The sequence below is a fragment of the Pleurodeles waltl genome, chromosome 1_2 (assembly GCF_031143425.1).
Source record: "Pleurodeles waltl isolate 20211129_DDA chromosome 1_2, aPleWal1.hap1.20221129, whole genome shotgun sequence".
Lineage (NCBI taxonomy): Eukaryota > Metazoa > Chordata > Amphibia > Caudata > Salamandridae > Pleurodeles > Pleurodeles waltl.
In genome coordinates this window covers 804,890,855-805,035,033 of record NC_090437.1, presented here as the reverse complement: position 1 = coordinate 805,035,033, position 144,179 = coordinate 804,890,855, and positions in this window count along the sequence as shown.

Genomic DNA, 144,179 nt, shown 5'->3' with positions numbered 1-144,179 from the left:
AGTAGTTCTATTGTCCACATCCTCTTCCTCTGCCTCCTCTTTGTCACTGTCCACAGGCTCCACCGCTGCCACACAATCATTTCCAGGCTCATCCTCCTGCAGAAAAGGCACCTGGTTTCTCAAGGCCAGGTTGTGCAACATGCACCATGCAACAATGATCTGGCAGACCTTCTTGGGTGAGTAGTACAGGGATCCATCTGTCAGATGAAGGCACCGGAATCTGGCCTTCAGGAAGCCATAGGTGAGCTCAATGATCCTACTTGTTCACCCATGTGCCTCATTGTAACGTTCCTTTGCCCTTGTCCTGGCATCCTCACTGGGGTCAGTAGCCATGAGAGGTTGGGGTAACCAGAGTCACCTGTAAATATCTAGGGATACCTGTTAGCCACACACTCACCCTTAGGGTCAACCCCACACCCATATACCTACATCAAATGGGTTGGGACCATGGGCTCACCTATTAGCCACACCCTGTGCCTCAGGAGTTGAGACATCACATATGGGATGCTGCTATTCCTCAAGATAAAGGCATCATGCACAGAGCCAGGATACTTTGCATTGACATGAGAGATGTATTGGTTCGCCAGGCACACCATCTGCACATTCAGAGAGTGAAAGCTCTTTCGATTTCTGGACACCTGTTCATTTCTCCGGGGGGGGGGACAAAGGCAATATGTGTACCATCAATGGCACCAATGATGTTGGGGATATGTCCCATTGCATAGAAGTCATCCTTTACTGTGGCCAAATCATCCACCTTGGGGTATACGATGTAGCTGCGCATGTGTTTCATCAGGGCAGACAACACTCTGGTCAGCACGTTTGAGAACTTAGGTGGTGACATCCCTGATGCCATGGCCACTGTCGCTTGGAAGGAACCATTTGCCAAGAAATGGAGCACTGACAGGACCTGCACTAGAGGGGGGATACCTGTGGGGTGGCTGAAATCAGGTCTGGCTCCAATTGGGCACACAGCTCTTGGATTGTGGCCCTATCAAGTCTGTAGGTTAGGATAATGTGCCTGTCCTCCATGGTCTCCGGGTCTATCAGGGACCTGCACACAGGGGTATGTCGCCATCTCCTATTCACCCTCAGCGGTTGAACTCTAGGGTGAAAAACAATGAGCAGAAGGTCATATTCAAACATATACTCAGATTGATATGCTATTTTTGTTTTACAGAAACAGTATGTGATCTTGTCAGTCAGTTGATGTGCCTCTGTCTGCTGTGATGCAGTTTGGTGCCATTGCCTGTGCCCCCCTAAAATGGCGGCCGACTGACCTGTGAGGAGGGACAAGTGGAAATTAGGTAATTCCGCTGGCCTTGTGCGCCGTTGTGGGTGGCCATCGATGACCACCGTGCAACACTGCATTGGTTATCTTTGGGGCCTATGGTGATGTACACGGCGGTGACTGCTATTTTATATCTGTTCACTCACTTGCTACCTGACCTTCAACAGGAGAGGACCTACACTTCAAGTGCTGCTGTCACCTGTGTCTGGAAGAGACCATGGCTCTAGTGTCTGGGGAAAGGGCCTCTGCATTCACTTCAGAGGATTTGGAGAGACTGGTGGATGGGGTCCTACCCCAGTACCGTTTACTTTATGGTCCTCAAGACCAACAGGTGAGTGCACTGTGAGCATGATGCGTGGGGCATGAATGTATGGAGTGCTGTGTGTGTAAGCCTCGTTTGGGGGGTGCTGAGAGGTCCTGGGCAGAGTGCTGCATGTATGGTGGTCAATGTATGTGCGTAAGGGGATGAGAGGGATATGTTGGACCATGAGTATGACATTCCGGATGGTATGAATAATAACTTTTCTGCTGTATTTTTTTCTGCAGGTCAGCTCCCATCAGAAAAAGGGTATTTGGCGTGCCATCACCAAGGAGGTGCTGACCCTGGGGGTCTTCGACAGGTAGAGCACCCACTGCCGCAAACGGTGGAAGGACCTGTGCCACTGGGCAAGGAAGACAGCGGAGGCCCAGCTGGGGCTGGCCTCCCAATGAGGAAGGGGTGCCCGTCGTACCCTGACTCGCCTGATGTTCCACAACCTGGCGGTGGACTATCTGGAGTTGGATGGGCGCTTGAAGGCATCACAGCAGCCACAAGGGGGTGAGTACAGATTCAGAATCATGACTTTGCACACGTTAAGTTGTTACCTGGGTGGGGTATGTGGGTTGTGGGTGCCCCTAGTCCAGGGTGAACATGGCAGGGTAGGTTCCATGATGGGCAAGCTCAGATGCACTCCAACCCCAATTATGCTAGTGGGCATCTACTACTGGGCAGGGTCCTGTGGGTTTCAGGTGTGCAGCTAATGGTGTTAGACATTGTAACCCATGGCCTGGTAACTAGCAATGTAACTGGTAGTGCATGGCCTAGTGCATAGGGCTATTCCCTGTGAGTTGTGCTGGCAATGACCAAGTGTATCCTCTGTCTCTTTCCCCCCTTTTTGTTTTGTCACCCTGTCCTTGTGTGCATTAGCATCATCTGGTGGAGGAGCAGAGGCACCGGCGACGGAGGGAGCTGCATCCCACACGGGCCTGGAGGCCGAATATACAGACAGTGAGGGCACCAGTGGGACCGAGGGCAAGGGGAGTACCACGACGGATACAGGAGGGGGCACTACAGACAGCGACTCCTCTTCCGATGGAAGCTCTCTGGCGGACACCTCTGTGCCCACCCCAACTACAGGTATCGCCGTCATCCCCGTACCAGCACCGCCGTCCCAGCAGCCCCTCAGCTGTGCCCGCTCACCCAGGAGGATGGACATCTGCTTCGCCCCAGGCACCTTAGGCTCTTCCCCAGTCAGCCCTGCTACCCTTAGTGAGGAGGCTATTGACCTCCTGAGATCTCTCTCTGTTGGGCAATCAACCATAATGAATGCTATCCAGGGTCTAGCAGGGCATTTGCAGCAAACAAATGCATACTTGGAGGGCATTCACTCTGGCTTGGCGGCCCAACAGAGAGCATTCCATGCTCTGGCCAACTCACTGATGGCAGCCATTGTCCCTGTCTCCAGACTCCCCCCTCCAACTTCCTCTACCCAGTCCAAATTTCCTCAACCCCAGCCACTCCCAAGCACACCTTCAGACCTGCATTCACCCAAATCAACACAGAAGTGATTCAGGCAAACACAAGCACCACACTTCATACCAAAGGCACTCACACAAGCACCATCCAGGTGCAGACACACCAATATCCACTACCTCCACTGTGTCCCCCTCATCCTCGTTGTCCACCTACCCCCGAGTAGCATTTCCGCTCACACCTGCATACACTACATCCCAATCCACTACCTCCATCACCAGCACACCTATCACTACAGGCCCTTCTCTGGCAGTCAACACCCCCACATCCATGCACATGTCCCCAGTGTCCTGTCCCACTGTGTCTGTGCTCCCTCCTCCCAAAGTACACAAACGCAAGCACTCAGACATCCAACAGCCATCCACCTCACAACAGCATCCAGCCCATGCACCTGCACCCAAACACAGTAGACACCTCCTACAACCACTCCCTCTTCCTCCACTCCCAAACCTTCACCCTCTTCCTGCCCCAGTGTCTCTAAGAAGCTTTTCCTTGCCACCCTTGCCTATTCCCTACCCGTTCCCCCTCCTGTCCTTCACTTCGGGGCAGGGTGGCCAGAACCCAGGCCAGCACCTCAGCCACCCAGTCCACAGCCACTGTAGTTTCACTGTAGTTTCTGCAGCTACTGCAGTTCTGAGAGTCTCTAAGGAGGCACCCGTCAGCACAGCCAGTGTGCCTGCACCATCTACCAAGGGCAAGAAGGGGCCACCACCTAGCAAGGGCAAGAAGGGGACACCAACCAGCAAGGGGATGGAGGCACCATCAGCCAGCAAGGGCAGGAAGAGAACACCAGCTGGCAGAAGCAAAGAGACACCACCATCTGCCAAGGGCAGGAAGGGGCAAACAACACCAGCCATGGCACCTAAGCCGTCCGAAGCTGCAGGGGAAGGGTTGGAGCCTCCCCCACCACTGAAAGCACCGCCACTTGCACCACGGCCAGCACTACCACCAGCACCACTGCCAGCAGCAGCAGCCCCAGTGGCCAGCCGTCCGAAGCTGCAGGAGAAGGGCTGGAGCCTCCCCCCACCACTGACAGCACCTCCACCTGCACTGCGGCCAGCATCGCCACCTGCACTGCGGCCAGCACTGCCACCTGCACCGCGGCCAGATTCCAACACCTGCACCACCACCAGCACCACTGCCAGCAGCCCCAGTGGGAAGCTGTCCAAGGCTGCAGGGGAAGGGCTGGAGCCTCCACCCACCACTGACAGCACGGCCACCTGCACCGCAACTGCCACCTCTTGAGCAACGGTCACCGCAGGCGGGAGGTGTGTAGTCGTGACTACATGGGCTGCAGTGCGTCCTGGCCCCTGCAACACCTGTAGGTGTGACACCCAGGTGAGAGACTGTGACCTTGCATAATCCAAGATGAAGCACACTGGGCACAAAGCCCCCTGCAAAACCAGTGGAAGAAAGCATCCACTCAACTCCTCCTTGCCAGGATGAAGCACAGTAGGCACAAAGCCCCCTCCAGAACCAGTGGAAGAAGACATCCACTCAGCCCCTCCTTCCCAGGATGAAGCACACTGGGCACAAAGCCCCCTCCAGAACCAGTGGAAGAAGGCATCCACTCACCCCCTCCTTGCCAGGACGGATCACACTGGGCACAGAGCCCCCTCCAGAACCAGTGGAAGAAGCCATCCACTAGAGAGACTGTGGCTTTGCACTCCCAGGTACCAAGTAGTGGGCAAACCACCCACTAGAGAAACTGTGGCTTTACACTCCCCAGGACCAAGCAGTGGGCAAACCACCCACTAGAGAGACTGTGGCTTTGCACTCCCCAGGACCAAGCATTGGGCAAACCACCCACTAGAGAGACTGTGGCTTTGCACTCCCCAGGACCAATGCTTAATTTGTGCTTGTTCTTTCTGGTGCTGAGCACCGGCACTTATTTTTGAGGGCTGGCGCTTATTCTTCTGCCCCAACCTTTTGCTGCGAGCAAAAGACACATCTGGGAGAGACGGAGGAAGAGAAAAATGAAAAAGCGTCACAATGTGAGGCAGCAGAAAGCTGCGAAAGTGAGCTGAAGGGGCAGGGAGTGGCTTTAAATGGATTGAAGAGGCCCGAGATGGCTTCAGGATTATGCTGCCTCATTATTCCGTGTTCGCACACTTAATTGCAGCAGCCGCATGTTTAAGAGAAGGGGTTAGAGCACCGGCACATTTTAATTTACAAATTAAGCACTGCACAGGACCATGCAGTGGGCAAACCACCCACTTGAGAGACTGTGGCTTTGCACTCCCCAGGACCAAGCAGTGGGCAAACCACCCACTAGATAGACTGTGGCTTTGCACCCCCCAGGACCAAGCAGTGGCCAAACCACTCACTTGAGTGACTGTGGCTTTTACACTCCCCAGGACCAAGCAGTGGGCATGTAGCCCCCTCCAGGAGCAGTGGCATTGTACCATCTTCCGGCAGAGGTACCCCCACATTTTCCATCCCCCTGAGGTGCCAGTGTGTTTTCGACCTGATGCCCCTGCAGTGTTCTCTCCGTATTGAGGCAGGAGTCAAGTGCGGCCTTGGCCTATGTATTTTGGCCCAGTGGGCCACGGACAATTTTTGAGTGGGCATTGTCCCGCCTTTTGTGTATATTGTATATATTGTACATACTGTTTTTTCTTTATGAACGTATTTCTAAGCATTACTAAGATTACACTCATTTGACTCCATTCCTTTTGTCCTTGCATTATTCCTGAGGGTTACGGGATGTATATGTAATGTTGTTGCATGTGATTGTGTGTATAGTGTTGGGAGTGAGGTTGGGGGTGGGGGCGTTGCATTTTGCGTGTGTGTGTCACTCTCTTTTTCTTCCCCCCTCTTTTGTGTGCTAGGTGCAGTACTCACCATGGTCATCGTGCCGGCATTCATGTTCCTGGTGTATGAGAAGATACACCAGCATGGGGAACACCTGCAGTTCAGGCTCCATGGCATCCTGGTTCTTCCTTGAGTGTTGGGAGGTGAGTCGTTTCCCTTCAGAGTACTGTTTCCACCGTGCTTTAGATGGCGTTGGTACCGCCCCGGAAAAACTGGTGGATGGGTTGGTTTTAATGGAGTGGGCAGTACATTGGGGGTTATTCTAACTTTGGAGGAGTGTTAATCTGTCCCAAAAGAGACGGTAAAGTGACGGATATACCACCAGCCGTATTACGAGTTCCATAGGATATAATGGACTCGTAATACGGCTGGTGGTAAATCCGTCACTTTTCCGTCACTTTTGGGACGGATTAACACCTCCTCCAAAGTTAGAATAACCCCCATTGTCTTTTGCCTGGCTGTTGGCGGTTACCGCTGCGGTATTTGTTGCTACCGCTGTGGCGTTCGGAGTGTTAAAGTGGTTGTATGTGTTGGCGGTTTCTGCCGTGGTCATGATTCCATTTTGTTTACCACCGACCTGTTGGTGGTGTTACCGCCACTTTAACACTGACTGCCAGGGTTGTAATGAGGGCCTTAGTTTTCAAACAAGACCTCCCAGGGAGCAGATGACCTGATCTCAATTTTTTTGCGGTCTTAGCAAAGACAGCCAGGAGCAACACCACTCCTCTCCGCTCCCTGCATGGTAAGGAGGCCTCTCAGAGGCTACTCCACAGTACCGGAGTTGTAGTGATGAGAAGCCCTTACAGCCCTTACAGCCCCCACAGCCAAACAAAGCGCAACATCACTCCGGGGTCAGACAACCAACAACTGGCATGGGTGCTTGCTTGTGCCCTGGGGTCACCAAGGAGTGCACTCCTCGTTGGCACACTGCGGGAACCAGTGGCAGCTCAATTACTCAACAGTGCTTCTCTGCAAGAAGGCTCCTGTGACGCTGTGGTCAGCAGACTGTTGCTGTGATAACTAAGATCAACACTTCTTGATGTTTTTGGTATTCAATCTTTTTAGCATGGGAGTATCCATAAAAAGCTGAGTACGGAGTAGCATGGGTGACATGGTTCGCACAGGGTAAGGTGGCATTAGATGGCAATGTTTAACAGCTTCCCAAAAAACATCCTGAGTGCGACAGGAACACAAGAACCACAAAAAAACTGAAAATGGGAGAAATGAGAGCCATGCTGGGGACCAAGTCAAATACCTAGAACACCCACAAGTTGCTCATTCCTCCCTTACAGTCACCTTTGTCGTGCTCCACTTCTCACCGTACCGCCATGCCTAACTGCAGTGCCTCCATACAGCAAGCCGTGACACTACACAACCTGTCTCCCAGCAGTACAGCGGTCTGGCATGGTCCCACCTTCTTCAGAATAACTTGCTGCCAAATTATCTTACTGCTGCTGCCGCCACTGACAACCTGCTCTTAATGCCTGCTGTCATTGTGGTGGCTACCTCTAGGAAGCTGCTTCTGTTATCCGCTGCGGCCGCTGCAGCCACCACCAACAAGCTACTTCTGATGCCTGCCTGCTGCCTGCCCACATTCCAACACATCAACAGGGCTCCTCCGATGAAGTTCGGACAAAACTCCTCCTTCTCCTCCTACTTGCTGTCAGCCGTCACAGCCATCCGTCCAACAGAAGCCTCCAGCCAGTGGGCTAGACATTGTGGTAGCCCCACAGGAAAAGCAGATCAGGATGAGTTGTAGCCCACTTCCAGGTGTTGCCAGTGTCAGGTTGATGCAGGTGGGTTGTGCCATTTTTGGGTCACTAAGGCATGATGAAAAGCTGAGGCACACTTCTCTGATCATAGCAGTGTTGACAGCCATAGGTGCACTTCTCTTGGTCACAGCAGCATATACAACAGCAGGGATACCTTTCGGGGTCAGAGTGGTGTGGATAATTGTGAAGATACTTCTTTGGTGACAGCAGCATAGGCAGTCACAGATCTCCAGTAAGAGCCCAGAACTGCCTCCCAGGAGAGTCCAGTAACCAACAGAGGCATACAGATTGCTCTCCTTTGTCCTCCTTCATCTGGCAGACCATGCCACTGCAGGTCCCACCAGCAGAAGTGTCTTGTTACTTCTGGATCTTTGAGGACAGTCACAATTTCTGCCTGGTTGGGTGTCTCCTTCCCTCATTTAGCAGGTGGGCTGACTTTTACGCACCTCAGGCCAGGAAGGCACCTTCTTGAATGGAGAAAAGACTTTGGGCCTTCTTATGATTTAGGCAGACGGAAAAGCCCGTCCACCGAAATCCCAATGGTTAGGCTGCCGCCATTGTGGCAGCCTCGACCCTATTACGAGTTTCCAACTGAGTCAGCGGGTGGAAACCTCAGTTTCTGCCCACTGGCTCAGCAGGAAATGGCCTACAGCATTGCTTCTGGCTCGTAATAGAGCCGGCAGCAATGCTGTAGTGCACAGGGTGCACCAGCACCTTCGCAAAGTTCACCGTCTGCAAACCAGACGGTGAACATTGCGACTGTGCTCGCACGGAGGCCCCTGCACTTCCCATGCCAAGTGCATAGGAAGTGCAGGGACCCCCCTGGAGCACCCGTTCTCCACCAGCCTTTTCATGGCGGTGAAACCACCATGAAATTGCTGGCAGAGAACGAAGTCGTAATCCTCAGGGCAGCGCTACTTACAGTGCTGCCCTAGTGGATTAGGACCACCACCAGACAGCGGGGATGACTAATCCTGGCGGTGCTGGTGGCCTGACCACAGCACAACTGCTGTGGTCATAATGTGGCATTCGGACCACCGCATTTGGTGGTGGTCCATAGACCACCGCGAGTCTGACAGTCAAGAGAGCGCCAGACTCGTAATTATGCCCTTCATCTGTTACCTCATCATCCCTGGAAAGCTGCTGTCAGGCAGACGTGACCTCTGGTTGTACATTAATCCTCCGAGCACTCATAAGAACATTCCTTTTCTTGGCCAAAGAGATCTTGGAACTAGAACTACAAGTGGGTCAGTGGCTCCCAATTTTACACCGGAAAAGCAGACATGGGATGTAAATTCACTGTCTGAACTGGCTAAAGGCTCCTCTTCCTTCAAGTGTTTTTTGCAAGGATGCTTTTTTTAACACCGCCTTTTTATAGTGCAATGCTCCTCACAACAGAGTAATTTCTTACTTGGAGCACCCACAACAGAAGCACAAAATGGTGTAAGCTTATTGCACCTGGCTCTTCCACGCTGAACAGTGATGGAAAAACAAAAGAATGGCTTTTCACCATGAACAGCAGAGACTGCAGTCCTACCCTTCACTTCCACGATCTACCATATGGTAGTGCTACAGAAAGTCTAAACAGCAGACCTTTAAAGCAAAAGTTCCAGTTCTTAGTAATGCCTTCTCCTTAGAGCTTTCGTGATTTTAGGAGTTCACCTCAGACACCACCAACTCTGTTTGTTATTACAGCACAGATATTTGGACTGGGCAGATGGTGGGAAAGGGTGCTAAGGAAAAGAATTGCAAGGAGGGGGGTCTGTGAGAGAAAATAAACAACTTTTACTTTATGCTGGCTTTAGAATAATTATGCCCTCACCTTTTATTCCAATCCAACGTTAGTCACCTGTATAAGGAGTTTGAGTATTTATGGATTCAAGAAAAGTCCATTAGAACCACTTCAGCACAATTACTGAATAACACCTTTGCACAAAATCTACCATTCAGCTTTCAACATGTGCAGTTAGTGCCCAGATTCAGAAACTCTCACACATACCACACTCAAAAGATCCCGATTTATGTTGAGCCTAAACAGCACTTGTGCTGTCTCTTAGCACCTGTTGTTGATAGTTTGTTGGCTTACATACCACACATCTCTTGTTATTGGCTGCTTAGATTGTTGCTTTTTTATTTGTTTTTTTTTCTTCATTTGCCGATGGCATGCATTTGTCATGCCTTTTCCTATTTTTACTCCTTCCCAAGAGCATGGACCAAGTACTAGATAAATGCGGTGTTCATTCCTACAGCATATGTTTTGGTCCTACTTTGTTCTTAGTTTCAAAATGATTCCCACAATTGTTTTGTTTTAACTTTGTCTCCCCGGAGTTGGTAATCTGAGCTTTCTGTAGGGTGGCACAGCTGCAGCAGGAGGAGGGACGGTTCCCTCTCAATAAGCCAGGGATGCTGGGAGATGGATTTGAAAAAACAGTTTCTGAGGACTGCCAGCTCAGGCTGTCCTCAACCTAGCTGCCATCAGCCCTGCCAGACTTCCAGTGCCTTTTTCGCCCCGATTTAAGGCTTTCATGATAATTAAGCAGAATAACTTCAAGTGAAATGTTAATTTTCAGCTGGACTAGTTGTCATCCGTGCCCTTAGTGAATGGGATCATGTTTTGCAAGATCTGTCTGTTGGACGACAGCACCTTCAACGTGGAGTCCTCCAGGTACTCAGCAATGGTGCCCCAGTGCTTAACCTAGCAGGAGTCCCCTACTTGTGCCACCCTAAACCTTCCCTGACTTTTGTGGGTGCCTACTGTCCTCTCCTGCCTATGCTTCTGGCCAAGCAACCCTACCCTCTGCTTTGCTTAGCAACATACGAAACCCCAGTCCTTCTAGCCTCTTTGCAGTCATAAACCTACACAGCTTAAAAGCGCTCTGGAAAGCACATGCTTCGTAGAAAAGGTTTCCTCCCTCGTAATGCTGTATTATTTTAATTTGGCCTAGTTTGTGCTCAGGCTTGTTCTAGAGTGGTGCCACATTGTTTCATGTGGTTTCTTTTTATGTTGCCTTGTTGCTAAGGCTTAATAATGGTTGCTTTCCATGTTTCAGGGGTACATTATTAATTTTTTTATGGTGTTTTTTTTAAATAGCGCAAATTCGATCCGAAGGTACTGGAATGCTTCATTTAAGCATCATTTATGTTATAGGAGGACATATTTATTTTTGGGTCGGCATGGATACATTAAGTGATTTGCCCAAAATCATAGGACGTTAACCAGTTGTCGAGACTCGAACCTGGTTTCCCAGCTCCAAGGTTGGCAGCTTTAGCTGTTATGCCACATTCTCTCCCCGAAACATTTTATAATAAAAATAGCGAATGTTTTATTAGAAATGTGCCCTTCCTTAGAGCTGCTGTTCTGATTCCTCCACGCAAACAGTGCAAATTCCCAAACCATACCCGTTCCTTAGTAAGTGCTGTATTTTACTACATTTGACATGGCTGACCCTAAATCAGTAAACGTTTTTATCTACTTTGTAATTGGTTTTTAAAGGCCTGGATACTTTATAACAAGTGATTCCACAACAAAGTCAGCAGAAACAAATGCTGTCTGGCCGTTTGTGAACCTGCACATAGATATTTTCACTACCACATCTTAAGCCCTGTATAAACAAAGAAGGGCAATCAGATTTAACTTTACCAATACAACATCCTGAGACAAGGCATGCCTCATTCAACAAAGCCCCAAAGGAGTTACCTTGAACCACCTTTAATCATCATGTACCTCTTCCCCAGCAGAGCCCATAATAAAACTTCAAAGAGGTGATAAATCCAACTGCCTGAAGCTGGAGTCAGCTCAAGGCTCCAGCCCTACCGCGGGGGAGGAAGAGACAGCTGCTGAATGCCAGTTTCAGGGTGGTGAGAGGTCAGAAAAGAGGAACAACATCATCTCACCTTCCATAAAGGTTGCTCTCTCTGTACTACAGTAGATGAGCAAAAAGCATTAAACTCCACATAATTCAACACCACACAATTAAATGCCATACAATGTCATAACAGACAAATGCATGCTGCACAATCACACTATACACCACACGTTTAAACATCTCATAATTACACACCACACAATTCAGCTACACGTACTTCCACACAACATCACGCCACTTCATACCACATAATTATAACCCAATAAATTCAACTGAACATATTTCCACTACACTCTATGCCACATAATACCACTTAACATAATTCAACTCCCCTCCAAACCATATAATTACGCTCAAACTACACAATTCAAATCCAGATAATTCCACTACACATAATTCCACTCCAACCTACAAAATGCACTTCATGCCACACATTTATACTCCACATACATCCACTCATTACCAAACACATAATTAAAATCCACAAAATTAAAATTCTCAATATGTCATATACTTCCACACTACATACCACTCTACTCTATGCCACATAATTAAATACCACATAATTCGACTCCACACATGCCACATAATTCCACACAGTTCCACACCACACAATTCAGCACCACACAATTCCATACCACACAACATATTCACACTCCACATAATACCACTCAATGCTAGATAATTGAACTCCACATAATTATATCTACTCTGTATTACATAAATACACCCAACATAGATCAATTCAATGCCACATAACAACAAAACACATGAATACACTCCACACTATGCCACATAATTCCACTCAAAAATATTTCACTGAATGCCACCCAATTCTATGCCACACAATTCAACCCCACACAATTCCATTGGGCACCACATAATTCCACACAAAAGCACATAATTCCACTCCACAACACAATTCCACTCCACACCACATATATCCAATCAATAACACAGAATTCAATTTCATGTCACAATATTCAATACCACACCACATAATTTCACTCAACTACATGCCACGTCACGACACTCAATACCACTACATATAATTACACTCTGTCATACAATTCCACTACACAGAATTCCACTGCACACCATGCAAATATTACTATTACACACAACTCCCCTAGACAATACACAATTTCACATATCAGGCTCTGCAATCAGGCGTTGCTATCACAAGACTTTGGTCATCCTACTACTGCCCGAAAGGAGCAAACACTCCAGCAACTGGCTTGCTCGAAAAGACCTCAATTTGCAGATTTTGTAGCAGATAGGTACCTCTGAGACTTTTTACATTGGTTCACGACTTGGAAACCCACCACTTACTTAACATGGCCTGACTAGAGGTTGAACACGGGTATTTTAATTCAGATGTTGTCCTTTATTTATACTACCAATTCACTTATGTTATAGCCACCTTACAGAAACCCTTGCTTTTTTTCAGATAAGCTCTGATATAATTCTCACTATACCTGTACCGGACTCTCAGCCATCTTGCAATTTCTACAAATATAGACATGCTTGCTCTTTCATTTTCCACCTACTGGATCTTTATTTACCTTTATCACATCCTGAAAACCTTTACAGCACCTGTGTACTTATATACTTTGATGTAAATGGACTACAGCCTTGAAAAAGTCCTAGACCTGCGCACCACTGTACAGGACAAAACATGTGTCGTCTGAGAATTAAAACAATTCATAATCATAAATTCATATTTGAGGATTTGTTATGTTATTCAGAGTATAGCTTACAAATTTAATGCTAGATGTTTGACGAAAGCAAAAATAACACTACTGGAAACATTCAATAATGGTTATTTTGCTATTTGCATTCAAATTTACATTGGTTTCAACTTATAATGCATAAAGCAATGCACTCTTGGTATAAATATCCTGAAATGATCCACTATTTAACTGTCTAGGTTTAGGGTTCATTCCTAGATTGTGTGCACATCCGAACATTGATTTTGCAAGTTTAAGACCATGTACTAGGTGGGCATAGCACTTTGGCAAATAGCCCTTTTTCCCGCTTTTAATACTTGCTAAATGTAACGAATGACAAAATCCAGATCCATAAGGGAGAAACACACAAATCTTGCAGATGAAGTATATAATATCAAAGCACCAGGCAGTACCAATTGCTTCAAACCCACCCTACCTCCGTCATTTCCTCATTTGATGCCTTAGAAAAAGCAATTAGGAAGGAGCATTTGAAATTGTAGAAAGCAGCATCCCTGAAAAAATACTTACATGCACATAGTATCCCACAGGGACTTGGAATCCTTATCTTACCACCAGCTGATACAACTGTCCCTGAAAAAAATAAGAAATGGAAGAACAACTGAAGAAAAGCCTTGAATAATATCATAGGGCAACTAATAGGCATTGCACAGGAGTACTATGAAAAGTAGGAATCAAATATTGGTGAAATCACTAAGAGAATAGAGGAGGCTAACTGGAGAAGCATCACAAATAAAGGCAAGGAGATCAATTGATGAGTGTGAGGAGGACCTAATTAAAAGGCAAAAAGTGCAAGTACAGAAGAGGCCATGTGTACAGAGCCTATACATTTGCAAAAAAAAGTATGACAACCAGGTGAAAGAACAACAAACAAAAACATTATGTTGGACCCTGCCAGAAGGTTTCTCGACATCGGATATTGACTCTCTTGGAAAGGACATGGAACCAACAACATCTACGATTGGAGTTGATTTTTTTTAGGAGAAATTAGAAAACATTGTCTGGGAACTACCTTTTGAAAAGATATCAAACCCAAGGAAACGCAACAAGAAGCAGAGACAAATCATTCATCTACCATGCTGGAAGAAGCAAGAACATAAGGATAAAGGACCTAAAACAGATGGTACCTCACCCCTGCACAGGTTTACATTCTCAAGAAGTGACTTTCATTCAGTGCAATAGCATATTGGTATCTGGTTCAAACTAAAATTGATATTTCCTAATTTACCTGAAGACTGAAATTGCAGGCTTCCTTTTATAACAAGCCTTTGGAAATCTTATCCCTATTAGTGATCCCACGGTTCAAGAACTGAAAGACATTAACCCATTCAATCGTTTGAGTGAACCTACCCCCCACAAGGAGACGATTGAAGACCATAACTCCAATATAATAAAGACTGCTATAGAACTGGGTAACAATGCAACATATACATCCAGTGTGCAGTTTAATTCCAAATCAACTTTCATACCACAACATTCTCAATGGAACAGTATTGACCTCTTTCAGTTAGCTTTCATCAGAGATCTGGAAGTAGAATTCCAAAGGTATAACCAAGAGAAAAAAAATATCTTTCACGTAACATTAATAGTTGAGAAAAAGAGTATCTCAGGACACTACGCAACAAACCACATATAATAATAAATGAAGTGGGCAAAGGAGGCAATGTGGTCATCCTACAGCAGGAATGAATATATCATGGAGCCATATAACCAGATCAATAACCAAAATTGCTACGAAAAGCTTCAAACAAATCCAGCTAAAAAAACAATGTTAACTAAAAGAAACATTTGAATAATAGCATCAAAATGAACTACTCACTGTAGCGTCTTCACCAGCAACATTGTAAACCAAGCTTTCATCACATTCTATTCTAGCGATTGCATCACACTGATATGAAGCTCCTTACGTGTATATTCACTCAAAAAAACAAGGGTTACATGGACGTTATAGTTAGATTCTGAATTTACTCATAAAAACCATAAAAATTCAACAGTTACAGTAAGACTTATTTCAAGTAACTATGATTCGTGCCCTAACATAACTATAAATCGCACCCCTACAATGCACAGTTTTTTTTCTTCATTAATTTAACTGCTTATGAATTACCTTATAAAAGTTGTCATGATTGCTGTAATATCGTGGGTAATCAGCAGTGCATGGCTAGGGTGTGGGTCATAGTTATCTTAGGGTGCAAGTTATAGTTACTTGAAATAACTCTAACTATAACTGATGAATTTCTAAGGTTTCAGATGAGTAAATTCAGAGCCTAACTATAATTTTCCTGTAACCTTTGTTTTTTTAAGTTTTTTAAGTGAGTTTCTATGTTTTTAAAAATCTATTTCCTAACTATAACGTCCCTGCGGCTCACGGGTTCGCAAATACGCTACACATATATTTGTGCAGTATTTGCACCTCCTTATATCTATATTTAGTTGTCGTTTAATATCTAAAAAACTACTGAATGGATTCACACCAAACAACAAAAAGGCTTCTTTCTGGACCAAAAGCTACTTTTCTGCCAAATTTGGTGTAATTCCATCCAGTCGTTCGGGCTGTAGTCGTTTCAAAATCCCTATGGGAATTATAATGGGAAATGCACTTTTTCTGGCCCCCTTTTTATCAGCCGCCGCTTTACGGATCACCCTGAAACTTTTCATGCACAACAAGACCTTCCTGGGCACATTTTTGGGAAGCTTTTGTGAAGTTCCTCAAACTGTGTTGAAGATATAGGCAAGTTAAAAACGCTTTTTCTATGGAAATTAGGACCTAACTGTAACTACCTATTGGCGACAATAAGTAGGTTTAATAATGAAACTGCTTTCTCAACCTCCTCCCTATACATTGTTATATGACATTTATATGCCTCACATATACATCAATTTGAAGACGGGCTCACTCAGATGACAGTGATGCACATTTACTTCGAACACAGATGAGTTTTGTCCATCTCCGCAGCCTTGATCACTTACTGATACCATTTTGCACACAACATATATAGAATAATCAACATAGAAAAAGGCGTAGACCCAAGCACAGTAGGATGAACAGCCTCCTCTAAATGTGGGTGCCATCCTTAAGGATGTCAATACGTACAAAAAAGTGAAAGATCCTTAAATATTGTCACACACAATTCAGGTAGCTAGTAATGTCTAACACAAGTGTCTGATAAGAATATAGAAACTAAAGATGCTTGCATGATTCAACAATAGTAAAATCCAGTATCTGAATAGTCAATATACAAATGTGACTGCAGACAATATAAATCAAGCCCAAGTGGGCAATTGTCCTAATTACCAAGCCGCCTAAAAAAATAACATTTTCCACAGAAATCTTCCTGGTTCCCCTTGTGTAGATGGAAAATATCTAATTGCTTAATACGCTATAACATTCCACATGTCAAGTAATATATAACATTGTTTGATAATATAAAATTCATAAATGAACATCTTAGCCCATATAATGTATGTCCTTAATGTAAGATCAATTTGACCTATGACACTGAATAAATCAACACATCAGCGTCAGGGTAGTCTACCATACTACAAAGGAATGTTAGAAATAGAAACTAACAGTGGCTCTCACCATAATAGGAAAGCCCCTACCCACTATCACGAAGTGTAACAAACAAAATCTTATCTGAACAGGCATGTAGCACTCTGTGCGCAATAAAGAAAGGGTAGGGGAACTCTTCCTAAAGGTCCAGCGTAGCTGTGGGTGTCCCTTTCTTTCCTTCTGTAAAAACATAAGCACAAAAAATATGACAGGATTAACATATATCTTAAAGTAGAATCGGGTTGATCAACTCAACATCCCTAACTCATTATCATAAAGAACAAATAAAATAATCTACAACTAGAAAAGGGGGTAAAAAAGTGTCTTATTTATTTTTATTTTTCATAGCCAAAGTGTGTGTGCTGGACAAAAACAGTAGCCTACATCTTTCGGATGGAGCCTTCAACTGGGCCATAGAGCTGTGCAAATCAGTGTCTTTTAAAGGATCACAACCCTTATTACCAACACCCATTTTAAAATTAACACTAGACCATCAACATTATTGCCTTTTTGGAAAACAGAATCACCTTTTTTCAGTTCATTTCATTGCATTGTTACATTTTTTGTCCAACAACCCTAATATCCTTATTGAGGTTACTACATTTTTCTAGCACTATCAATACAGGTCTCCAACATTCATGATGATTTTAAAAGAATATCATACATGGTTGCTCATCTTAAGGTATACTATTGGGTCACGTTTAGGTAAAGTACCCATTCTAAGCACACACAAGTGCTTCTGCAACAGAATTCATATGACAATTCAAGATTATATTATTGTTTTTTCTTGTGCAAACAGTCAGATATAAAAAAGAAATTTCCCAAGTACTCAATTACAAAACTGCTACTGGATCCAACTCACAAAAACATATTTACATTTCAATTTTTACATTCCCTAAATCCACTAAATAAAGTGCAAATTTCAAAATCATCTATACCCATAGCCATATCATATAATATTATTTCCAACAATCACATTATTCCTCGCTGTTCATGATATATGCCTGTAACAATATTGTTTTTCTTCCATTGTTCCAGCTAAAGTAAATTAATGGAGCCCATAAACCGTAGGTTGCTATTAAAACAATTTGAAGTTCCTAGGATTTTACAGTGCAGTCCCTCAGGGTTCCTTATTGTGCTATTCAGATACATGCTAATCAACAATCCTGTCTCTGTACTCTCTTCAGCAGAAACATATTCCAGAATATAGTAAAGTGTGATAGTGCATTTAGATTTGTTAAAACCATTTGAGAAAATTACAGAACCACAAATACCTCCTTTATATTCTCTATTCAATTGAATAATTCAAAGTGTAGTGCATCAAAAAGATATTAAAATTGAAAAACACTTTTGAATAAAATGCTAATTAACAATTCTTCCCCAATCTTTATATATATATATATATATATATATATATATATATATATATATACATACATATAAATTTAATGAAACAGCTGTCTCAAAATCAATTTAAAGATGAGGGAAAAAGCTAGAGAGGTAATGTTTCAAGGAAAAAGAAGGGGGAGAGGAGTGCTAGAGATATTCAAAGAGAGGAGATGTAAAGAGGTCGTAGATGCGTGATAGGCTGAAAGCAAGGGAGGTAATAAAACAGGTGTAGTGCCCTGGATGTCATAGCGGGCCTATGTACCTTTCACCCTACCAGCAGGTTGGTCCAAATGCAACAAAGACGACTAAAGTTTCGTATGGAGACTATTATCTCTTCTAGTGACCATCATTAATTCACAAAAAAAAAATCTAAAGAGCTCATGAGTCTAACAATATTGATTCATTTCAAATACATGAAGCTCAGCATACATTTTGAGACCTCAAGGAATTTCAGTCCCAGTCCTGATTATCCATCAGGACTCAGACATCCTGGGTGTCAGCTCCTGATCACCTTCTCTAGGGCTGGCACATACATGCTGAATTCCATAGTAACAAAGTGCACTTTTATCTCCACCTTCCTTATCCCAGATATGCTTTGGCATTACATATGTGTATTCACTATTGGAAATCGCTCTCAGGTGATGGAGTATATGGAGCTTTAACTTAACTCTATTGCCAACATATTTCTTGCCACATTCCAATAAATGCACCACATATGTTGTTTCACAGTGTATGTATTATTTGATCTTCCAGACCTTCCCATCCATTAATTCAAACAATGTGATGTTCCAGCCAAACTTACATGCTTTACATTTCTGACATTTGAAAAGTCCTGGTGTCTTTTGCCAGTCCTTGGCATACATTTTTGATCAAAAAAATAAAAAAAACAAGTGTGGTCTCCCACTCTTGTTGTAATAAAGCCTCCAGGTGGGTCAGATGCTAGGGGCATGTAAGAAATAAAGGAGAGGGGCCCACGGGGCACTCCTTCTGGGCTTATTGATGCCCCGGGGACCACCACCTCCCTGGGTTTTAATCAAATAGTATGCAGGGCAACACAGCCCCCTAGCAGCCCCGGGACCATCACCTCTCTAGGGGCAAAATGCATTACTTATGGTAAGGGGGGTTCTGTGGTCCTCCTTTGCTCCAGGGACCACCACCTCTCCGGGGCTGTTTGGATTATATGTGGGGGCTGCAAACCTCCCCACAGCCCCAAGGACTGCCACCTCCATGAGGCTGAATTAAAATAATGAAAGGGGCCCACCGTCGACCCCCAGGGACCACCACCTCCCTGGGGCCGTTTAAACATGACAGGCCCCAGGGGCATGTAAATAGATTTTAACAATAAACGACAGGGTGCACATTTTTATGCCACAGGACCCCCCCTCCCTGGGGCTCATATACATTATAATGGGGAGCCTCACAAACTATCCCTGGGACCCTAAGACCTCCACCTCCTTGGGGTTTTAATTAAAAAAATGTGCAGGGGGGCACACGGAGCCCCCAGGTCCCAGGGACCACCTTCCCAGGGCTTACTTTAATATGGACTGGGGGCTGCTTTGATACCCCTGTGCCCTGGGGACTACCACCTCCCTGTTTTTTTTTTAAGAAGGAGGGAGTGCACCCCCCCTGTGGAGCCCATAATGGCCCAGGGGACTGCCACACCCCAGGACCAGCTCCTGCTATGTCCGTTGTTTGCTGTGACTTGGCAGGAACATTGACAGCTCCCCCCAAGTCACAGCAAACAATCCAGTTCCAGCTGTCAAACAGTTCTCATTTGCTGAGAGCAGAGGTTTACTCTGTTTCCCTGCCTGAGGCCTAAGGTAACTATAACTCGTTTCCTTGCCATGCACTGATAATTGCTCCAGATATTACAACACTCATGACAACTTTTATAATGTAAATAAACATATCAATGAAACATTAAAAATCAAATTAGTGAAGAAAAATTGCATGGCTGGGGCACGAGTTATAGCTATCTTAGATTGTGAGTTATAGTTATTTGAAATAACACACACATATGTAAATATATATATATATATATCTATATATATATATAGATATATATATATATATATTTATATATCAAGCAATCAATCACTCAATCAATCAGTAATTTTTATAGTCCTGCTTGTCACCAGAGTGAGAATCCAGGCATTTGCTGCTGGTGTCTTTTTGAAAAGCCAGGTTTTCAGTCCCTTTCAGATGTGGGTCAATGAGGGTGCAGTGCAGAGGTGGAGGGGGAGGGTGTTCCAGGCTTTGGCGTCAAGGTAGGGGAAGAAGCATCTTCCAGCACAACAGCTACATATGTGTGTTATCTTTGCGATGATGATTTTGCAGAGCGGAGGTTCCTGGTCGATTAGTGAAGGTGAAGGCAGTGGTTCAGGTGGACGGGTCCTTAGCTATGGACAGCTTCATAGGCATAGGTCAAGAGCTTGACGTGGCATGGTTTGTGGATCGGGTGCCAATGGAGGTCCTTCAGGTCTTAGGTGATGTGGGTTCTTTTGGGCAGGTTGAGGATCAGTCTGGCAGCTGTGTTTCTGGATTGTCTGGGGTCTTTGCATGACTTCAGTGGTGATGCCTGTGTAGAGTGTGTTGCCATAGTCCAGTCAGCTGGTGAAGAGGGCCTGCATCACTGTCTTCCTCGTGCCAGTGGGGATCCACTTAATGATCTTGCAGAGTATGCAAAGCATGTTTACCTTACTTGCCATGGAGAGTTTGCTGTTGAGAATGATGTCAAAGATCAGATCATCTGTTTTGTCAATGTTGAGCTTCAGGCACCCGTCCTTCATCCAGGGGGAAACATTCTTCATAAAGTTGTGGAAGTTAGTCTTCTTGCTGGGTCTGTTGAGAGCGAGAGGACAAGCTGCGTGTTATCAGCATAGGAGACAATGTTGATGTCATATGATCTCACAATGTCTGTGAGTGATGTCATGTAGACGTTGAAGAGTGTTTGGCTTAGAGAGGAGCATTGGGGGACCTGTAAGGTGAAGGGGGTAGGCGGACTTTCAGGAGGCATCCGGGGAGGAAGGATGCCATTCATCTGAGAGCATCGTTTGTGATCCCAATTTGGTGTAGTTGGTTGATCAGTGTGTGGTGGGAGACGGTGTAAAAGGCAGTAGAGAGGTCGAGCAAGATCAGGGTGGCTGCCTCTACTCTGTCGAGCAGGGCATGGATGTCATCTGTTGCGGTGATCAGAGCTGTCTAGGTGCTGTGATTGGTTCTGAAGCCTGATTGGGAGGGATCTAGCAGGCTCTTTCTCTCTAGGACTTTGGCAGGGAAGGGGAGCAGAGAGATCGGACAGTAATTCTGGAGCTCGCTGGGATCTGCAGAGGGGTTCTTGAGGAAGGGTCTGATCTCTGCTTGTTTCCGGGCTTCTGGAAAAGTGGCCATTGTTAATGAGGCCTTGGGGGGGTGTTGAACTGGCAGCTGGTCTTGCTTTTTCCAGTGTTGAAGATACTGTGGGTGAAGGGGTCGGTGGAGGCTCCTGAGTGGATGGATTGCATGAGTGTGATTGTGTTTGGTGTGCTAAGTTGTTCCCATGCAGTGAGTGGGTGGTCAACTGTGGAGGTTGATGGGATGGTGGGGAGGTCGGATGGTTGGGAATCAAAGTTACCGCAGATGGTTTATATCTTATTGTGGAAGTGGTCAGTGAGGGGATTGCAGAGTTCTTGGGAAGGTGGATGCAGTTTTCAATATAAACATGTACAACTACATCTCTTTGATAAATCTGCCTGGCGCTTTGATCAGACAACCCAATCTGAATACTGGAAACTGTAAGCTGCCTTCTTTCATGTCAGGGATAGTTATAGTTGGTAAGGAGTCAATGGTAGTAACGGCATTTTCAAAGTTTTTCTTTCACCATTTTGAGTTGAAGACCAATGAAACACAGGCCTTAAGTGAGAAGACTTGTGATTGTGGGAAGTCCTCTCTTTCACTCCTTATAACTTGGTTGAGCAACAGAACACTACTTCCACCTCCCTTCTGAGTGTGTTTTAACCTTGACGAGACCCCCTTAGCTCAATAAAATTTAAGTGTTCTGAGGGTCTTGAACCAACTTTATCCCCCTTTTTTCTGTAGCTCCTCTTTGAACGTATTTTTTAATTCATCCCCACGTTTATTTACCATGGCACGCACTATTGGCCAAGATTTCTGGCAAAGAGCCCCCGAGGGGCCTGTCAGATATTGCAGCGCCAGTCTGACAAGGAGCATGCCCTATGATGAAGCACAACATCCAATGGATGTGTGAGGGCTCTTGCTTCTATATTGCAATGTGCCTAGTGAAGTTCTGTACACTCCTGTGAACAGTGTACCTGTATGATTTACATGATATCTGGGAGACTGTACTCTGGACCATTTAATCTCCCTATCCCCCTTATGGTTAGATAGACACTTAAGTGAGAAGAGTCTCTAGTAACAAACTTCCCAGGGTGCTGGGCAGTCACCATTTGTCCCTTGGTAGACAATACTCGTATCGTAGGGAGCATCAGATTTTCTTTTGTGCATCTGTCGGACTATCACCAAATTTCTTTTTCTAAGTGAAATGTTCTTTGCATGTCACCTCTCACCTGCATAGGCTTTCATTTTCTGCTTGTTAACCAAGTCCCTTATATGAATCATGTTTTCACTTTTGTCTCTTTAGGTGGTCCATTGAGGTAACTTGGCTGTCATAGCTCTGCCAAACATCAGAGTCACAGGACTTTCACCTGTGGTCAAGTGGGATGTCGAACAATAAACTTCTAGAGTAAAATTCAATACTGTTTTAAAATGTAGTTTCTCAAGATTTGCACGATCTACTGCTTTCTTTAGCATGCTCATAAAACGCTCAATAAGTCCATGGCCTGTGGCCATAAAGGTGTACTCTTTTGATGCTTGATGTTCAGATGCTTCAAAAAGTCTTTGATTTCTTTAGTTTTAAAGGGTAGGCCATTATCAGACTTCACGATGGCTGGAATGCCCCATGTCGCAAATATTCCATCTAGTTTTTCAATAACATGTTAGTTCATGAGTCGTGGATGAGAGATCTTCAACCAACAGAAAATTTAATCATTTATCTACAATCACCATTAGATGATGTCCATTATCAAGTGGTCCAAAGAAATCAATAGGTATTCTCTCCCAAGCATGTCTAGAGAGTTCTGTCATGTTCTGAGTATGTGAATATCATTGGTTGACAGACAATTGCATATGTTACAGGCCTGGAGTTCCTTTTCAAATCTTTTGTCAAAGTTGGAACCTAAACCTGATCTCAGAGAGCTCTCTTTCTGGCAACAATACCACAATATCCTTCATGAGCCACTACAATCACTTTCTGTTGCAGATTGTACAGAATCAGGATTCTTGATCCTTGCAGTATAAGTCCTTACTGAGTTATGGATAATTAATCTCTGACATTTCTGTATTTTTTTTATAATGACTATCATTATTGAGAGGTTGAATGTGTTTGTTCAGATGGTCAGCAAAGCTTGATGATCAATTACCTGCGTAAAACGCTTTCCATACAGAGATACATGGACATGCTCACTTGTTTATTCAACAGCCAAACATTCTTTCTTGGTTGTGAACAATAGCACTGGGTAGCGCCATTCCTGGACACCAGCTGGATGTCATTTAAACTATGATGCTAGCTGGCACTAAGGCCCAGTTAGCATCACATTTTTTTACGCTAACCGGGTAGGGGAGGCGTAGGGAAAACTGGAGGTTGTGTGGGAAAGAATGGCACTAGTCAGGTTAGAATAAAAAAAAATATTATAACCTGACTAGCGTCATTATTTTGATGCACAACCCCAATGGACATGACTCCTGTCTTAGTAAAGACAGGAGGCATGCCCCTCACCCCAATGGCTATGCCCAGGAGACTTATGTCCACTGGGCATGGGTATTGGGCACAATGCCATGTAGAGGGGCCCAAGTTAGGCCCCCCTATGGCACTTTAAAAAACAAAATAGAAATACTTACCTGGCCTTAACTGGGATGGGTCCCCCCCATCCTTAGATGTCTTCCAGGTGTGGGTGCGGGTGGGTGGGTGTGTCCCTGGGGGCAGGGAAGGGCACCTGTGGGCTGTTTCCATGGTTTCTCACCATGGAAAAGAGCCCACAGGTCCCCCAACGCCTGCCCTGACCCAGGCGTCAAACAATGGTGCTAAGCAGGCTTAGTGCCATTATTTAAGGCCCTCCTCCTCCCATGCATGATTTTTTCATGGGAGGATAGATAAGGCGCTAGGTCCTTTGAGTCAGTTATTGCCCGGGAACGCCTACCTTGCATCTCATTGATGCAAGGTAGGTTTTCACAGTAAAAAAATGACGCTAACTCCAAAACTTTGGCACTAGAGGGGTCGAGCTCCAAAGTATAAGTATGGGGTTAGGTTTGTGTTGAATTAGAGTAAAAAAAAAGACACTAATTTGACACAAACAGAGTATAAATATGGGCCCAAATGTCTCTATCTAAGCAGGTAAGGTGGTGGTGGTTTATCAGGAAGGCGGAAGTATTGTAACTGTTCATGAGAGTGACCGGCATTGAGGGTGGAGCTCTGTCAGATGCTGTCAGCTGTTGCAGGAAACCTGTTTCAGCACTGAGGCCTGATAATGGTTCAGCCTTCAGGTCATCCAGGGCAGTGTTTGAAGTTTTGACCTTCTTCTTGGTCTCCATTGGAACCCTGTCACTCATGGAGACCTCTCAAGTTGTTCTGGGAAGCCACCTGGCAGCTTTGGTGTTATTCCACTTCAGGTATTGAACAGCTCAGTAAGCACCACCCCATTTCTTTTTTTTGGGTCTCCCCACCTGGTGTATAGGTTGTAACACCCAAATTATCAAGACTCTGGCAAGTGTAATAATAATATGCTTCTTTTTTACTCATTCTCTCAGCCAGCGCTATTATTTGCAATCGTATGCAGTGAGTTATGATTGTCTTTAACTGCACTTTGTAAACCTGTTTGTATCCCCCTTCTCTGTTCATGCTCCATACAATGTATATCTTTATTTGCGTGGCCCTTTGTCGTGGCTTCATAACCAACAAAGCATACATTTTTTAATGAAGCTTTCTTTCCATTCAAATACTTCACACCGGCAAGAGTTGTGATTTGACTCCACATATACCAACCATTGACTTTGCACTTCAACGAAGGCACATATTACATGCACAAGCAGTTTGTTTGAACCACAGCAAACTCTCCAGGAGAGCACTTTCTTCTTTGGGTTACTTATCCCCTACCTCGTCCCCAGTTGCAGTGTCCTGGGTAACCTCATTTGACTATGCCACACACTGATCTGTGAATCACATGTCTTTATTGCTCTGTCTGTAACTGTGAACTGCAACATTCTACATTAAACTTTCATTACATTCTATTTTAGCAATTACGTCATACTGATACGGAGTTCGTTAGGAGCTAGAAAGCTTCCATCCTAAAACATGTGCAACACTATACTAACTTTAGAAGAAATCAGTTCCAATCTATACCTCACTCCTTCATGGCCACACTCTACCTACTACCTAAAATTCACTAGACAGTTTTCCCTTCCAAGGTAGACCCATAATAGCAGAAACTAATTCAGTCTGCTCCCCATTTGGAGAAATTGTGGACAACCATCTCTAACCGTTGATGAAAATACTACCCTTTTAATAGCCCATGCAAAGGCTCCTGCAGGTCTGCCATTGCAGCCTGTGTGAAATGGTGCATGCACCCTTTCACAGCCATTTTCATTGCACCAGGTCACGTATCAGTCACCTATATGTCAGATCTTCCATCCCTAAAGGCTGGGTGCAAAGTACCTGTGTGTGAGGGGACTCCAGCACTAGCAGAGATACCCCCACGTCATCCAAGACCATTTTCCCAGACTTCATGACTGAGGGGACACCATTTTACCCGTGCACTAGACATAGGTCAATACCTATGTACAGCTTCACAATGGTAACTCTGAATATGGCCATGTAAGGTGTCTAATATCTGGGAATTGTACCCCTTATACTGATTGGTTTTACAATTCCATGCACTATGGGGGCTCCACAGTGGACCCCGTAGTACTGCCATACCAGCCTTCTGAGGTTTTCCAGGCAGCCCCAGCTCCTGCCACATCACAGACAGGTTTCTGCCCTCCTGTTATTCAAGCAGCTTGAGCTTTGGAAGGCAGAACAAAGCATTTCCTTTGGGAGAGGGGTGTTACACCCTCTCTCTTTGGAAATAGGGGTTACAGGCATGGGATGGTAGTCTCCCAGAGCCTATGGAAATGCTTTGAAGGGCACAAATAGTATTCTCCTTGTATAATCCAGTCTACACCGGTTCAGGGACTCCCAGTCCCTGCTCTGGCATGAAACTGGACAAAGGAAAGGGGAGTGACCATCCCCCTGTCCATCACCACCCCAGGGGTGGTGCCCAGAGCTCCTCCAGAGTGTCCCTGCATTTTGCCATCTTAGATTCCAAGGTGGTGGGGCACTCTGGGAGCATCTGAATGGCCAGTGCAGCAGGTGACATCAGAGCCCTACCCTGGTAGGTGCTTAACTATGTAGCTGACCAATCCCCCTTTCAGGGCTATTTAGGGTCTCTCTCCTGGGTGTTTCCTCAGATTCAGATTGCAAGTGTCCAGCAGGAATCCTCTGCATCCTTTACTTCATCTTGTACTGAAGAAACTGCATCCAGACCCTCCAGGAGCTCTACATACTTCAACAAAGAAGCAGAGTTGACTTCTGCAACATTGTATCTTCAGCTCCTGCCGGCAAATGTTTCCAGGTAGTGCATCCTCCGAGGACTGCCTGTCTTCAGCCTGCACCAGATGAACTGAAGGAATCTCCCTTGAATTGAAGGAGTCACTTCCCAGCTTCAGCAGGCACCCCTCTGCAGCAATGACCGGTGGTGTGGGTCCCGTGTCCTGATGACAAGCATGGATCCAGCAACACAGGTGGTAGACTGAAGTGACTCGGACTGTCCCAAGGTCCAGCTGTCCAACTTTGGTGAAGATAAGAGATTGCCTCCCCACGCAAGATAGTACCCCCGTGAACCGCATGATTTGCAGTTGCCAAGGCTTGTGTGCGACCTTCCACAACCCTCTTCATGTGCAGCACAGCTAAGGCCCCAATCCTCCTTCCTGCAATGCACAGTTTCCTGAGTGGTTCTCCGGCGGTGTGGGATCTCTTTGTGTTGTGCTGCATGGGCTTCCATTTGCACCTTCTTTGCCCACGTGCTGTGGGACTCCGGTGCGTGCTGCCTGGTCTTCTGAGGGCTCGCTGAGTTGCTGAGAGGCCCCTCTGTTCCCCCCTTCAGAGTAGAAGACACCATGTCCCTCCTCGTCCCGGACAGCGCCATTTTCTGTTAACAGTGAGCTTTGCATGTTCCAAGGCTTGTTGGCAGAATCCAGAGACGCAAACCAGACTGCAATCATCCATCCGTACCAACCAGGATCCAGCATCCATCTTCTTGCGTGCAGTACTGAATGTTCTTCCTCACTGGTGCTTCTTCTTTTGCACCTTCATCCGGGTTAGCAGGGGCTCCTGTTCTCCCTGGATTTCTCAGTGCTTCTTGGACCTGGTCCCCTTCTTCCACAGGTCTACAGGTCCAGGAATCCATTGTTGGCGTCATGCAGTCTCTTCTGGTTCTTGAATTATATTCAATCACATGTTCTTGTGTGTTCTAGGAAATTACTGTGATTTACTCCTGCTTTCCTGGGCTCTGAGGTGGGTTTTATTATTTACCTTTGATGTTTTCTTACACCCCAGCACCCCTCTACACACTACACTTGCCTAGGTGGGAAACTGACTTTCGCATTCTACTATTTTAGTACATGGTTTGTGTTCCCCTTAGGCCCATTGGAACTTATTGTAATTTTCACTATTTGCTTTTTCTAACTGTTTTTACATCTATTTCTGCATTCTAGTGTATATGCAGTGTATATTACTTACCTCCTAAGGGAGTATAGTATCTAAGGTATTTTTGGCATTTGTGTCACCAAAATAAAGTACCTTCATTTATGTAACACTGAGTATTTTCTTTCATGTGTGTAAGTATTGTGTGACTACAGTGGTACTGCATGAGCTTTGCATGTCTCCTAGATAAGTCTTGGCTGCTCAGCTGTAGCTACCCTTAGACATTCAGGCTTCTACACACTGACTGCATTTCACTAATAAGGGATAGCTGGACCTGGTATAAGGTGTAAGTATCTCTGGTACCCACTACAAACCAGGCCAGCCTCCTACACGTCCCATATGGAAGCTGCGTTCCAGAAACCGGTGAAAGTGGAGCCTGTCAATGTGTTTATGCAGGCGTCTACCAAACTCAAGCTCCCGAAGAGGATGCCCCTGATGAAAAACTGTGGCCCCTGCGAAAGACCTCCATGCAGATTTCCAGAGTGTTCAGCCAGAGGACAGAGATGTGCGGGGTGTGGCAAAATCAATCACATCATGAGGGCGTGTAGATCAACCAAAGAACGATCCATGCCCACTATGGTAAAAGCCACACTAGAATCCTAGGACAGGGGCAGTGAAATGGATAAAGATGATGAAGAGGAACATATCATCTATTCTGTTTTTACTATCAGCACCACCACTCAAATGGGCAGGAGGCTACCCCAATGCCAGATACAACTGGGGAATCACCCTATCCCAGCGATTGAGGATAGTGGAGTGTCTCTCAATAAAATGTCAACAGCCCAATATCAGGAGAGAACTCCCTAAAGCCTGCCAAGGTCAGAGTCTATGCATATGGGCAGGATAGACCTCTCACCATGAAAGGATGAATCAAGACCACAGTACGCTGCAGATCACAAACAGTTGATGCTCAAATCTTCGTAGCGGAAGAGGCCCAAGGCACCCTGTTGGGATGCCTCACAGCTGAGGATCTTGGCCTTGTCACTTTTATTTTTGGCGTACACATGGAATCGTTTTAGTTTCATCCTGAAAATGTTCCCCCAGGCGTTTGAAGGCATAGACTTTCGGAAAAGTAAAGAAATCAAGTTGCACAGCGATAAGTTGGTACAACCTGTCACCCTACAGTCCACTGGTTCTGCAGGGGGCTTGGTGCCCAGAGTGCTTGTTCAGTGCATGCAACACCACTACCGTTGGCGGACACAACGCACAGGAAGCAGCCCTCTGCACTACGCCATGCACTGACAGTTCCTCGAAATTTCAGCTGACCATGGGGTACGAGGCCTAAGACCAATTGCTGCACACCTGGAAGTCACAGGAGCCTGACTAGGTGTAGATGGTTATTACCACTGGGGGGTTTGGGGGGCCACATGGCCTGCCTCACAAGGGACCTTGCCTACCAAGTTCACCCTGGCCTAGGGGAACCCACTGCACACCTCCCTCACCCAGACACCTCATAATGCGAGCAGAGTCAGCTGAATGAGAGTGTACTCACCCCCTTGTGGCTGCTGTGATGCACTCAAGCGCCCATCCAACTCCGGATAGGCCACCGCCAGGATCCGGAACATCAGGGGGTCATGGCTCGACGGGCACCCCTCCCACGTTGGGAGGCCATCCCCAGCTGGGCCTCCGCCATCTTCTTTGCTCTAGCGGCGCAGTCATCCCATCTTTTACGGCAGTGGGTGCTCCGTCCGGACGTTCTTGGCGATGGCACGTCAAATACCCTTTTTCTGGTGGGCACTGACCTAGAGGAATGGTACAGGGGGAAAGGAAATTACTAACCCATCCGGACTGTCATACTAATTGCCCTCCAGTTCCCACCCATGCCCTGACGCACATACACTCCCCATCCGCACATGCAGGCCTCCGCCCCCCCATGTATCTTCCATCCACACTACACAAAACAGGCATTGCCCATGCAGCATGCTCACAATGTACTCACCTGTTTGTCTGGAAGACCGTACAGTTGCGTGTACTGGGGGAGGACCCCATCCGCTAGTTTCTCCAACTCCTCTGAAGTGAAGGCAGGGGCCCTTTCCCGAGACACATGAGCCATCGTCGCTTCCAGACACAGGTCACAGCAGCACTTGCAGTGCAGGTCCTCTCCTGTTGAAGGTCAGGTATCAAGTGAATTAACAGACAATGGCGGTCACGTCCGCGGCGGTGCATACCGTCACCGCCGGAGTACATCATCATTGGCTTCTGGCATCCATAGGGCCCAATGTTAACCAATGCAGAATTGCGCTGCGGTCTTCGACCTGCCACGTGACGGTGTAGAACGCCAGCGCAGTTACCTTATATCCCGTTGTCCCACCTTACAGGTCAGGCAGCCGCCATTTCAGGAGGCCACATGGGATGGATGTTAACTGCGTCACACCTATCTAGGCTGGGAATATAGACAGATACTGGCACATTGCGGATTAATAAAGTTTCTGCAAATAACACATTGTGATACCTCAGTGTTGGATGACTCTCTGCTCGCTGTTCTCCTCCATAGGGCACGTCCGCTGGGGCAGGAGATGAGATGGCGGCATCCTCCAGTGTACAGACCCCTGGTGGACCTGTCAACAATGGAAGACAGACACATCCTAGTCACATACAGACTTGATCGTGCAACTATCCAGGAACTGTGTGCCCAGTTGGAGCCAGGCCTGATGTCAGCTATCCGCCATCCCACAGGGATACCCCCTCTAGTGCAGGTCCTGTGTGTACTCCATTTCCTGGCCAGTGGGTCTTTTCCAACAGCAGTGGCCATGGCATCAGGGATGTCCCAGCCCATGTTCTCTAACGTGTTGTCCAGAGTATTATCTGCCCTGCTGAAACACATGCGCAGCTACATCGTGTTCCCTCAGGTGGAGGATTTGCCCACAGTGAAAGGTGACTTCTATGCCCTGGGACATATCCCCAACATCATTGGTGCCATTGATGGTACACGTGTGGCATTTGTAACCCCCGCAGGAATGAACAGGTGTACAGAAACCGGAAGAGCTACCATTCTATGAATGTGCAGATGGTGTGTTTGGCAGACCAGTACATCTCCCATGTCAATGCCAAGTATCCTGGCTCTGTGCATGACGCTTACATTTTGAGGAATAGCAGCATCCCTTTTGTGCCTCCAGAGGCACCGTGTGTGGCTAATAGGTGAGGGCAAGGTCCCAATACAGTTGATATAGATGTCTGGGTATGGGGCTGTCCCTAAGGGTTAGTGTGTGTCTAAAAGTTGTCCTTCGACATTTGCAGGTGACTCTGGTTACCCCAACCTGTCATGGCTACTGACACCAGTGAAGAATCCCAGGACAAGGGCAGAGGAACGCTACTATGAGGCACATGGCCGAATTAGTAGGGTGATCGAACGCACCTTCGGCCTCCTGAATGCCAGATTCCGGTGCCTCCATCTGACAGGTGGCTCCCTATACTACTCACCGAAGAAGGTGTGCCAGATAATCGTGGCCTGCTGTATACTGCACAACCTTGCTTTGCGATGGCAGGTGCCTTTTCTGCAGTAGGATGGGCCAGAAGGTGGTCTTGTGGCAGCTGTGGAGCCTGTGGGCAGTGAAGAAGAGGAGGCAGAAGAAGAGGATATTGACAACTGAAACAACATCATCATGCAATACTTCAAGTGAGACACAGGTAAGAAGATGTCACTGCTTCCCACATCTCATACTATTGTTTGAGCTAGCATAAGTCTGTCATTTTCATTCAGTGTATGGACCCTGACTTGTCACTTTGACTTTCCATTTTACAAATCTGGGTCCCACTTTGTGCCCTCTGGTATGGTTCTTCTGGCCTACAGCTGTGTTACATTGGTATGTGAACAAGTAAATTGACATTGCTATATTCCATAGTTATTGCAATTACACATTTGTGAAAGCACAGACTGACTCAAGATTGTTTTGTGATGGAAGTGTGTTTATTCCTGTGCTAATAAGTGGAGGGGGTTGCAAAATGGGCTGGGGGAATGGTGGAGGAATGTCCATGGCAGAGTCCAGTCTATTTGTTTCACAGGTGCATTGTCCAAAGGGGAATAGGAAGTGGAGCAATGGCAGTTTAAGGATGGACAGGGTGACATAGTGGGACAGAAGGGTGGCATTCAGGGGGGTCTCATTTCCTGGCGGGGGTCTTGGCAATGTTCTCTGACTTGTTCCTGGATCTCAGGGACCGTTTGCGGGGTGGTTCTCCATTTGCAGGGGGTGGGGTACTGGTGTCATGTTGTTCCTGTGGCGGGGCCTCCTGTCCACTAGCGCCGGCAGAGGTGGAGGGCTGTTCATCGTCCAGGCTAGTGTCAGGGGCCCCTTGTTGTGCCACTGTGTCCCTCCTGGTGTTGAGAAGGTCTGCCAGCACCCCTGCAATGGTGACCAGGGTGGTGTTAATGGACTTCAAGTCCCCCCTGATCCCAAGGTAGTGTTCCTCCTGCAGCCACTGGGTCTCCTGAAACTTGGCCAGTACCGTTGCCATTGTCTCCTGGGAATGATGGTAAGCTCCCATGATGTTGGAGAGTGCCTCGTGGAGTGTCGGTTCCCTGGGCCTATCCTCCCCCTGTCGCACAGCAGTCCTCCCAGTTTCCCTGTTATCCTGTGCCTCTGTCCCCTGAACCGTGTGCCCACTGCCACTGCCCCCAGGTCCCTGATCGTCCTTTGTTAGTGGGTTTGCCTGGGTTCTGTGTAGTGGTGGACACACTGCTGATGGACGTGTCCTGGGGACAGAGGGATGGGCCCGCTGGGTGGGTGCTGTGCTGGTGTTTCCTGAGGGGGGAGGCTCTGTGGTGGCTTGTGCCAGTGGCAGGACAACTGACTGTCCCGAGGTCCCAGATGGGCCGGGCTGGTCATCTTGATCCAGGCGTGCAGAGCTGCTGTCATCACTGTGGGCCTCTTCTGTGGGGGGGCTGGATATGTCTGGCACCTCCTGTCCGGTGACATTGGGTAGGGGTCCTGTTGGGGTGTAAATGCATAATTATTGTATCTGTGTGTGCCATCGTGTGCAATTGGCGAGGACCCTCTACTCCAGGGCTTGCATTATAGACTTGGTCCTTGTGTCATTGGTGAGTTTGGGGCATGAGTGAGTCTCTGTAGTGGACATGCTTGGGTGATGGGTGTCCATGCACTGGTGTCACATGCAGGGCTTGGTTTTGGGATGTGTGGTTTGTGTTGGTGGGGTATCTGTGGGTTGTTGGGGTGATGGGTGTGAGGGTAAGGGTGGGAGTATGTGATGGTATGCAGGTAGGGTGGGGGGATATAGTAGTAAAGATTTGCCTTACCAGAGTCCAGTCCTCCTGCTACTCCTGCTAGGCCCTCAGGATGCATGATTGCCAAGACTTGCTCCTCCCATGTTGTTTGTTGTGGGGGAGGACGTGGGGGTCCACGGCCAGTCCTCTGTACAGAAATCTGGTGTCTGGAGACCACGGAACGCACCTTCCCCCATAGGTCATTCCACCTCTTCCTGATGTCATCCCGTGTTCTGGGGTGCTGTCCCACTGCGTTAACCCTGTTGACAAATCTCAGCCATAGCTCCATCTTCCTCGCAATGGAGGTCTGCTCCACCTGTGATCCGAATAGCTGTGGCTCTAACCGGACGATTTCCTCAACCATGACCCTGAGCTCCTCCTCAGAGAACCTGGGGTGTCTTTGAGGTGCCATGATGTGGTGGGGGTGATGTGTGAGGTGGTCTCTGCTGGTGTGTGTTGTTTGAGGTGCGTGGATGTTGTGTAAGTGATGGTGTTGTGTGTCTGTGGATGCTGGTGTTGTTTTAGGTAGTGTCTCTCTTTGGCCTGCTTTCAATTGTCTGGTAGGAAGGGTTTGTTGGTAATGTGGGTGTGTGTTTTATATTTGATTGGGTGTGTGGGTGTGGTGTGTGTATGTATATCAGGTGTGTGTATTCCGAATTGTCCAATGTGGTTGTGTTTTGTGTATGTGTGTGTATTTTGAGTGCGGCGGTGTGTACCGCCAATGGATTACCGCGGATGAAAGACCGCTGCGTTGATTCGTGGGTCATGATACTGTGGGCATATTCCTGTTGGCGTGATGGTGTTGGTTTTGTTTTCGCCAGTTTATCACTGACCTTTGGTGTGGCGGACATGTGTGGGTGTCTGCATTGTTGCTGATTCCGGGCTGTGGGTCGGAATACCTGTAGTGGAATTCCGCGGCTGCAGCGGTATGTTGGCAGTCTTCTTCACAGCGGTAAGCGGGATTTACCACCAGGGTTGTAATGAGGGCCATAGTTTTGGTATTTAAAGCACCACAGAGGTCTTCCAGAACACCATACACAAACTTTTAGTTGATCTCCTTGGTGTTGTAAATGTCAGTGCAGCTATTCTCATACATGCGCTGACTATCCCAGAACACAATGAAGGTCCTACAAAGAATTCAAGATTCAGGACTAACGCTGCATATGGAAAAATGTAAATTGTTAAAGCAGAAGATCCATTTTTTTGGTTATGTATTCTCCTCTGAAGAGTGGCTCCTGACCCTGGAAAGGTCACTGACATCCAAGAAGCACCCTCACCCACTAATGTCACTGAGGTCTGCAGTTTCCTGAGGATGATTAATGACTGTGGGCATTTATCAAGGATCACACTGCCCTGACTCAACCCTTAGGAGACATGACCAAGTGTACAGCTGACTGGAGCTGGGGTCCTGCTCAAAAATGATTTTTTTAAGGCAACGACCAAAGTCCTCTCGGCTGTTACCTCATTGGGGTATTTTAACAGCTGAAGATACACTACCCTCACTGTTGATGCCGGTCCAAAAGGGTTGGGAGCTCTACTGATGCAAAAGGTGGAGGATGAGGAGTGGACAACCATTGCTTATGCCAGCAGGTTACTCACTGAGACAGAACAGTGCTACTCACAAATAGAGAAAGAGGCCATTTCTGTACACTGGAGGTGCAGACACTTCCACCTCTACATATATGGTAATCCTTTTACAGTCACCACTGACCACAAGCCTCTTGTCCCACCGTTCAATGGGACTGCATCCAAACCACCACTACAAATAGAAAAACGGATGCTTCAACTCCAGGAGAACTGATGCCAGGTGGAGTATCGCCCCGGGGCGAACAATCCGGTGGATTATCTTTCTCTGCAGCTTAGGGCACCACTGCCACTGAAAAAGATGATGCCAAGGAGATTGAAGAGTATGTAAAATATGTGACGGATCAGTCTAGACCTTTGCCCATCTCCTTGAAAATCCTACAGAGAGCAACAGAACAAGATGAATGTATTCAGAAAGCTCTTAAGGCTGTGGAGACAAATCAATGGCATCTGATGTGAAGGCAGTGTCCAAAACTCCCCTTGGAGGCTAGACGGATAATGGAGAGTCTCCTCAATGTTTGGAAGGAACTAACAGTGGACCCTGAAGGGTGTCTCCTGCAAGGACACCGATTGGTAATCCACACTAGCCTCACAGACTCACAGACAGAGGCATTCAACTGGCCCATGCCAGACACTAGGTTACAATGAAAACCAAGAGTCGTCTAAAAAGCAAGGTGTGGTTTCCCCTGATGGATGAAAAGATGGAGGCTTGGTGAGATCATGTCCGTGGTGCCAAGCCACTGGGGAGACACAAACTCCTGCCCCAATGGAGACAGAGAGAGGACCTAGTCAGCCCTGGGTGTCAGTCAGTCTGGATTTTGTGAGTCTCCCAGATAGGCAACACATGATGGTTGTAATACATGATTCCTCAAAATACACTGAAGTAGAGGTCATTGGGTCACTGACTGTTAGTGATGTCCTATCAAAACTGGAAGAGATATTATCCTCACACGGGTTGATAAAGGAAATAAAACTGGTAATGGTCATCCAGTTCAGAGTCGTGAGCTAGCAGAATATGTGAACTCCATGGGGATTCATCACCGGAGGATCTCTCCGAGATCGCCCCAAGCGAATGGGAAGGTTGAGAGGGTCATGAGAACACTGAATAAAGTCCTACAGGTCTCCTCTGCCAGTCTGATGGCTTTGGAAAGAGCCATATACTCATTCCTGTGAGACTATCGCCAAACTCCTCATTCCACTACGTGGTGGGCAGCAGTTCATTTGTCCATGGGGCGTGTTGTGACTGACTAAATTCCTCATCACAGTTCTTAAACCCTGAGCCCACAAATGATCTTCAGGTCTACAACAAATGGAGATATTCAAATGACATGGCTAGTCACCACCGGCGGGCTAAAGAATCTGACTGCAAAGTTGAGGTTAGGATGCTCATCAATGAACAATGTCTGGATAGCAAATTCCGGCTACCTTTTGAACGCCACCCGTGAATGTTTATTCAACACAAAGGAACTCAGGTTGTGACGAGGGACAGAAGAAGTCACCTGAAATATTTCTGCATTTAAAAGATATTATCCTCCATCTTCATCACATGGGATGATCAGTCAAAGTGACTCTGCAACTGACATATCAGAGTGGTTACCAGAGAGGGACCTTTCAGAAGCACAACCCTCTTCACCTCCTTCACATGGTAATGATCCTGAATTGTTGACCGAGAACACAGTGGACAGCCCTGTGGTCACCCTGCTGGGTCCCCCTGAAAATCTTGCCACCTGAACCAGGTATGAGTTGCCGGCTTGAGTTTCAGGCTTCCCTACACCTTCTGTGAAACTGAGGGATCACCTTGTATAATCTCCTCAAAGTTGGAACTGATCACTGACTATGTTTGTTGAGGCTTACTGGCACTCTGGAGTATGGCTTTGTGTTTAGTTGATGAGTTTGTTACACCTGAACTATTACTGTCACGAACTGAGCACCCTGTGTTTTTATGTTTGGTTTCAGTTTTTATCTTTTGGGGGAATGTAGTGTTGCGCCTGTGATGCAACTGAGTTGCATCCACTACCAAATGTTATTGCTGAGCGAGGGCTGTTGTGTTTTACCCCTGAGGTATGTTCTTAGTTATTGTGACCCCCACGGTCACATAGTTGTTGTTAATAAATTGAGTGCAACTGGCAGGCATGGTCAATGAGCAGTTAGTGAGACCAACCTGACAGGCGAGGCTTCTGCTAAATAATATTATAGAGTGGGTCATTATTTGGTAGCCCGTCACCTGTGTGTAAACACCACAGACTTCACACTTTAAGAACAAGTTAACCAAAAGTGAAAGAATAAACTAAAAGACTTCCAGTTTCTTTACATGGCAAAACTGCTCTATTGGCAAACTAGGCACAGATAAAATAAAGGAATTAACTTTCAACAATGGATACCAACACACTCACAAACAATTGATGAGCTGCAACAGTATCTTTGTCATTACGTCATAAAATGCCCAAGTGACAAATATTACATAGGTATCACCTCAAAGTCACTAATGCCAAGATCCAAGAACATTTTTGTAACATACACAAAACAAACAAAAAACAACCTTTAGTCCATCAATTTCTCCTGAAGCATGAACATAGCAGGACATTTAAATTCACAGGAATAGAACATGGCCCACCCAATGCAATAGGAGGCAAATTAGAACGCAAATGACAACTGAAAAAGAGTGAATGGATGTTGCGTATTAACACCATGTCATGTTCCATTAGTAAAGGGATACTCCATCACTCCTAATCATTCGGACAGTGTGGGTTCCATATCCGAACACTTCAGTACTGTGTAGTGTACAAATATTCAGGTTCATGACACATACTGAATGTTTTCAATGATGAGCCCTGATGAGTTCAACACTTTGATATAAGGGATGGATGAGTTCTATTGTGTTAACAATAATTAACTATTTGTACGCATAGCTGTATATAATGAAATGCATTGTTTCCCCCATGTCTTTTATTATAGAACATGACAGACACTGTATATTATCCTCTCAGGAGTCTTGAATCTATTCTGGCATTTCCTTAATTGCAATGTAATCTTTAATAAGCAAATTGATTTTGGTGATCCCCAATACATTAAAATATGCTTCCAACACTGGGAATAAATAATAAATAAAATAAATAACACATTAAATTATGAGAAAATCCATCAATTGTGACATGTCTTTCATGTTTCTCTCTTGTAGTCACTGATGTGCACCTCTATGTTATAGTAATTCTACAAGGATATATCATTGCCAATTTCCTATACAATATTCTTACTTTCATGCAATATTTTTCACCTCAAATACTGACAATCTGATTTCTATATGGAACTCTGCGCTTACTAGATCTAGACATAATTTTAATTACTATGGAGTAATTGGAGTAATTTGTTAATCCTGTTTTACTCTTGTGACATGGAATTACCGACTGTAATGCCGTGATGCTACATCACTTAGCTGAGCGTCCCTTTCGGGGCTGCTCAGCTCACAAGAATCACTGAAACAACACAAGGGTGAAAACTCTCACGTTCGCCTTTTGGTGAACACAATTAGAATGTTCAGCGGTCATTTGGAATGTGAGCAACAGTAACTTAACATGGGCAGTCACTGGTCAGCATTTTGAGTAGATTTTTAGTTGCACATCCCAAAAAAATCATCTTGAAATGCATTTTAAAGTTGATATTTTACCAGAAAAGACCATTTAGGTATTTTTGTAATGCAAAACACAATTTTCATTTTATTATATTTTTCAGTAAGGAAAGAAGGTCTATAGAGACTAGGAGACTACTTTACAAACAGTAGCAACTTCCTTTCCTATAATGAAGACTCCACTCTCTGCTTTGCCCAACCCTTGGATTTTGGAAGGAAAATATCACTCTCTCTCTTTGTCTAACACTCCCTGATGTATCCATCCCATAGGAATATTATCATTTTGACATAAATCATGTAAATTCAATGCAGCTCTCTGGAAAACATTTGTTGTTTGAGGGAGGGCATGCACCAGTATTTTTTGTTCCTTTTTATTTTTTTATTTTGAATCTTTGTTAATGGGTGGCTTAGAGTTTGGGCTGGAGTAGTTAGGCTATGTGGGACTAACCTTTTATAGTAGAAATGTTTGGACTTTTCTGATGCTGGAGGCCTAGTGGTTAATATACTTTTCTACATTTTCGTGTGTGGGTTTTTAAAAAACTGTTATACTGATTTGTTTAACATTGTATCGTGATGTTGTTTTACTGTTTGAAGCCTAGTCTGCCTGCACCAGGCCTTGTGTTTCTTTTTGATGTATGTTTCACATTCTCCCTGCTGCTTTGCAACATGATTTTAAAAACATTTATGGTGTTGTACTTTGCTGTGGACTAAAAGCAAAAAATAAGTTATTTTGTTTATTTTGTCTGCATGTGCCTTTGCTGAAAATATCTTTGCAATCCTTTCCCTGCAATGCTACAAGATGTTTTTCTGAAAGAGGGAAGTGTGCCAGGCAGGACATTGCAATTGTCTCCTTTGTTCCTCATGCCATTGATAGAGACATATGACATTTTTGTTATTTTTCGTTTCTTCTGATATATTTATGTGTGCTTGTGTCTTATTGTATTACAGTGCTGTTGTTTTTATTCATTTTTTAAATGTTTTTGTCTCCCATAGAGACCCATGGGCCTGAGGGCCACTAGCATTACTTGATTTTTTTATTTTATTTCCCAGTGTGTCTGTGTTTGAGAAAGCCATAGGTTGCCATATGTTCTTTGTTCTCCATGCCTCTACTTTGCTGACCATGGAGCTGTGCCCAGTTTGTGTAGCCAGTATATGAGTATTTATGTGTAGTCATGGTGGTCATTTTGTTTTTGTTCTCTATGCCTCCTTCTTTGGTGGCCTTGTGGCAACCACCATTTTATGGAGCCAGTTAGTGTGTGTGTTTGGTGGCCATTTGGGTGTAGGCTTCAATGCTTTCTTTTTAAGCTGCCTTGTGGTGGATGAGCTAGTTTCACCATTTGTGCAGCCAGTGCGTGCTTTAATCCCTTCAATCTTCTTTTAAAAGCTGTTTCCTACGAATATTGATAGAAGGAGTCTATGACATTTTTGTAATTTTTTTCTACTTTTCTGATATATTTCTTTGTGGTTATGACTGACTGTAGTGCAGAATTGGTATTTTTACTAATTTGTTTCTGATTTTTTGCCACCCTTCTCTCCATATTATTACTTATAAAGCCCCAGGGAGGTGGCGGTCCCAGGACCCAAACTGGCCTTAGGGAGGGGTATCACATGTGTCTCCTCCCTCATTTCATATTTAAATATGTCTCCAGGACCTGGCTCACCCCAGGGCTGAAAGAGAAACAAGCACAGGAGACGACACTTGTCCCAAAATGGCTGCCAAAACTTCCTGGTTAAACTGTTGGCAGCCAATCAGATATCAGCATGAGGACTCCCAGATCCACAGAAGATCTGCATTCCTAGATATCTACCTTTGTTCGACTTTAAATATCTCCAATACTACTGAATGGATTTACACCAAATCACAAAAAGCATGCTTTCTGGACCAACAGCTAGCTTTCTGCCAAATTTAGTGTAATTCCTTTTGGTGGTTCGGGCTGTGATCATGTTCAAAATCCCTATAGAGAATTGCATGGGGAAAATGCATTTTGGGCCTCCCCCTTTTTCTCGGCGTGGGCTTGATGGATCACCACGAAACGTTCAACACAGCAGCTGAACTGACTGTAGTATTAGGTTTAAACATTTTGTGAAGATTTATCGAGAGGTGCCAAAGTTATTTGCAAAACAATAAATGCTTTTCCTATGGGAACTACCTCCTAACCAGATGTACCAACTGGTGACCAGAAGTAGGATATATATATATATATATATACATATGTATATATATATATATATATATATATATATATATAGACACATACATATATATTTATATTCACTGAAAAAACATTAAAAAACAAATGTTTCAGGGATGTTATAGATAGGTTCTCAATTCATTCGTACAAAACCATAGAAATTCAGAAGATATAGTTGTGTGAGTGTCTAAGTGAGTCTGATAGTGGGTGTGTGAGTTTGTGAGTGGATCTGAGTGGGCGCATGAGTGTCTGAGTCAAATCAAATCAGGATTTATAGAGCACCAATACTCACCCATAAGGCTCTCAAGGCACTGTGGGAGGATTGTCCTCTGTGCTTCAGTGGAAGAGCCAGGTTTTAAGGTCTTTCCTGAATTGAGGTAACAATGGTGACTGCCTGAGGTGCAGTGGAAAGCTGTTTTAGCTCTTTGCTGGTAGACAAAGGATATTTCTCCAGCCAAGGTCTTCCATATGTGGGGCACGGTGGCTAGTGCCTGTTCAGTGGAGTAGAGAGGTCTGGTGGGGGAGTAGAAGGTGATGCACGGGTTGAGGTAGGAGGGTCCTAGGTTATGGAGGGTCTTGTATGCATGGACGAGGAGTTGATTCTTTTCTCAACAGGAAGCCAGTGAAGGTCTCTTAGGTGATAGGTGATGTGTTCGCGGTGGGGAATGTTCAGAATTAATCTGGGGGAGGCATTTTGGATGTGCTGTAGTTTCTGCAGGTTCTTCTGGGTGGTGCCGCCCTAGAGGGCGTTGCCATTGTCTGCTAGTAACCAGGGCATGGATTATGATTCTGTGTCAGTCCCTTGGGCTACATTTGTATATCTTCTGGAGAAGTCGGAGTGTGTGAAAACAGGAGTGTGCGACTGAGTTGACTTGGCTGGTCATGGTGAGTGATGAATTCAGGATGAAATCAAGGTTGAGGTCATGGTTTTTTGGGGTGTGGGGTTGCCAATGGGGGCTGGCCACCAGAATTCGTCCCAGGCTGATGTGGAGGGTCCCCAGATGAGGATCTCGTCTTGTCAGAGTTGAGCTTGAGCTTAAGGCAGCTATCCTTCATCCAGGCGGCAATGGCTTCCATCCCATTGTGGAAGTTCTTCTTGGCAATTGTGGGGTTTTCGGTCAGTGAGATGATCAGCTGGGTGTTGTCGGCATATGAGATGATGTTCAGCCTGTGGTTCCTGGCCAAGGATAGAAGTGGGGCCATGTAGATGTTAAAGAGTGTGGGGCTCAGGGAGGAGCCCGGTGGAACTCCACAGCTGATTGGCGTAGTTTCTGACAGGTAAGGCGGGAGTCTGACTCTGTGTTCTGCCTACCAGGAAGGAGTGTATCCATTGTAGGGTCTTTCAGTTGATGCCAGATGTATGGAATCTGGATCAGAGGGTGTGGTGTGAAACCGTGACGGAGTCAGCTGATAGATCAAGTAGGACAAGAGTGTTGCATGGCCATGGTCGAGAATGGAGCAGATGTCATATGTGGTGATGAGGAGGGTGGTCTCTGTGCTGTGGTTGCTCCTGAAACCTGATTGGGAGATGCCCAGGATGTTGATGTCCTCGATGTGCTTATGGAGCTGTGTGTTGATGGCCTTTTCAATGACCTTGGCTGGGAAAGGTAGCAGAGAGATGGGGTGGTAGTTCTTGAGGTCCTGGGGGATGGCTGTGGGATTCTTCAGGACCAGGTGGATCTCAGCATGCTTCCAGTCCTCGGGGAAGTTAGCTGTCTCTATGGAACAGTTGGGTGTGGCAAAGCTAGGGTGTGATGGCGGTGTTGACTCTGTTGAAAATGTGGTGAGGACATGGGTCTCAAAGTGGATACTGCTCTTGATGGAGCGGGTCTCGTCCATGGTGAGGGTGGTCCAGTGATGCAGGATCTGTGACAGTTTGGAGGGTCAGTGCTCGGGGGTTGTTGAAGGGATCGAAGGGTATTGGGGTCCAAAGCTGTTGTACATGTCTTTGATTTTCCAATGGAAGAAGTTGGCTAGTCTGTCGCAGAGGTGTTGAGATGGAGGGATATTTACTGTTTACAATTGGGGTTTGGTGAACTCTTTGACTACAGTGAAGAATTATTTGGTGTTGTGTGCTGTGGCACTGATACGGTCCTGCAGGACGGCTTTCCTGCTGGCTCCAATGATGTGGTGGTGGCTCTAATGAGGTGAGTGGGCCTGTGAGTGGGCTCCTGAGCCTCAGAGTGCATGTATGAGGAAATGTATTAGTGTATCAATGAGTCTGTGGTTTTTCTTTCAAATTTTTCTAAAATTGCAAATATTTTGCAAATAATTCTCCTTAAATTTGTGAACATTTGCAAATTTTCGTGAATATTGCACACCGTGATGTGAAATTGCATTAAGCCTATAATTAGCCCCTTGAAACACACCTATATCACACCCCAGGGGTCAGGGTACCGTCACCCTGACCCCTCATGCCACTTTCAATTTGAATTTTCACCCTGGCTACTGTGTCCTGTGAAACAAAATAAAAGTCACAACTTTCTAGTCAGGTTGCGGTCAGCCCATTGCAATGCTTATTTTCACATGCCTACTCGTGAAAAATTGCGAATTAACTAAAATATTTGTGACCAGAGATAAAAACATTTTTTTGCCCTTAAGTATCTCCTAAACTCCTGAACGGATTTACACCAAATAACAAAAAACACAATCTGCATACCGGCAGCCAGCTTTCTGCCAATTTGGTATAATTCTGTCCAGTGGTTCCTAGCCGTGTTGACAGGTCCTAAGGGAATTAACATGGAAACACAATGTTTTTCTTGGCCCCTTTTTCTTGGCCCCCACTTGATAGATCACCCCGAAAATTCCAGTACACAACAAGATTCACCAGACCACTATTTTTGGAAAATTTCATGCAGATTCATTTAGAGGCACAAATGATATAGGCAAGTAAAAAAACGCTTTTCATATAGAGGCTAGGTGCTAACTATACCTTCCTAGTGGCAGCTGCCACTAGGTAGTATATATATTCACTGAAAAAAAACAAAGGTTACAGGAACGTTATAGCTAAGTTCGGAATCTTTTCGCACAAAACCATAGAAATTCAGCAATTATAGTTATTGTTAAAACAAGTAACTATAATTCACGCCCCCGCCATGAACACTTTTTTCATCTATATTTTTATTGCAAATGTTGCAGTAATAAATATGCTGTTGACATTGTCATTAATGATCTAATATGTAGAGTAATTAGCTGTGCATGGGACAGGTGCAAGTTATAGTTAGGGCATGAGTTAGAGTTACTTGAAATAACTCTAACTATAACTGCTGAATTTCTAAGGTTTTGTTACGAGTAAATTCAGAACCTAACTATGATGTCACTGTAACCTTTGGTTGTTTAAGTGAATATATATATAACCTAGTGGCCGTCGCTGCTAGGCAGTTATAGTTAGGACTTAGTTTCTATATAAAAATCTGATTTTTTTGCCTATATCTTTGGCGCCACTTGATGAATCTTCACAAAACATTCAAAAAATATTTGCCAGTCCAATCAGCTGCTGCCTGGAATGTTTCTGGGAGATCTGTCCTGGTGGGATCTGAGGAAAAAAGCGGGTCCCAAAACACGTTGTCCCCATTCATTTTTCCATGAGGATTTTGAACAGCCATAGCACAAAAACTGCTGGACGAAATTACAACAAATATGGCTGAAAGGTACGTCCTGGTCCAGAAAGAGGGCCTTTTTTTTAATGTAATACCATTCACTAGTTTTTGAGAAATTAAAGAAAATCCAAATTTTCATATCCAGGGACACAATGGATTCGTGACCCCTGGCGATCTCGTGCAGAGATCTGATTGGTTGATAACACTTCAACAAACAACATCACTGAAGTGTTGTCAGTCATCTTCGGACTCGGCTTCAACCAAGTCCAAAAAAAAGTACAAAATAAAAGAAAGGGCCAGGGTATGAACACTCTGACCCCTTAGCTCTGGTGGTGGAGTTCCAAAGGGACCCCACAGGGCTAAAAAGCTTTTTTTTTATTTTCAAGGTGGGCCAGCAAATCTGCCTGTAAAACAAACTAAAAATGAAGCACGGTCTCCCGTGCTTCATTTCTCTAATCGTCCTGGGTGGGCCAAGTCCCAGGAGTTTCTTTTAAACAAAAAAAGGGGGGGCTTGTGGCCCCCTTCTGATGTCCCAGGGATCACCACCTCCCCAGGGCTTTCATATAGTATACGGAGGTCCCTCTGACTCCCTCCTGCTACCCCAGGGACCACCACCTCCCCGGGGCTTTGAGCTAATAATATGCAGAGGGGCTTGTGGCCCCCACGCCCTGGGACCACCACCCCCTGGGGAAAATGTTCAAAAAAAGATATGTGGTCCCTATAGGACCCCCAACAACCCGGGGACCACCACCTCTCTGGGGCTAAGTACTTGTTGAAGGGGGGCCACATTGAGCCTCTGATGGACCTGGGTACCCGCAGCCCCCAGGGCTGGCTTCTGCTATGTACAAGGGTGCCCACTCCGGGATATAGCTGTTTGCTGTAGCTTGGCAGCAGCTGCAGCTCTGCTGTTTGACAGTGGGGCCTTTAAAGCAGGTCCCGATGTCAAACAGCAGATCTTTCATCTCTATCATGCAGGGGAGTGAGATGAAATGCTTCAGCAAGCATGGAGCTGATGTCAAAGCAGCTTCGTGCTTGCTGAAGCAGTGCACCGTGAGGGAAGCCTTAAGGCTTCCTCTGCAGGGCCAAATAGCTCATACAGGGCATTTTATTTAAGCATATTTTAGGAAAAATAAATAAATAAGTGGTCCCAGATAGCCCATAAAGGGAATTTTATTACAATTGTTTAAAAAAAAAAAAATGAATAAATAAATAAATAAATATATAAGGAGGGATTGTGGGGGAGCCCTTAAGGGCTCCTTTATGGTCACAGATGTCCCATAAAGGGCTAAACAAAAAGAATAAAAAAGAAAACCACATAGCTCAGTGTGAACCTAACTATAGGCTCTCTGTAACCTTTGTTTTTTTCAGTTTATAAATATATACACACACAAACACACAAACACTCGCTCACACACATACAGAAAACATACAGAAGGACCCCTTTTTGTTATTTGATCTAAATCCATTTAACAGTTTTTGAAATAATAAAGGAAAAAGAAACATAGATATTTTGGGGCACAGATCTTCTGCACCCTGACTGGCCGTAAACTAAGAGAAAAGTTGTTGCCACCATTTGAAATATCAGGAAATGAGGCCTGGGGCTAAATAGTAGCCTGGAATTTCATGAAGGGGTCAGAGTAGAGGATCCCTGCCCCCATGTTTGTCTTACAGAGGTGCCAAAAGTAGGTATGATGGGCTAGAATTTGCCCACAAATGTTTTTTCCATCATGCAAAATACACAGATCCGCCGTGGTGCTCAGCACGCCCCTTGTTAATTTTAGGCAGATCCCTCTATGAATAAATATATATATATGTATATATATATATACACTCACACACCCTCTCACAGACCCACTTGGATGCTCACACACACTCACAGACACACACAGACGCTCACACAACAGCTCACACACCCATGGAGACACTCTCACTCTCACACCCACTCCCAGACCCCCATATACTCTCATACAGCCACTCATAGTTTCAGGCATACACTCACACACTCACTACAGACCCACACAGATGCTGAGACACCCATTCACAGACCCACACAAACTTCAAATTCCCACTCACAGAGCCATGCAGATACTCGCACACTAACTCACAGACTCAAACATTCAGACATTCACAGACCCACACAGATGCTGACACATCCACTCACAGACCCTCACACACCCACTCACTGACCAACAGAGCCACTTTCACACCCACTCACAGACCCCCATAAACACTCACACATCCACTCACAAACCCAGAGTTAACTCACACACCCACTCACAGACCGACACAGGCACTTGAATATCAACTCACAGAACCATGCAGATAATCGCACATACACTCACAGACCCTTCATATACACTCATACATCCAATCACAGGCTCAGACAGTCACTCACACATCCACTCACAGACCCATACAGACTCACACGCCCACTCACTGGCCCTCACAGACACTCTGACACCCACTCACAGACTCCCAGACACCCACTCAATGACTCACACAGACATTTGAATACCCACTCACAGACCCTCATATACACTCACACACCCACTCAGAGACCGAGAGAGACACTCATCCCCCAACTTCACACACTCATTCACAGACCCACACAGACACTTGTAAACCCACTAACAGACACACACAGATGCTCACACATCCACTCACAGACCTATACAGACACTGGCACACCCATTCTGGATCCCACATACACTCACACACTCACTCACAGACCCAGCCATCCATTCAAAGACCCAAGCACAGACCTACAGAGACACTTACATACCCACTCATAGACCCACACACTCACATACCCAATCAAAGAAACCCATATGCACGGATACACCCACTCACAGACCCACACAGACACTTGTACACCCACTTATAGACCCACACAAACTCCCACAAACCCACTCACTGACTCACACAGACACTCTCACACCCACTCACAGATTCCCATATACACTCACATACCCATTTAGAAAGCCAGACAGAAACTCACATACCCACTCAGAGACCCATACAGACATTCACACCCCCACTCACAGACCTATACAGAAACTTGCACACCCACTTACTGACTCACACAGATGCTCACACACCTGCTCATAGGCTCACAGAGTCACTCTTACATCTACTCACAGACCGCCATATACACTCACATATCCACTCACACATACACTCACACACCCACTCACAGACCCCATTATGCACTCATACAGCCACCAAAGACCCAGACACTCATACACCAACTCACAGACCCACACAGACTAACAACCACTCACAGGCACTCATACACCTACTAACAGACCCACACAGATGTTCACATGCCAACTCACAAACCCAAACACTCTGACAAACACTCAGAGAATCCATATACACTTACAAACCCACTCACAGTCACACACACTCACAGGTCCCCATATACACTTATACGCCTACTCACAGACTCAGACACTCACACACCCACTCACTGACCCAAACAAATGCTCATACACCCACTCACAGACCCACATAGACACTCACATACTCACTTACAAATTCAACTGACACTCACATAACTAGCTTCAGACACTCAAACACCCACCCAGTCAAAGACTCTGATATATACTCATACTCACTCACTCACAGACCCAGACACTCACACACCCACTCACAATGATACACTCACATCCACTCACACACCCAATCTCAGACCCTCACATGCACTCACCCAATCACAGACTCAGATAGACACTCACACACCCACTCGCATTCCACACAGACACTCACAAACCAACTCATAGAATCATGTAGATACACACCCACTCACAGCCCACACACTCAGACAGACACTCACACAACCACTCACACACCCACACAGACTTACACACCCACTCCCCGGCCCCCAGAGACACAAAAACACCCACTCACAGACCCATATAGACATTCACACACCCACTCACAAAACCCCTTAGACATTCACACACCCACTCACAAACCCCCATATAAACTTACAGACCCACTCAGAGATCCAGACAGACACTCACACCCACTCACAAACCCACACATACACTCATACACCCATTCAAAGACCCATTAAGACACTCACACAGCCATTCACAGACCCAGACACTCACACACCCATTAACAGACACACACAGATGCTCACACACCCCCTTGCAGATGCACACAGACGCTGGCACACCCACTCCAGACCCCATGTACACTCACAGACCCACTCAAAGACCCACACACCTGCTCACAAACACACACACAAACGCACACAATCACACACCCACTCAAAGACCCACATAGACCCTCACACACCCAATCAAAGACCCCATTAACACTGATGCATTCACTCACAGACCCACACACAGACACTCACACACCCACTCACAGACCTACACAGACACCTACATGCCCACTAACAGACACACTCACACACCCACTCAGAGAGCCAGACATACACTCATACACCCACTGACAGACTCTAGGAGGCTGGCTCTCTATCTAGTGTACGAAAATGACGTGCATTGTGCAGAGAGCCAAAGCAAATCCACGTTGGTGTCCAGAGGTAAAAATAGATCACCTAATGCTCTATTTTTGTGGTAGTATGGGCCAGCAGTTAAACTAATCCAGGAGTCATGCTAAGCATTAGTTGTACTCACAGTATCAATAAATGAAGACACACACTCAGAATACCTTGAGACCAATTTACAAAAATAATATAGATTTTTATAAAAATTTTAAGGCCAAGAACTTCATTATAAGGTAAGTAAATTTTTAGCTATGAATTTTTAAAGTTCAGAAAATGCACTGTTTGTATGCATAATTACGTGCCATTGGAATCAATGGGAGAAAATAGCAAAATGCATATAATATCAGGCAATGCTCTCACAAGTGTCACCCTCTATTTTTAGGTAGAGATCCTGGAAAGCTCCAATGGTCCAGCAGGAGACATTCGGGTGGTTTCTGGTTCAAGCAGGACTAGTGGCTGAAGATCCTGGAGTTGGCGTGCAAAGGAGAAGGAGGCCACTTGGAAACACAATAGATAGGGGGACTTAAAGCTAAGTCTGAAGGTTCTCATTGGAGGCAAGTGTTTGGGGATCATGGAAGCACAGCTGGTTGGTCAGTATAGGGGCCAGGGAGGCCATGTGCAGCATAGATAGGCCCGTCAGATGTCATGTATCTTTGAATCCTCGTGTCAGGAGCAGGCAACCTTGAGGGTGGACTGCAGGTCAGCAGAGCCACTCAGGAGGTGGATCTTGTGTGTCCCATAGTCGCTTAACAGGTGCTTGCTTATGTGCTTTTGGGAGTCCAGAGCGGACTCTTCTTCTGGGTGTTTGCCAAGGGGGGTTCAGTACACCAGGTTCTGGTGCACCATAGCGCAAGGTGAGAGCGTATTTTTACTCCCGTTACTGGTTTTAAATAGCTGCCACTGTGTTTTAACAGCAGTTTTGTTTTGTTCTGGGGGAAAAATCTGCACTATTTTATTTTTTCATTGTGGCTCTTAAACTGTTTTTAGCATTTTGGAAGTTAGGGCCTGTTAGAGCCCACTTCCTCTTTTCGACTGCTGAACCTTTGGTCGGCAGTCTAGTCGCTGCCGGGTCACATGAGCTCTGCTCCTTCAACCCCGCTGCAGTAAATTCACTCCTGATGCGGCTGCGCAGCAGAAGGTGAGTGCGTGTGCCTTTTTACTCCTGTTATTTGTTTTAAATAGCTGCCACTGTGTTTTAACAGCAGTTTTTTTGTTTGTTGTGGGGGAAAAATCTGCACTATTTTCTTTTTTCTTTTTCGCTCTTAAACTGATTTTAGCATTTTGGAAGATTGAGCCTGTTAGAGCCCACTTCCTGTTTTTGACTGCTGTACCTTTGGTCGGCAGTCTAGTCGCTGCCGGGTCATGTGAGCTCTGCTCCTTCGACCCGGCCGCAATAAATTCACTCCTGATGTGGCTGCGCAGCGGGCACGCGTAGCACGCGCACGTAGCGGGCATGCAGATGGTGTGCCTAAGGCAAGCCCGTCTGCGCCCGACTGGTTCTGGGACCCATGCCCATTTACAGTTTAAGCTTACTTATTCCCTTACATTTCTTCACTCACTTATAGGTAACTCCTGCCAACACAAGATGCCATTAAATTACCCCTTTGAATGGGGCTGTGAACACTGTAACTGGGTGATCCAAGTACCCTAGACCGTGGAGGAGGGTAGGAGAGGAGTGATTTTGGGGTCCAACAGGACAAGGAAAAGGCAGTTACAGGACAGAACTAACAAGAGGGGGCCCTTAATATATGCTCTGATTAATGCCCGCTCAGTAATTAAACATAAGACAGAAATTGCTGAATTAATTGGACTAAATGATATTGACTGCCTTTTTATTACAGAAACATGGGCTAAACTGGACTCTAACCCCGATTTTATTGAGGCCTCTTCCCCGGGTTACGCCTTTTACAGATTGGATAGGACAATTAGCAGAGGAGGAGGACTAGCAATTATCTGCAAATCAGAGCTTACGTGTCAATGGAATGTACCGAACCCCCCCTCTGAGACATATGAAGCTATGTATTTTAAAATTTATCAACAGAACTCTCTACTTCTGGAAGGATTGTTGATATATCAACCACCTGGCCCTTTCTTTAACTTCCTGTAGAATTGGCCAAGTTTGTTAGAGCCTTTAGTTTTTTCCACCAAAGCCATTATACTAGGGGATTTTAATATCCACTTTGATGAGACTCAAAATGTCCATATTATAGAACTCATTAATCTTATGGTAGTTTTAGACGGGGAGTTGAAAGTCCTATCAGCTACACATATAGCTGGCCATTTGATAGATGGGATTTGTGCCCGTTCTACAGATCAACTAGCAGTATCTAATAGCCCCCTAAGCTGGACAGATCATTTTCTCCTAACCTTTGTATTTTTGGAAAATGTTGTACCTCAGCCATCTAACTGTAACAGAAAATTGTTCAGACATTGGAACCAGATTAAGAAGTAACAGCTAGTGCCTGCACTGGAGACAGGCTGGGAAAGAGTAAAAAACCAGTTCCCGTCACCAGTGAATAATTTTACAAACAAAAAAACCTAGCCAACCTTGGTTTACAAAGGATCTTAAGCTACTTCAAAGAAAGTACCACCAACAAGTACGGCGCTGGAAATTGAATTCTACTATCACTGAGAAAGAAAAATTAAGAACTGCCCTCAAAAATTATAAAGAGGCAAGCACCAAAGCTAAATCTGTGTATTACACTCAAAAAATCAAAGAGGCCTCCAATGCCCCCAGAGAACTATTTAGGGTTATTAAAGCATTGACCTCTCCTCCGCCTCTGTCAGAATTAGAGAATTCACAAGAATTCTGCAACAAAGTGGCTATGCATTATGAAAATAAAATCCTACAAATTTATGCTAGTTTTACTCTCCCTGAGGAAAGAGAAGGCTGCCTTGTTGTAGCTGATACTGAATCCAATACCAACCTTTCCATTTTAACTAACTTTCAACCCCTCCCTTCTGAAAAAATAAAGAAGTTAATTTTTTTAAATTAATCAGGTTCCCCCTCGGATCCTTTGTCTCCGCCTATTCTTCATTTAGCCTCCGATCATGTATCGACAACTCTTGTCCCGATTTTCCATGAGGTTCTTACCTCTGGAGACTATCCTACTGCTTGGAAGGATGCTATAGTAATTCCTTTGAAAAAGAAACCAGATGGTATTAATCATGACCTGAATAATCTACGTCCCATCTCCTTACTTTCTTTCTTGGCCAAGATCTTGGAGAAGCATATTAATATGGATTTGGCCAATTTTTTAATGGAGTCGAGAGGAGTAGATGCCTCTCAGCATGGTTTTAGGAAGGCTCATAGTACAGAATCCGCTCTTATTACCTCATCTGATTCAATTCGGAGAATGGTGGATGAAGGACAAGGGGCTATACTTGTCCTTTTGGACCTATCTGCTGCGTTTGACACTATCTCCCCACAGATTATGACAATCCGCTTATATCAAGCAGGGATCAGAGACAAGGCTCTTAAATTGCTGGAATCTTTTTTAAAAGATAGATGGTCCACGGTGAGTTGTGGCGATTTTAAGTCTCCTGCATATAACTTTCCATGTGGCGTTCCCCAGGGATCTTCACTTAGCCCCACTTTGTTTAATTTCTATGTTGCTCCTCTAGCCAAATTGATTCCCTCTTTTGGTTTCAGGCCAACCTCCTATGCTGATGATACCCAATTGATTATCCCAGTCGACAAAAATAGGGAACAAGTGGCTGACCGCTTTAAGAAATGTATGCGGGAAGACAATGGTTGGATGAACTCGAATTGGCTTAAATTAAATGGTTACAAAACCGAAATATTATGTTTTGGATCAGGAAAGGAACTGTGGAACTCCCGCTGGTGGCCAATGGATTGTGGCACTCTCCCTGTGCCTATTACTGCTACTAAAAATTTAGGGGTTACTTTTGACAACTGCCTCTCTTTTAGATCACATGTTAACCACAGTGTTAAACTAGCTTTTGGACACTGAAGATGTTAAAGAAAATGTTTCCTTTTCTCCAAAGGGAATGGAGAATTACAGTGACCTTTGCGTTGGTAGTATCCAGATTGGACTACTGCAATGCTTTAATGCTCAATTTGGATAAATCCTCGCTAAGGAAACTCCAGTTGATTCAAAACACAGCTGCGTGGGCTATTTTGAATCTCCCCTGCTCAACCTCAGCTAGTAACAGCTTAACACAAATACACTGGCTCCCAGTGGCCCAACGTATTACTTTTAAGACTTTGGCCCTCATTACAACCCTGGCAGTCAAAGACCACCAGGGCTGTTTCAACTGAAGCACCGCCAACAGGCTGGCGCTGCTTCCCATGGGATTACGACTGCGGCGAAAGTGCTGCGGTCGCACTGCCGGGACCAGCGGTTTCCCGCCACATTGGTCCCGGCGGTTGTAATCCCCCAGGGCAGCGCTGCAGCGCTGCCCAGGGCATTACAAGTCTCCCTCCCACCAGCCTTTTCATGGTGGTATGAACTGCCATGAAAAGGCTGGAAGAAAGGGGAGCCGCGGGCCCCTGAGGGCACCTGCCACAGCCCCATGGAGCTTTTCACTGTCTGCATAGCAGACAGTGAAAAGCGTAACGGGTGCAACTGCACCCGTCACACCGCCGCATTTGGAGTCAGCTCCCGTGTTGCAGCCGAGATCCCCGCTGGCGCGGCGGGTGGAAACTAGGATCTCCAAATAGCCACCGGAGGAGAGCGACCGCATTGGCGGCCGCGCGGCGGATTCGACTTGGCGGGCGGCGCTTGCCGCCCGCCAATGTTGAAATGAGGGCCTTTATGTCTAACTCATAAAGCGGTACATGGATATGGCTCTAAATATTTGGTGTCCAGATTATGGCGGTCATTATGAACATGTCGGGAAAGACCGCCGACCGTCGTGTCGGCGGTGAACAGAATTCCGTCGTTGGCGGTGAATTGAAACCTGCCATATAATGAACGAAAAACCCAAACCCACCAAAAATTACCAGAGTACCACTCCCCGCCAGGACTCTGTCGGCGGTAATCACGGCCCACCCCACCCCGCCACTGCCAAGCACACCCACATCCCGCCCTCCAAATAATGATGCACAAATCACCTCGGCGGACAGTGGAGGCCAGACGACCATTGGCGGCTGCGACCGCCACGGGCGGCAAGTGGACTCAACAGCAACAAGTGCACACATTGGATAGGCGTATCACCCACACACCTGACACACATCCAGAACCCCATAAAACACCCCCAGACATACCCCACAATCGCTTGCAATGAAAGTGGGCCAAGAAGACGGAGAGCACCAGAGCCAGACAGCAAACGGCAGCATACAGGTGACGTACATCGACCCCCAGAGGAGCACCCTTACCCCGTTCCCAGTCCCGACACCATCCACCACACTCACCATGTCCCCCCCCAAAAATCCACGCTTCACCAAAAGGGAGCTAACGACCATGGTGGATGTGATCCTGAAGTTGGCGCTACAAATATTCGGGGCCGAGGTGCAGCACACACCCATCGCAGGGAAATTGGAGCTGTGACAGACCATTGTCAACAGGGTTAAATGCAGTGGGACACCATCCACGCACCAGGGACGACATCTGGAAGAGATGGAACGACCTGCGGGGGAAGGTCAGGGCCATGGCATCTAGGCAGCACATCGCAGTGCAGAAGACTGGGGGAGGGCCGCCACCAACACCACCCGACTACACCGACTGGGGGGAGAAGGTCCTCGCCATCCTGCACCCAGAGGGACTCACTGGAGGAATGGACTCGAGTAAGTCATCTACAATTACCCCATATATACCACAGCTGCAATGCATGCACCACCCCACCCCACCCACACCCACCTTGACCTACACCCCATCCAGCCATGACCCACCACATCCACCACCCTGCATGACCTACAACCCACTAACAGGCCCACATCACTCCCGCTGTGCATAGCCACCAACCCCTGCACATTCCCACAATGGAACAATACCCCCACCACTGGCGCTAAATGCTATGTCAACCTCACAAAGACACCCTGGAAGGCCACTGAAATGAACAACAGCACAAAATAGCACAATCCTTCACACCTCAAGCCTCAATGCATATGTAACAGACATGTGTATGTCCCCCAACAGGCACCACCACCCATGCAGCCCTAACGGACGGGACAAGGAGTGACACTGCCCTCTAGGGGGACAGAGCCACCTCACAAGACCTTTGCGAAGGATCCCTGGACACTGATGAGCAGGCAAGCCCCTCACACAGTCCAGGATTTTCACCATGCAGCAGCCCCACCCAGGAAACCACTGTCATCCCTAACACCCAGTCAAGACCAGCAGGCCAGGGGAGGCGTACCCACACCAGTGTACCCAGGGCACAGACTGGTGGGCACAGCTACAGAGGCCACAGTCTCCCACTCCCAACATGCAGGAAGGTGAGGGCCCCAGTACAAGTGGCACGTCCAGACCTGTGCAGGGGACACAGGCACAGGGGGCTAGGGCAAGTTCAAGTGTCCCAGTGGGCCGGGGGGAGGCCACAGGATGGATGCAGCAGCCCAGGACATTATTGCAGAGGTATTGGTATTGGGGGCCTACCAACATACCCAAGACAGGTTGGCACAGATTGTGTCCACCCTGGAGCAAAGTCAGAGGATGCAGCAGCAACAGCACTAACAGGCCATGGAGCAGTGGAAAGAGCACAATTGCACAATGGTCACCATTGCTGGAGCACTGCTGCAGTTGGTAAAAAAACTGTCTAACACCCACACAGGACAAGAGGCCCCCACTACATCCCAGGACAGCCAGCATATGATGACCCAAGCAGCAGAAACATCCCAGGAAATACCCTTGCATGAAACCCAAGGGCCGACCACGCCACCACAAGAAGCTCCACAGCAGGCGCCCAAACGTACTCTTAGGCCAAGATATGGCACTGGAAACCCAGTTAAGAACAAGGCCCCCTCCAACAATTAACTCTGCTACTAATGCAAAGCAACCATCCCACCCATTCACCAACCACACTTAGCTGAGGGCAATATGAAGTACTATTCGACAAAATGGACCCATTTAAACCATCCAACAAGGCTGCCACCAAGCTGGTTTTGAGGACATCCAACCCTTACGACTCCCATCACTGTATATAGCACAATTCACCCAATTCTACAAATAAAACACAATTCACACCTGTAACACTGTCCCCTGTCTTCAATTGTGAACAAAGTGGAGTATGGATGCAACTGGCAAAGAACAAATTTATTGTCAATTTGTGCATGATGGTGGTACTGTGTGCCCAAATGGTGGCAAGGAGGGAATGCATATATTTTCTGTCAGTACCATGCAGAAGTGGTCCATGTATCGCCTATCATGACCAACCCCCCCTATATGACAGAGCACACTGACAGTATTAGTCACTAACCCCAGTGACAGGCTTAAGTCCCACACAGTTATTGGAAGTAGAGTATTATAAGTTGGTTCCTGGAATTGACATCTTCCCCTTCCTCATCCTCACCACCACTCTCCTAACCTCTCTGAGGTAGCTGATCAGGACCTATAGCAACCTCCACCTCCAAGAGGTGGATATAATGTCTCACTGCCACGTTGTGCAGCATGCAGCAGGCCACCACTATCCTACATACCTTATCAGGCCCATAGGCCAGGGAACCCCCAGATATATGTAGACACCGGAATCTAGCCTTCAGCAGACCTATAGTACGCTCTATTACCCTCCTAGTACGTCTGTGGGCCTCATTGTATTTCCTCTCTGCATCCGTCCTGGGATTCCTCACTGGTGTCAGGAGCCAACACAAGTTTGGATAGCCAGAATCACCTACAAAATGGTTCAATACAGACTCTTCATTGTTATGTGCCTTAGTCAGACAGGCTGGTTTTCTGCAATGTGTCAGTTATTGACAGGCAACCTTACCTATGATCCACCCTCTGTCCTCTTGTAGTTGTTTCATCTTCTGTGGCACACTACTGTTCCTCAACACAAATAAATTATGGACTGAACCTGGAAACATGGCATTCACATGGAAAATGTACTGGTCTGCAGTACATAGCAATTGGAGTGAAAGTTCTTCCTGTTTCTGTACACCTGTTCAGTCACTCTTGGGGGGATGATGGGTATGTGTGTGCCATTGATGGCACCTATGACATGGGGAATGTTTGCAAAGGCATAGAAGTCAGACTTGATGGCAGGGAGGTCAGTACTTTGGGGAAACCGCACATAGGATTGCAGATGTTGTACAAATGCATTCAGAAATCTTGTCAGTACCTGGCTGAACATTGGCTGTGAGAAACCAGCACCCATGCCCACTGTCACTTGAAATGAACCTGTGGCCAGGAAATGTGCGGACAGCACCGGCACCTCAGTTGAAATGGCATGCTGATTACGATTTCCCACAGTTAGTGTAATAACTCCCTGACTCTAAATCAGAGAGGAGACTGCTATGAGCTGTTAGAGCAGTTCTCTCCCCTGTTCTCCCTTACTCCTGGACTGACCCACTTATGTGTTCATGACATTGACACAGGTGACAGTCCCCCTGTGAAGAACAAAATTTACAGGTTATTGGATAAGAAAAAAGCCAGCATCAAGGAGGAGGTCTCCAAGATGTTGACTTTAGGGGTTATTGAGAAATCCAGTAGTCCCTGGGCCAGCCCTGTGGTGTTGTTTCCTAAGGCTACTGCCCCACGTGCGAAGCCAGAACTTCTTCTGCACAGACTACCGGGGTCTCAACTCAGTCACACGGACTGATGCTCACCCCATCCCCTGAGCTATAGAGCTCGTTGACAGGCTAGGCACTGCCACGTTCCTGAGTACGTTTGATCTCACATCAGGGTACTGGCAGATTGCCCTGACTGAGGGGGCCGAAGAGAGATCTGCATTTTCCACACCTAATGGCCATTACCAGTTCCGGGTGATGCCATTTCAGTTGCAAAATGCCCATCGCTATTTTCAAACGGATGGTTAACGGGGTCTTCGCCTACCTAGACAACATAGCTGTCTACAGTTCCAGCTGGGAAGAACACCTGCTCCACCTCAAGGAGGTGCTTCAGACCCTGGAACAGGCAGGCCTTACCATCAAGACTAGTAAGTGCCAGATTGGGCAGGGTTCCGTGGTGTGTTTAGGACACCTAGTAGGTGGTAGCAAGATGCAGCCACTCCAGGCCAAGATCAAAACTCTCAAGGCCTGGCAACAACCTAGAACACAGACTGAAGTGAGAGCCTTTTTAGGCCTTACTGGATACTACCGCAGATTTGTCAAGGGCTATGGTACCATTGTGTCACCCTTGACAGAACTCACTTCCAAGAAACAACCTAGGTTGGTGAATTGGACAGAGGCTTGTCAGAAAGCCTTTGATTCTCTGAAGGAAGCCATGTGCACGGCCCCGTGCTCAAGGCCCCTGACTACTCCCAGGAATTTACTGTGCAGACAGATGCTTCAGAGCATGGCATAGGGGCTGTTCTAGCACAGCTAAATGAGGATGGCTTAGACCAACCAGTAGCCTTTATTAGCAGAAGGCTATTACCATGGGAACAGAGGTGGAGTGCTATTGAGAAAGAAGCATTTGCTGTGGTCTGGGCACTGAAGAAGTTAAGACCCTACCTGTTTGGGATTCACTTCCAGGTTGAGACAGACCACAGGCCCCTCAGATGGCTCATGCAGATGAGGGGTGAGAATCCTCAACTCTATAGGGGGTGGACTTTACGGTGGAGCATTGCCCGGGGATTGACCACGCCAACGCTGATGGTCTCTCCAGATACTTACGCCTTAGCGATGGGAGCTCCCAGGAGGTTGGTAGTGTAGTGAATCCTAGTTTGTTTTAATGGGATAACAGGAGTTAGCTTAGCCGTAGGCTTGTAAACTTGTGCCCCCGTCACCTAGTGACTTTTAACCTACTTAGCTTGCTCTGTCTTAGCTCATTTAATTATTTATTTCCTCTAAGATGGCTGCCTTGTTTATAGTTAAGCCACTTGTTATGAGTTTTATTATCAGTGTCACTGCGCCAAGGCGTCAAGATCAAGCGCGAAAGACAAACAAACAGTAGGTGTTCAGACTTAGGGATTTTCCCTCTCTATACTTTCGAGGGATGGTTGATATTAATTGCCGTCCCAAGCATGCCTGTTATCTATTGTTTTTGGAATACACCTACGTCAGAGGACCTTGTAGATCTGTATAAATACATCACACTTTTAGACAGATAATCAGAGGGATTCCGACCAGAGGGCATCGCCACCATCGCTGATACCGATGCTGCAGTCGTCTTGACGCTGACCCAGTCTTCGTGTCCCTATGGAGTCTGAGATAGAGACCTCATTCCAAGGTAACGAGGGTTGGGGGCTCCTCTCATGGACACGGCTTTGGCAGATTAGGTTTAGCAAACCCAGCTCTCCTTTAGGTAGGAGGTTAGGCCTATTCTCATTAGGGTATTAGGGCATATTCCATCTCATACATATATATATATATTTCTTTCATATATTGCAAAAATGGTGGGGGTCTTTATAACCATGACTCTCTTCTTCACAATGCTGTTGCTTGGTATATTCATTATCCTAATCATTGCAGTTCATGCAACTTATCGCAAATTGCAGTTATGTTAAATAAAAACTATTATAACTTCACTGCATCTGTGTTATTGCCTTTGTTTGTATGAGACATAATTTATCTCTGAGAAAAGGGTAATTTCAGTTTAACCACAACAATCCTGAGATATCTTACTTTGAGTGCATGCGTAAGCGACTGCTACAAATCACCTTTTACTATTGTATTTCTGGTGTGGTACTGCTAGTGAGCCGGTAAGGTTTGGTAACAGTTACAACTAGTTGTAGGAAGAGACTTAGTCACCTACAAACGAAAGTACTGTCATCCTGAGACCAGCAGTCTTGCTCAGAGCAAGAGTCCAAACTACGACATGGCGCCACCAACAATGGTGTTTAGGCACTAATTTACGGATACCCTGACTATCACTGTCTCACAGACAACAGGTACCCTTAGTACCATTATACGGAGACGTCCGTGGTCTTTGGGAGAATCCTCCTCAGCTGAACAGGTAACACCTAATTAAGCAGTAGGTAGTTCGAGCTTGAACTCTTAAAAAGGAAAAGACTTCCCCTATTTGGTGTTCCGTTTCTCTAAACAAATATGGCTAATACCATAGATATTCCTGCAAATGCTAGACATGCACTTACACAACATTTATTAGCGCATGGCCTTACAGACGAGGGCGGGGATGTTACTGTGATAATAGAAGCAACTGAAGCATACCAAACAGAAACGTTTTACTGTTGGGTCACCTTTCCTGAGGCGGACCAAAGAACGCACACATTTCACACATATGAAATTGTGAACGTACCTGTACGGTACGAAGCATACCAGTATCATGAAATATCGCTCACATATCAAGAGCATCAGAACTGGTTTGAAGGCGCCCTACCACATGCACTACGAAGAGTGAGGCTAGGTCCTTTAAGTAATGAGGGCCCTACGGTGGCCTATGTTTGCCACATATACACCTCACCCAGGCATACAGAATATGCCCATCGCAGATTTACGAGTTTTATATAATGAATTAGTGGCATTATATAGACGATTGGTTCAGTTCGTAATGCGAACATTGAACACTACACCAGCGCGTCCCACAACGCCAGTAGCTGGTGGATATCAATTGGCTACTGGGATTAATCCACAAACAGTGCATACTATTATGGGTAAAGTGCCCACGGAACGGGAAATAATACCGTTCTGGATTGCCCAGAAAACTAATCAGCTGGAAGCTGTGTTTCCCCATACGGGACCACAGGAAAAACATAGACTGCTCACTATGTGCTTGCCGTTTGGGACGGCTCCCTCGGTGGATGACTGCGCCACATGGGGTACAGTCTTCGCTGCCGTTTATACTACCACACATGGTACCCCAACACTTGCCAATTTACCGGAGGTGTTAAAACAAATACAAAATGAACATGGGGCTGCACCAGCCCTGGATCTGGGGATGAAATTAATGTGTAATTTTGGCGTCGTCTCCTCGATAATACTGAGTAATATTGAAGGGGAAGCGGTAGCACTGGCAATACGCCAGCGTCTCCGGGAAACTTCAAATTTGGAACAAGAGAGACAGCTACCGCAAATAATTTCCGATACCTATACTAGTATAGGACGGGATAGTTTGGGAGCCAAACCTAAAAAATGGGAATTACCAAGTGCCGCCCATAAGAAAGGTACAAAGCAGGCACAAGAGGGCTCTAAAAAGCGCTGGGACAAACAAAAAGATTTAAAAGAATGGAGAAATAAGAGAGCTGATTCTCCACATCCGGAGTACTCCGAAAGGAGGTATAATCTCAGAAATAGGGAGCACATTAGAACTCCAGACAGATATACTGATTCACGTCCCTCTCGATCCTTTCAGGACGCACCGGATAAACGTAGCAAGAGAGGGGGCCGTCAAGATCGACGTCCGGAATACGTGAAAGAAAAGAAAGACTCACCACAGTCTACCATTAAAAAAGAAGAAAAGACTCCGCAGCAAAAGCCACAGTTTAAAAAAAAAAAGAAGGTGGCAGCACTGACAGTTAAAAATGCCAGTAATATTGAGAACGCTGTTGAGTAACAAGACGTGGGCAGTGACTCTGTTAGACAGCGCTGCAGAGGTCACGATATGTCGACGGAGTCTGAAAGATCATCTGGATGCGACAGAAACTAGCGGTTATATCGCGGTTGAAACAGCGGATGGCCGTGTTCTTCCCACCGATAGGGTTTATGACTTAACAATTCAGATAGAGGGGGACGTGGAACGCACTATTAGTGTGATATTTTGGGATGAACTTACTAGTGATATCCTACTGGCCGAGAGAGACTGGCCACCTGAACACGTCCGCAAGCTCCCGCATGGGGAAGATGTCATTTTACCTTCTTTCTCCGATCGTGTTCCCGAAGCAGCAAAAGAAGCCTATGCTGCTGAATGTGCTTTTGCGCAGGCACCTGCCCTATACCGCAATCATGTCGGTTGGGCCAAGGAGTCTCCTTGTCATATTATTCCGGTTAGGTCTACACCCCAACTGCAGCCACAGTACCCTGTTAAACATGATGCAAAGGCTCCGGTGAAGGAGATACTATCACAACTTGAGTATCAGGGAGTAATTGAGCCCTGTACGTCTGCGATGAATAATCCATTATTCCCTGTTGCAAAGCCAGATCATTCATATAGAATAGTGGTTAATTATAGACACTTAAATAGTCATACACGCACATATGCCATACAAAATTCTCACAGCACAGCACTGATAAACAATATAGTGCGTAAAAAATATAAAACTACATTGGATATATCTAATGGGTTTTTCTGCCAGAATTTAGCACATGAAAGTAGGGACCTCAGTGCATTTTCATTTGGCTCTCAGAAACGCTTTTGTCGTTTACCTCAAGGCTATACAAATAGCCCAGGACTGTTTTCAGCCCATGTAACATCAATCTTGCACAAGCTTGATTCCGATGCATTGTCCTATGTGGATGATATCTATCTCACTGACGACGCCCTCGACATTCATCTTGCGAGAGTCGATCGGATCATTTTGGGGTTTGCAGACCTGGGGTATAAATTCAATTTTAAGAAAAGCAAGATAGCCTTTCTTAGTGTGTTGTTCCTGGGATATGAGCAATCAAACGAAGGGAAGAGCCTGGCCGCGCACTTTCTAGAAAAGTGTGCTCAACTACAGCCTCCCAACACACTTAAGAAATTACAGTCATTACTGGGTTTCTTCAATTTTGGCAGAACATACATTCTAGATTATGCAGAACGCATCAAGCCACTTTATGACTTAATACAGCCCAATTTGTTTAGCAAACGATGGACGATTGAACACACACATATCCTAAGGGATATGCAACGGGACATGCTTGATGCTAAACACTTACACATACGTGACAATAAAACAAATTTTGGTCATCAGGATAATTGCTGGATTTACTTATGTTACCTTTAATAAGGATGACACGTTGCCGATAGCATATAAATCACACTTATACTCAAATGCTGAAAGCCGTTTTGCACCTACAGAAAAGATTCTGACAGCAGTTCAGATGGCCGTCATTAAGGAGAGGCCACTTGCCCAGGGGAAACTAATTATTGTTGTCTCCCCGGTGCCGGCTTTAGAGGCTGTCACTAAAGCCAGTGTTCCAAACGCTAAGGCATTACATCCACGCTGGATTCAATGGGCAATGTCTCTGACCGCCACTGATGTTGATTATGTGTTTGACCCCAGGCTTCAGACACAGGAATTTCTCCAGTATGAACAGGAGTACCCCGCTCCTCTACATATTTTGCCACTGGACAGTTATAATACTATCATTTATACTGACGGATCGGCACAACTGGCTGTAGGTACTAAACATCAATACTCTGCAGCTTGCGCAGCCGTGTGCGGGATAATGGAAGATGGAGTTTTCCAACCTCACAATACCTACACTCAGACCTTAGGGGACTGCACAGCCCAGTTGGCCGAGCTTAAGGCTCTTCTTCTTGCGCTCGAACATACTGAGCCAGGAACACAGACTTTGATCGTCTGTGATTCATATTACTGCGTCCAGTCATACAATGAATATCTCAATCATTGGAAACTGAACGGGTTTAGAGATTCTAAAGGGAACACGACTAAACACAAAGGGCCATATTTATACTTTTTGACGCAAAACTGCGCTAACGCAGTTTTGCGACAAAAAAATTAGCGCCGGCTAACGCCATTCTGAAGCGCCATGCGGGCGCCGTATTTAATCAATGACGTTAGCCGGCGTTAGCCGCCGGCGCTGCCTGGTGTGTGTGGAAAAATACGATGTACACCAGGCAGCGCCGGCGTAGGGGGATATGGAGCTTGGGCGCCAAAAAATGGGGCAAGTCAGGCTGAGGAAATTTTTTCACCTCAACCCGATTTACGCCATTTTTTTCGACTCCCAACCCCCATAGAAATTACTCCTGTCTTAGCAAAGACAGGAGTCATGCCCCCTTGCCCAATGGCCATGCCCAGGGGACTTCTGTCCCCTGGGCATGGTCATTGGGCATAGTGGCATGTAGGGGGGCACAAATCAGGCCCCCCAATGCCACAAAAAAAAAAAAAAAAAATACTTACCGGAACTTACCTTAATGTCCCTGGAATGGGTCCCTCCAGCCTTGGGTGTCCTCCTGGGGTGGGCAAGGGTGACAGGGGGTGTCCCTGGGGGCATGGGAGGGCACCTCTGGGCTCCTTCCGAGCCCACAGGTCCCTTAACGCCTGCCTTGTCCAGGCGCTAAAAAACGGAGCAAAAGAGGCCGTACGTCATTTTTTTTGACCCGCCCACTCCCGGTGTGAATTTTGCCCGGGAGTGTAAATACGGCGCACATGCCTCGGAGTCAATTTTTTAGATGGGAACGCCTACCTTGCATATCATTAACGCAAAGTAGGTGTCCACGCTAAAAAATGACACAAACTCCATGGACTTGGGCGCTAGACGCGTCTAACGCCAAAGTATAAATATGGAGTTAGTTTTGCGTCGGAATTGTGTCAAAAAAAACGATGCAATTCTGGCACAAACAGAGTATAAATATGCCCCAAAATGTTGTGGGGAAGGGTGGCTGATCTTAGGGATAAGCTACCATGTGTCCATGTAGTTCATACATTAGGACACCAACGTGTAGGAATACACGTTGCCGGCAATACATTGGCTAATAAAGCAGCCAAAGCATCAGTAGCTATGGCTTCTGTGGCTGCAGTGACTCGTTCTCGGACAAGGTTGGATAATGAAATACTGGTTGCCGTTAAAGCTTCGGCTGCAGGCAAGACCCTTCCAAAAGGATACCCTACAAACTATACTTACCATATCAGTGCACAGAATGTTGCTTATGCAACGATTCCTGGAGTTGGTGATCGCGTAATCCCCAATGAAGACCAGAGGTTAGAGCTGATTACAGCCGCACATGAGGGTGTCGCTTCTGCACATGCTGGCATACAGGCCACTATAACAATTCTACAGCAACGATACTGGTGGCCTGGTCTATGCCGACGAACTAAGCAGTATGTCCTTTGCTGTGACATTTGCCACCAGATTAAGGGCTCTAATATCAGACGCCCTCCGCAGACGTCCCTCTTAGTGTCAGACAAGCCACTTCAGTGTGTGTACCTAGACCATTGTGGTCCCTTACAGCCTGATGGTGCATACAAATACATTCTCGTGGCTGTGGATTCCTGTTCTAGATTCCTGTGGGTATGGCCACAGCAGTCGGCTGACGCTCGGACTGGTATAAAAGATTTGCTGATCTTTATCGGTACATATGCAGTTGTAGCATTTCATTCGGACCAGGGCCCTGCATTTGCCTCTAAAGCATTCAGGGACACCATGGGGACAATGGGTGTTGAACTCCATTACTCCTCACCATACCAACCCGAGGGAAATTCGGTCGTGGAGAGGCGAAATCGTGATCTAAAGCAGTCCTTAACAGCTCGAGTATTAGGTTCAGGCCGCAGTTGGTTACACCACCTATATGGGGTCCAGAGAGCACTGAATAATCTGCCAAGACGGTCCTTGGGGGGAAAGCCGCCATATGAGGTTCTCTTTGGGATACCTATGTATGTCCCCGATCTTGATGCCCCTGGTATGGTGGCAGTAGAAACGACCTTTGACATAAAAGAACGTCTCACTGTTTTACAGGAGCTTCAACAATTTTGTGATGATAAATCATCTGCAAGTGCTGCCACCTTAGGAATAAGGGAATTGGCGAAAACTTCGACTGGCTGGATTCCTAACGTTGGGGATCTGGTTCGTGAGAAGATCGCTGTGAAAAAAGAGTTTGGTCCATCATACAGAGCACCTGTACCGGTCTTGGAAATAAAAGGAACCAGGACTGTCATCCTTCCACCATTGTCTGGTTCTAAATCGAACAGATTCATCTCTATTGATGACATCAAATTACACCATGTGGCCGATTCTTCACAGAAGACCAGGAGGTCCCTTGGGTAGTTCCCGATCCCCTCTCACTACCCAACAGGACATCCATCTACATAGTAGGATGAATATCACTACTACTGACTATGCAACTACGTCAACTGCTGTTCCAGACACTTCCTCGACCATGGGGAGGGCGGAAAATGAACTTTTGTTGGTTCCAGTAACAACTTTGGTGACCACCCCGCTTCAAGATTTGGCTGTATTTTACACGAACACTTCCACGACTAATGACGTTGTCTATCATGAACCTCCACGAGCGGTGGATCAGAATTCAGCGGGTCCTGTGTTTGCAGAGACTTCCTCTGGATATTTCATTGACATTGATGATTTTTCTTCTGATTCATCCTCAACTGTGACTGACAAACTTTCGAAAAGTAGTAAGCTGTATCAATGGCTTAAAAAGAACTATTTGATCTATCCATGGAACTATCTATGGTTCTGTTTGACATTTATTGCATTATTTTTATGGATTGGTTTTGTGACTGTTTTCTTTTTGCTGATTAATGGTCACTATATTCCTGATCGCTCCTCTGTGGAGCCTGTTGATGAAATTTTAACACCACATCATTCCTCACATAAGGTCCGACGTGATTTGTCCCCTGTCAATATTACAGCTTTACCAATTGCTGATGGGATTGTGTGGGACAAAGTTCCATTCGATATATACGGACCTACAGAGATAATTCAAATACCATACGTGTTAAAAATTTCAATGTCTGATGTTATTACACCTAATGTTGTCTCTGATGATTGGGATGTCCAAACAGTTGATTCAATGCTAGCTGAAATGAAGGACTATTCCGCTTTTGGAAGTGATGATGTATATGATCATACAATGAATTATGGCGAAATGTACTGCTATCACAATTGGGGACATCACTACCTACACCGTGCAACTAGATATAGGCCTCTCTTGAACTACACACAGTGGGAACACTGTTCGACACCACAGGTGGGGAGTCCAAAATATTACAGCGATAAATTTACATACTTTTCTGGGCATGATACAAAAAAAGCAGAGTCGTATTATTTTAAAATACCTCCGGCACAAATTAGGAAACTTTTGCTAACAGATACGAAATTGATTTATTCAGCTCCCTTTGTTTCCCGGCTCTCGATTGAGGGTTACGAATATTGGAAAGATACTATTGATTTGAAAAGTGTATGGGGGACACAAGATTGGCAGATACAGGGTAGGGAGGCTTTGTTTCGAGCTTGCCTGATTACTGTGCAAATGATTTTCTTAAATGACACTATTGAGCAGACGTCATGTCTGGGGTTAGCAAAAATTAAAGACCTGAACACGCCCAGTATCACTACTCCGACGAAATTTAAAGATTGGCAACACTTTCTTAATGTCTGAGAAGACAGGCTAGATGCAATGGTTAAGGCTGGTACATATAAATCTTCACTTTCCCGTCCCCGCGGGTGTTTGGTTTGGCCCTCCGACACTGATGAGTGTCAAAAGCGTTTCTTAAACTCTTCAGGGGGTTTTTCCATTCACAGGCCTGACCCTCGCTTTCTCTCAGGTCAACATACAGGTATAATTACAACATACACTGTGGGTAAGCTGTGCCAGCAATGGGTGAGACAAACACGTTAACAGCGGTTAAGCAACACCTGAACACTCTTTCTGACAGTATAGACTTACAGGATTTCCTGTTAGGTTCTAGGAAACAACCCTCGAAACGGTTTTTATATGCTATGTATAATGAAATTTGGAAACTTTCCCAGATTGAGGCTGCTGCACGTTTAAGGCAACTAGATAAGGAGACTTTGGAAAAAACATTAGCTGTTGTCGACAATGGCATGAACACGCTGTCCAACAGGATTTATTTACTATCAAATATAGGGGGTCATTCCAACCATGGCGGTTGGAGTTAAAGCGGCAGCCAATCCGCAAACAGGCAGGCGGCCCAAAAAATTGAATTCTGACCCTGGCGGGAACCGCCAACACAGACCGCCACTTTAACACTCCGACCGCCACGGCGGGACAAACAAACAGCGCGGCGGTCACCGCCAACAGACAGGCGGCAGACAATGTACCGCCCACCCTATCACAACTCACCAATCCGCCACCTTTTCCGGGGCGGGAGCCCCGCCGATAAAAACACGGCGGAAACAGACTACGAACGGGAAAACGCTCACCCTACACACTCCACGAGGAATCTGGACAGCATGGAACCAGAACAACACATCCTACCAACAATTGTCTACCTGTTCCTCTACCAGGAGCACGAACGCCAGCGCAGAAGACAACGGTGAGAACTGCACCTACGACACAGGGGAGGGGGGAGGAGAAAAGAATACGGGCACACACATACACGACCCCCCCCCCAACTACCTACACACCAATGCAGAGCAACAACTTAGAGTGACACCCCCCGAACCCCCCGGAAGAATGCAAAGACAAAATAATATGTTCTTGGAATTCAAATATATTGTAAGGCTAAGTAAATAAGTAAGTCGAACATCCCATAACTATATACACATATGTAAATTGTCCCATCAAAATTGGCTTTCTGTCATTGTACGTGGGCCAATGGTCCTCAACACATGAGACCCGAATCCATTGGAGAGAACACTGCAGGGGCATCAGATAGGAAAACTACAGGCACCTCAGGGGGAAGGGAAGGGGGGGCACCTCAGCCACATGAGTCCACGACGCCAGATCCACGAGGGGCCTCCATGGCCACTGTTCAATCCTGGGGAGTGCAAAGCCACAGTCTCTCAAGTCCAGACAGTGGGTGGCTTGCCCACTGTTCAATCCTGGGGAGTGCAAAGCCACAGTCTCACAAGTCCCTACAGTGGTTGGCTTGCCCACTGTGCCATCCTGGGGAGTGCAAAGCCACAGTCTCACAAGTCCCTACAGTGGGTGGCTTGCCCACTGTGCCATCCTGGGGAGTGCAAAGCCACAGTCTCTCAAGTCTCTACAGTGGGTGGCTTGCCCACTGTGCCATCCTGGGGAGTGCAAAGCCACAGTCTCTCAAGTCTCTACAGTGGGTGGCTTGCCCACTGTGCCATCCTGGGGAGTGCAAAGCCACAGTCTCTCAAGTCTCTACAGTGGGTGGCTTGCCCACTGTGCCATCCTGGGGAGTGCAAAGCCACAGTCTCTCAAGTGGATGACAGACTTCAGCGGTACTGGAGGAGTCTTGGTGCCCAGAGTGTATCGTGCAGCCCTGTCCGACACTGATCCGGGCCTGCCCCTTCTGCCAATGTGTCAGCGGTGCTTGAGTTGAAGGGCCCAGCGGAGCGGTGCTTGAGAGGAAGGGCCCAGCGGAGCGGTGCTTGAGAGGAAGGGGCCAGCGGAGCGGTGCTAGAGTTGAAGGGCCCAGCGGAGCGGTGCTTGAGAGGAAGTGCCCAGCGGAGCGGTGCTTGAGAGGAAGGGCCCATCGGAGCGGTGCTTGAGTTGAAGGGCCCAGCGGAGCGGTGCTTGAGAGGAAGGGCCCAGCAGAGCGGTGCTAGAGTTGAAGGGCCCAGCGGAGCGGTGCAGAGGCGGCGGTGCCCAGCAGAGCGGTGCTTGAGAGGAAGGGCCCAGCGGAGCGGTGCAGAGACGGCGGTGCCCAGCAGAGCGGTGCTTGAGAGGAAGGGCCCAGCGGAGCAGTGCTTGAGTTGAAGGGCCCAGCGGAGCGGTGCTTGAGAGGAAGGGTCAAGCGGAGCGGTGCTTGAGTTGAAGGCCCAGCGGAGCGGTGCTTGAGAGGAAGTGCCCAGCGGAGCGGTGCTAGAGTTGAAGGGCCCAGCGGAGCGGTGCAGAGACGGCAGTGCCCAACGGAGCGGTGCTTGAGTTGAAGGGCCCAGCGGAGCGGTGCTTGAGAGGAAGGGCCCAGCGGAGCGGTGCTTGAGTTGAAGGGCCCAGCGGAGCAGTGCTTGAGAGGAAGTGCCCAGCAGAGCGGCGCTAGAGTTGAAGGGCCCAGCGGAGCGGTGCAGAGACGGCGTGCCCAGCGGAGCGGTGCTTGAGTTGAAGGGCCCAGCGGAGCGCTGCTTGAGAGGAAGGGCCCAGCGGAGCGGTGCTTGAGTTGAAGGGCCCAGAGGAGCGGCGCTTGAGAGGAAGTGCCCAGCGGAGCGGTCTTTGAGAGGAAGGGCCGAGCGGAGCGGTGCTTGTCTTGAAGGGCCCTGTTCAGCGGTTCTTGAGACGGCGGTGCCCTGTTCAGCGGTGCTTGTCTTGAAGGGCCCTGTTCAGCGGTGCTTGTCTTGAAGGGCCCTGTTCAGCGGTGCTTGAGACGGCGGTGCCCTGTTCAGCGGTGCTTGTCTTGAAGGGCCCTGTTCAGCGGTTCTTGAGACGGCGGTGCCCTGTTCAGTGGTGCTTGTCTTGAAGGGCCCTGTTCAGCGGTTCTTCACATGTGTCTCCGGGGCACCAGATCCGGCCAATATATGGTGTTCACTCGCCATCCGACTTCTCGCTTGCGGGGCCCTCCTGTGCTGGTGTCCCGTGCCCATGGGTGTACTCCTTCACCCCCGGAATGGGGCTGGTGGGGCCCTCCTGAGCAGCTCGCCTGCTGCCGGACTTGTCGGCCGTGCTGCCCTTGCCATCCTTGCCTGATCCTCTGTGGCCCTTTTCTTCCCTTTGGAGATGTGCCAGGTGGCACCCCACTTCACGACGGTGCCAGGGTGGTGCCTGTGGAGGCTGCCGTCTCTGTCCTCTTGTGCCGGCCTTTGCCTTTTTTGGATTTTTTCCCAGGGGGAGGGCTGGCTGTCCCTTTGCTGCTGGCCGATGTAGCTGCCCTCGAAGGTGGTGGACTCCAATATCCCTGGACTATGGTCCTTGTAGGTCCAGGGTTTGTGGTGGTTGAGGTGCAGATTGGACTTTTACGAGATGGAGGGGGTGGGTCAGGTGATGGAAAGAGGTTAATTTTGGAGAGGAAAAACTTTTTAAGAGCAATGGGAATGGTAGGTGCAGTGGGTATGGGAGTGGAGGAAGAGGATGTGGTTGTAGGAGAGTCAAGTGTGCTGTCTTTGGGTGCAGGTGCTTGTGACGGAGGCTGTCGTGAGGTGGATGGCTGTTGGGTGGGTGGCTGCCTGCGTTTGTGTGGTTTGGAAGAGGGGGTGACAGACACACTGGGAGAGGACACAGGGGATGTGTAAATGGCAGTGGGGGTGGTGACTGCACGTGTGCGGAGTGTTCTGGTGGGTGTGCTGGTGATGGACGTAGTGGCTGATGAAGTGGTGCATGCAAGTGTGAGTGGAGACGTCACAGGGAGGGAGGAGGGAGACGAGGAGGAGGGAGACAAGGAGGAGGGGGACACAGAGGAGGCAGTGGCTGTTGGCATGTCTGCATGTGGATGTTGCTTGTGTGAATGCTTGTGGGATGTGTGGTGCTTATGTTTGGATGAGCTGACCTTGGGTGTTGAGGTGTGTGCAGGCTGGTCTGTAGGTGTGTCTGGGATAGGCAGAGGAACAGGGGAGTGGGACTGGGTGGAGGGAGTTGGAGGAGGGAGGCAGGAGACAGAGACAATGGCCGCCGTCAGTGCTGAGGCCAGAGCGTTGAACGATCGCTGATGGGCAGCCTGACCCGAATGAATGCCCTCCAGGTATGCATTGCTCCGATGCACCTCCCTTTCCACCCCCTGGATGGCATTCAAAAGGGTAGACTGCCCAACAATGAGCGTCCGGAGGAGGTCAATGACCTCCTCACTGAGGGCAGCAGGGGTAACTGGGGCAGGGCCTGAGGTGCCTGGGGCGAAGGAGATGCCCGCCTTGGTGTGCGAGCGGGCACGGGGCGAACGCTGAGGGGCTGCTTGGAGGGCGGAGCTGGTGCGCTGGGTGGCGGCTGTACCTGTTGTTGCGGTGGGCACGGATATTGCCGCCACCACAAGGGAGCTCCCTTCCGAGGACGTGTCGGTGTCGCTGATGTCTCCACTTGTCCCCGTTGTGGAGCCCCCCTCACCCTCCGTCTCACTGGTGAAATCAGAGTCCGTTGCATGGCCCTCCGGGGCCATGTGAGATGCAGCTCCCTCGTGCTCCAATGCCACTTCTCCTCCGCCAGATGATGCTAATGCACACATGAACAGGAAGAGCAGACTAAAAAAGGGGGGGGAGAAATAAAGACATGTTGAGTGCATGCATTGGCAACACAGTTGGCGGAGAGGTCAGACACAGAAGCCCCCTGCACTTGGGGTACACTACTCAATCAGTGAGACTTGGCCTACAAGCCAATGGACGACATCTGCACACATAGGTGACACAAGGCCATGGATAGCTGTACTTGGCACCCTACAGAGGTGGAGGGCGGGGCACAGGGCCATGCCTTACGGAGGGGACAAGCCTACAGAAATCGCCCGGCCTAGGGATACCCACATCCCACATCCCTCCTCCCCCACCCAGACACCTCCACTGCGCGCTAAGATAGCAGAATGTGCTTGTACTCACCCCCTTGTGTCTGCTGTGATGTCCTCACACGCCCATCCAAATCTGGGTAGGCCACCGCCAGGATCCGAGACATCAGGGGGTTCAATTGACGAGTGGCACCCCTCCTACGTTGGGAGGCCATCCCCAGCAGAGCCTCCGAGGTCTTTCTGCTCCCGCGGCGGATGTCCTCCCACCTCTTGCGGCAGTGGGTGCCCCATCTGTTGTGGACCCCCAGTGTCCGGACGTCCTTGGCGATGGCACGCCAAATGTCGACTTTCTGATGGGCGCTGACCTATGTGACACGTACAGGGAGAGAAAATAAAATATCATCATTTTCTGCATGCTCGATGTGAGTGTCCCCCCATCCCCACCCTTGCCATGTGGCACATGCTCTCATCTGTCGTTTGATGCATGCCTCATACGCTCCCCTCCGCACAATCGTTCATTCACCCCACTCAACCCAGGCATTGCCCACAAAGCATGGTCCCAGTGTACTAACCTGTTGATCTGGAGGACCGTAGAGTAGCGCATACTGGGGGAGGACCCCATCCACGAGTTTCTCCAATTCTTCAGAAGTGAAGGCAGGGGCCCTTTCCCCAGTCACAGCAGCCATCGTCTCTTCCAGACCGAGGTCACAGCAGCACTTGCAGTATAGGTCCTCTCCTGTGGATGATCAGGTCTCGAGTGATTAAGCTGATAGAAAATGACGGTTACGCCTGCGGCGGTGCATACCGCGACCGCCGGCGCACTTCGTCATTGACTCCTGAAACCCATAGGGTTCTATGTTAACCAATGCGGCTTTGCACCGCAGTCTTCGACCGCCTACCGCCACGCCAGCGCATTGACCTCACATCCCATTGTCACACTTCACAGGTCAGGCAGCCGCCATTTCAAGGGCCCACATGGCTTAATTTCTACTGCGTCACACAGGCCTAGGCCTTGCATTGCCACTCATACAAGCCATTCAATGCATAGCGAATCGTGTACTGTGCAAGCTGTGGGAACGTACCTGTGGTTTGCTTGACTCTGTGCTCCATGTTGTCCTTCCTAGGCACCGTCCGCTGGGACTTGCGAGGAGATGGAGGAATGTTCCCGTGTACAGACCGCTGGTGGACCTGTCGACAATGGAAGAAAGACATGTCATACTGACATACAGACTTGACCGAGCCACTATACAGGAACTGTGTGCCCAGCTGGAGCCAGACCTGATGTCACCCATTCGCCAACCCACAGGAATTCCCCCTCTGGTGCAGGTTCTGTCAGTACTCCATTTTTTGGCAAGTGGATCATTCCAAACAACAGTGGCCATTTCATCAGGGATGTCTCAGGCTATGTTTTCTAAGGTTCCGTCCAGAGTGTTGTCTGCCCTGATGAAATACATGCGGAGCTACATTGTTTTCCCTGAGGTAGGCGATTTGGCTACAGTGAAGGGTGATTTCTATGCCCTTGGACATATTCCCAAAATCATTGGTGCCATTGATGGGACCCGTCTGGCTTTGGTTCCCCCCAGTGAAAGTGAACAGGTGTACAGGAACAGAAAAAGTTATCATTCGATGAATATCCAGGTGGTCTGTTTGGCTGACCAGTACATCTCCCATGTAAATGCCAAGTTCCCTGGGTAAGTGCATGACGCGTACATCATGCGAAATAGCAGCATCCCTTATGTGATGGAACAGCTACAGAGACACCGTGTGTGGCTAATTGGTGACTCTGGTTACCCCAACCTGTCGTGGCTACTGACCCCAGTGAGGAATCCCCAGACCAGGGCAGAGGAATGGTACAATGAGGCCCATGGGCAGACTAGGAGGGTGATCGAGCGGACCTTCTGCCTCCTGAAGGCCAGGTTTAGGTGCATGCATATGACAGGTGGATCACTATTCTACTCACCAAAGAAGGTGTGCCAGATCATCGTGGCCTGCTGTATGCTTCACAACCTGGCTTTGCGACGCCAGGTACCTTTCCTGCAGGAGGATGGTCCAGAGGGTGGTGTTGTGGCAGCTGTGGAGCCTGTGGAGAGTGAAGAGGAGGAAGACGATGGGGACGACACAGACAACAGGGACACAGTGATACAACAGTATTTTCAATAACACACAGGTACAAATCAACACAGCCATTTTACATGTACTTACAGTCTCCTGCCTCTCTACTGTCTGAGTTTCCCCCCAGTTTATGTTAACTGAGTTGTGACTTTCCCTTCCGTTTTCAGAGATGTGGGCCCCACTGCGTGACCTCTGCTTTGTTTTCCCATGGACTACAGCTGTGTGACAGTGGTATGTTGTCATCACAAGGTAACTGAACATTTTGGCACCGTTATGTCTAATACATTTGTTCAAAATACAAGCAGACTCCAGATAATTTTAGTGCAATAAGTGATTTTATTTAAGTGCTAAATTTAGGGACATGGTTGAAAATCGGTGATGGTGGAGTAATGTCCATGGCAGAGTCCAGATTTTCAGTCTCACAGGTGCATTGTCCATATGCCTGTGGAAGGATGGAGCAGGGGCAGTTTAAGGTTGGACAGGGTGACAATGTGGGACAGTGGGATGACATCAGGGGGTATCCTTTGCTGGCGGGGGTCTTGGCATCCTACTCTGTCTTCTTCTGAGATCTCAGGCCCCGCTTGCGGGGTGGTTCTTCTTCTGCAGGAGGTGGGGTTCTGGTGGCCTGTTGTTGTGTGGGGGCCTCCTGTCCACTAGCGCCGGCGGAGGTGGTATCCTGTTCGTGGTCCATGCTAGTGACAGGGGCCCTTTGTGGTGCCACATGGTCCCGCAATGTGGTGACAATCTGGTTAAGAGCCACGACGATGGTCCCCATTGCGGAACTAATGGCTCGGAGTTCTTCCCTGAACCCCATGTACTGTTCCTCCTGCAGTACCTGGATCTCCTGGAACCTGGCCAGTACCGTAACCATCATCTCCTGGGAGTGGTGGTATGCTCCCATGATGGAGGAGAGGGCCTCGTGGAGAGTGGGTTCCCTGGGCCTGTCCCCCCCTGTCGCACAGTAGCCCTCCCAGTTCCCCTGTTTCCCTGGGCCTCTGTCCCCTGGACCGTGTGCCCACTACCACTGCCCCCAGGTCCCTGTTGTTGTTGGGGTGGTGGGTCAACCTGGGTGCCCTGTAGTGGTGGACACACTGCTGATTGACGTGTCCTGGAGACAGAGGCATGGGCCCGCTGGGTGGGAGCTGTGCTGGTGTTCCCAGAGGGGGGTAGGTCTGCTGTGGCCTGTGGCTGTGTGAGGGGAACCGACTGTCCCGAGGTCCCCGATGGGCTGGGCTGGTCATCTGGGTCCAGGGAGACAGAGCTGCTGTCATCACTGGGGGCCTCTTCTGAGGGTGGGATGGACATTTCTGGACCCTCCTGGGCGGTGTGGTGGCGTTCGGGTCCTGCAGGGGTATAAGAGTATGGTTATTGCTTCTGTGTGTGCCATAGTGTGCAATGGGTGGGTGGCCGTGTAACCCAGTGCTGGCATTCCCTTGTGGGGGCTGTTGTGACGGTGGCTTGTGGGGGAGATGGGTATGTGCAGTGGGCATGCTTTGGTGATGGGTGTCCATGCTTTGTGGACGCATGCAGGGCTAGGTGTTGGGATGGGTGGGTTGTGATGGTGAGCCATTTGCAAGGAGTTGGTGTGATGGGGGTGGGGGTGAGGGTGGGGGTATGATTTGGCATGCAGGTGGGGTGTGGGGAATGAAGTAGTGAAGATTTGACTTACCAGAGTCCATTCCTCCAGCTACTCCTGCGAGGCCCTCAGGATGCAGGATGTGCAAGACTTGCTCCTCCCATGCTGTAAATTCTGGGGGAGTAGGTGGGGGTCCGCCGCTAGTCTTCTGCACTGCGATGTTGTGCCTTGATACCATGGAACGCACCTTCACACGTAGGTCGTTCCACCGCTTCCTGATATCGTCCCAATTTTGTGGATGCTGTCCCACAGCGTTGACCCTGTCCACTATTCTTTGCCATAGCTCCATCTTCCTGGCAATGGTGGTGGGCTGCACCTGTGTCCCGAAGAGCTGGGGCTCTACCCGAACTATTTCCTCCACCATGACCCTGAGTTCTGCGTCAGAAAACCTGGGGTGTCTTTGGGGTGCCATGGGGTGGTGTGGATGAGGTGTGGGGTGGTGTATGTGTTGTAGAGTGTGGTGAGTGTGGTGGTGTGTGGTGTTTTGTGCGTGGATATTGTGTGGGTGATGTTGTGATTTGCCTCTGTGTGATGGTGTACTCTATTCTGTGCTGTCTCTCTCTGGCCTTCAGTCGCAATTGTAGTCGTAAGGGTTTGTGGGTGATGTGGGTGTGTTTTTTATATTGTATTGGGTGTGTGGGAGTGTTGTGTGTATGTGTCTCAGGTGTGTGTATTTTGAATTGTCCAATGTGGCTGTGTTTTGTAAAGGTGTGTGTATTTTGAGCGCGGCGGTGTGTACCGCCAATGGAATACCGCAGTTGAAAGACCGCTGCAGGGATTTGTGGGTCGGAATGGCATGGGCGTATTTCTGTTGGCGTGACGGTGGAGGTTTGGTCATCGGCAGTTTTTCGCTGCCCGTTGGTGTGGCGGACTTTTGTTGATGTCGGGTTTTTGGCGGTTTGCCAGTTGCGAGTCAGAATGACCGTGGCGGTTTACCGCGACCGCAGCGGTGTTATGGCGGTCTTCTGACCGGCGGTAAGCGCCTTTTACCGCTGAGGTCAGAATGACCCCCATAGTGTTGTCTGCTATTGATATCACTCAGAATGACTTGTCCCGGTTATATCATGGGCAAACACAGCTACGTTCCATCATGCAGCTGGGTTGGACGTTACAGACACTGAAAAGTGGCCACATTCCATGGAAGTACATTAATGGGAGTGAACTATTCACTGCTTTTAATTTTTCCAGGGAACAAGAGACAATGGCTAAAAGGGAGACTCGTTTCACCCTGCTTCAAGTAGAGAAATTAGATAAGTTGCCCTTCACGGTAGCAGAGAGTTCTTCAACTATCTGGCTCTTGCACAGCATTATTAATTTACCGATTTCAACCTTTCGTTTCTCGAGCTGCCTGAAACATCTTGCGGTGGGACGATATGAGCGGCTAGGAGATAGCTTTATTAAGGAAGAGTGGGAGTTGCCCTTTGACTATAAATGTCTGAACGGCGAACAAGAGGTCTTTCTTAGCGGAAGTGAATGTGAGACTGCTGTTCGTCATTCTATGATATGCAAACAGGTGTCTCTTCACGGTCTTTGCAATGCGGGGGTCACGAACATGGCCTGTTTTCTGAAGGGTACTCCCGTCCCCTTGATTCGTCCAGTGTTTCATGTATTTTCCAATGGAAGTTATGTTCTACTGAACAATGAAAGCTGTTGCGGTTTGCGACCTGGAATTGCCTACGCAATCTCAGTCACGAAGGTCGTTACGTGTTGTGGACATGTTTTGTTTCCCCCCACACGAGAGATACAAGTATCTGAAATGTGGCCCCACCTAGATACTATTAATATGAACTATGACAAGTTGAGTAGACTAAAGGGGCTATTGTTTCAGAAACAGGTCGCCTTGACATCCGCAAAAGAGACGTATGCTCTCCAGATTGCGAGATCATCAGCCGAGAAACAATCACTTTTAAATACCGATTTCCCCAAACACTTTGGAGAGCTGGTATCCAGAATATTCAATGCTTCAAGCACCACTGGGATTGTTCATTTCTTTAAGGCTGTCGGGTCTGGTTTCGTGTCCATCTTCCAGACTGTCTTTGGAGTCATCCCGTCAGCCATCCATTCTCTCTTTTCAAGTGTGTTTGGTGGCTTTCCAATTATTTTTGCTTTGATCGGCGGACTACTACTGCTATTTCTTCTGATTCGCGGTGGTTGTTTTTTTCCAGCAATGCAGAGCAATGGAGCCGCTCCCGCCAACTCCACTGTGCCGTGAGCACATGGTTCGGATCTTCGGTACACCTTTGCTGGTGGAACTGGAGCTTGACTGGTCGTTGTCATTCCGGCCACTTCTCTGGTGTGTTCAACCGGTCTTCCGCTGCATATGGTGTCTCTTTGAGCATCTGCCTATGGTCTGTCTTGCTGTTGCACCGACAACTCCTGTGGACCACGAACTGCTGATGTCCCCGATGAGGGTTCATTCACGGTCATGCCCCTTGAGACTGAGGTTGCTCCGCGAGGCCACCTATGAGCCTTCCGTTATAAGATCTAACATGGATGAGGACACTGCAGCAAGTATCGATGCACCGATGAATATGGCTCACTTCTGCTCTGTGGATCCGTTTGTCCGCCCAGCACTAGACTTCACTTCGGACGATGTTGACTCATTTTTTAGGTCCTTAACTGGTGACTTCGATGACATTCTTCAAGATCCTGCGTATAACACATAATTTGATGAATTTGCTTACCATTCCCGATTCCAAATTATGCAATTATAGTAGACGTTTGCTGTACTTGTCATGGTTAATATTAACATCTCTGTATGTGTTTTTAGACAGATTTGTTTAATGTGTTTTCACCCACAACGATTTTTTATTATTAGCTTTTTATTAGCTGGTTTTTTGCCTTTGGCTTTTTTAGTTCAGAAGCAGCTTTTTTAGCGTTTGGGTTCCTGTACCTTCATCATACCTGTTACGGCAATGGGGAGGGTGTAGTGAATCCTAGTTTGTTTTAATGGGATAACAGGAGTTAGCTTAGCCGTAGGCTTGTAAACTCGTGACCCGTCACCTAGTGACTTTTAACCTACTTCGCTTGCTCTGTCTTAGCTCTATAATTATTTATTTCCTCTAAGATGGCTGCCTTGTTTATAGTTAAGCCACTTGTTATGAGTTTTATTATCAGTGTCACTGCGCTAAGGCGTCAAGATCAAGCGCGAAAGACAAACAAACAGTAGGTGTTCAGATTTAGGGATTTTCCCTCTCTATACTTTCGAGGGATTGTTGATATTAATTGCCGTCCCAAGCATGCCTGTTATCTATTGTTTTGGAATACACCTACGTCAGAGGACCTTGTAGATCTGTATAAATACATCACACTTTTAGACAGATAATCAGAGGGATTCCGACCAGAGGGCATCGCCACCATCGCTGATACCGATGCTGCAGTCGTCTTGACGCTGACCCAGTCTTCGTGTCCCTACGGAGTCTGAGATAGAGACCTCATTCCAAGGTAACGAGGGTTGGGGGCTCTTCTCATGGACACGGCTTTGGCAGATTAGGTTTAGCAAACCCAGCTCTCCTTTAGGTAGGAGGTTAGGCCTATTCTCATTAGGGTATTAGGGCATATTCCATCTCATACATATATATATATATTTCTTTCATATATTGCAAAAATGGTGGGGGTCTTTATAACCATGACTCTCTTCTTCACAATACTGTTGCTTGGTATATTCATTATCCTAATCATTGCAGTTCATGCAACTTATCGCAAATTGAGTTATGTTAAATAAAAACTATTATAACTTCACTGCATCTGTGTTATTGCCTTTGTTTGTATGAGACATAATATATCTGTGAGAAAAGGGTAATTTCCGTTTAACCACGACAACCCTGAGATATCTTACTTTGAGTCCATGCGTAAGCGACTGCTACAAATCACCTTTTACTATGGTGTTTCTGGTGAGGTACTGCTAGTGAGCTGGTAAGGTTTGGACAACAGTTAAAACTAGTTGTAGGAAGAGATTTAGGTGGTCATTACGACCCTGGCGGTCGGAGACCGCCAGGGGTAATGTAGCGTCCGTACCGCCAACAGGCTGGTGGTACGGAGGCCCTTATTACGACCGCGGCGGTAGCACCACGGTCGCACCGCCGGGGCCGGCGGTTTCCCGCCGTTTTAGCCCCAGCGGTAATAATCCGCCAGGGCAGCGCTGCAAGCAGCGCTGCCCTGGGGATTATGACATCCCTACCGCCAGCCTGTTTCTGGCGGTTTGCACCACCAGGAAGAGGCTGGCGGTAAGGGGTGTCCTGGGGCCCCTGGGGACCCCTGCACTGCCCATGCCACTGGCATGGGCAGTGCAGGGGCCCCTAACAGGGCCCCGGCCAGCTTTTCACTGTCTGCATAGCAGACAGTCAAAAGCGCGACGGGTGCAACTGCACCCGTCGCACGGCCGCAACACCACCGGCTCCATTAGGAGCCGGCTCCTATGTTGCGGCCTCATCCCCGCTGGGCCGGCGGGCGCAAACTTGGTTTGCGCCCGCCGGCCCAGTGGGGATGTTGCGGTGGGGGCCGCACAGCGGTTACCGCTTGGCGGGCGGCGGTAGCTGCCCGCCAATGCCGTAATGACCATCTTAGTCACCTACAAACGAAAGTACTGTCATCCTGAGACCAGCAGTCTTGCTCAGAGCAAGAGTCCAAATTACGACAGTAGCTCTCCCCACTTTCAGTTGGGGGGGACACATGTTAGACTTGTCAGCCTTAGGGTGGTGACCCCTAACTTTTTGCCTGCCTCCCACCACTTTTTGGACACTGTTTATGCTGGTTTTTAGACTCTGATCACTTTACCACTGCTAACCAGTGCTAAAGTGCATATGCTCTCTCCTGAAAACCTGGTAAAATTGGATCATACCCAATTGGACTATTTAATTTACTTATAAGTTGCTAGTAGTGTGCATTATATGTGCCCGGGGCCTGTAGATTAAATGCTACTAGTGGGCCTGCAGCACTTGTTGTGCCATCCACTTAAGTAGCCCCTTAACCTTGTCTCAGGCCTGCCATTGCAAGGCCTGTGTGTGCAGTTTCACTGCCAATTCGACTTGGAATTTAAAAGTATTTGCCAAGCCTAAAACTCCCTTTTTTCTACATATAAGACATCCCTAAGGTATGCCCTAGGTAACCCATAGGGCAGGGTGCTGTGTAGGCAAAAGGCAGGACATGTACCTATGTAGTTTATATGTCCTGGTAGTGTGAAACTCCTAAATTCGTGTTACATTGCTGTGAGACCTGCTCCCTTCATAGGCTGACATTGGGGCTGCCCTCATACATTGTTTGAGTGGTAGCTGCTGATCTGAAAGGAGTAGGAAAGTCATATTTAGTATCTCCTCAATGGTGATATTAAATCCTGCCGACTGGTGAAGTTGGATTTAATATTACTATTTTAGAAATGCCACTTTTAGAAAGTGAGCATTTCTCTGCACTTAAATATTTCTGTGCCTTACAATCGATGTCTGGCTGGGTTTAGTTGACAGCTCCTTGTGCATTCACTCAGACACAACCCAAACACAGGATACCCAACCTCACTTGCATACATCTGCATTTTGAATGGGTCTTCCTGGGCTGGGAGGGTGGAGGGTCTGCTCTCACACAAAGGACTGCAACACCCCCTACTGGGACCCTGGCAGACAGGATTGAACTGAAAGGGGACCTGGTGCACTTCTAAGCCACTCCTTGAAGTCTTTCCCACTTCAAATTCACATTTTGGTATATAAACAGGGCCTCTGCCTTTTCCAACTCAGCACTTCATGGAGAAGATAATTGGAACCAGAACCTGCATCCTGCCAAGAAGAACTGCCTGGCTGCCCAAAGGACTCACCTGGCAGCTTTCTGTGAAGGACTGCTGCCTTGCTGTTGGCCTGCTGCCTTGCTGCTCTCTGGCTGTGGTGAAGAAGTGCTCTCCAAGGGCTTGGATAGAGCTTACCTCCTGTTCCCTGAAGTCTCGGACCAAAAATACTTCTCTCTTGCAAGTGGACTTCTTGTGCGGCAAAAATTCAATGCAAAGCTTGCTAGAACTGATGCACAGCCTGCCCCGCGGTGAGAAATTCAACCCACGCCAAACCGGAACGACGCAGCACGACTTTGCAAGGAGAAGATTGTCGCGTTGCCTGTGCGGCGACCGGAACTTCGACGCACAGCCCACTTGATCGACACAAAGCTAACCTGGGACGATGCAGTCTGACTTCCAGAGGGGAAATCGACCCAGCGCCTGCCGTGCCGAAGAAACATCCAGTCAATGCCCTCCGGAACAACGCAGAGCTTGTGACTTATCTCCGCAAGCCCAGGATTCCACATACAGACCCCGGGGCGCCTGAAAACCCCGCAACCTGAAGAGGATCCACGACCGAGCTCTGGAAATCAATGCAGCGCTGTCCCTTCGTGGAAACTAAACGACACATCGCTGTGTGCTGCCTGGGAAATCAATGCACACCCCCTTCGTTTCCACGCATCTCCTCCTCTGCAGCTCTCTCCAGAGATTTTTCACGCAAACTAGGTATTTTGTGCTTGAAAGAGACTTTGGCGGTCATTCTGACCGCGACGGGTGGCGGTAGCCGCCCGCCATGCGGGCACCGCCATTTGGCCGCTCCGCGGTCAAAAGACCGCGGAGGCCATTCTGGCTTTCCCGCTGGGCCGGCGGGCGCCCGCCAAAGGAGCGCCCGCCGGCCCAGCGGGAAAGGCCCTGCAACACAGAGGCCGGCTCCGAATGGAGCTGGCGGTGTTGCAGGGGTGCGACGGGTGCAGTTGCAGACAGTGAAAATCATGCTGGGGCCCTGTTAGGGGGCCCCTGCACTGCCCATGCCAGTGGCATGGGCAGTGCAGGGCCCCCCAGGGGCCCCACGACACCCGTTCCCGCCATCCTGTTCCTGGCGGTCAAATCCGCCAGAAACAGGCTGGCGGGAAGGGGGTCGGAATCCCCATGGTGGCGTTCAGCCCTGCCCGGGGTATTCCGGCGGGAAAACCTCCGGATCCCCTTTTCTGACCGCGGCTTTACCGCCGGGGTCAGAATGGGCAATGAAGCACCGCCAGCCTGTTGGCGGTGCTTCCGTTGCCCGCGGCCCTGGCGGTTTAGGACCGCCAGGGTCAGAATGAGGGCCTTTGTATGCTTTAAAAAGACTTAAGACATTTTATATCACTTTTCAGTGATATCTCTACATTTTATTATTGCATCTTTGATCTTTTTTGACCTTCAAATAGCCAGATAAATATTATATATTTTTTAAAACACTGTGTGGTGTATTTTTGTAGTGCTATGTTGTGTTATTGTATGATTTATTGCTCAAATACTTTACACATTGCCTTCTAAGTTAAGCCTGACTGCTCAGTGCCAAGGGACCAGAGGGTGGACACAGGATCATTTGGATTGTGTGTGACTTACCCTGACTAGAGTGAGGGTCCTTGCTTGGACAGGGGGTAAACTGACAGCCAACAAAAGACACCATTTCTAACAGTAGAACAAGAAGACAGAAGCAATTTAAGAACATCTGAATCAGAATGTTTAGCAGTGGGGTCATAATGAATTTGGCATAAAGTATGAAGCAGTATAAAAATAAAAGAGAAGCAGTCAAACAAAAACAACATATTTCAACTGCAGATTATAAGGCATTTGCCCTGAAGAGGAAACTATTTATTTTTATACTGAACAGAATGAGAACACCGGATAAAACTGTGTTGTTTATGAAGAAAAAGACTAATCAAAATGAAGAAAGCAGGTATACTACTTTTTCATTCATATATGCAACTTGTTTCTGTGTTCCCAAAAGACTCTTTTCATCTTTGTAAAAGACCCTTCACCCAAGGGTCTTTTAAGATTACAGAAATAGGTTGCATATATCAATAAAACATCATTTATCTACTTTTGTTGTTTTGGGTTTGATTTAGTTTTGGGAAGGTATGCAGGCCTTCTCTGCTTCTCAATCTATCATTGGTTTTCATATGAAGAGAAGAAACCAAAAAAAAATGTGTTAATTGAAGTACTTTTTGTAAGATTGTCAGAGGAGAATGGAAGCAAATGCTCAATACTGAGCCATTCTTTAATGAAGAAAGCTACTTCCCAGAAAATACATTAGTGCAGGCAGTTGAAACAATTGATTAATTTTATGAGGTGAAAAATGGTATTCTCAGAAATGTAGCGAAAGTGATAGCTGAGAAGGTACAAGGAAGATGTAAACAGGCCCTTGTATACACATGGAACTGCATCAGTGTTCATCAGGAACTGTCCTATATAAATTGCCATGCAGAACTCTGAAACAGAAATTTTGAATTTTGCAAGGATTAGATCCATGTAAAGTAAGGGCATTTACTAATTTACAAGAGCATTCATTGGTGTGTCTAAACAAGAAAGTGTGCACAAGCACCTTTCATCACTTCAGAATGATTGATTTCATCCTTGTAAAATGCAAGATTTAGGTAGGAGACTTAAAACCCCTGCCTAATGTTTAGGAGAAATGAATAGAGCTCTATTGCATGGTACAATAGCAGAGGTAGAAAATGTTTGTGAAGATGTTCACTTTTGTTTCTTTGGTCCTGAAGAAGAGTCTCGAAAAAATGAGTAGTTGGAATAAGCTGGTGTAGAGGAACAGGACACAGCTATTAGTATTGAAAACTTTACACAAGTGATTGCAAAGGCTAACACAGTTTCTCCAGGGAAAACAAACTGTGTTTGTATTTGTTGTCAAAGGACTCACTACAAAGGCAAAACTTGCAATGTTGTTCTGTTCTCAAAAAACTGAACAGGAGAACAGAGATAAGTGGCAAGAATTTGGTGTTTATTTATTTGTGGAGAAATGCTCTGATTTGTCAACACAGAAAATTGCATGTAAGTATTGCTATGATAAGATAGAGGACAATAAAATGCCAGCCAGAGAAATACATAACAAGGGAGTATTGGTATAATTTTCAGAAGAACTTCAACAATTAAATATTTATTAATCAAATCTCATACAATCTATACACCCTTTTCAAGCAATACTTTGTATGGATCCAAAGACTGGGAACCTACCACAACAGAGCTGCAGAAAGGCCTTAAAGGAAGCATTGTCTAATTATCTTTAGATTCTAAATGGAATGTTGAAACTGTGGGTGTAGAGAGAGGTATTGATGAATCAATTATCATTCTAGTAAATTGTGTGCCTACCAAAAACAAAAAAATCTGGCAAAAGTTACTAGATTTTAATAAAGTTAAAAAAGCTACATTATACCTCAAACAAAATATTATTTATTACAAATATGTGGATGTTGTTGGAGATATAAGTGCTATGGAGGATGATACATAACAATCAAGTGGACAGATTGAAAAAAGTGGATAAATCCAAATCAGAAGAAATATATGAACATTATAGTATCCATCCACTCCTTTGCCCCCCAAAAAAAATGCTGAAGATGCCATTGATATCTTCCAAATGAAACAAGCAAAAGGAGCACCATTGAGTGTGTGAGAGAAAGGTTTAGAGGCTTGTTGTTCTCCACACCTATTTCCCTGCAGAGTAGGTGGCCGATATGATGATGGTCCCGTAAAAATACCAGCAGCTATATACGGGTCAACAAGACTATATTCAAAGGACCCTAGATTTCACCAGTGTACTCAGTACATATTCCATCTATTATATGAGTGACTTATCTAGACTATCATATGCTATAAACCACATACTGAATACAGGAGTTGGTGTACAAAATCTCTTTGCAAGTGTTTTTTGACAAAGTCCAAGGTAAGGATGAAAAGTTGGAATAAAATATGATTAATTTGATGGCATACTCACATGGGACAATGAGTATTGATATTGTCCTGGACAACTCAAAAGTATGTTACAAAACTTAGGTGCCCCTACTTGGTTTGTGACACTCAGTTGTGCACAGTATACATGGGATGATTACTTGTCTTTTTGAGAGAAGCAAACTCAAACATTAAGGGCATCAATGTGAAGACAGCAGGAGAATTTTGCTCTTTAGCTCCTGCTAATGTTTGTAGATATTTTAATCACAGGTTTCAAGCCATGCTGTCTTTCATCTGCAACAGAACAAACCCTCCTCTTGGTAACGTTTCTGATTTCTTTTTGCGTAAAGTGTACCAAGCAAAAGGCGCTCCTCGTATTCACATGCTATTATTGAACAGACAGTGATAACTTGGCACTCTTTTTTATAGAACAGTATGTGACATGTGATGTTCCAAAAGACAGTTGTGTAAAAGACCTGAACAGCAGTTTATGTGCCTTCAAACACAGATGTGGCAAGTACTGTAATTGAAAATACAGGTCTAAAGAAAAAGTTCACATAAGGTATCGTTTTGGATTTCCAAGACCTGTATTTCCAAAGAAAGAGTGAACTGTTTTTTATCTGCAGTAAGACATGCACCAACACAAAAACCACTGACAAACACATAAAATCTCAGAAGAACAGAGGCTTCCAAGTATATTGATTAATGTAATCCGGTACTTTGCAAAACGTGGAATGCCAATATGTACATACAGTTTACGGCAGACAACTCCCTCTTTGTTGCTTTTTATGTGACCTCCTACATAACAAAGTCAGAGAAGACAGAAATGAAGGAGATGTGGGAGGTGATTACTGCTGAAAAGTTTCTAACCAAGAAATTGTACAGCTTCAGTTTGCAAATGCTTTCACGTAGGGATATAGGTTCCTGTGAATGCTGTGATCAGTTGAGCTTAGCTAGTTTGTACTCAAAGTCAAGGGAAATTGTTTGGGTAAGTGTAGGCCTTATAAGCACGTGAAACAGAGTGTTGAAGTCTTTTACAGAAGTAGAGATGTTATGAAAACAAATGTGTTGGAAAGTTAATGTCAGGAATCCCCAAGGTGCTTCCTGCTTTATCTGTCAGCATCCCCAGGGATTAGGGTTAAATCATATCTCTGTTCTTATTTAAACCTTCATGTTTCTAAGTAATATAATGTTCTGTGTTACACAATTGGTTTCATCAATGCTTGTTTTACCAATTCTAGTTTGCTAATGTGAACAGGTGTAGACATGTGCTTCTAATTGGGTGTGGTGACTCATCCACATGTGGAAACTCAACTGCTTTCCTGATTGGCTATAAATAGCAGAGTGAAGCATGCCTCACTGCGTGGCTTTGTTTTGCTTCCTGATCTCAGCATCTGATTTGGCAGTCCAGCTCCTGCTGTCATCCTCGTATTCAGGACCTTTGAGGCAATTATTTTCTTCATTCCTGTACCAGCTGACACCAGGCATTCCTCCAGCACTTCGGAAAAGACTGCAGCTAAGTGACTAGTATTCTCCAGGGAGTTTGTTCTTTGAGCGCCGTGCTTTCCTAGAACAGCTGGTGTATTTCAGACCTCGTATTTTGGCAGAGTGCTTATCTTGAAGAGACAAATGCATTTCTGAACATTCTACATTATTATTGTAGTTACTTGCTTAAATGTCCTTCAGGAAATCTGCTTGAGCTCAAGTGCAATTTTAAAAGAGCATTCAAGTGACTTTTCTTTCTCTAATAGCATAACTCTTGGATTTAAATTGTGTCATTCATGCCTGTGTTTCAGGTTTGAGGAATTTGCTTTTGAAGGGTTTTTCACACACACAGTGAAACCAAACCAAACTGTGCCACCTTAACTGGTTAAACCCAGAGTGGACATTTATATTTCTTGGATTGTTTTTGTTCCTTTTAGTTTAACCCTATGCATGCAGGAAAGTTATATGTGATATAATGAATGCCCTTGTTTGTCTTTCTTCTGCGTGATAAGTGCGACCACATTTCTAATTGTAGTGTACAACAGTGAGTCTCTGTGAAGCCAGCCTTAGTGTAGCAGTACTTATTGTTATGGTACTCAGTTTAGATTTTTGGTAATGCACTGTTAGTAATTGTGCCAACAGGTATTATTATCCCAAAAAAGTGCTGGAGCATCCCGGTTTTCTTCTACTGCTCCCGTGCTCATATCAGAAAGAGAGATTCAGTTTCAAGGAAGTTGAGTGCACTAACTCTACTATCACTCTGTCAACAACGACCTGCCCCCGACGATACAGGGTGCCTGGATGGACCGGCAAGACGTGGCAGTGTTTTGTTTCTTTCTCTCTTCCAATCCCCCTTTCCTTTTGGGACACCTGCCAGGGTTTCTGTGTCCACCAGGAAGTGCCAAGAGGTGTCCCAGGAGGTCGGGGGCATACCATCGCCCCTGCAGATATCCTGCTTTTCAGGTGAGTGGCCCCGTCTCAACACTAACTATCCAAGAAGGAGTCCACATCGAAGAAAAATGTGTCTTTATGAAATACTTTAGCAGTACAGATATAGAAACAATGTAACAGAAAATGTAGATGAAGGAAAATATGCTGTAGTTGGTTGCCACAGTTGTTTGGTTTAACACACAAAAGGAAGTTTAATAAACCACAGAAAACTTAGGTGGTCATTCTGACCCTGGCGGTCTTTGACCGCCAGGGCGGAGGACCGCGGGAGCACCGCCGACAGGCCGGCGGTGCTCCAATGGGGATTCCGACCGCGGCGGTAAAGCCGCGGTCGGACCGGCACCACTGGCGGGGTCCCGCCAGTGTACCGCCGCCCCATTGAATCCTCCGCGGCGGCGCAGCTTGCTGCACCGCCGCGGGGATTCCGACCCCCCCTACCGCCATCCAGATCCCGGCGGTCGGATCGCCGAGATCCGGATGGCGGTAGGGGGGGTCGCGGGGCCCCTGGGGGCCCCTGCAGTGCCCATGCCACTGGCATGGGCATTGCAGGGGCCCCCGTAAGAGGGCCCCTACATGTATTTCACTGTCTGCTGCGCAGACAGTGAAATACGCGACGGGTGCAACTGCACCCGTCGCACAGCTTCCACTCCGCCGGCTCGATTCCGAGCCGGCTTCATCGTGGAAGCCTCTTTCCCGCTGGGCTGGCTGGCGGTCTGAAGGCGACCGCCCGCCAGCCCAGCGGGAAAGTCAGAATTACCGCCGCGGTCTTTCGACCGCGGAACGGTAACCTGACGGCGGGACTTTGGCGGGCGGCCTCCGCCGCCCGCCAAGGTCAGAATGAGGGCCTTAGTTGCCAAATGTAACTCTTCAAGCCTTGTGTTGCAAATAAGAATTAATTAAAGACTTTGACTGGTATGAAGATTCTTTTAATGCTGTGAAAGAGAGTCTCCAGTGTTCAGTATTGCCAATCTATTTGAGAATGTTAAATGCTGATATTGAAAAGGAATAACCAATTGCTCCTTAGATAGCTGAGTACAGTTCACAAAGCAGCCTAATTCAGTACCTCTAAGTCAAGATCCTCTTGGACAACCAATTATTGAAAATGAAGCTGCAATAGCCATGAACGAGGTGAAGGCTGCAATGCAACATGCAAGACAGAAAAGTGCTAATTTGGAACAGGTAGTTGGGCAACATAATCACAAGCCAAACAAAATATATCTGGAGCTATATCTGGAGGTAAAATAAAACATGGATTCCTCCATGAGAAGAAAGCATGTGAATGAATATTATTTAAGCCAATGCAATTATATTTCAGCCTTCAAGCTGGAACTGGGGAACGCTTTTTAATTGAAGTTCTCACTTCTTACCTACAGAGGACTACAGACTCAAATTTGATGTATGTAGTAACAGTAAACAACTGGATTACCTGCACAGAACATTAAAGGAAATACTTTACAATGGCTACTTGTGCTACATGTGGAACATGACAACAAACTGGAGTACCAAAAGTTATCCAGTGAAGCTTGTCATGACGTCTTGTGAGTACTGAAGACATTGAAATTTTAATCATTGATTAGTTGAGCACGTTCTTAAACTTAATGCCTGCCTTTGTAGAATGCATCAGCTTCTAAGGAGAGACTATGATATTCTATTGGGAGGGAAGCATGTGATTTTGTTCAGCGATCTACCACAACTTACCCCATCAAAGGACAGCCTGTGTTCAGGACACTAGTCTATGAAAAAACTTGGAATTCCATGGGAAATATTGGAAATGTAAACATTTGGTTAAACATCCAGTAAAAAGAATCACTTAGGAATATGTGTCACAAATCTGACATGGAATACAGAACTATTCTGAAAGAATATTAGAGTAGGTATTCTCTCAAAACAGGCAAAATATTGTGCAGAAAGTTGACTTATAAAGAAACTATTTCCTACAAATAAGACAGCAGCACAGCTAATGGGCAGTTTTTTTCAAGAAGGAAAATCCATTGTCTGCCTAATACCTGCACCTGTGGAGTGCTCTACTAAAACTGGAGAAGGTAGACATTTTGGAACTTACAGCAATCAACAAAATGTAACACCAGAGTGTGACAGTACTTCAAAGTATAAAACTACAAGCAAAATTGGAATCATTGGAGACATTTTTTCCAGAACTTCAGGACTCGAAAAGTCTTACATGTTTGCAAAAACTGCAGTATAATTTTGTGATGAAATTTAAATGCTGAGGAAGGATTAGGCAATGGTTCTGTGGGTAAAGTAATTGATTTAATTTCATTTCCTCACAGGAATATGGTTGAACACCTAGCATTAACATTTGATCAGGTTAATGGCGTAAACAGACTGGAAGGTCTGTTACATGTTTCTTGCTTGTGAAAGACTTGTATGTTCAGAGGAAGCCGTTCCCAGTTTCTCTAGCATATGCTGTTATTATTCATAAATCTCATGGTTTAAGAGTAGATGCAGCAATGATTAATATTGGTGCTACTGTTTTAAAGGAAAGTATGTAATATGTAGCCTTATCGTGAGTTAGAACATTGTCTGGTTTGTATCTTGTTGACCGACTGAGAAGCGTTTATGCTCCTCATTTATGGCAGTATCTGGTTTATGAAAACCCTACCATCTGCCCAATGCGAAAGCTTTCAACAGATCTTAGTGATGTTGTTGAGAAGAAGTGAAAGAAAGAGAACAAGGAAATGCTTAAGAAAAAAAATGGACAATGCTGCAAATATTCTTGGTTACCAGTTGTTGGCAAACCCTTCTGGTGTCGGCTGCTATGTCAATGTAGTTCTCAATGCATTGCTTACTTTACCTCATGTTGTGCATGCAATTGAACAGAGAAACGACAAGAGATTGCGCTCCACACTGTCTGTTTTGTTAGAACCCCTATGCAGTGACAGAAGTAAAACACATTATCCATTTCATATTCAAGACATTGTAGACACATGTACTGGAGCTATACAATTTACCCAAAACACTCAAGAAAATACACACTAATTTCTAAAGGTAATCTTTGTTATTTTAGAAGAATAAAAAGTATCAATTGATGACTTATTTGGAGTTTCTCTCAGAATCATGAGTTTGAAAATTGCTGTTCGACATCAACTACAGAAATAGATTCAGATCAATATATTTACTTAACTTTACCCAATTGCAAAACTATCAATTTTGACAGGTTACTTATAGAAGCTTCACAGAACAATACCTCCAGAAGTTGTCAATCAGATCTTCTGTCAGCTTTGCATATGCAAAGAAGTGGCAGATATCTGGTTCTAATGCTACAGCAATGTACAGCAGATGGCAGTAAATTGGAAACACAAATTACAAATTTTAAAGCAGGACAACTATCTATTATGGGAAAAACATATACTACTACTGCTATTATTTTTCATGAAGGAGTTAGTATTACATGTGCATACTACACCATCTATTCAAAAAAGTGCAACTGGATGAACAGAATGTAACAACAGCAAACTGACATTCAAGCAGACTGCCTTATGAACTACCAAAATCATATTCTCTGTTTCTTGAACCTAAGTTCTAAGGAAGATTACAACTAAAAAAGTGAAATAATATACTTGTGACAGTTCTAATACAACTGTTTATGACATCTATGGCCTACCATGGGTAATCTCTATATAAGGGGTTCAAAATGCAGGTACACAGTTAATGATAAAACAATACAAAACAGACGCCAATAAATTAGAAACATTCATTACGAACTAAAAATAAGGACAAGAAACTATGTTGTAGAGAAATAAATACTACTAAGGTTACTATCTTTAATCTCCTGATACTGCATTTTGTATTTAAAACTAAAACCGGATGGATACAATATAATGAGAAGTACATCACAATCAGAGAGATATTGCAACATGAGCTATCAAGTTAAAAGAAGGATTACAATTGGAAAAGTTAAATAGTTTACTTGTAGCTTATGTATTACCAGTTTGTATGACATCATACAGCCTACCTGGGGTGATGTCTTTATGAGCCTCTCCATATGTTAGTTTCCTTTATAGTTATTAATTGTATTGTGGCACTCTTAATAAAAAATCAGTTAGCCTTAGCATATGTTTGTTTATATTAGTTCATTAAGTATAGCTAAAAGAGTTGGTTAACTAATACTAGTGAGTGCAATGCACAGTGTCACTAATTTATAGTGACATACTGTGCGGTACTGTCTTTTTTTTACAATCTATGTGATTGTTTTTCCCCACTGTTCAATGATGATACTTTATACAGTACATTGTTTGTGGTGTAAAAGAATGGAACCTGACAACAGTAAAAAGGGAAAAAGAAATGGTTGAAGTTAAAATTAGATTACAGCATAAGGAATATCTACTGCTTAGTTAATACCATGAATGTTTCAACTGCAGAAAAGAAACATTTATTGCGCAAATTTATAAAATGGAGCATTAACTTTTTATTTATTTATGTTTTTTTTTATAAAGATCAATGGAACCATCTATTGGCATAATGTAGATTACTAATTGGTTCTTTCAGCATTTGAAACACATCCAGACACACAGTGACACATACATTAACTCACCCAGGCACAGACTCATGCATTTGCTGACATACCCAGGCACACACGGGTATATGCATTGACACACGAAGGCACACACCCAGACATACACTAATATACCTTGGTACACTCTTATGCCTACACTGACACACCAAGGCAGACACACATGCATGCACGGACACCCCAGCACACACTGATGCATACATTAACATACTTAGGTGCACACTGATGTTTACACAGACACACCCAAGGCACACACTCATTCATACACTAACACATGGAGGTGCACAATGAGGCATACACCGACACACCCAGGCACACACTCATACATACACTAACCCACCAAGGTACACACTGATGCAAACAATAACACTCAGTCACACATTCATACATATATTAACACACCTAGGTACACACTCATACATACACTGACACACCCACTCTGACACATACACTGATGCATACACTGATACACACAGGCACAGACTGATGCATACACTGACACACCCAAGCATACTCTGATGGATACACTGACATACCCAGGCACACTCAGTTGCGTTGCAATGAATAAAACACCCAGACACACACTGACTGACAAGCCCAGGAACACACTGATGTATACACTGATACACCCAGGCACACACTCATTCATACACTAGCACACCAGGCACACGCTGAAGCATATGTTGACACACCCAGGAACACACTGAGGCTTATGCTAAGATACCCAGGCATCCAGTGAAGCATACACTGACACACCCAGGCACACACTGATACATAGACAAACACACAGGCAAACACTGATGCATACACTAACAAACCCACGTAGAAACTCAAGAATACGCTGACACACATGGCACATACTGATGCATATATTGACACACCCAGGCACACACTGATGCATTCAATGGCACACACTATTATACTCAGACACATACTGACCCCTACACTGACACACCCAGGAATACAGTTATACATACACCAGCACCTAGGAGCACGCTCATGCATGCACTGACATACCTAGGCACACAGTGAAGGATACACTAAAATATCCAGTGAGACACTCGAGCATATGCTGAAAGACCCAGGTAAACATTGATGCATACACTAACACACCCAGGGACACACTGATGTATACACTGACACACCCAGGAACACACTCATTCATACACAAACACACCCAGTCACACACTGATACAAACACACCCATGGACCCATTGATGCATATACTGACACACCCAGGCACACACTAGAACACACACTGACACACCCAGGCACACACTAGAGCACACACTGACACACCCACAAACACACTCATGCATACACTAACACACTTAGGTCGCCACACTCAAGCATGCACTGACACACCCAGGCACACACTAATGGATACACTAAAACACCCATGGAGACATTCATGCATATGCTGATAGACCCAGGTACACAAAGTTGAATACACTAACTCACCAAGGCACACATTGATCTATACACTGACACACCAAGGGACATAATCATATAAACACTAACACACCCAGGCACACAATGTTGTCTACTTTGACACACCCAGGCACACATTTGTTCATACATTACCACACCCATGCACACACTGTTGCATACACTGACACTCCCAGGCTTACACTCATACACACACTAACACACCAAGGGCCATATTTATACTTTTTGACGCAAAACTACGCTAACGCAGTTTTGCATCAAAAAAATTAGCGCCGGCTAAAGCCATTCTGAAGCGCCATGCGGGCGCCGTATTTAATCAATGACGTTAGCCGGCGTTAGCCGCCGGCGCTGCCTGGTGTGCGTAGAAAAAAACGACGTACACCAGGTAGCGCCGGCGTAGGGGGATATGGAGCTTGGACGCCAAAAAATGGGGCAAGTCAGGCTGAGGCAAATTTTTCGCCTCAACCCGATTTGCGCCATTTTTTCCGACTCCCAACCCCCATAGAAATGACTCCTGTCTTAGCAAAGACAGGAGTCATGCCCCCTTGCCCAATGGCCATGCCCAGGGGACTTCTGTCCCCTGGGCATGGTCATTGGGCATAGTGGCATGTAGGGGGGCACAAATCAGGCCCCCCTATGCCACAAAAAAAAAAATAATAATACTTACCGGAACTTACCTTAATGTCCCTGGGATGGGTCCCTCCAGCCTTGGGTGTCCTCCTGGGGTGGGCAAGGGTGACAGGGGGTGTCCCTGGGGGCATGGGAGGGCACCTCTGGGCTCCTTCCGAGCCCACAGGTCCCTTAACGCCTGGCTTGTCCAGGCGCTAAAAAATGGCGCAAAAGCGGCCGTACGTCATTTTTTTTGACCCGCCCACTCCCGGGCGTGAATTTTGCCCGGGAGTGTAAATACGGCGCACATGCCTCGGAGTCAATTTTTTAGACGGGAACGCCTACCTTGCATATCATTAACGCAAAGTAGGTGTCCACGCTAAAAAATTACGCAAACTCCATGGACTTTGGCGCTAGACGCGTCTAACGCCAAAGTATAAATATGGAGTTAGTTTTGCGTCGGTATTGCGTCAAAAAAAACGACGCAATTCGGGCGCAAACAGAGTATAAATATGCCCCCTAGTTACATAATGATGCATATACTGACACACCCAGACACACAATCATATATACACTAACACACCTAGGTACACACTCCTGCATACACTGCAACACCCAGGCACACAATGATGAATACAATAAAACATCCAGACATACATTGATGCTTACCCTGACACACAAAGGCACACACTGATGTGTACAGTGGCACACCCAAGCACACACTGATGGATACACTGATGCATCTAGGTACACACTGATGCATACATAAAAACACCCAGGCAAACACTGAGGCATACACTGACACTTCTAGACAGACACTGATGTATACTCTGATACATCTAAGCACACAATCGTTCATACACTAACACATACAGGCACACACTGAAGCATACTCTGACACACCCAGGAACACACTGACGTATACATTTAAACAACCAGGCATACACTTATGCATACACTGATAAAACCAGGCACACATTGATCCATATACTGACACACCTAGGCACACACTGATGCATGCATCCAATGGCACACCCATAAAGACACATTTACACACATTAATACACCTTTGGAATACATTAATGCATGCACTGACATAACCATGCACACACTGATGGCTGCACTAACACAGCCATGCACACACTGACCTATACATTGACACTCCTAGGGGCATACAGATGCATATAGTGACACACCCAAGAACACACTGACAAATACAGTGACACATCCAGCAGCACACGTATACATACACTAAAATACCTAGTTATGCACTCATGAATGAACTGAGACACTCAGGCACACAATAATACATAATCTAAAATACCCAGGGAGACATGAATGCATATGCTGACACACTCAGGTACACACTTTGGGATACACAACACAAACAGGCATGCTTTGATCTATACACTGATACACCCACACAGACACTCATATATATACAAACACACCCAGGCACATGCTGATGCATACACTAAAAGATCCAAGGAGACACTCCTGCATACACTGACACACCCAGGCACATTCATTCTGATGCATACACTGATATATCCAGGCACATACTGATGCATACAATAACACACCCATGCACACAATGATGCATACACTGACACACTCAAGTACACACTGATACATACACCTACAAACCCAGGCACACACTCAATCATACACTACGATATCCAGGCACACAGTGATGTGTACATCACTGACAAACGCAGGCAAACACTGATGCATACAATAACACACCTAAGGAGACACTCATGCATTCATTGACACACCCAGGCAGACACTGATGTATACACTGACACACCCAAGCACACACTGATGGATACACTGACACACCCAGGCACACACTGATGTATACACTGATACACCCAGGCACACACTCATTCATACACTAACACATGCAGGTACACAATGAAGCATACACTGACACACCGAGGAACTCACTGATGCATAGATAATACACAGGCACACACTGATGCATACACTAACGTGCTTATTTACGAGCCCCTAGCGCCATTGTTGCATCATTTTGTTGATGGAGCGGTGGCGCTAAGCAGTCCGCTACAGTGCGCCACATTTACAAACTGATGCAATTAGACCATTGCATCAGTTTGTAAAGCCTTGTGTCACTTTGTACCTGCACAAGATATATTGTATGCAAGGTAGGTGTTCTCGCGTAAAATGCCACGCAGAAATGGCACAACATTTTACAACATTTCATTGTGTCCTTCTGTAACTTCACTGCATCAGAATTTTAATTACTGCTCAGAACAGGCATTAAACTGACGTAGGGCTTTTTAAAATGAGAGCCTTCCTGGCATTGCTCGAGTAGTGTCTTTTTTTAAATAGTAGTTCAGCAATGCGTATATTTAGTGCCACAGATGCACCAGAATTTCTGACACATCTGTTAACTCATGTGCCATGGAGCTCTGTATTGTAAATACAGTGCACCCATGGCCTTGTTAAGAGGGTACAAGGCAGTGCAAGAAATATGACACATAGGAGCCAATGCATCAGATTCTCGCAAATGAGGCCGCTACAAACCCAGGCAGAAACTCTAGCAAATGCTGGCACACACATTCACATATTGATGCATACACCGACAAACCCAGCCACACACTGATGCATACATTGACACATCGAGGCACATACTGATCCATGTACTGACACACTCTGGCACACACTGACACATACACTGACACACCCAGTAACACACACATGCATTCACAAACAGATATAGGTACACACTCATTCCTTCACAAACATAGGTAGGTACACACTCATGCATGCAGTGAGACACCTAGACACACACTGATGCATACAATGAAACATCCATTCACACACTGATGCATACACTGACACACCCAGGCACACACTGATGTATACGCTGACGCACCAAAACACACACTGATGGATACACTAACACACCCAGTCACACACTGATGCATACACTGACACAACCATGAACACACTGATGCATACACATACACACCCAGGCACACACTCATCTATACACTAAGACATCCAGGCACACAGTGATGCATACACTGACACACCCAGGCACACACTGGTGCATACACTGACAAAACTATGCACACACATTGATGCATGCGCTGGAACACCCAGACACACCCATGTACACACTAATGCACATCCTAACACACCAAGGAACACACTCCTGCATACACTGACACACTCATGCACACACTGATGCATTCATTAAAACATCCAGGCATATACTGATGCATAAACTAATACCCTCAGGCAGACATACATGCATATGCTGACACACCCAGGTAAACACTAATGTATACAATGAAACACCCAGGCCCACACTGATGCATACACTGACACACCCAGGCACACACTGATGCATACTCTGACATGCCCAGGCACACACTGGCACACCCAGGCACACACTCATGCATATATCCACACACCTAGGCCCAGATAGCTGCATATGCTAACAATGGAACACATACACAGGTCTTTTTTTTTGTGAATGGAATGGTTCTAAGAAGAACCATTTTTTTTCTTGAAGTGTTTTCAAATCACTTTATATTTTGTTATTTTTTATTTTATTGGAGAAAAAAGTTGAACAGATGAAAAAGAAAAGAAGCAAAATGCTTCACTTTTCAAACAGGATTAACATATTTTTCAAATATGAGAAAAAAACAAGATCTTTGGCTTTGCACAGCAGCGAAGAATGCTTTAACACAGGACACCTTTAGGGCTATTGGCATTTGGCTTTTTCCAGAGTGTGTCAACATTTCTTCCAGTTCCAGACAAACTGCTGGCATGGTAATCATGGATGGTGATGATGTTTCTGGTTGAGATCCAGCGGATGTTGAAGGACCTTCTCCAGCTGCCTTGCCCCTCATCATATGGTTGTAATTCCACTCATGAAAGGTTTTGAGGTGCTTCTATATGGAGCTGGTTCCATGTGAGTACTTTTCTGAAGTGCCTCTAGATAGCTGCTTCTCAAAGATGTTGCACTGAATGTATTTGGCAGTGTCCTTCTTCTCCCCTGATGGTATGAAAAATTGTTTCCATACTTCCCTGCTGGTGCTTGCAACAGGTTGTTCCAAAGATGACACAGAAGCCATTTTTCCACAACACAGCCAAAAACCAGGAAGAAACATAGGAGCACTGCTTATTCCTTCTGCTTCCACAGAGATAAATCTATAAATGATCGTATAGGGTGTGGCTTCAAATGGAGTAGGGAGAGGTCCTAATTCAACCAAGGAAATGTCAAGGTGTGGTTCTGTCATGTGGTGCTTTTGTGGTTCCAATCCAAAGATTTGTTAATTTGTGAAGTGCAAAAAATGCACAAATATGTACACAAACAAATATAGGGTGCCACTTGTAAAACTACAAATTTTCTCACAATGCTGTTATTAAACAGAATGTTGCTGAATATATATAAAGTTTTTTTTAAATTTGTCGAACCCGCATTTCAGAATTCACGGATACGTGGAGATCATATGATTGCAAATACATACCATCGAGTTCTTGTAGTCTCAACTAGTTTTCCTGGTTCTGCAGAGAATCTACTGTTCCAAAATATATTTTTAAAAATTGGGCATTTTGTATACAAAGCAATTATATTAAATTAAAAAATCTATTTCGCCACATTTTAAAAACATATAAAAAATTTATTTTAACAACTATTTTCCAATAAATATAATTAAAAAAAATATAGAGTAGAATTAAATAATATTACAGTTTTTAAATAGCAAATAATGGTAAATACATTCTTAATAAAACATATATCGCACTGACATCGAAAATTATTTTAAAATAAATTCTAAAATTAATGCAAAGTCACAAAACTAAAATAAAAAGCATAGAAAGTTTGTGGTTACGAAAGCTTTTACAATAAAGCCATAAAGTCACTGACAAAAGCAATACTTAAACAGTTGTTGTAGTTAGAAAATATAAGTATAAAAACTCTCCAAAAAATCCAACGGTTACAGTGATGTCATGGTTGGGAAGTATATTTAAAATAACCTTAGAAATTCACTGAAAAAAACAAAGTTTGTAGAAATGGTATATTTAGGCTAACATTTTAAAAGGCTAAAACAATAGAAACTCTGCAGTTAAAGTTACCTCACCTAACTATAACTTACGCCCCCGCAATGCAGTGCCTATGAGCTCACATAATACATCACTCATTAAATAGTCAGTTACATCACTAATGGCATCTCAAATAACATCACTGATGATATCATTGATGACATCATCCAGTGAATGCGTTTTAATAAATGTTTTTGAGACCTAAAGATTTATAAAGTACTGCACAATTTTAAATACTATGGGGGTCATTACGACTCCCGCCGGACGCGGTGACCGCGCGCCTGGCGGGAGCCGCCAAAATACCGTACCGCGGTCGCAAGACCGCGGCGGGTATTTTGAGTTTTCCCCTGGGCTGGCGGGCGGCCTTCAAAAGGCGGCCCGCCAGCCCAGGGGAAAACGACCTTCCCACCATGAAGCCGGCTCGTAATCGAGCCGGCGGAGTGGGAAGGTGCGACGGGTGCTACTGCACCCGTCGCGTATTTCACTGTCTGCTATGCAGACAGTGAAATACAAGCGGGGCCCTCTTACGGGGGCCCCTGCAGTGCCCATGCCATTGGCATGGGCACTGCAGGGGCCCCCAGGGGCCCCCTGACACCCCCTACCGCCATCCTGTTCCTGGCGGGCGAACCGCCAGGAACAGGATGGCGGTAGAGGGTGTCAGAATCCCCAAGGCGGCGCAGCATGCTGCGCCGCCTTGGAGGATTCTGACGGGCAGCGGAAAACCGGCGGGAGACCGCCGGTTTTCCTGCACTGACCGCGGCCAAAGCGCCGCGGTCAGAATGCCCTAAGGGGCACCGCCAGGCTGTCGGCGGTGCTCCCGCCAACCGCGAGCCTGGCGGTCACAGACCGCCAGGCTCGTAATGAGGGCCTATTTGTTCTATCGTGATAATGTGTTCGTTTTTGTATTTTCTGTACAGAGAGACAACTGTTTGTATCATTGTTAGAGTGGATTTCTGAGTGGCTATATGGGTTTAAGTCTGGGTTTGTGAGTGGTTCTATATGTATATTACTGGGTGTGTGAGTGACTGTATAGGCACTATTATTTGATGAAAATATTCTGCCAAAATTGTCAGCTCCCTCTGCCTTCCTAACACATCTTACTGCATTAATCTCTGACTTTTATCTTCTTGTGCTACGGCATTAACTAGGAGAAGTGCGAGGCAATACCAATGACCCTCTCCACCACGGTAGCTGCACTAGGACTGTAACATTTCCATTACAGTCCTTCAAACTCAAGTGCCTGAACGTTATCTTGAAGCCTGACTTATCTAATGTGTAAAGAATAATATGAATCCTCTGCTAACCAAGATATGGCAAGACCTAGAAAGATGAATGGCTTTAAGGAGGTCATTACAACATTGGCGGTAAAAGCCGCTTACCGCCGTGCAGAAGACCGCCAATACACCGCTGCGGCCGCAGAATTCCGCCACAGCTATTATGACCCACATCTCGGAATCCCCCGAAACTCAGACACCCACACAAGTCCGCCACACCAAAGGTCAGTGATAAACTGGCAAAAACAAATCCTCCACCGTCACGCCAACAGAAACACGCCCATGCTATCATGACATACGAATCCACGCGGCGGTCTTTCAACCGCGGTATTCCATTGGCGGTACACACCGCCGCGCTCAAAATACACACACATCTACAAAACACCGCCACATTGGACAATTCCATATACATACACCTGATACACATACAAACACCACTCCCACACACCAAACACAATATAAAACACACATCTACATCACCCACAAACCCCTACGACCAAAAATTTGAGACAAAGGCGACAGAGAGATAGCACTGCAATAGGCAACCCCACCACACAGAGGCACACAACACCATCACCCACACAACATCCACGCACAAAATACCACACACCACTACACATCACCACACTCATCACCACATACACCCCACACACATCACCTACACCACCCCATGGCACGCCAAAGACACCCCAGGTTTTCGGAGGAGGAGCTCAGGGTTATGGTGAAGGAAATCGTACGGGTAGAGCCACAGCTATTTGGATCACAGGTGCAGCACACCTCTATAGCTAGGAAGATGGAGCTATGGCAGAGAATCGTCGACAGGGTCAACGCAGTGGGACAGCACCCAAGAAATCGGGAGGACATCAGGAAGAGGTGGAACGACATACGGGGGAAGGTGCGTTCCGTGGTCTCCAGGGACAACATCGCGATTCAGCGGACTGGCGGGGGACCCCCACCTCCTCCCCCACAACTAACAACATGGGAGGAGCAGGTCTTGACCATTATGCATCCAGAGGGCCTTGGAGGAGTCGGTGGAGGAATGGACACTGGTAAGTCTAATCTTAACTATCATATCCCCCACCCTACCTGCATTCTATCACACCCCCCCACCCTCACCCCCTCCCCTATCACTCAAACTCCTCACTAATGTACTAATAACACAAACCACCGATCCCAACACCAAACCCTGCATGACACAACAAAGCATGGACATCCCTCAATAAAGCATGCCCACTGCACATACCCATAACCCCCCCCAACCATCATCACACAAGCCCCCACACAGGAATGCTAGCACTGGGGTACACGGTCACCCACCTATTGCACACCATGACACACACACATGCAATAATCATGCTTTTACACCCCTGCAGGACCACTACCTAACGTCACCAGACAGGAGGGTCCAGACATCTCCACCCCACCCACAGAAGAGGCCCACAATAATGACAGCAGCACTGGCCAACTGGATCCAGATGACCAGCCCGGACCATCGTGGGCCTCGGGACAGTCGGTTCCCCTCGCACAGGCACAGCCCACCACAGACCTTCCACCCTCTGGTAACACCAGCACAGCACCCACCCAGCGGGCCCATACCTCCGTACCCAGGACACATCAATCAGTTGTGTGTCCACCACTACAGGGAACCCAGGATAACCCACCACCCCAACAACAACAAGGACCTGGGGGCAGTGGCAGTGGGCACATGGTCCAGGGGACTGAGGCACAGGAACACAGGGGAACTGGGAGGGCTGCTGTGTGACAGGCGGCGGACAGGCCAAGGGAACCCACTCTCCACGAGGCCCTCTCCTCCATCATGGGAGCCTACCACCACTCCCAGGAGACGATGGCTACGGTCCTGGCCAAGTTTCAGGAGACCCAGCGCCTGCAGGACGAACAGTATTTGGGGTTCAGGGAGGAGCTCAGAACCATCAGCTCCGCCCTGGGCACCATCGTAGGGGTGCTGAAGGACATACAGAAGACCATGAGGGACACCGTGGCACTCCAAGGGGCCCCTGACACTAGCCTGGACGATGAACTGCCCACCACCTCCGCCGGCGCTAGTGGATAGGACGCCCCGCCACAGGACCACCACACCAGCACCCCACCCCCTGCAGATGGAGAACCACCCCGCAAGCGGTCCCTGAGATCCAGGAACAGGACAGAGCAAGATGACGAGACCCCCGCCAGGAAATGAGAACACCCTGATTGTCATCCCATTGTCCCACTTTGTTACCCTGTCCATATTGGAACTGCCCCAGCTCCACTTCCTATGCCCACATGGGCAGTGCACCTGTGAGACTAATAGACTGGACTCTGCCATGGACATTCCTCCACCATCACCCATCACCATTTTGCCACCCCCTCCAATAATTAGCACTTCAATAAACACCCTTGAACCACAAAACAATCTGGAGTCAGTCTGTGATTTTGTAAATGTGTATTATCTATGACAATGACAAAATCTGTTCGAAAATGTAATGTCAACATACCTATGTAACACATCACAAGCCCATGAAGGATGCAAGCAGATGACACACGTTGGTAACCACACCTGTGAAACCGTAATGGAAATGTACCACTCAGTTAGCAAATACTGCTTGAAATTGACAGACAGGATAGAGGTAGAAGTGTGAAAGTAAATATAATAGTAAAAAAATTGTTCTCACCTGTGTGTCACTGGACATATTGCTGTATGACAGAGTCCCTGTTATCAATGTCTTCTTCCTCTGCTTCCTCCTCATCACTGTCCACAGGCTCCACAGCTGCCACAACACCGTCATCTGGACCATCCTCCTGCAGAAAAGGCACCTGGCGTCGCAAAGCAAGATTGTGCAGCATACAGCAGGTGATGATGATCTGGCACACCTTCCTTGGTGAGTAGAATAGGGAACCACCTGTCATATGGAGGCACCTGAACCTGGCCTTCAGGAGGCCGAAGGTGCGTTCGATCACCCTCCTAATCCGCCCATGGGCCTCATTGTAGTGTTCCTCTGCCCTGGTCCTGGGATTCCTCACTGGGGTCAATAGCCATGACAGGTTGAGGTAACCAGAGTCCCCTAATAGCCACACCCGGTGCCTCTGGAGTTGACCCATCACATAAGGGATGCTGCTATTCCGCAAGCACACCATCAGACCAGCCTGCACACACGTCAACACACAAGGGCAGCTCAGGCAAACATAGGCACCGCACATCCCACAGGCACTCACACAAGCATCAACCACATACAGACACAGCAACATCCACTGCCTCCACTGTGTGCCCCTCGTCGTCGTCTCCCTCCTCCCTCCCAGTGTCGTCTACACTCTCACCTGCATGCACTACCACAACAGCCACTAGGACTCGCACCAGAACACCCAGCACCACACCCCGCTCACCTGCACTCACCACCCCCACTACCATTTACAAGTCTCCTGTCTCCTCTCCCAGTGTGTCTGTTACGCCCCCTCCCAAAGTACACAAACGCAGGCACACACACACCCAACATCCATCCACCTCACGACAGCCTCCAGAACATGCACCAGCACCCAACTCACCAAAAATTACACCTCCTACAACCACCTCCTCTTCCTCCACTCCCAGACCCCCTCCAGCTACCCATCCCAGTGTTCGTCAGAAACTTTTCCCGAGCAACCTTGACCTCTGTCCCATCACCCCCCCCTCCAATTCATAGGTCCTGTAGTAGCACCTCAGCCAAAAAGATTCCGGTACCAGTGGTGCCTGTTCGAGGTATGTGGAGTGCACCGGGCACCAGGGCAGCCAGTGTGACACGGAGCCAAAGCATTGCCAGTCCACCCCCTGTGAAGCACCAGAAGTTGGACAGTGCCCGACGAGAGAGGGGGAAGACACTTTCCCGCAAAGCCGCCCACAAGGGTCCCAGGGGGAGTGTCGAGTCAGCTGTGACTCCTCCCAAGGTGGTGAAGGGGCAGAAGAAGTCTCCAAAGTCTGGGAAGAGCAGCACGGCGGAGAAGGCCACCATCCTCCCCTCTGCCCAAGACGCCACCGCCAGCCCCATCGTCACTGGTCAGGAGACCACCGCCAGAGTCAGTGCCCAGGAGGGCAGCACTATTGTCACTGGTCAGGAGACCACCGCCGGAGTCAGTGCCCAGGAGGGCAGTACTATCGTCACTGGTCAGGAGACCACCGCCGGAGTCAGTGCCCAGGAGGGCAGCACTATCGTCACTGGTCAGGAGACCACCACTGGAGTCAGTGCCCAGGAGGGGAGCACTATTGTCACTGGTCAGGAGACCACCGCCAGAGTCAGTGCCCAGGAGGGCAGCACTATCGTCACTGGTCAGGAGACCACCGCCGGAGTCAGTGCCCAGGAGGGCCCCGGCAGCCACAGCCCCGCTGGGCAATGAGGGACCGCAATGGCACACACCGCTGCACAGGTCAGAGACAGCAAAGTCAAGCACCGCTGAACAGGCCAAGCACCGCTGAACAGGGCAAAGATCGCCATGGCAAGCACCGCTGAACAGGGCAAAGACCGCCATGGCAAGCACCGCTGAACAGGGCAAGCACCGCTGAACAGGGCAAAGACCGCCATGGCAAGCACCGCTGAACAGGGCAAAGACCGCTGAACAGGGCAAAGACCGCCATGGCAAGCACCGTTGAACAGGGCAAGCACCGCTGAACAGGGCAAAGACCGCCATGGCAAGCACCGCTGAACAGGGCAAGCACCGCTGAACAGGGCAAAGACCGCCATGGCAAGCACCGCTGAAGAGGGCAAGCACTGCCAACTCAAGCACCGCTAGCCCATGAGCGGCAGGGGCAGTGACGCAACAGGGACTGTCACGGGGTGAGTGATTGTTCTGCTTTCCTACATATCTCATATCAGAGCTTACAGAACCTCTCTGGAATGCACTTCTGAGTTCAAAGAAGACCTTTATTGTTGTTAATTCTTCCCCACCCACAAGTTCTTGAGAGACCAATTATTAGATTTCAAGCACACGTTCAAAAGAGTAAAAGTAGTCGCAGCAATGAAAGCAAAATATATCACAGTACTTCTCAGTTGCAATGTACACAGCAAATATATAATATATTCAAAGCAAAGCATAAAAGTCAAATTAATCACCGTATGAGCAAGTAGGACCTATCTTCAGCTTCATCTTTCTGGGGTCTGCAAGTTGATGACTCCGGTCAACTGCGAGAAAGAGATTATCTACCCACACGGGAGACTGGCAACTGACGTCTAGCTCCAGCCTGAAGTCAAGCAGATTCAAATCTCACTCACTGTAGCCCAGAGTCATCCTTACAAAAGCATGCCCCCTCCTCTCAGACTCGGGAAAACTATGCAATTATGCAAGCCTTTGGAGACTGGCCAGATCTCCTAGACTTCTCCTATTCCCAAGGCTGAGCAAAAAGGAAAACACCAAATGTACTCTCTCTTATCAGGTCTAGTCTGGTGTGAAGAAAACAGCTTGGTTCATCTTGTGGAAAAACACAGCTTGGAAGAATACAGACATCTGCGATGTTTCAACTGTAATGTCTAACTCCACGTTAAAGCCAATAGGCAGCTAACCTAAATATCAAATGTAATGTCTAATATCATGTCAAAGCCAATAGGCAGCTGAGCTGAATACAAAATGTAATGGCTAATATCATGTCAAAGCCAATAGGCAGCTGAACTGAATACAGAATGTAATGTCTAATATCCTGTCAAAGCCAATAGGCAGCTGAGCTGAATACAAAATGTAATGTCTAATATCATGTCAAAGCCAATAGGCAGCTGAACTGAATACAAAATGTAATGGCTAACTCCATGTTAAATCCAATAGGCAGCTAAACTGAACAAAACATATAGGGGGTCATTCCGACCCTGGACCGCGGATGCATCGCCAACAGGCTGGCGGTGCATCCAGGCCAATTTTTTCCCCTGGCCCGAGGAATCCTCCATGGCGGCGCTGCAGGCAGCGCCGCCATGGGGATTCCGACCCCCTTCCCGCCAGCCTGGTTCTGGCGGTTTTGACCGCCAGAACCTTGCTGGCGGGAACGGGTGTCGTGGGGCCCCTGGGGGCCCCTGCAGTGCCCATGCCAATGGCATGGGCACTGCAGGGGCCCCCTAACAGGGCCCAACAAAGATTTTCAGTGTCTGCATAGCATACCATTCGGAGCCGGCATCCTCGTGGAAGGGGGTTTCCCGCTGGGCGGGCGGGCAGCCTTCTGGCAGTCGCCCGCCGGCCCAGCGGGAAACTCAGAATTACTGCTGCGGTCTTTTGACCGCGCTGCGGTATTCTGTCGGGGGAACTTTGGCGGGCGGCCTCCGCCGCCCGCCGATGTCAGAATGACCCCCATAATGTGCTACTGGTGAACATTGAGCAACTAATATGCGCAGTGGTGAAACACAAAGTCATTGGTCAAACACAATTAATAGCATCACAGTGATGCACTCTGGGCACCAGTCCCCCTCCAGAACCAGTGGAGACATGCATCCACTCCATCTATCCTGCACAGGATGAAGCACTCTGGGCACCAGTCCCCCTCCAGAACCAGTGGAGACATGCATCCACTCCATCTATCCTGCACAGGATGAAGCACTCTGGGCACCAGTCCCCCTCCAGAACCAGTGGAGACATGCATCCACTCCATCTATCCTTCACAGGATGAAGCACTTTGGGCACCAGTGCCCCTCCAGAACCAGTGGAGAACAGCATCCACTACCTCAGTCCTTAACAGGATGAAGCACTCTGGGCACCAGTCCCCCTCCAGAACCAGTGGAGAACAGCATCCATGACCTCAGTCCTTAACAGGATGAAGCACTCTGGGCACCAGTCCCCCTCCAGAACCAGTGGAGAACAGCATCCACTACCTCAGTCCTTAACAGGATGAAGCACTCTGGGCACCAGTCCCCCTCCAGAACCAGTGGAGACTGTTATCCACTTGAGAGACTGTTGCTTTGCACTCCCCAGGATGGTACAGTGGGCAAACCACCCACTGTAGAGACTTGAGAGACTGTGGCTTTTCACTTCCCAGGATGGTACAGTGGGCAAACCACCCACTGGAGAGACTTGAGAGACTGTGGCTTTGCACTCCCCAGGATGGTACAGTGGGCAAACCACCCACTGGAGAGACTTGAGAGACTGTGGCTTTGCACTCCCCAGGATGGTACAGTGGGCAAACCACCCACTGTAGAGACTTGAGAGACTGTGGCTTTGCACTCCCCAGGATGGTACAGTGGGCAACCCACCCACTGTAGAGACTTGAGAGACTGTGGCTTTGCACTCCCCAGGATGGCACAGTGGGCAACCCACCCACTGTAGAGACTTGAGAGACTGTGGCTTTGCACTCCCCAGGATGGTACAGTGGGCAAACCACCCACTGTAGAGACTTGAGAGACTGTGGCTTTGCACTCCCCAGGATTGAACAGTGGGCAGACCACCCACTGGAGAGACTTGAGAGACTGTGGCTTTGCACTCCCCAGGATGGTACAGTGGGCAAACCACCCACTGTAGAGACTTTAGAGACTGTGGCTTTGCACTCCCCAGGATGGTACAGTGGGCAACCCACCCACTGCAGAGACTTGAGAGACTGTGGTTTTGCACTCCCCAGGATACATCAATGGGCATGGAGCCCCGTTGTGGATCTGGCGTGGTGCAGTCATCCGGCTGAGGTGCCCCCCCTTCCCTTCCCCCTGAGGTGCCTGTTGTATTTCTATCTGATGCCCCTGCAGTGTTCTCTCCGTTCCAGGACAGGTATCGTGTGTGGGCCTCGCCCATGCATTTTGGGCCCAGTGGTCCACGGACATGGAAATGTGCATACCTGTACTACTAATCGTGATGAATATATTTGGAATGTGTATATATTGATGTATATATGTGCTTACTGATTTTTGATACATTACAATGGTTGAACTCATTTCCTTTTGTCTTAGCATTCTTCCGGGGGGTTTGGGGGTTGTTACTGTGATGTTCGGAAATGCATTGGTGTGTGTGTTGTAGTGGGTGAGGGTCGGGTTGGGGGTGTTGTATGTCGTAGGTGCAGTACTCACCGTTGTCTTCGGCGCCACAGTTGCTGATGTTCGTAGAGGAGCAGGAAGACAAGCGCAGGGAGTATTTGGAGTTCCGGCTCCATGGTGCCCTCCTTCCTCGTGGAGTTTGTTCAGATGAGCGTTTTCCCATTGAAATGGCTGTTTCCACCGTGTTTTTATCCACGGTGAATCCGCCCCGGAAAAGGTGGCGGATTGGCCTCTTGTAATACTTTGGGCGGTACTTTGTCTTCTGCCTGTCTGTTGGCGGTGACCGCCGCGCTGCTTGTCTGTACCGCTGTGGCGGTCGGAGTGTTAAAGTGGCTGTCTTTGTTGGCGGTTTCCGCCACGGTCATAATTCCCTTTTTTTTTTCCGCCGGCCTGTTTGCAGTATTACTGCCGCTTTAACACTGTCCGCCAGGGTTGTAATGACCCCCTAAATCTTTTCCTCTGGGGATACGTGCAAGAAAATCAAATTGAATGTTACACCAAGGATCAACTATCTTTTTGATATGCTTCCCAGGCTGTTCCCAAAATGTATTTCTATTAGTCTCTCTCACACAATCACACTGTTTCTTTAGGGTGGGGGGAGCCCTGGCTGAAACTGAACAAACTGTGTGTTAGCACGGAAAGTGGAGCCCTCTGATTCCCCAACCCTGAAATTTGTTTGCTTTTGAATCAACTTGCACATCTCAAATACTTTGTGCACAATACTCTTGAAATGCCCAGATGGGTATCCATTGAAAATGTCTTTAATGGGTAAAACAGGATGATTGGGGGTACTTTATTCAAAGGAGAAACAGCACCTGGTCAATACCCACTTGCTCTCAGGGCCATCTCATTTGCATGGCGCAGAGCCCACCACTTACAAGATATTAGATGGGAAACCTTATGGGGCAAATGCAAAGTCGAATAGCCTTCTGAACCATATGGAATGACTTTAGTACTGGGGGATACAGCACATTGATCAGTTCCTACAAGATGGCAGACTACTGTTGGCTGAGGAAACCTGCAACTCCAACCCTTTGGTACAACGGTCTTGGAGATTCAATAAATTGTCCCACTCCTTAAATGCCTCGCCTCTAGGAGGCCCACCAGTTAGAATATGCGTTGTTTGCTTCCTTTCCCAATTGGCCCATACCTTACAGCAGGGTTTTCCAAAGGGCATTCTTACTGCAGGTGGTGGTGACCCCTAACTAACATGGACGTCATCACAGGAAGAACATGGTTCTTCTTATTCCAAATGATTCTGGTTAGGTGAATTAGCAAAGTCTTTCTGATTATCCATCACAGGCAACTAAACTAAGAGAAAACACAGAGTGGAAAATTCAAGACTGAGACCACCATGATAAAACAACAACTACCAACACAGTGTTCAGTTACTTAATGAAATAAGCATAATGAATCTCTCAAATTTCAGGAGTCAGGAGCCAGGAGACGGTTACTTCAGTAGAATTTATATGGCATAGTCTGTGGAAAAATGTGCACTACTTATCCTTTTTCAAATATTGTTGTAATTAAGTCCCTGCGCTATGATGTCCCTTTCTCGCCTGGGCAGGAGTACTGGTATGGGAAAAGATATACATTTTTGTAAGCTCCTCCTGTAAGAGTTGGTGTTGTTTTAACCACATCTGCCCTCCAAGAGTGAGATCTGTTGAAGATAGAAATTAACACACACCTCAATAGATCACACAACCTGAGGGAAGAGGGTTAGGGTTTCATGAGTAGATGGATTTGGGGAATAGGAAAAGGTGAGAGATAGACAACCAAAACACTCATCAAGTCCTTGGCCACATCACATCTGTTGGGGAAGGAAGATGACAATTCAGTTACCAAATTCAGCCTTTCACACCCTGGACTCCCAAGTTATCTATTCATATCTTTACCTAGATCCTGAGAAATGTAAAATAGGGAGCACCCACCCAGTTAATAAATAGAAAAGAAAGGTGTTACTCTAATCAAATGGATGGAGCATTTACATTCTTCTGGTATCTAGGTTGTAGGCCCGAACCACAGAGCAACACTACAGTGGAGCGTTCTTGATGAAGAGAACACCTGTGAAATCTGTGAAATGCAAAAAAATTACAATATTGGAGAGTCAAGGTAAGCATGGTGCATGGGGAGCAGAGGGTGGAGTATACGCTACAACAGTGGTGTGCCCTTGAAATCAACCTTTTCCAATCTTGTTCCAATCCCAGAGATAGCCAGATAATTAGCTGCATGTACCCAGGTGATCACTCAAACAGTAACAACATGTAACTGTGTTCATCATGTGACATGTCCACCAGATAACCGCAGCCACTTAATTGGAGTTTGTCACCTAAGAGACTAGTCTGCATTTTCCAATCAACACACCTCTCTCCAGTCCATAGGAACAGGCCTTTTTAAATCTACTTGTTTCCCATTGAAGTAGGTACACGATGGTCCTTCTTCTGGTTGTTGTCAATAGTACTTTTAGATTTCACTCAAAAAGAGATTGACCTGTTCAACAAGAAAATGAAAATAAATTGAGTATTAGTTTAGTCTAGGTAAAGTGAGTGGACTCAAAATAATATAGTGATGATGGACTTAGTTCATAAAAGACAATTAAGTAAAGTTAAGTAGCAATCCCAGTAATGTGGTGATGAGAACCCAAACATTACATATCAAGTTTAGTTTACCAGACCCTCCCAACCATCACATGAATCATCATCATTTTGTATTCACTGGTGCAAGTTACCTGTCCAAGTGTATTGTCCATTTCCCTAAGTGTCTGTCTTTGCTATGGAAATGATTTACAACACAGTGCAGTTTTTTACATCTTCACTGCCAGGGAATGAAACAAAGGATGGGTGGCATCTTCTGCATAAGATGGAGGCTTCCATTGCAGACTGATCTCATTGTTCATTAAAGTGAAGGTTGAATTAGTCTTTCTCAACTCTTGCCACTCAGTCAGTCCTGGCCAAAAAATCACTGTGTCCTCCTTGAACTGGCTATCTATGCCAGGCACACTGCTCCACTTCATTAACGTTTATCTATAATGGGTGGTGTAAGCCATGCACCAGGAACTGCTCACTGTAAATGATGTTGGCCTAGCTGTACGTTACTTGCTGCTGGGTGCAGGAGACCCCAGTGTGGGGGTACATGCTGTGCCAAACTCTCCCCCACAACAGCTTGCAGTCCTCCTGCTGCAAGCAGGAGGCAGAGGTGGCACTGTATTTAAAGAATAAACACTGCCATCTCCATCTTACTGAAAATGTGGTAAAGTACCTTTGCACCATCATTATTTTGAGCTGCATGCTCCTAAAATGGTGCCACTGCCTGCCTTTGCCATAGCTGGGTGGGATAGGTATAAAAACACTAACTAACCAGGAAGTGTCTTGAGGAGTCAGGAAGTAATAGAAACGTAAAATGAAATTGAAAAAATTAATGTGAAGAGCTTGTGCACTGTGATGTGCCATTTATGCTGCTTTGTTTACTTCAAACTGCATTCACTGAATCATTTTTCTAGTGTAAGACTCGGGAGATGCATTGCATGTAATTAGGAATAATTGCACATACTTTTGCTATTATTTTGCATAATTACACGAGAGCAAATTACATGAATTTTGCACACTCCAAAAAAAACACTTCAAGGGTCATTGTGGCCATGAGAGGAGGGAGGAACAGTAGACACTAATAGAATGGATTTGTTGAAAGTCCAAATCTTGAGTTTCTCCCTGTAGAAGCAAATATCCGGAGTATTCTTCAAGGAAAGTGCAAATTTGTTCAGGAGTTTGGAAGCCAAAAAGGAGAAAAAGCTGCCAAACAATCTGTTCTTCTTGGTAACTGGGACTGTTACCAGTAGAGAAGTTGCAGCTCTCAATGTACTGGAATGAGGATATCATTTACATTTATTTATAAGGGACAATTGGCATGTATTTTAAAGAGCTTGATGGTGGGGGATGAATACTAGGGGATGAAGGCTATGGGTCAGCCTAGCTATGAAATTCTAAACAATTTGCAGCCTAAGTGTCAGGTAATCCAGGAGACTCCGATAAATGGCATTAGCATATTCCACAAGTGATCTGATGAGGGTGTGGATTGTGGTTTTGCATATTGATGCCATAATCAGAGGAAATATTTTTCTGAGCATCTGATAAAGGTTGTAAAGTGTGCCAAAAAGTAGGTGTAGGCAATTAACTCCTCTCTGCTTGCAGAGTTTGTGGTGCTTCGGCCACTCCACATTATGAATGTAATGTGGAGTTTCGGCTAAAGTTCTCCAACTGCAATGTGGCAGAGTTTTTTCTTATGTGCAGTTTTACCAACGGTACGTTGGTGACCGAGAATTGGCATCTCATAGTGTGATTTTGGGCTGCTAGAAGGGCACCCGGCAAGATTTTGCCAACTCAGGCAATCGCAGCCATTCACATTGGAAAAGCTGGAACTCGAGTAGAAAATCTACTTGACTGGTAGAGAAAACAACTCAAACAGCAGTGCCCTTTGGTGCGCCATGTTTTTGCTGTTTGCGCTGATTTCTCAGCGCAGAACAGTCCTCCTGTCGCCAAAAATAGTGTGCCAATTTCCACCCTCTTGCGGAACTCGGCAGAATTTCATGTAAAAGTTTTTATGTAACTCCCTTGACTTCCACAGAGTGAAACACAGTGAGTTCTGCCAACCCCTACCGAAAACCTGACTAGTGTGTTCAGCCAATGATAATTCATAGTCACAAAGAATGCAACTGGGTAGAAGAGACAGGGGACAGAAAAATTCTGCAAGCCACCATGCTGAGGTCCAAGATTTCAGATTTGTTACTATCAAACTTAAGGCAGTTGTCATTCATTCAGCGAGCAAGTGCATTCACACAAAGGGATAACATCGAGTGAGCGAGATCAGGGATGTCAGAAATAGATTACATTTTGTGGGTGTCATTGTCGTAAGAAACCAGGTTGAAACCATATGTTTATATCAGAGCAGCTATTGAGAGGATGTAGATATTGAAAAGTGTAAGGTTCAGGGGCAGGTCCTCTGGCATACTACATATAACTTTCAATGCCTTGGAATTAAATAGGGGACATGCACAGTCTTGGATATGCCTTAAATAAAGGAGTCTAGTATGGTATAGTAGAACTCTCATGTTAGAGCACTGTCGAATGAGGTGTCCATGAAAAGAGGCTCCTCTTACCTCAAGACTTCTCCTGTCTTACTTTGAATTACACCACACCTAGCTAACAGAGAGAGATCTTACAAGCACCCACTTGAAAAAGTAATTGAATTAAAACAGATTGGGAAGTGGGAGTGCTGAAGGCTGCTGACAATTTGAGCAGAATAGGGATGGCAGGGTGTCCTTTATTTAAGAGTATTCTAAGGTCTTTGGTGACAGCTATCACTGTAGACTCCTTATTATGCTCCAAACTAAGGCCAGATTGAAAAGGATCCAGACGTTTGTTGCTTTCCAGATAGGTGGTGAGCTGGTAATTCACATTTTGTCAAGAAGCTTGGCAGGAAGGGAATGACAGTAAAAGGCCTGTAATTGCTCATAAACCAACTGCCTGCCTTAGGTCTTTTAAGGAAGAGATCTAGATGGACCTGCTTACAGCCTTAGGGTACAATCCAAGAGATGATGGATACATTTCTCATTTAAGGTATTAAGATAGAAAGGGCCAGAGCCATGATGCGTGGGTGGCAAGGTTTCAATGGAGAACATGAGCTGGTGAAGAGGAGAGAAAAACAATGTTGACCTCAGAAAGAAGGTCAAAGGAAGAGAGCAGGAAGGGCCCTTCAGGGCATACTGGAGTAAGTATTGCTAGGACAGAGCTAACAGATGATTGTGTTGGTAACTTGGAGTGAATATTTATTATCTTCTGGTGGAAAGATCAAAGATCTTTAAATAGAGCTCTTGAGACAGAGTAGTTGCAAACCGAAGGATGTATAAAGATTTTGACAAGAATAAATATTGTAGACAAACAGGAATCTGGCAATTCTGTTTTTTTTGTAGGAAAAAAACTAACTCTAGGTAGAGAAATGAGACAGTGATAGTTTTTTATAGAGTTTCTATAGACTGCTTTACCTAAGGGATCATAGGCACTAGGGCTCCATTTTCCTGTACTGGCGCTTGGCTGGTCTAAGATCTTTAGAGTAGCATGGGGCCGAGGGTCGTAAATGATGATTTGTCTGTAAATTGCAGAGTGCAATAATATTCAATGTTCACGTGTTAAAGGAACAGGCTGCCACAAAGATATTTATTTGGTAGGTTGAGGGAAGGGAGTGGTGTGAGAGGTCAGGATAATATAATTAATCTGTAGACAAAGTCTAGACCATGATGTGAGTTTTCTGACCAGGGTTGGGGTTTGGGCAGTAGAAGTTGGGTAGTGAAAAGGACAGCTAAATGAACTGTACATTCCAAAGTAATGTGGGGCTGAGCAATAATATGAAGGTAAATAGCGAATAGGGGATCAAAAAGGTATACGTCTCTGTGTGTGCGTACTTTGAAAAGAAGATAAAGCCTAAGAGGTGAAGCTGGATCTTCACTAATGATAATGGCAGCGTTACCTTTGTTGGAGTGCAGTTTTTATAATCAAAATTGACATGAAATAGTTCCAAATTAATGTACGATTATGCCGCATAGAAAATGTATTAATGTGCTTTTACTAAACGTGTGTTTGAAATGTGCCCACGGGGAGTGGCCATCAATATATATGATGATAAATGAAATTGACTAATGATGAATTATTAATGTATGAATGTATGATTCTGTATTAGCATTAAGCGTAATATGTCAAGGTTTTGCTAAATTAATCACTAGGCCTTAGTTAGCGTGAGTCGGGGTCTAGCTGCCTGGTTTCATATTAAATGTGTTTTTCTAACATGCAATGTGAAGGCTTGCTGAAGGACATGTAGCCGTACTTTTCCAGAAGAGTAAAAGATGTGTGTAACCGTAGTAAATTCTTTCTCATGAGACTCGACTGGCTCAAGGAGGCATTCTTGCCGAATGCAACAGTGTAAACTTGTCACAGGTACAAGGTCGCCTGAACTGGTATAGACAATGGAACTACTGACTGGGACTGTGAGAGGACCGCGAGAACAAGAAGTTGTACCTGACATTCTACCCGTTGGAGACGTCAATTACAGGAGCCAATAAACTACGTGAGAACTGTCCTAAAGTAACAATTCTAATGAGGTGACGAGCTGATAATTGGTCGGAGATTATGATGCACCAAAATTTGCCCAATTGGAAATTAGGGGACTGTACAACAAGATTGATATAAGCCTTTGATACAAGGAGAAATCAGCCATTCCATGCTGGCTTTTGCCGTGGCTATTACATGTCATTCTTTCTTAAAGACTTTGCTGTTTGACTGTCAAACCATCCTTACTTTTGTCCTGCCCGATTCATACTTTTCCTCTTTATGAGGGAAGTGTCCATTATTACCTATCTTGCTGAACTTTGCTGTGTTTCCTGGACGATGGCGAATCAACTGATGTCCTGAGGACGAAGACTGACTCTGTATGCTGACTCATTACGGAGGGTAACTATATAATGATGAAGTTGTAATTGTCTGTTTGCTTTTTCTTTCTAGGTACCAACTGCTCTTTTGATAGAGACCATAGTTAGATGTTTTCTAAATTCTTGTTTCTAAATTGTTTTGCATGAAGCCCAACATGCCAATGCTAATTTGAGGTTCATGAAGAGGGTCACTAAAACTGACGCAAATAGACAAATGACTGAATCTGTGCTTTGTTGAATAATGCGCTAGTGATACTCTGCTAAGATTAATCCATGTTGACATTGTGCTTTGTTCTAATGTTCATGATCTTTGCTTTGATGAAATCTTATTCGAGTTGCCATATTGTGACATTACTGATGTGTTTTCTGGTGTTGAGACTAATAAACCTACTAGTAGAAGTGTAATCAACAGAGAAGAAATATAATAAATCTTACTAAATTCTGTGTGGTTATTCATGACTGAAAGGTCATGGTGTGCTTCAAATTTTCTTAATGTCATTGATAAATTTGATTGATTTGCTATTGTGATTATTGATGAGGTTATTGATCTATTGATTGAGATGTTGATTAGTTATCTCGTCTTAAGGTGTCTTCAATCAGGGTCAAAACATTCATCGGCCTAAAACGAGTCCCAGAGTGAACAAATTATCTAGATCGGGACGCGTTAACACCTTCACTGTCAAAGATGGATATTCAGGTAGCCACAGATGAGACTGCAATCAGATTTAAGAATAAAGGGAGCAAACAAAGCTAATTGGTTGTAAATTAATGCCCCTGTTTGTGGGAAAGTAGAGTTGGAATTGAGCATAAAAAGCAGTGTCTCACAAGTAAATATGGGGTGGGGGTTAGGAAGGGTGACAGGTGAGAGAGAAATGGAGCAGGCTGACTGGTGCCTGGTGCGATCCGGGGACAGGCAGGAGTACACGACAGCAGCAAATCCATTTTGTGGGCCGCTGCAGAGACACGCTGCCTCCTTGCTGATATACTCCACCACAGAGATAGGGGACGTGGCCAAGGATTCACTGAGGCACAAGAACCAGACAAGTTGAAAGGGAATAAGAACTGAACAGACGCGTAGCTGGACCTGTTGCAGCAACTAAGCTGGTTAATGGTGGTAAGTACTAGGACGTGAAGGTATAATTCAAATAAATTTGGGAAAACAAACTTGATAAATAATTTAAAGCAGAGTGTGAACTATGTTGAGAAATGTGATAGGCACATCCTCAATAATGTACAAGGAAATAAAAAAAGACTCAGCTGCAGGTACTACGAGCTTACAGGTTCTAAAAGCTGCTGCGTGGAAGAAAGAGGACTAGTCAAGCATTCAAGTCCAGCTCCGATGTGCAGCCTTCTTGTTGATATGGCCGTATAGGAAATAGGGGGCATGTCCAAGGACACACAGAGGCACGCAAACCTAACATGTTGGTGAAAAATAAAAACTGAACTGAATCATAGCAGCTCATGTTGCAGATTATAAGCTCACTTCAACTTCTAGGAAATGAAAGCAGAATTCAAATAAATGTGCAAGGATAAACTCAAAATGATTCCAAGAGGTATGGCAACCCTTTAAAGAAAGGAACCAGACACCTCCTTAATAATGCAATGAAAACAACAAAGACTCTGCAGTTTAGTTGTAGGTAGTGCAATCCTGTAGGTTCTAAAATGCCATTGTGCAGAACGAGGACTGGTAAAGGGTTCAGTAGTCCACCGTCAATGAAATACGGAAATGCTCCGTGTGCCCCTTCAGGTCAAAAGACAGGTACAGAACCTTGGGGAAATATGGGATCTGAAATAGATATTTCTGAATATGATTAGGATGCCAAAACTATCAGAAAAGAACACCAACCTACCATCACGAAGAACATTTCAAAGACTAATCTACTCACTTTTCATGAAAGTTATTTTCTTTAAATTCCCTTTAGTTGCTATCATAATGCGTATTTGTTTATTTCAGCCATACCAAAAACGAAACTCAAGGAATGCCATTTTACTGAAAAAAGTATTATACTGTGTGGAGTTAATGTGGTGCAATTAAATAATTTTTTGGGGTGAATAAATGAAACTGAGACAAGAAAGTCTACCTCATAATCAAATTATTAGATTTAATGAATATTGCCGATATAAATGATTGAGATTCAACATCTATACAGGGGACATTCCAATAAATAATGGTTAAATAAAGCAGAACCTAAATCTACAATGAAACAAGATAAGAACTGATTCAAAATACGGACCCTCAAAAGAGTCTTTGGAAATAATGGCTTTTACAAACTTTTAGTCTACAACCTCATCAAAAACTGTTGTTAAACATTTTATGGAACAATACATCCAATTGCATTTATTAAATTTCAGATAATATAGATGGCAAGACAGTGGCCGGGAAATTAATTCTAATACGGTAGAAGTATTTTGAATAAATAAATTTAATAGTTCGACACCTAAAGGGTTTAATGACATGGAACTTTGGGCATGTTATTTGCAAAAATTGTTATCCACAGATCAAATGACCCACTGACATTGACTACTACTTCAGAAGGTCGATATACACACTGTAGGTTACATGCTAATCGTTCTATCAATATCCACTATATTCTGGGGTAAGATGGTTGTTAGACTTGGCATCCTTGGTGTGGTCTCCCCTAACTGGTTCCCAGGTTGTTGATGTGTGCTTTTTTTGCTGTTTCTGTTACTCTGGGCACTTTACCATTGCTATCCAGTGCTTAAGTGCAATTGGTCCTATGTAAAATGTATATGTGATTGGATTTCCATGATTGCCATCTTTGATTTACTGGTAGGTCCCTAGTACAGGGCCTGTAACTCAAATGCAATTAGTGGGCCTGCAGCACTGGTTGTGCCACACACATGAGTAGCCCTGCAATCATGTCTCAGACCTGCCACTGTAGTGTCCGTGTGTGCACTTTTAAACTGCCAATTCGAGTTGGCAAGTGTACCCACTTGCGAGGCCTACACCTTCCCTTTTCTTTATGTAAGACACCCCTAAGGTAGGCCCTAGGTAGCCCCATGGGCAGGGTGCAGTGTATGCTTAAGGTAGGACATATACTAATGTGTTTTATATGTCCTGACAATGAAATACTGCACAATTCGGTTTTCACTGTTGCAGGGCCTATCTATCTCATAGGTTAACATGGGAACTGCCTTTAAAGATTATTAAAGCATGTATTTCCTATAGGAGCAAGATATACATGTGGACTTTGGGGTCTCTGAACTTACAATTTAAAAATGCATCTTTTAGTAAAGTTGGTTTTGAGATTGTGTGTTTGAAAATGCCACTTTTAGAAAGTAGGCATTTTCTTACTTAAACCATTCTGTGACTCTGCCTGTTTGTGGATTCCCTGTCTGGGTTAGTTTGACAGTTGGGCTGTTTGCACCTCTCTCTAGACAGTGACACAAAGGGAGCTGGGGTGTAGCCTGCATATCCTGATGAGCCATCTGTGCTAGGAGGGAGGGGAGGAGTGGTCACTCACACCTGAAAGGGCTGTGCCCGCCCTCACACAATGCAGTCTCCAACCCCCTGGTGTGTGTCTGGGGCCTGGCCTGGGCTAGGCAGGAAATCACAAACAAGAGAGTAGGCCTACTTCAAAGGCAAAAAGGGGTATAAGAAGAGCACCCACAACCCCTGAAAATTAGATCACTTCTGGAACCAAGAAGAACCTCTGCCAAGTGCTGTCCTGCCTGTGACTGTGCTTTGTGGAGCTATCCTGCAGTTGCTGCTTCTGCCTGTGAAAGGGATCAAAGACTGGACTTTGTTGTGCATTCTTGCTTGTGAAGAATCCCCAAGGGCTTGAACTGAGCTTGACTCATGTTGTTGAAGTCTCAGAGCCATCAAAGACTTCCCCTGCCAGCACCTGGACTCTGTGCTGAGACTCCTGCCCTGCCAAGTGGTGCTCTATCCAGTTCCTAGGCCCTTGAAAGGTGAAGCTGACAGACCAAGAATGAAAATGCACGCATAGACCGCCGTGCGGGGAAATTTTCGACGCACCTTCCTTGATGCGGCTGAGAAACGACGCGCCACCGGCTTCGTAGCTGAAATCAACACTCCACCTGCATCGCAGCTGGAAGATTGACTCAACATGGCTGGAGAAACAGTGCACAACAACCGCTAAGGGTGGCTGATAATGATGCAAACCCCACGCAGCGTGGTTTAGTCATACTGTGCGACCTGATTTTCAACGCAACATCACTGGGTGCGGAAAAACAATGCAAAGCCTGCCCGGACCCGAGGTGCCTTTCCGGATCGACGCACCGCTCTCTTGCGGGAGAGGAAAAACGACACACGCTGACAGGACAGGAGGAGGAACGATGCACGGTCTTGCTTGCGAGTGAGAAATCGACTCATCGCTGTCATTGTCCAACTCACACTCGCCCGTGCACTGTTATTTCGATGCTACCCAGGTACTCTTGCATGCTAACAGTGTTCTCATTGTTTCCTAAAGGATTTAAGACTCTTATTTTCAAAAATTCATAACTTGACTTGTGTATGTTGGATTTTTGTCATTTTGGTCTTGTTTTGTTTAGATAAAATGTTGTTGTGTTTTCACTGAGTTACTGTGTGTGTTGGTACAAATACTTTACACACTGCTTCTGAATACATGGTTATGGTATCAATGAGAAACAACATGTGAAGTTTTGAACTTATGCAGCAAGATTTGAAAAAAAGATGGATACTTCCATTTTACAGTAAAACTAAATGAAATTATGATTTAAATGTTATATTTTTGTAGATATCTGTGAAACGTCTGATATAAACTACTAAGGTTTCTATTGTTGCAGTTTCAAAAAGTAGATTGTTAGAAAACCAGTAAATATTAGGAAAGAAATTGATGAAATTGTTCTGCAGAAAACGTTTTGATGCCCCAAGTGCATTGACAAATAACCTGTGACAAGTGTATTGTGTTCTATCAAAATTTGAAAGTAAAAATAAATAAATATATATATATAAATGTAATTTAAAGTTAGACATTATCAAACCTTGTTTGATAGTAACCTTGTTCAGTTAATATATGAATTGTACCAGCTGGTGACGATAGAGTTACATTTACCATGGTCAAAATGATTGGTTGTGTTTAGTGTATTTGTAAATATATGAAATCACTGGTACCAAAAATAATGCTATTTCTTAATTCAACATCCTACCCTGAGCCCAACTCTTTCTTCCCTCTTCTACCCACAGTCAATGTCAGCCCTCCTAACAACAAGGATCAAAGCTCCATCAAGATACCACTGAGCCCTCTCATGTCCTACCTATCCCCTGCCAAATCATCATCCTCCCAGAGCTAGTCCATCAGCAGTTGTGGCAGGAATACCGTTCTTCAGCTCCGGAGAAAAGATTTGTTACCATAGAGAAATGGCTTGGGGCTTTTCAGGATGCAGAAACTCCCTAGCCCACCACCAAATAATGACAAGTTTTTCCTCCTCTGAGCATGTCACCGTTACTTTTGCAAGTTGCCATGTCTCCTATGACCTACTAGTTGTCTTCTCAGTCCTACATATTCTCCCCAATCTCTGTCCCAGTGTATGGGACCCCGCAGGAGATGCTTGTTCCTTCTGCCACTGTGTACATACCTGTACCCAAGGAAATACTAATGACCATCTCATCAGACAAAGAAATAAATGGACAAGAGCTCGTCAACCTAGGATAGCATGCAATTTTGTTAGGGAAAGAATATATCTTTGCTTTGGATTTCCCTTTACGTTAAACATTTGAATGTGATTCTGGACTTTGATTCTCCCTTTAGGCCATTTAATTTGGATTCTGATTGCCAACCCTTCTCTCTCTCACTGATGATCCCTCCTCAGCTTAAGGTAGTATTGCTGTTCATTTTCAATATATTTTATTTTTGTAATTAACATGGGCTGCCCGACATCTCATTTTCTATGTTCTTTTTTCCTTCCATACCTTACATGTTTTCGTAGATAAAATATGTTTTGACCACTGTGAGCTTTGCTGTTACTTTGAAAGCAGCCTACATGAAAATATCTTTGAGGTGGATGTGACAGTGTTTTTTATTGTAAATTAATCAATCAAAATAATCTTTATTCAGTTTTTTGACAAACAATAAAAGCAACATCATAAAACAAAAGAGCACACAAAATGTGTAGTGCAGTTAAAACATACATATTAAAAATGTTAAATCAATAGCATCTGCCACGTTGGAATACATAAAAAATATTATGTATAAGAAAAACATAGATAAATATCTGCCCCAAAAGAAAGGCACATCCCCCCACTGAATGTTACTACTCGCAGCTATTTCTCAATCTCATTGCAGCTCTCAAAAAGCTAACTACATTAAGGATGATTTCTTCCGGAAGCAGTTGAAAATACATAAGGGCAGGAGGAATTTCAGAAAAAGTTCATTTGTTTGAGTAGCATAAAAATGTAAACCATTCTTGGAAACACATAAAAAGTACAAAACATTGTGAAATGCAAAGTATCCTGCAGAGACAGATTGCCAGAGCCACAGGGATCAAATATGTGGGCCCTGGAGAAAAGCTAACAAAAAAATGAAATCCGTTAATCCTAAACCTAGTAAACAGGAAACAACCATACAAACTCCATATGATTTAAAATTAAGGCTCCACAGTTGGAACTGATTTAAACAAAATGTGACTGCAAGCACAGGGAATCTGTAAGGCTACCTGTCCTCTGTCCATGGACCTCTGCTGCATAAAGAGATCTTTTAGCTGTGTGCGACCAGCCTTAATTATTCCCTCTGGAGAATGAAATAGTTTAGTCCTACCTAGGCTATGTAAGGTATCCCTAATATACTTGAACCAAGGAATATGGTGTGAAAGGTCAAGGGACAAACAGTCGTTTGTGGTGTCCTTATTCAATTTTGTCTCATCCCTTGACCAAAAAACTTTACTAGAGAGAAAATGGGTGAAATGCTATAACCTTAGTTACGTAGCCAACACCCAATTCTTTGTGCACTGAAAAAGTACGGACAATGTGTGGAACACATAAAAGTCACCTCAAAAAGCTGTTTTCAACTGTTTGCAGCTGGGCCTGTTTAACATACCCCCAGACCTCACACCCATAAACTGCCTTGAAAATGCATTTGGCTTTGTAAACCTGCAGTAAGGCCCTAATAGGTCTTCATCCTAACCTCAAAGCAAAATTAAAAGCAGCAGTGTTTCCCATATACATTTCTCCTTTCTCCTAGTGACCAAGAGCCTTCAGCTCAAGGATGAGTCAAATAACATGCTCAAGTGCAAAAACACTCAAGTCTTTGGTAAAATGCAGGTTCTCAGACAGAACTTGGTAGTTTTGGTAGAACTAGGGCCGATCACCATTATAAGGGATTTTTGAACATTAACCACTAAATCCAAGTCCTCCATAAAGAAAGCATGAACTTCAACAGGATCTCCAAGTCCCTAGCAGTTTTAGCCATAATAACTGCGTTGTATGCATATAAGAGCACTGATAGACAATGGGACCCCACGTGAGGACATTCAGCATTAGTAGCAATCAAAGCCTGCTCCAATTTGTTGACATACAGATTGAATAAAAAAGGGGCCAAGATACAGCCCTACCATTCTCCTCTATCATTACGGAAGCAGCACATGCACTTGAGATCCTTAGAGTAATGCACCACAGCTTTAGTATTCATATGGCGATCTCTTAAGAAAAGGACAATGACCCAATACACCCCGATGGACAACACAATCTGCCAAAGTTTATATCTCTTTACCTGGTCAAAGGCCAAGGTAAGATCCATGAATGCTAGATGGATAGAGCCAGGAAGGGCAATGGTATATTTACTTAGTACCATATACATGTCAGCACTAATAATATGTTACTCAGCCCACATTACTAATCTATCCAGAAGGACTCAACCCACCACATTCACAACTGAGTCATGCAATGAGAAGGGCCTGTAATATTGGGGATTGTCCCTGCCCCCCTTCAAAAAAAAAAAAAATGAGAATAATCAAGTTGACCCAAGACTGCAGGGGACCCACAGAAAAGCCTCATTGATGATTGTAGTCAAAATAGGGGCCTAGACCTCTACATTGTTTATGAATAAATCAGAAGGTAATCCATCCAGTCCAGGTGCTTTGTTCTTGGTCAAGCCTGTTATAGCCTTCCTGAGTTAATCAAGAGTGAATGACAGTTCTGAAATCCCTTTCACCATACATACCCCACTAGAAGTGCTAGTGGATGGTAAATTATAATCCTTCTTGAAATGAGATACTCAACGGTCCTTAGCATTAAGTGAGCATAGCGAGGCAAAACCGTCCAGAGCCACAAAGTGGGTGTTGACTACACTCAAAAACTTAGAGCTGCAATTCAATGTGCTTGCCTCTAATAACTGTTCCCAGGCAGCATTCTTTAAATCATTCTTATGCCACGCTAATTCCCATTTGTACTTTTGTCGACAAGTCCTAACGAGTACAGAATCACTTGGCTTAGTATTCAAGGTGCACTTAAGATTTTTTTAGCACCTGGGAGCAGCACCCTTTATCAAATCATCTAGGCATCACATTAGGTTTCTGAAAGATTACTACCTCCAAGAGGTCATACACTGTGCTGGAGATTACTAAAAAGGCCTCCAAAACATCACCAGGGTTAGACCTATTAAACAAACAGGATCTGAACAAGAGTCCAGTGTCTTATACAAATTACCAGGAACTACCTGGGACCACCTTAACCTTCTTCCCTGATTAGTGGGCTTGGTAACACCTCTGGCACCAGCTGTGTTCATCATAATGAAACATACAACGGGTAATGGATATCCCATACACTTTCCTTTGAAATGCCTATAGCCCTTTCAGTCTGTTTTAGGACTCTGTGTTTTGTTATGATCTCCTTCCTATGATTTCCATTTAGGGTGGAGGTCCCCCTGGGCCGCATGCCAGGGTGAGTTGATGCACATTCCTGATGTCAGCGGGAATGAGCCCACAATATGGTGACACAATAGCTGTAAATTCTTCTTGTGTTTGGTTTTTGTCACCTATATTTCTAATACATAACACTTGGTGTATATAGTAGATGGTGGAGGCACGGGGGGACTTTCCTGACTGATGCCAAGGACTATGTAGCTTTAGAATGTAGAGCTGTCAGAACTGTTTGAATTGGTGGACTTGGCAGTTTTAATTTGATTTCCTTGTATGCATTTTCTTTTATGTACTACCAGTGAATCCTTCACTCTATGACCACTCATAGAATCACTGGTTTTGTATATTTTACTCTTTACTTTCACCACTTTAGGCTCATAATTGTGGTAATTAGAATACCTGTCTTTACATCTAAAATGTCCTTGAGCTTCTCCCTCCCAAAGAGGAGATTGTAGCCCGTACTGTGGGTAGGTATCACGGTATGAGGAGATTCCCAATGACAAAGCATGCCACCTATGGTGAGTGGGGGAAATCATACTTATAAAGGAATACTTCACCTTATTTCACTTTAGCTAGGTCTACATTAGCAACAGCAATCCCTTTAGACCCAAGGGTTTCCTTATTGTGATAATTATTAGCCTATGCCCATCTATTTTCCACATATTACCACACATGCTGTTCACAGTTCTACAAAGTCACAGCAGTTAAGGTGAGATGATGGACAGCATCCAGATCAGTGCTGATAACACATTTTGTAATGAGAGGGAGTAGGGAATGTTGACTCATAACATCATAAAAATTCATATGTTTTTAAATGAGCACATATAGGAAGTGTGGGGTGTGTACTTGAGGGTAGTGATTGTCAGTGTTGGGTGGTATAGCCTTAAGATAACAGGGGCATGTATCCAAATCCAGTGGATAAAGGACATTAACGTGCTTGAACTTCAGAACCTTAATTTCACACCCTATGTTCTCCTTCTCACCATTTGCAGATGTTGCTGGTACAATCCAAAGTGTCCTACTGGTTGTAGCTGTGGTATTTCATTTGATGGCTTGAGAGTGCAGGTGATTGTCCAGCATTCCTAAGAGGTGTTAATTGCACAAACTTCTTGATATTGCTGATGCATGTTTCATGGAATCCGGCTGAGTAAAGAAGTCAATCACACAGATCCTAGCTTAGTATGACATTCTTCATTGGCCAGCTGATTGGATAGTAGGTGGAGGGCTAATTTCAGTGGGTACACTGCATGAATGTTGAAAGAGGGAGGTCCATTGCACACCCAGGAATTACTATACTTATAATACTGGAGAGAACTTTAAGTTGCTCCTAGGATGCGGGGTTAGACGGGGGATTTATGGGTGAATGTTCAGTGTTGGTAAGTCATGTGTCACTTGAGCAAGAACCTGTGATCTTTGTACTTGAACGTGGGAAGTTGCAAACCAAAAGACTGTCCAATAAGGGAGTGGGTCGGGCATCCTGCACTGGTGCACCATTCTCCTCATCTTGCACCATTCTCCTCATCTTCTGTGATGTAGTACAAGGTGCTTACTTCAAGGTCAGTATATGAGCCTCTGAATGTGATGGAGGATCATCTTCTAGCTCTTATTCCAAATGTGCTGTGAATGTGATGTGAGAGACAGAAAGTGATTTCTTTCTACATGGACATAAAGTAGGATGGGAATGTGAACAAAGTCAGACTGACATACATGGCATGGTGTAACTTTGGTAGTAGACATAAAACAGTGACACAATTTCCAACTTAAGTCTAAGAATTTGAAATCAGAGTGCATCAATGTTCCCAGTGAATTTGGACAATCATGTGTCATACCTGCCATTGCAATAGATGCTATGTTGATGGGTGAACCTGGTGATGTCATCTGCTCTCTCATATGGAAGGCAGAGGGTTGGTGATATGTGGGCTTGAAAGGTATAGCTGTCATATAAAAGTGGATAAGCATGAGTAAAAATGGGCAAATCAACATTTGACTTTGACTTACCTGACAGTTCTGTGGTTTCTTGCATCCAGAGATGAAGTTGTCACCAAAATACTGACCAGCATCTTACATCTACATTCCTATTTTTTTGCCAGTTGACATTGTAGCAAATAAAGCTACACAGTACTGTAGGGACCTTGGGACAAAGGACAAATCTGATAATCTGATAAACTGATAAATGAAGCCTGTTATTCTGACTTCAGTTTGTCTCTTTATAGAATATGCTTGGGTAGTCATAGTTTTCTGATCAAAGGATATTGAGTGACTTTTACTAAGTACAAATACAGATTGAGATAAGTAATTAATACAGGAAAATTCTGTATGGTGTCAAAACATGTACACAAAGGTAGGACATGTACCTTTACTATATAGTGTCCAGGCAGAGTGATACTGCCACAGTGAGGTAATTGTATGCAGTGGTGAAATTCACATATGGCAGTTGTACTTTACAGGAATTGACACTCTTGTGTTCAACATGTATGGTTACATCATAAGCATGGAAGTTAGACAACTGTAGATCACAAGTGTTCAGCAGACAATTAGCCTTTCATGTAACATTGTCATATTGGAGTATTTGGAGGGATTATATTCCATGGATACTCTAATGATTGTTTGCCACAATGTCATAAACAAGATTATTATCTGTCATGAATATTTTAGCCTTAGTATAATTTACAACAATATCACACCATTTGCTGTAGATTTCATATGATTAACTCCAATTGTTCAATATTTTTCTAAATGATGTACAGGATGCAATATTTATCAGATATTTTGGTGCCATTCCACTGTCATCAACCTAGCACTGGAAATCAGTGTGGTAAGTTACACATTATGGACATCTTGCTTAGCACACATAATTCTTGAATGCATATCTAGCAGTTCGGGGACACCAGTGGTCACCTAGACAAGGGTGTGTGTTCTCTGCATAAAGTATAGACATGAAACCTGTGAAAACACTCACAGCAGTGTAGCAAATCAAGCAGGTGGTGTTGTAGTGAACAGCATTGAATTACATAAATGGTGTCAATGTGACATTTAGTTTTAAATTCAGTTGTTTCAAGGAGGTCTACCTGTCTTTGACTTCTTTCCAGTCTTAGTGTCCAATCTGCAAGCCACCACAGATCGAGAAACTGCAGTTGATGTGGTAGCAGATGGGTGAAGGGCTGGCCACATACTTCCTACCATGGCAACAGAGGCAGAGTAATCGTAAATGTATGTGGAGATATTTCTGTTTCAGGTTTCCCACTGAGGAACATCTCTATAGTACTGTTAGAACTGACTTTCCTCTGATGTCTACCTATTTGAGTGTTAGGGGTGGTCTAATGTGCCAGTCTGGTTTGAGCTCCTGCCACATCAATGGTTGTCTCTGATTTTATTAGTGTACATACAGGATCTGAGAAGATAACAAGGAATGATGGTCAACATGTACATTTGTTACTTCTGTTAACAGGTAGGTGTGTTGCAACTGTTGTGTCAATGAGTGTGTGTAGTGTTTTATCAGTTGGAGTAGGCCCTGTGTGGAGGGCTTACATGCATACTGTCTACGGGAATAGGCTGAAATATGTACCCCCTCAATGCTCAGCTATGCAAGTGTTAGAAATGGGGTTTCTGGTTAACTGAGGTATGCACCTTGATCAAGCAGGAGCCACAATCCTAGTCAGGGCAAGTCACAAACACACTCTGAACTAGCCTGTGCTCACCTCCTGGCAGCTTGGCACAGAGCAGTCAGGCTGAGCTTAAGAGGCAATGTGTAAAGTATTTGTGCAACACTTCAAACAGTAAAACAGAGAAAACACCACAGGAAAAAAAACATACCGCACATGCCTAAAAAATTGAATTTAATTTAATAAATAAAACAAGACCAAATTGACAAACATCCAATAAGTAGAACTTGAGAAATAGATTTTTTGAAAGACTATAGTGCTTGAAAGCAAAAAACACAAACTATGGACATCTGGTCATGCTAGACCAGGTCAAAGTCAAGAGTTGAGGCCGACTACAATGATACATGGGCCTGCTACTGGGCTTAGGATTGTTGTGCTGAAAAGTACCTTGATTTGGGTGGTGTCGACAATGATGATGGTGATGCAATGCTTCAACGGCGATCCAAATACTGAAGGTGAAGCATTGGTTCTGATCCATGCAACAGTGACAATGTGTCTGTTGTGGGGTAGATGTGCCGCGCAGCAGGGGTGATGTGCCGGTGTCAGTTTTCACAACAGCGGCATAGCATCAGCAGTGTTGGGGATGCACTGCTTCAGATGATGCACTGCTTCAGATCTCAGCATCAACTGTGATCCATTGACTTTTGCTGGAGCAGCACCTTTAGGCTTCCAGGGGTCCAGGACTGGGCTGCACCTCTTGGACGGGTAGGCTCACAGATGGCAGTCCAGGTGCAGGAACAGATGAGTTGGAAGTCTTTTATGTCCCCGAGATTTCAATCAGGAAACCAGACAGCTGGCCCTTGTAGTGAGTCTGGGTTCTGGGTTCAAGTGATGTGGATCAAGTCCATCCAGGCAAGGAGGGCAGCAGGCAGAAGGTCATCAGAGCAAGAAAGTCGTTCTTCCAGAGCAGTAGTCCAGCAGAGTGGAAGTCCCTCAGCAACACAGCAGTCCTTCTTCCTGGCAGAGTATCCACAGGTCCAGAAGTGTGCTGAAGTGGTAGGGTCTGTGATTGAGTTCTTATAACCTGTGGTGACTCGGAAGTAGGGGAAATTCAAAGAAATCTTTGAAGCACTTAGAGGTCTACCTTTCCTGCCCTGGCTCCAGACTCACTCCAAGGGTGTATGGAGCCCTTTGTTTGTAGCCAGCACACAGCCTATTCAGTTGCAAGAGTGAGGCTGTGCCAGATCCTCCCTCCCATCCTGTCCTGATGGCCCATCAGGAGCCATCAAGTCACAGCTAAGCTCCCATTGTGTGTGGTTCGCTAGAGGGAATATACAAAGCCCAACTGTCACCCACCCTAGCCAAGTGATCAGAGGCAGGTAGCAGGCAACAAATGGCTAAAGTAATGCCAATTTCCTAAAAGTGGCATTTTCAGAATTACAGTTTGAATTCCAACTTCACCATAAGTTTTAATATGAAATTGTGATTCCAGAGACACCAAACTTGAAAAACACATCTCTTCCAGATTGTGAATTACATTTATAAGAAGTAATAATGTAATCCCAATGTTAACCTAGGGGAGAGATAGGCCTTGCAATAGTGAAAAACAAATGTAATAGTTTTTCACTACCAGGACATGTAAAACTTAAACGTACATGTCCAGCTCTTTAAATACACTGCACCCTGCCTTTGGGGTTATATAGGGCCTACCTAAGGTGTGACATATGTTTTAAAAAGGAAGGTTTGGGTCTGGCAAAATAATTATTTTGTCAGGTCAACATGGCAGTTTAACTGCACACAGGGGCTCTGCAAAGGCAGGCTTGAAAAAATGTGTAAAGGGCTACTTAACTGGGTGACACAATCAATGCCGTAGGCCCACTAGTAGCATTTAATTTACAGGCCATAGTCACATATAGAGAGCACTTTAATAGGGACTTTTAAGTAAATCAAATATGCCAATTGGGCATATACCAATCAAGCCATGTTTTAGGGAGAGGGTACAAGAGCTTTAGCACTGGTTGGCAGTGATGAAGTGCATAAAGTCCTAAGACAAACAAAAACATATTCAGCAAGAAGTGGAGGGAAAAAGACAAAATGTTTGGGGGTGATACTGCAGAGAGGGCCATTTCCAACAACAAGTTAGCTGGAATGACAATGGAGGCTTCTGGAACCAGCAGACCATATAGTTAGTGAAGGTGCATAGTGATGAGGATACTCTGTGCCTTGGGGGTGTTGGAGACATGCTTCAAACTTTTGGCCAGAGCATACAGCTATCACCTCTTTTTGCCATTTTCTTCACATCTACTGTCATCTTACCATTTATTTTTCATGTGCCCCAAAGTAAACACCTCAAACCAACCACTTTCACTCTACCTGTGAGGACCCTGCATGTGACCGGTTTTTCTGCTACACCGATGATGTTCAGAGACAGGCATGTAACTGAGTTCCCCATAATGCAAAACTACAAAGTTGACAACAAACTCTGCCTTATAGTCAATTCGTTTTCTCTTGCCTTGAGTGGGATGGAAAGTCCTATCTCTTTTTGTGGAGACTCGGAAGTCGTAGAGAAACTACTAGTAAAATACCTTTGTGAATAGCAAACAAGCATGAACTAACACAAAAGTGTAACTTTACCTTTGTGAATCAGGTCCACGAGTGTATCGCTGTACTAACAATAATAATTTGTAGTTCCAGATATATGTATACAATAACATTCATCTGCATAGTTGCAAGAGAGTGTGTCCAAATACACCTGCCTACAAGTTTATGTAAACCATTTTGTTTATGAATTGGTCCCCATGAACTTTTTGCATGCCTCGTATCCTGAATAAATAATTTAAAATCTGCTGCAGAGTCCTAAAATATAGAAACATAAAACCATCAAAATACGTCAAATAAATTCAAGGGACAGTTTTGAAGACTGAAAGGATGACTTAGAGGAAGAGACGGCTCGCTGCGCACTCAGCAGGGCATTGTATGCTCTGGCAAGACACTATTGCAACACAGTAATACATACAGAAATTAATAGTCCATCAGCAGTGCAATTCAAACCGCATACTGTGACAAAAAGCATACAAATATACAAACTAAATGAATCAGAATTATAAACAAAATGCTATAGTGACTCAGCTTGGGAGCCCTAGCTCACATTGATCATAATATCCATTAATGGGAAAATGATGGGATAATGATGTTGAAAAAGAAAAGGCAAATAGGCCGCTATTTTAAAAGAATGGATAATGTATTCAGGAGTGGTGGCAGATGAGAACGACATTTTACATCATATCATAGATGAACAACAAAATAATTAGGCCAATGAAACTCTCATTATCAAACTCTGTAATATGCCATAAAGTAAAATGTTCAAAGGAAAAACTAAGCCCACACAAGTACTGTGCAATCTGTGTAACATCTGAGAGGCATTATTCTACAATATAATGAAAATGTTTGAAAATGACATTTTTTTTTGGAGCAAAAGTCATGGCGCTGTGTAGACCGTTGTGTCATCTTGCCGCTTTCATTCGACTTTAAAGCTATCGTGCTCCTAATAGATATTTATTAGTCCAATGAAAGTACTTTATGTACTCTGTCTACCAGTAGTAAGGGACTGGTGATGGCACGTGCGTTTGAAACACCAGAGAATGTACTAAGGAGCTTAGCTTGTTATGTCTATCCATGAGACAGGCCACTATTGATTCCCTCCAGAATCACGTAAGTGCAAGGCTTCCCCTCTGGTGCCAAGTCCTTATTTGGATGTTTGGGGTAGTTTGCTCTTTAACTTCATAACTTTCTTTTCACAAAAGGTAACCATGTCAATGTTGTTTCCATTTTCCCAGCATGCTGGGGTTTTTCAATATGCACATGATTTGTAAATTCCCCTGGAGGAACCTGAGAAATTAGTCAAAATTTAGCAATTTGTTGTGATAATGTTTGTGGTTTGAAATTGCTCGTTTGTGGTGGATGATGTTGATGATGAAGAGATTTTGGCGCTGTGTAAGCAAAGAGAGGTGAGGACTGTCAGAAGATGGGAAGTCTACACGGTAAGGCAATGAAGTGAAAAGCCATGTTTTGAGCATCATTCGGAAGCTAAGTAGGGAAGAGGCCGATTTGAGATCTATTGGGAGGCTATTCCATTGCAGGGCAGTGCATCTGACAAAGAGGCGCGCTTGAAAGATGGCACCAATACTTTATTGTAGAAGCCAGAATGTAAAGTTCTTGTGGGTTGACACCAAGTAAAACATTGTCACAGATATGCTGGGCCAGTTCCATGCAAAGCCTTGAAAGCAAAACAAAGGGCTTTGAAAGTTATATGATGTTTGACTGCATGCCAATGCAGTGCCTTCAGGGCCAAAGTTCCAGACTGGAACTTACAGATCTGAAATACGAGCCTGGCTGCTGAATTCTGCAGAATCTATAGCTTTTTTACCACCCAGTTTGCAGATTCTGAGACAGCCCATTGCAATAATCTAACCAAGCCAGTACTAGAGCTAAGACTGCAGTTTCCTGGAGATCGGAAGCAATGAACTGCATAATCTTCGTTACCATTTTTAGCAACCATAAGGAAGCAGAGATGATGGTATTACCTTGATTTTTTAAAAAGAGCGTGTTATCAATGACGACACCTAGATTCTTCACCTTCTGACCTGACACTGGAAGGGTTCCAAGATCTGCGGGAACCAGTTTTGAGACCAGAATTGTTCCCTAATGAAAGCACTTCTGTCTTAGATGAACTCAGCTTTAAGCAGTTGCTGCCCATCCAGTTGCTAACTACTGACATGCAGTTCCAAAACCTCTCTCCGGTGGTCTGGTAGTTGTTAGTGGGGGAGACCACAATCTGGTTGTCGTCGACGTAAGATACTAATGAAAACCGAAATGACTGATCAGCAAGGCAAGAGGTGTCACATACAAATTAAACAGGGTAGGACTCAGCAATGAGCCCTGAGGAACCCCACATGGCAGAAAGAATGGCGGCTCAGAAGTGAATTCCCCTAGTGACACCTTTTGCATTTGACCAGACAGGAAGTAAAGGAGCAGGGATAGTCCTGTCCCTTTGATTCCAAATTTACCTAGCCTGTCAACAAAAAGGTCATGGCTGACAGTATCAAAAACTGTGGAGAGATCCAGGAGAATAAGAGCTGCTCTTCCTCCTCTGTCGAATGTTGCACTGATTTGTTCAGTAGCCACGATCACTGCCCACTCAGTAGTATGGCTGCTCCCAAACCCGAATTGGCTATTGTCCAAAAGATTGTTACTTTTTTTGAAGGAGGTCAGTTGCTGGTTCATAGCTTTCTCAATGATTTTGGCTGGCAAAGGTAGAATCAAGAGGATAAGATTAGCTTTTGTTGAATAGAGGGAGGATTGAAGCGGACTTCCAAAATTTCGGGAAAGAGCCAGATTTTAACAATTGATTAAAAATGTCAGTTCTTGCTTGTGCTAATTGTAGCACACTTGTGGGACAGGGATCCAGCAGAGTGACGAATCTGGTGGTAACAATCCATGGTAAGCAATGTGAATTCTTCCAAGAACGAGGATGATGAGACTGTTAGTATGTTACTATTATCCTTAGCAGTTTTCATTTGAGTCGAGGCAAACTTGTCAAAACGGTCCTCAACTTTTTTCTGAAAAAAGTGGGTCTGTGAATTACAGGAAGACTGACTACTCCTGTCTGCCTTACTAGTGGGAGAAGAACCAAGCCACATAGTAGTCTAGAAAAACTATTTTGTGGAGTTCTTAGCCTGTTCAATTTGCTTGGTAAAAGAGAGGATTTTTCAATCAATGATTGGTTCTTTTATTCTACAATATACTGTTTGTATCTTTACCTCTCTAAGGGTTAATAATCCTTCCTCCAAATCTGTTCCTGCCTATTGTAGCCATGTTTAAGGACTCTAAGGTTTTCACTGAACTAAGGTGCAGAAGGCTTGTCGCGTGGGCTCTCATTATCCTAAATGAGACTACTGGATTTCTAGGCAGCAGGATCGATAACGGTGTGGGGGACTGAGTCTGACCCACGTGTAAGGAACTTTGTCACCCTAAATCCGTTTTTTGCTCCGGCTAACTAGCAGTGCCTCATTTCTCTCACGGGGAAGAAATGATTAGGCAGCCGAGCGCATGACATCTTTGGAACTTCTCAGGGAAGTCGTGGTCACTCAGATCCAAACCAACTCTCTCATTTACAATATGATCTCATATACAAATGACAAAGACAGTATAAGTTTTATATAATGTTTTAATAAAACAACTGTATTTTAGATAATAAGGCGTGAGCCGCAATAACCAGAACAATACAACATAGTAGGATTGAAATAGTCACCAGGAGAGTAAAACATAAGAACAAAGCTATCATAGTGCCTAACAGTTTCTACTCTCCCTCTGCATGTTCTATTAAGAGCACAGCATGTTAAGCTTCAAGCTTGCCTTTCCGAATCACTGGGAAGACATCAGCCCTCATACCTGAGCAAAGGCCTGTGATCTGGTTCAGCATCTGCAACGAGGCAGTCAGCGTCTAGTTGTGGTTCCCTGGTCGGAATCTCCTTCTTGCGTGTATTGGGTCAAGGAAGTGATTTTATAACTAACATGTCATCGTGATCACAAAATGTCCCTACGCAGGAATGCCAAATCTAAACTCCTACCACGTCTATCGGCAATGTACCAGACTGTATCCTTGACTGAAGCACAGAGTGAATATGTTATGGAGAACTCCAGTGCTGAAGTAGGCAAAACAGTGTGATATGAATAAAAAACAACACCGTAGAACTGGCTATTTGAAAAATAACAGTACGAAGCCTAATAAAAAGCATTTAGAGCAAAGTGCACAGAGGCTCTAAGCTGTCAGAAAATGAATAAAATACATTCAGGGCAAAGTGCACAAAGGCCTAAAGCCTGAAGCTAATGCGCAAAGGATACGTAAAACTAACCACACTACACCCTCCCCTTGTCGGTAGCAAGTGGTTCCAATAATATAAAAGCATGCCCTAAATATAAACAATATATAAAACCATATATTACGACAAGGTACGAAGACAACAAAGTCATAAATTTAGGAAACATTTGACGATAAAGCCAAATTCAATATAGTGTCAATTTTGCAGGAGAGAGAAAAAAATCCAATTGTCAGAAAGAAGCAATAGAACGTAGGAGCTCCTCCACTTCGATATATGTTAATATCGGAAGATCCACGCCACAAAGTACCATGGAGCAGGTGTGTTCCAAAGCCCCAAAACCATTCAGGGCGGCACGCCGTGCAGGGCCTATGAAAGAGACAATACCATCTTCCTCCAGGAAGGGAATCTCATAAACCGCCTGTCTGGGAATGAGCCCTAATCGGGAACATCAACAGATCAGGATCGACCACTGGAGGGCGCTGCAGTGAGAGACAGAAAGCCAGTGCATGTTCAAACGAGCACCAAAGGCACTGAAACACGGGTTGCACACAATCCAAAACCGGTCTGAATGACAGAGACCAGTCACACTCCAAATGGCCCAGGAGTGTAGCTCCAAAATACTGCATCATGCGTTCACGACACAGCTGCGCTGACGGGAGCAGCAATATAGGATCTCGTCGTGGCAGGACAGCCATTGCGAAAAAATAGCAACAATAGCAAGACTCCAGCCAACAAAGCCAAAGTAATCAGGAAACCCCCAAAAATGCTTCCGAAAATAGAGTGTATAGCCGAAGGTATCAAACCGAATATGGAAGAGAAGGTGTGAGCAAAACCAACACCAACAGCTTTGAAAAAATGAGCAATACCAGCAGTGCTGGATGCATTAAATATACGTCCCACAAGTTCACCGAAGTGACTTGGAAAGTTAGTATTCAAAAGGGACTGTATCTCCGCCGATGACCTTGCCACCTGAAGTGTGTAGGTCTCGCTAGCAGATGTAAGTGCCACATGCTTTTGAAACAATAAAGCTTTCAGCCGACTCAACTTGTCGAAATTAACCTTGGAAGTAGCAATATGAGGCCAGATGTCTGCTACCTCCCTAATTTGAGTGGGGGGAAACAACACATTCCCGCAGCACGTAACGGCCTTGTTGACAACGACAACGTAAACTATTCCGGCACGCATGCCACAGCAGCGTTCGCTGTTAAGAACAATTTAACTGCCGTTAGAAAGCACCTGGAAAGTGTTTTTAATAACCGGGACTGGAACTCCCTTCAGATAACAAGCTAAGTTATCAATCGAAGCGTTACACGCTCCGTGCAAGGACAGCTGTTTACAAACCATGGAATGGCTGACAGAAGCTTCGCATTCGCTACCGCTAAGAAAAACCTCCCTCAAACCATTAACACACCTGTATTGAAAGGCAAGCTCCCACACCTCGTGTATGTAACTGTCTCCCAATAGTTCATATGTACCCACCGGAATGTGCTTCAAACAAGAAGTAAATTGCAGAGTGGAGATAGGCAAATTAATAACCCCATGAATCAACCACTCAGCTGACGGAATCTCAGCCACAGTGAAAGGCAGTTTCTCCAATTTCTCAATATTCAACATAACATATGTCGCTTCCTTTTTATCCATCAGCTGTTGTTGACGAGTCAAATTAAAGGAGATAAAGATCTCTCTGGCACGAATATGCTGCCATGGAACGCGACCCGCCTTCAAGGTTTGAAGAGTCCAACCCAGCTGCATGATGGACCGCGTCTGACTCTGCCCATGATATAAAGAAGACATGTCCGATTTAATAATGTCAATAGCAGAGGAAACAATGCTGTCAATCGTGTAAACACGGTCAGAAAGGGTATGCATGCCATTATCAACAACAGACAAAGGGGGTCATTCTGACCCTGGCGGTAAAAACCGCCAGGGCCAACAACCGCGGGAGCACCGCCAACAGGCTGGCGGTGCTCCCATGGGCATTCTGACCGCGGCGGTACAGCCGCGGTCAGAAACGGAAAACCGGCGGTGTACCGCCGGTTTCCCGCTGCCCTGGGGAATCCTCAGCTGCGCTGCCATGGGGATTCCGAGCCCCATACCGCCATCCTGTTCCTGGCGGCTTTGGCCGCCAGGAAGAGAATGGCGGTATGGGGTGTCGTGGGGCCCCTGGGGGCCCCTGCAGTGCCCATGCCAATGGCATGGGCACTGCAGGGGCCCCTGTAACAGGGCCCCACAAAGATTTTCAGTGTCTGCCATGCAGACACTGAAAATCGCGACGGGTGCAACTGCACCCGTCGCACCCCTTCCACTCCGCCGGCTCCATTCGGAGCCGGCATCCTCATGGAAGGGGGTTTCCCGCTGGGCTGGCGGGCGGCCTTCTGGCGGTCATCCACCCTCCCCAAGCTCGGAGAGGAAACAGCGTCGGTGTAAATCACCTGCAGCGGGACTTCTTCCCCAGTAGTGAGAGGGATTCCGGAACTACTGGGTGTCCCTCTTGGTCTGCTGTGCAGAATCGGCCACATGTTGTAACTTGACATTATCAATAGAAACAAAGCGATTTCCTTTGGCCCCTTGCAGCGGCGGTAAAATCACAGTTCTCGTGCCGCTTACCCCTACCACCGTGTGTGCGTGTATGTGTGTTGGTGGTGCCTGCGTGCGTGTCGTGTGTGAGTGATGTGATGTTGGGGTCGGGGTGGGGAGGGGGGGAGACACCTATCAGTGCCAGGGAAGGAATTCCCTGGCACTGATAGTGCTTACCGCCATGGATTTCATGGCGGTTTCAAACCGCATGAAATCCATGGTGGTCAGCCGAGTCCGAATACCGCCGGCGGTATAGTGACGGCCGCCGGGCTGGAGACTCAGGTCTCCAGCCCAGCTGTCGTCTCCACCCTGGCGGGCGGAACGGAGAACCGGCGGATGCCCATGGCGGTAACCGCCATGGTCATAATTCGAAAAAAAAGACCGCCAGCCTGTTGGTGGTCTTACCGCCGCTTCTCCGCCTTCCGCCAGGGTCATAATGACCCCCTATGTGTTTTATCATTTGTAATGAAGATTGTTAGACCTGGCATTCTTGGCGTGGTCTCCCCTGTCTTTTTTGCCTCTGCTTCACATGTTACGACCGTGTGCTGGACCCTGTTTTTGCTGTTTTTGGTACTCTGGGCACTTTACCACTGCCAGTGCTAAAGTGCAAGTGCTCCTGTGTAAATGTAGGTGCTTTTCCATGATTGGCATATTTGAGTAAAGGGCACTAGAGGTGCCCAGGGCCTGTAAATCAATGCAACTAGTGGGCCGCGAGCACTGGTTGTTCCAGCCACATTAGTAGTCCTGTAAACATAGCTCAGACCTGCCACTGCAGTATCTGTGTGTGCAGTTTTACCCTGCAAATTCGACCTGGCAAGTCTACTCACTTGTCAGGCCTAAACCTTCCCTTTTTATACATGTAAGGCACCCCTAAGGTAGGCCCTAGGTAGCCCCACGGGCTAAAGGTGGGACATGTACTGATGTATTTTACATGTCCTAACAGTGAAATAGTGCTAAATGAACATGGGGACTGCCTTTAGGTATTTTTAAATTGTAGATTCCCTTTGAGAGCACACAGAAATGTGGTGTCTGGGGTCTCTGAACTCACAATTTAAAAATACATTTGTTAGTGAAGTTAGTTTTAGAAAGAAGGCATTTTCTTGCTTAAACCATTCTGTGGCTCTGCCTGTTTGTGGATTCCCTGTCTGGATCAGACTGACAGTTGGGCTGTTTGTGAATCTCCTCTAGACAGTGACACAACGGGACCCGGAGTTTAGCCTTCATATCCTGATGGGCCATCTGAGCTGGAGTAGAAGGGGGAGTGGTCACTGACACCTGAATGGACTGTGCCCGCCATCACACAATGCAGTCTCCCACCCTCTGATGTGTATTTGGGGCCTGGCCTGTGCAAGGGAGGATCTTGTGAACGACAGAGACTTTCCTTTGAAGTTTGCCTACTTCAAAGGCAGAAAGGGGTATTAGTAGTGGACCCAAAGGCCCTGAAGGTTAGATCACTTCTGGAAGCAAGAGGAACCTCTGCCAAAGAGATAGCTGAAGAGCTGAGGAGAATTGTTTCCCTTGCTTGTGCTTTGTTGGCCTATCCTGCAGTTGCTGCTTCTTCCTGTGAAAGGAGACAAAGACTGGACTTTCTTGTGCATTCCTGCCTGAAGGAGAATCTCCAAGGGCTTGAACTGAGCTTGCCTTCTGTTTTTGAAGTCTCAAGGCCATGAAAGACTTTCTCTGCCAGCACCTGGACTCTCTGCTGAGACTCCTGCCCTGCTAAGTAGTGTCTGGGCTCTTGAGAGGTAAAGTTGGCAGCACAAGAGCTGAAATTCATGCACAGAACGCTGTGCTGGGAAATTTTAGATGCATCATCTGCAACGCGGCTGATAAACGATGCACCACCCGCTATGCGGCAATAATTGGTTCTCCACCTGCATTGTGGCTGAAAGATCAATGCGTCACGGTTTGGGAAAATGACACAACACCCGCTTGCAGCTGCTGATAATGATCACAAACCCCACATAGTGCGGTCTTCTAACACCGTGGGATTTCTCACAAATCATCCTGGGCTTCAAAGTCATTGTGAACATGCACGCGGATCCAAGGTGCACTGTCTAGACATTGACGCATCGCTCTCTTGCGAGGGAGAAAAATGACGCATCGCCTACACGACCGAAGAAGAAATAATGCTTGGCCTCACTTGCAATTAAGGAATCAACGCATCGCTGACTTTTCCGATGCAATCTCACCTGTGCAGCTTTACTTTTGACGCTTTGTGTACTCTGTGTACAATCAACGTTTCCATTGTTTTCTATAGAGTAAGACTCTTATTTTTTTCAAAGTTCATATTTTGACTTGTGTATGTTGGATATTTGTCATTTTTGGTCTTGTTTGATTTAACACTAAAACTAAACTAAAACACTAAACTGGTGTGATGTCCATTTTGTAGTGTTTTCACTTTATTGCTGTGTGTGTTGGTACAAATACTTGTGCTTCTGAAAGAAACCTGACTGCTTGTGCGAAGCTACCAAGGGGGTATGCAGGGGCTATCTAAGTGTGTTTTTCCACTGCCCTGACTAGAGTGAGGGTCCCTGCTTGGACAGAGTGCAAACTGACTGCCAACCAGAAAGCCCATTTTTAACAAAGATTTACAAGACGTACGAGGTAATGGTTCACTGAGCAGGCACTAGTTTCAGCTGTCATGTCCCTGGAATATGTCCAGGTACTGTGACTCATAATTCCTGTCATAGTTTCACCATTAACTGGGATCAGGTTGCAATATACACTCAGCCCAGAGCCCCGCACCATATCAAAAGAGTGATCAAAACCAAGTAGTTCTGCACTGAAGCCCTTTTCCAGATCTGCCTGTATCAAGTTTTAACTATGTCTAATTTATGTAAGATCATACTCAGTTTCAACCATGTCTAATTTATAATGGATCAAACTAATTTAGTCAACATTTATGACTTATTAGTTTGAACTTGGCAAAGGTAATCGGGAATCATGGCTTTCCTGGACATCAACATTCTCTTGTTTAATGTGGACCCATCAGTCATTGACATTAAGGGCCTCATTACGAGTTGAATGGTCTCAGGACCGCCATGTTGGAGGTGGCGGTCTTACTGCCAACATGCTAGTGGAGAAAACTGCCAAATTATGACATGGGCGACATTCAGTACAGAACAAAGCCAAAGCACTGCCCGCACTGCCACTACGGCCTAGCCGCCACATACAACGGTAGCCACCTGCCTGCCGGCGGAGACCATTTTCCCACCGGACAGACTACGAGGTTACACACCGCCAAGGTTTCCGCTGCAGTCGCACCACCACAGAAACTTAGGCGGAAACCAACTGCATAAAAGGAGATGGTCACCTTCAGGAAGCCATACTCATCAGGAGCCACCATGGAACCTGAACTAGACGTCTTCCCGCTGCTCCTGATCGCACACACAACTCCAGAATCTGCCATGATGACAACAGCAACCGTGATTATACACACTTACCTGGTACTGATGTGGATTGTCAATTTTTGTACACTGACATAACAAACATTCGGGAAAGGGGCGTGAGGGTGAAAGTTACACATAACAGCACACTAACACATACACTCACATACAGCCACACACATACTTACATATACACAATAACCAAGCTATGGTCACTACACACACGCACACGTCACAAACACATACAGGTACACAGAGAAACACTGCACAGGCCCACACTAACACAGTATCCCACAATACAACAACATGTCACAACCAGAACACAACTGACCCATCTCCATTCCCGTGGCAGGACTCACAGGGAACACTTCCTAGGGACACATCACATTTACATTGCAACGTAACACCAAGAGGCAAATAATACATACAAGCATATTACTTTCCGATCGACTTACTTAGAATATCATATCTAACATACCATGCACAAAACATGCACACACATAAAGTCAAGGCACACAAAGCTACACAACACACCAACAAACACATCTTAACACAAATAATACTCAATACCAACACTGCAAAAAACTTTGAACACGTAATTGTCCATCACACAACACACACCTCACCACTTTCAGGCAAATGCACTGCACACAACCTCACATACTGGCCAAACAACAGAGGTAGCCCAAGCAACACACACAGACACACACAACTAATGTCAGACAGAAAAATTCCATACTTTGGAAAGAAATGCATGAGAAAGATTTAAGCAGGAAACCATCAACAGGTTGGCTCAAATTATTATTACATTTCAATAAATTGGAAAAACAAAGGACATAGGCCAGTTCGTAAATAACAGTTTCAATGCACACAGTGTGCATATGTGTGCCCCGAACTTGACTCCTGACTACAATATAACCTCCATAGGTTGGGGCATCTATGGGGAGGCAGGCACCTCAGGGGTTATCTGGAAGGGAATGGCAGAGGGGGGTGGTTTGGGTTTAGGTTTTGGAGGGGGCATTTGGGATTGGGCTTTAGTATGGGAGGGGGGTCTTGGCTTCATCTTAGGTTTATCGGAGGGTTGGGTTTGTTTAGAAGGTGTAGACTTTTTTGCAGGGGGAGGGTACTTGCAGGTGGGGCAGGGAAGGTCTTGCAGGTGGTAGGGCCAGACTTGGGGAGGGACACAGAATGTTTAGGTGTATAACAGGGTGGGAGAGGAGTCTGGAAAAGGGCAAACTCTGAAAGGAAAGCTTTTTTTAGATACAAAGGATGGTCATAACAAAATGGTTTGGGTGTGGAGTGAGAGGGAGTGGTTGTCTAAGGTGTTGTAGATGTAATGGGTGCATGTTTATGTGAGGTATTTTTGTGGGGGGTGGGTGTCTGTTGGGTGGGTGAATGCAGGTGTTTGTGTGTCTTGGGATGAGGGGGGTGGAGGTGCTGGATGATGCCCTGGTGGGTGGGTGACTGTCTGTTGGGGTGGTGACTGCAGGTACAGCGGATGTGCTGCATGTCAGTGTCAGTGTTTGTGGTGTCCGTGGGTGTGGTAACTGGGGTGAATGTCTCAGGGTCTGCTGTGGTGCTGTCTGTGGGTAGGTTTGGTCTGGTGGCTGGATGAGTGAATGTTGGTCTAGTGTCTGCAGGTGTGTCAGGTGTGTCAGGTGTGTCAGGTGTGTTGTCAGTGATGCTGGTGTGGTAGAGGTATTAGGGCAGGTTGTGACTGTTGCTGTGTGTGCATCTGAATGTTGCTTGTGTGCATGCCGGTGGTGTGTCTTGTGGTGCTTGTTGTTTGTCTGAGCTACCTTTGGAGGTTGAGGTGGATGCTTGCATGTCTTCCTGTGTGCTCTGGCTGTGTCGGGAAGAGGGGTTTATGATTGGGAAGACAAGGGTGGAGGAGGGACGGCAGACAAAGGGTGACTGGCTGCTGTCAGTGTGGAGGCAAGAGCCTGAAAGGATCTCTGTAGACCAACCAGTGCACTGTGAATGCTCTCCAGGAATACATTACTCTGTTGGATCTGAGTTGCTAGTCCCTGGATGGCATTGACGATTGTCGACTGACCCACAGAGATGGACCTCAGGCGGTCAATAGCTTCCTCACTGAGGGCAACAGGACTGACAGAGTCAGGGGCAGAGGTGCCTGTGGCAAAGGAGACACCCACCCTCTGGTGTGACTGGGCACGGCCAACTGGATGGAAAACTATACAGAAGGCAGTGGTAGTAAGTGGGATGGCAGACTTATATGGTGCTGGGGTGGTCCCAGATGAGCCCACCATCGCCAGGAAGCTTCCACTGGAGAAGGATTCAGAAGATGATGACGTGGATCCTGTCTCCCCCGTGGCACTCCCCTTGCCCTCCAGGCCACTGGGTCCCTCACTGTCAGTGGTATCAGCACTTTGGGTCCCATGGCCAGCGGGTTCCTCTCTCAGCTGTGCCCTGACTCCTTCACCTGCCAATGCTGAGGCTGAGAAACAGAGAGAGAGGTAAGGTCATCACATTCTTTAGATATACATACATTACACCATACACAACAGCAACATCACATCTCTGTGTAAAATACCCCCAGGTAGGAACCATTTTGAGGCAACTTCTTGTCACAACAACCTAC